Below are 144,179 nucleotides of genomic sequence, written 5' to 3'. Positions count from 1 at the left end.
AAACATACAACACCATTTACAAAAAAAGCAAAATGTTAGGAGTTTTTGAATACAGCGATAAACAAAAAAATACATTAAAAAAAAGTGTAAAAAAAAAGTTGCCAAAAACCCCACAAAACTATATAAATTTGGTACTAGTGTAATTGTACTGGCCTGCACAATTAATTTAACATGGCATTTCTATCAAAAATACAATGAAAAGCATGTCAAAATTGTAGATTTTGTTAGTCTGAAATAAAAAGCACTCAAAATCTTATATGTTCCCAAAAATTGGATAAATGAAGACTAGTGTTCATCTCACAAACCACAAGCCTTTATAGAGCTGCATCTAAACTTTGTGTCTCCGGATCGTGCTGACCCCGAGAATAATGTTATCATGTTACTTATTTTGCAAAATATTATAAAAATGAAATCCAAAAAACTAAATGACAGAATTCCCCCTTTTCCCCCAATCCCCCCAAAAAACTAATGAAGGTTCTACAGTGCATTATACATATGTAAAAATGATGTCATTAAAAAATGAAACGTCCTGCAAAAAACAAGTCCTCATACTGCGATGTCGACTGAGAAATTAAAAAGTTATGGCTCTTGGAATGCGATGATGAAAAAAACTGAAAAACTAGTTGGCCATTAAGGCGCAAACAGTCTGGGTCACTAAGGGTTAATGTTTCAAACTTTATACACACAACAGCAGCGACATGACAAGCAGATGACATCATAGACATCACGTGATGTCACAATTGGTGCAGATGATTAAAGTTCTAATGCTGAACCACCTTGTGTCATTTCAGCCTGACATCTTGAAGAGGACGAATCCAAATATGTAACTCCTCGCTTAGTGCTGAGGCCTCGTCACACATCGTATAGCTGAGAAAGGGTGTACATCTGGGGGTTGGGCCCTTGGATTGTAAGCTCTTAGGAGCAGAGTTTCTACTGTATAGTATTAGTCTGTAAGCTCTTAGGAGCAGAGTTTCTATTGTACACTAGATTGTAAGCTCTTAGGAGCAGGTTGTATAATATGTCGCTTTCTTTACAGGATCCTGAGCTTATAATAATATACAGATACAGCAATATGCAGCAGGACAGATTAGATCCGGGGTGATATCCGATCGCCACATCTGGGGTCAGGAAGGAATTTTTTTTCCCCTGATGACTTTCCGGGGGTTTTCTTCGCCTTCCTCTGGATCTCGGGGGCCAGGGATTCTCATCTCAGAACAATGGTGTGAACGGGCGCAGCAAGTTCTGTGGTCTCCACCGGGCTGACATTAGAGTCTCTGAGAGCCTTCTGTTATTTATTAAAGGGCCAGTAATGTTTTATTACAATGTTGCGTATTGCTATTTCAATAAAGACATTAAAAATATACACATTGTGATGTTTGTTTTTTATCCGCTCGTCTTACGTGCTGGCTAGGGATGAGTGAGTATACTCGCTAAAGCACTACTCGTTCGAGTAATGTGCTTTAGACGAGTATCTCCCTGCTCGTCCCTGAAGATTCGGGGGCCGCCGCAGAGCAGGGAGCAGCGGGGGAGAGCGGGGAGGAACGGAGGGGAGATCTCTCTCTCCCGCCCGCTCTCCTCTGCTCCCCGCCGCAACTCACCTGTCAGCTGCGGCGGCCCCCGAATCTTCAGGGACAAGCGGAGAAATACTCATCTAAGGCACATTACTCGAGCGAGTAGTGCTTTAGCGAGTATACTCGCTCATCCCTAGTGCTGGCCATAATGAGAGCGACTGCTGCTGATCAGTGTTCCAGAAGTACAAATAGACTTATCCTGCATACATAACGACGTGTATCATCTCCTAAAGACATGGCGGCAGCTGCTGCGGGACAGAACCTCTGATGGACTCCATATACAAAGAGCAGAGAACATATCACCCCACCCATAATGGCAAATCCTGTCTCAAGTTACATAACAAGTGTTATGGGGGTTCAGTCTCTATTCTAGGGGTCACTAACATTGTGTGTCCTCCAGTCTACACAACATACTACCTGAAGGCTGAAGGTTGGGAAAGGAAAAATAACCGAATACAGAAGACGAAGAGGTCTTGTATAAAAACAGGAAACAGACTGAGGAGTAGAGAAGAGTGAGCACACTCGTCCGAGCTTGATGCTCGTTCGAGTATTAGGGTGCTCGAGATGCTTGTTACTCGAGATGAACACCACGCAGTACTCGAGTCAATTCTATTTCCCTTCCCCGCATGTTTAGCGCCATTTTTCTGCTTTGACGTGCCAGCCCTCTGCCTGCCAACAGCAGTGAGTGGCTGGCGGGATCAGGTGACCGCCGAGTACTTAAAGCAGTCCCGCCCGCGGCTCGCCTCAGACGCATGCTGGTTAGGGAAAGTGCTGCAGCTGATATAGGGAGTGTTAGAGTAGGATCTAGAGATGAGCGAGCACCAAAATGCTCGGGTGCTCGTTGCTCGAGTCGAACTTTCCGCGATGCTCGAGAGTTCGTTTCGAGTAACGAACCCCATTGAAGTCAATGGGCGACTCGAGCATTTTTGTATATGACCCATGCTCCGCTAAGGCTTTCATTGGTGAAAATCTAGAAAACCCAAGAAAGTGATGGAAACGACACAGAAACGGATAGGGCAGGCGAGGGGCAACATGTTGGGCTGCATCTCAGGTTCCCAGGTCTCACTATTAAGCCACAATAGCGGCAAGAGTGCCCCCCCCTAACAATTTTTACTTCGGACAAACCCTCATTAGCAAGGCACACCTTAGCTAAGCACCACACTACCTGCAACCAAGCACAATCACTGCCTGTGGGACACACCGCTGCCTCTTCTCCTGGGTTACATGCTGCCCAACCCTCCCCCCCCCACACGACCCAGCGTCCACAGCGCTCACAAAAGTGTCCCTGCTCAGCCTTCAGTTGCCCTCATGCCACAGGCTGGCTGCATAACCACACCACCCTCATGTCTATTTCTCAGTACATCTGCGATGAGGAGGAACCGGAGGCACACACTGCAGAGGGTTGGCAGGGCCAGGCAGCGACCCTCTTTAAAAGGGGCGGAGCGATAGCCCACAATGCTGTCCAGAAGCAATGAGACATCCAATCCTGTGCCACCTCCATCAGGAGCTGCAAACGTGGGCATAGCAATGGGGAATCCATGTGCCCACACAGTATTCATTCTGCCAAGGTGTCGCATAGCTCAATCGACACCGCAAGGGGAAAGCCATCTGCACTCTGCCCCCTACCCAAGTCAGTCAGTGTCTTTGTGCCAGACAGGTCAAACACCGTGATGGGAACGAAGTGGGCACCAACATCATAGGAGGGTCCTAGGCAACCCAAGACATGAACAAAAAATAAATCTGAGCGGCCAAACATGGCAGACTTGCACCACGCCCATGACATAGGCATCGGCCCACAGCTTCAGCAATCGTAGGCAGGAAGCGGATTTTCACTGCGCCCAGGACATAGGCCTCTGCACAAACCCTCAGCAATCGCGGGCCTACACCAAACTCCAATGCTAGCGTAGCTGTGCACGTCTCAATAGCGCTGTATTGCTCCTGTAGTTTGTCACAATGCAGTGCCACGGATAGTAGAGCTAGCGTCAGATTAAATACAGGTGGGCTTCGGCCCACACTGCATGCCCCAGTCAGACTGGGGTTTTTAATACATAGACACTGGCAGGTACAACTCCCCTATGTGAAGTCCCTGTGGACCCACAGCAGGGGTGGCTCCCTGGAAGCCACCGGCGGTACAAAAGTATATCCCATTGCAGTGCCCTGGACAGCAGAGCTAACGTCAGATAAAATGCAGGTTGGCTTTGGCCCACGCTGCATGCCCCAGTCAGACTGGGGTTTTTAATACATAGACACAGGCAGGTACAAGTCCCTAATGTGAAGTCCGTGTGGACCGACAGCATGGGTGGCTCCCTGGAACCCACCGGCGGTACAAAAATACATCCCATTGCAGTGCCCTGGACAGCAGAGCCAACGTCTGATTAAATACAGGTTGGCTTTGGCCCAAACTGCATGTCCCAGTCAGACTCGAGTTTTTTATAAGTATACACAGGCAGGTACATCTCCCTAATGTGAAGTCCGTGTGGACTGACAGCATGGGTGGGTCCCAGGAAGCCACCGGTGGTACATAAATAAATCCCATTGCATTGCCTTGCACAGCTGAGGTAACGTCAGATAAAATACAGGTGGGCTTTGGCCCACACTGCATGCCCCAGTCTGACCGGGGTTTTTATAAGTAGACACAGGCAGGTACAACTCCCCTATGTGAAGTCCCTGTGGACCCACAGCAGGGGTGGCTCCCTGGAACCCATCGGCGGTACAAAAGTATATCCCATTGCAGTGTCCTGGACAGCAGAGCTAACATCAGATAAAATGCAGGTGGGCTTCGGCCCACACTGCATGCCCCAGTCAGACTCAAGTTTTTTATAAGTATACACAGGCAGGTACATCTCCCTAATGTGTAGTCCGTGTGGTCCAAAAGCATGAGTGGGTCCCAGGAAGCCACCGGCGGTACATAAATCCCATTGCATTGCCCTGCACAGCCAAGGTAACGTCAGATAAAATACAGGTGGGCTTTGGCCCACACTGCATGCCCCAGTCAGACCAGGGTTTTTAATACATAGACACAGGCAGGTTCAACTCCCTAATATGAAGTCCGTGTGGCCCGACAGCATGGGTGGCTCCCTGGAACCCACTGGCGGTACAAAAATATATCCCATTGCAGTGCCCTGGACAGCAGAGCTAACGTCAGATAAAATGCAGGTGGGCTTCGGCCCACACTGAATGCCCCAGTCAGACCGGGTTTTTTAATACATAGACACAGGCAGGAACAACTTCCCTATGTGAAGTCCCTGTGGACCCACAGCATGGGTGGCTCCCTGGAACCCACCGGCGGTACATAAATACATCCCGTTGCAGTGCCCTGGACAGCAGAGCTAAAGTCTGATTAAATACAGGTGGGCTTCGGCCAAGAATGTTTTCATTGCTGTAGGAGGAGGAGGGGGATGTTTTTGAGGCAGTACGTGCGTTAACCCTGTGTCCGTGGTTATATGCACCTTACCAGTAACTGCGTTGGTGGGATAGTGGTTGCGACTGTGGACCTATTAGCGCGGTTTTATTTTGTTGGTTTTCGGAATGTGGCCAGGATTAAGTGGGCCGTGATGGGGGGCTTTGTTATTATGTCGCTTAAGGTGAAATACTTGGACTGCCGCCAGACGGACCACTGCAAAAGCATTTGCCAAGAATGTTTTTATTGTTGGAGGAGGAGGGGGATGTTTTTGAGGCAGTACGTGTCCTGTCCCTGTGTCCGTGGTTATATGCACCTTACCAGTAACCGCGTTGGTGGGATAGTGGTCTTGACTGTGGACCTATTAGCGCGGTTTTATTTCGTTGGTTTTCGGAATGTGGCCAGGATTAAGTGGGCCGTGGTGGGGGGCTTTCTTATTGTGTCGCTTAAGGTGAAATTCTTGGACTGCCGCCAGACGGACCACTGCGAAAGCATTTGCCAAGAATGTTTTCATTGTTGGAGGAGGAGGAGGGGGATATTTTTGAGGCAGTACGTCTCCTGTCCCAGTGTCCGTGGTTATATGCACCTTCCCAGTGACTGCGTCGCTGAAAAGTTGTCGCGCCTGGGGATCTAGTAGCGCGGCTTCGCCACCATCATGTCTTTGGGAAGCCTCCGTTTCCACAACCCTGTAACATAGCAGTAGCAGCAGTATAAGCAGAGCCGAGAATTGGTAACATTTCAGTGGTAAGAGTATGGACAGACCCCTGTAACATTTCATTGGCAGCAGTGAGGACAGACCCCACTAACATTTCATTTGCAGCAGTATACACAGACCCCAGTAACATTTCAGTAGTATAAGTATAGACAGACCCCAGTAACAGTTCAGTAGTATAAGTCTAGACAGACCCCAGTAACATTTCAGTTCCAGCAGTGTAGATAGACCACAGTAACATTTCAGTTCCAGCACTGTAGACAGACCCCAGTAACATTTCAGTAGTATCAGTTGCGACATGCCCCAGTCACATTTCAGTTCCAGCAGTGCAGACAGACGTCAGTAACATTTCAGTAGTATCATTAGGGACAGGCCCCAGTAACATTTCAGTAGCAACAGTATAGACAGACCCCAGTAACATTTTTATTTACAGCAGTATTGTCAGACCCCAGTAACATTTCATTAGTATCAGTTGCGACATGCCCCAGTCACATTTCAGTTCCAGCAGTGCAGATAGACCCCAGTAACATTAACGTAGAAGCAGTATGGACAAAGCAGCAGATTCACATTTCCCTGGCAGCAGTGTAGGGATAGCACAGCATTTGTAACATTTCAGTAGTAGCAGTATAGACAGGCCCCAGCAACAGTAACGTAGAAGCAGTAGAGACAAAGCAGCAGATTCACATTGCCCTGGCAGCAGTGTAGGGAGAGCATAGTATTGGTAAGATTTCAGTAGTAGGAGTATAGACAGGCCCCAGTAACATTTACGTCAAAGCAGTATGGGCAAAGCAGCAGATAAACATTTCCCTGGCAGCAGTGTAAGGAGAGCAAAGTATTTGTAACATTTCAGTAGTAGCAGTATAGTCAGACCCCAGTAACATTTACGTAGCAGCAGTGTAAGCGATATTTGGTCGTGCAAATACATATCGCATTTGCATGTCTATAATACACTTACGTCCATGGGAATGAGCTCCAATAGTGACCCCTATAGTAGCCCCAGTAGAAATAGTGACCCCCCCAGTAGAAATAGTGACCCCCACAGTGGCCTCAGTAGTAATAGTGACCCCCATAGTGGCCACAGTAATAATAGTGACCCCCATATGGGCCACAGTAGTAAGTGACTACCATAGTGGCCCCAGTAGTAACAGTGTCCCCTATATTGGCCCGAGTTGTAACAGTGACCACCATAGCGGCCACAGTAGTAATAGTGACCCCTATGGTAGCCCCATTAGTAATAGTGACCCCCATAGTGGCCACATTAGTAAGTGACCCCTATAACAGTCAGTATGGTGACCTCTTTGTTCGTGCCATACCATCGGAATGGCGAATGACATTCTACTCTTGCCTTTCAGCCACTGTGTGAGATGAGTGTTACATGACACACAGATGATATGCAGTGTGTTATAGGAAAAATCAATGGTTTCCTCTAGACTTCATTGTACTGCTCCAAATATATTATTACTATAACAGGTGCCACTTCTTATCTTGGTCAGTAAGCTTTTTTCCCAAATACTTGTGACAGTCACACTTTACCAAGGATATTATTTCCCTCCGCTGTGTCTTTGTTGTGAACTGTCCGCGGACATAGCAGAAATTGTCTGGGTTGTTCAGACATCCGCGCCGCTAAGCATATTGTTATTAAATTTGATAAATAGTCCCAATCTAACCAATGACCTGTAAAAACCCAGCTCATTAATTACAACTTACTGATGCATGATTCGCAGCATTTCCTCCATGTGGAAACATACCCTATATATTACATAAACCCACCCTTATAGTGTTCAGTCAGCACGCGGTGTGTAACAGTGCTTGCAAAAGAGTTGCACAGTTTTTTTTTTTTTTTTTATTAAGCAAAGTTAATGGCAAGCCTACTGGATTAATGGTATAGGCTTATCTCCAAAAAATAAAGTACAACGGCAATTGGATTACATTATTCCCCATAACTTCAAAATCTTACGTGGCAGAAAAAAAGGAAATCATATTTGAATTCAAAGCACGAAAGTTACTATAAGCCGCCTATCTGCTTATCTGTTACAAAAATTGTGTTGCACAGTGTTATTGGCCCATGTAAAAGCACCTTTACTCCCCTCTGCCCATAGAAATTCCTGATTGCTTGGCTGCTCCAAGTATTCGTGTGTATGGTAGAATCAGAAGATATAGCTGTTATTGAAGGTATATAGGCACTTTGAGGCTCAAGGACAAGGAAGCTATTGAATGTCTATGTATAGATATTGATGGACCTGAACCTATTCTTACCGAATTTTTGAAGCAGGATGAAAATTAGGTTGGTGTAACTGTAGGGGATGCAGGGGATGCGGTTGCACCCAGGCCCAGGAGCCTTAGGGGGCCCATAAAGCCTCTCTTCTCCACGTAGAGAGCCTATTACTATGACTAAAGCATTATAGTTGGGGGCCCTGTTACAGGTTTTGCATTTGGGCCCAGGAGCTTCAAGTTATGCCACTGCATTAAGGGGTTAAGAGAAGTTGGTGTGCCCCAAGATAAACTTTTGCACCCAGGCCCGTGAGCCTTTAGCTACGCCCTGAGTATGGGTATGATATAATCAATATACTTCCATGATTATTCTATAGGTTGGGGCATTAAAATAAAACCTTGATACTGCAAACTGATGGAATCTTGAAGTACTTCAATGGAAATACCTACATTGTTGCCCTGGCTTATGATGCAAGTGGGGGTATTCTGGAGTTGTAAGGTTCCGGTTCGGCACCATATGCAGCATGTTAAGCACCATATGTTAAGTAATAGTAAAAGATTTAAGTTTTTGATCAATAAAAGTGGCAAAAAGCTGCGCTGAGTACTCATGTGCTCCACATCTGTGAGTATACCGAACGGCTGATACATCCTCACACCAGATTTCTAATTACAAACCAGATGGACGAATGACATTTATTTATATTTTTAAATAGCCTTCAGTATATCTTGTCATTTCAAAATGTGTAACCCTGCCAGCGAAGAAATGACACGTGAGCTCCTAAAGAGTCCCATCTGTCTCAGCATGCAGACAATAGCCAAATGAATCCATTTAATCATACAAACATGACTATTAATAAAAGTTCATCTATAGTATAATAGGTCCAAAATTCCGTACTTACTAGAGATGAACGAGTATACTCGCTAAAGGCAATTGCATGGCCATTTGAGTCTCCTCACTTATTTATAGTATATAGTTGCTCTCCCTAAGGAGAAAAGAGCGTTTCTGACCCCTGTCCCAGGCCTCTCACTAGCAAAAGCCAGACTCCTACTGTACACTGATGATGGGCAATAACCCGGAAACAGCTGTATGTACATGGGGTCTGGCTTTGCTTTTGATTCCCAGTCATTGTAGCAAGACTTGTATAAAAAGTCCCACTTTGACTCGAAGGAATGCTGCCTTTTAGTAGGTGGCTCTGTGGAGGATTTATTCCATCTCCCTTATTTGCATATGATCTGCCTGGGATTTGGTTTTTAACAGCCAAATTGCAGCTCTGAAGCAATCACACGACAGCAGATTGCACAATTTTTTGGGTCGCGTGACTTTTTGGAGGCTTTATGTCATACGTTCCCATGTAGCCTAAGCCTGAGGTAAAATTCATTAGTGTTTCCATTTACCAGAATCATTTCAAAAAAGGCTAGTAAGACATATGGTCAGAAAAAAGCAATGTTATGCCTATACAGTTGCAGACATCTGTCAAACTAATTCTTGATCCAACCTCTTTATTCATAGATTACAAAAATCTGGCCTAAAATCACATAGACAGTTGATTAAAAACTTACACCAACATGGTGATCAGGGTGCAGTGCATTACTGAGGTATTGTTCTATCTTCTCATTTGCATATTTCCCAGAGGAGCATGCATAGCCTTCTCACACACCTTCTAGGTGCTCTCCTTCAGGAGGAACGATACCCTTCCTGACCCACATAAATATACCATGCAATGTTGCAAAATGTGTTGGTCTCTAAAACTTTTCATTTTAACATGAATTTCAATGCTAGAGAAACATCCCAAGAAGGAGAAAATATCACAATGTCAAGATGAATTATAACAAAAAGTTCCAAGATAACACAACAGATATCATGGGACTCCTCATAAGATCAAAAAGGCATGGGACCAACCAGGTTGTGCCATTGTAGTTCGAGCCCAACGTTTTAGACCACCGCACGTGTCTTGCCATCCAACTTTCTCGATGAGTACTTTACAATAAAGCTAAGACTACCCGCTACAGTTGGGACTACCCATATTAAAAGAACACACTTTTAGATACATTTGGCCATCAAAGTCCAAAGACCCATTGGTATATATGCAAGAATTATCCTGGCATTTTCATGTAAATTGCATCACAGACCTAACGTGAATTGAGCCCTAAGAAGTTGTAGTTGAGCTTTTGTTGCGAATGGGTACTTACTGTATTTTCTTAGTGTATTTAGAGGGGTTTCCTGAGATAACCTTTTTTTTTATAGTGGGCAAATAACAGAAAAAAACTATACTCACTTTATAAATGGTCCTTCTAGTCCCCACCGGTCTAGTCCCTTAAAGGGGTTGTCTCGCGGCGAAAGCGAAATTTTTTTTTCACTTACCCCCGCATTCTGCCCTGTTAAAAAGAAAGCATAGGTTAGTTTTTAAAAAGCACATTGCGCTTACCTGCATCAGCGTTCTGCAGCTTCTTCTATTCTTCTTTTAAAGATGGCGCCGCTGGTCTTCTCCCATGGTGCACCGCGGGTCTTCTCCCATGGTGCACCGTGGATTTTCTTCTCCTTCCTTGCGTTCCATTGCCGATTCCAGCCTCCTGATTGGCTGGAATCGGCACACGTGACGGGGCGGAGCTACGATGACGACGCGGTGACCAGCTCTCCGGCACGAGTTGCCCCATTCACCAGGCAGAAGACCAGACTGCGCAAGCGCGTCTAAAAAAGCAAGAAGCCAGCGAAATTAGACGGAGCCATGGAGACGTGGACACCAGCACCGGAGGGGGTAAGTGTATAACTTCTGTATGGCTCATAATTAATGCACGATGTACATTACAAAGTGCATTAATATGGCCATACAGAAGTGTATAACCCCACTTGCTTTCGTGAGACAACCCCTTTAAGTCGCTACAGCAGTCATGTGCCGCTCATTGCTCACATGACCCCGCAGCCATTCACTGGCCTCAGTAGGGCATCTATGCATGAACAGCATGTGACCACTGAGACCAGTGATTGGCTGAGCAGCCACGTGAGCAATGAGTGGCATTTAAAAGGTGGGTATAGTTTTTTTCTTTATTTTACAATGCTATTTTCTCCTTGCAATTTCTTTTTTTGATCTCAGAAAATCCCTTTAAGTAAAAAATATTTGTTAAAACTGCAAAATAGCGCTCAGAAATTCCAAAAAAAAGTATAATCATGGGATATTCACTTGACTATTATGAGACACAGAGGGTGAATTGTAGATTCAGGGAAATGAAAACAGAGGCTCAGAAGTAGAGAACGAGGATTTCAAAGGGTTAACTTAAGAAGTGTTTCTTTAAATTGGGCACCTCGTTCTGCCACACATGTGGTAGGCACGGTATCTATGCAGAAGCTAGAACTCCCTTCTAGTGATGTCAATGTGGATAAAATAGACATGAGGAGGCTCTTTCATCGAATCAGAGCACGTAATACATCATATACCAGTCCAGACTCGATCCTAGACGTCATCTGTGTATTTGAAGTATATACGTTATTTGATATAATTAGAAGCCATAATTACCCTTACCCATTTCTGCCCCCTGGAAATTTGCTGTGCACCTGCGTTGTTTGATTACAGCACGGGCTGGAAATGTTCATGGTGGAAAATGTAAACTTGTCACTCTAGAGTTTTTCCTAGTGTCACATTAGGAGTGACCGCTCCCTTCTGTAATTGCAACTCTTTAAATACTGTATTACCCAACCTCATTTATGCCTTAACATTGCAGCGGCTTGGATTGGTAGTGCAGGCGCAGTTCCCAAAGAATTTAATGGGAGCTATACCAGGCTGTTCCAATATGAAAGGCGCTACCTGCTTCCAGCTCTGTCCACACTGCGAGCATGCCCTCCGTCAGCTGGCCGGTGGGGATCTTGAATGGTAGAGAGTTGCAACTATTGATGGTTTATCCTGAGGATCAGTCATCTATTGTCAAAGTCTTGGACAACCCTTTCAACCTAAATATGCAGCTCTGACCTTATGATAGAGTGATATACTGTCATTGACCCCCCCTTCAACTCTCTTATATCTATTGGAACATAGGTCTACCCTAGAGAAAGATCTCCTTGGAAATGAAGAACCATGATTTGGACTAGTCTAAAAAGGCACCCCTTTTTAAGCATTAGGTGAGAAGGCACACCGGATCATGTTCCTCTCCTCTTTTTTCCTTGCCCTTTCCTCTGCTTCTTTAATGTACAGTAATGTTAGTGATGTATGGTTTGGTCCAGATTCCTCTATCGTGGGGTTGTGTTGGCATGTAACATTTTCTGGATTGTTCTTCAGGTTATCTGTGCAGTGACATGGGACAGAAAATATCAAAATCTGTCGGTATGGTACATTGATGGGTGGATAGATTTTTGGAGAAGATCGGCAGGAGACCCTAAAAAAGGTTGCACAACTATATTTTTTTAAATTCCTGCTCTCAACCGGTAAAGGGGATTTTACAATGTTTTATTATTTTTTTTGGCTTGGGGAGCAGGAATTATTAAAAAAAAACAAAAAAAAAACTTGGACAACCCCTTTAGTTTCAAAGGTTTTTATTATAGTAGCAAACACCTGGTACTTATTACTTTTAAGCAGTGTTTATGCCCACGCAAGGGGCAATATAGTCATAAATGCTAACTTTGCTACTTTTGTCTTATCAAACCTATTCTGCGGTTTCTCACCAGTTTGTCGAGAGGCACAGAATAGGTAACATTCGCTTTGAGATGTGAACTTAACAAAAACTATATTTTCAATACTCTTGTGAAGGAGTGTTAAATCAAGTATAAAGACCACAAAATAGTTCTAGGTAGAGAGAAGATTATGTCGAAGTCTTGGAATATCTATCTGTTCGATCCAGGGTCCCACACCACTCCGCATCTATCCAATGTGTCTGTCCAAATAGCGTGTATTCTTTCATAAAGAGCTATTAGTGAAATTCTGTTCAAAACTTCATGAAATGATAAATGGGGTTGTTTCCATCTACCCTGTTTCCCTGAAAATAAGACATACCCTGAAAATAAGACAGATTATGATATTCCAGAATATTTTAGGATGCAAAATGATTTTTCAGGATTTTTGAGGATGCTTGAAATATAAGCCCTACTCCAAAATTAAGCCCTGCTAACAGTTAATTAAAAAAGGCAATTTAAATAGTGTCCAGGCAGCTATACATGTAAAAAAGTTAAACCTTTTTAAACAAAAATTAATATAAGACACTGTTTTATTTTCAGGGAAGCACGGTAGCTATGATAGGAGTTCTAGTCACCATACATATATTTTGTATAAGTTTGTGTGCCCGGTGTTTAACTTTAGGTGGATGATCTTCTAATAGAAACACCATTGGGGATTTTTGGAATGGACCAATGAATAATCGATGTAGTAGTCTATGGACCTAGGACCAAAGCCAGGACACATCTGTACAGCCCCTGAAACATATGGGTGAAGAAGATTGTAAAATTGGTTTATTCTAGCAGGTACTGGACAACCCCTTTAAAGGGAAAACAAAAATGGCAGACAGCACTCAGGAACAATCCTCCGTGAAGAAAACCAGTTAGTGACTAAGCAAAACTAGAAAGTGGGTCACTTACTTTACCAGGGAGGTACATAGACCCAGACTGACCCCCATCGACACTCTTTATTCAGAAATGCAGTTATCCAAGTGGGTCGTCTAGGAAGCAGGAACGCACGGCTCAGATGGAAAGTTACTATTTGGCTTTTATTGGTAGATTAAACCAATAAATACAATATGCTTATGAAATGAAATAAAATATTAGAAAATAATGTAATAAAGCTGAACATGCTTTGCTTTTATTATCATTGTTTTTATTGGTCTATTATTAGCATTTTATTTTTTATTACATTATTTTATAATATTTTATTTCATTTTATAAGTAGATTGTTTTTTTATTGTTTAGTCTTCGAGTGAAACCCAAATAGTAACTTTCTATCTTAATGGTGCGTTCCTGCTTCCTGGACCACACACTCGGATAACTGCATTTCTGGACACAGGAAGTCGACAGGGGTCCGTCTGGGCTCATGTACCTCCCTAGTAATGTAAGTGATCCACTTTTCAGTTGTTCTTACTCACTGATTGGCCTTGAGCGCTGTCTGTCCTTTTTGTTTTCCCATTTACCATACCTGCTGAGCCGGACCATTGTAATAAACAGGATGGCAGCGACTGGCGCTCTCCATGGTGGGTGTCCGCACTGGACAGGATCCTCCCTCACCCATTGAGGTGCATACACAAGGCCTGCCAGGCTATTAGGTGTCATGTTGCACCCCACGTTTGCAGGGGTGAGTCCACTACACCAGGTGAGTTTGTTCCTACATATTTGATTGTTTTTTGTTTCTTGGGGAGCTATTCCTTTTTTATACATCTTATTTGTGTAACACCTTTAAAAATCTTGGAGCCATTGTGGTTTGTTTCACAGTTGAAGAGAAGGCCGAGCAAGTAATACTACCCTCCCACCCTTTTGGAATGGCTTGTTATGGTGGTCACCCAACTTATGCTGTCTCTTGATGTACTGACAGGCTGTCTGAGAGGTCTTGTAGGGGATGCTTATATTTTATTGTATACTGGCCAAGTGCTCAGTATTCTTGCCTGCCCAATCCTCATTAGTGCTCGGTGCTCTCTGTGTTCAATGTTTTCAGTGTCTGTTTGCCCTTGTTTCTTCCTGACTTTGACTCTGTTACTTTTAAGAAGTGGGGTTGCCCTTTTCGAGGTAGATGCTCCATTTAGAAACAGGGCTAGTCAAGGTAGTTCAAATCGCCAGTTTTGTCTCCTTCGTCTGACTCAAGTCTTCCTGTGCCCTTGTCATTCAGTCGGCGTGACTAGCTCCCTAGTTTTTTGTCATCTGTTTCACTGACAGGTCTAGATTGATGTGACATCTACAGTCTGATAGAATACATTCTGTATCTAGGGAGTCTGAAGCAAGAGAATAATGTGCAGCGGTCTAACCAGGTATTAATAAATAAGAAAATTCAAGACAATATTCGATCATAGTCTGCAGCTGTGGCATCTGAGCTCATAATTATCCTGTCTAGTGTCAGAGGCATCAGACTGTGAAGGTGATGATGTCAGCGGTGATGATGATGTAAGATCCTTATTATTTTCAAAAGCCTCTTTCAGGATTATATAAACAGGAGTCAAATTCAACTTTTGAAAGCTTTTCGCTGGTTTTGGGGGAAAAGTCAACAGAAAATATGATTGCTGTGAAAATGATTCTGAAATAATGAGGTTTGCTACTTTATACCATATAAGTAATAGGCTGTATTACACAGGATTAGTCTATGCACAGCAGGGAGGGTGGAAGAGCTGCACAGGTGGAGAAATATGGGTTCTGGCATCCACCGTGCTTTCAAGGTTTTGGATGGCAAGATGGAGTGATGAAGCAGCGACCCATCCACAACTCAGTAGTTGCTGCTGGTAAATGGATTAGTTAGTAGGTGCTAGTGGCAGCCTCCTTTTAAACGGGCCAATTACATGTGCTAAAACAAGGTTTTGGGTCAAGATATCTTAAATTCAACTCTCCTGTCTACTCAGAGCCAGTCTTTATAGAGTCACTACTGGTATGTTCAAACAGCACGCATGTGCCCTAGATTTTCCATGCAGAGAATCTGTGGCATTCACAGTAGCAGCAATGTGAATGAGGTTTGGAAAAAGTCTATTGCAAAAATTGATCTGCAGAGTGGATTTCGGATCAACAGTGTAATCCACCTCTTCAGAAGAGGGGGTGAATTATGCAATAAAATCTGCATTAAAATTTGCATCAAAATCCGCACCAAATGGTCTGCTTTTTGACACAGATTTTGTGCTGCGGAATGTCCACTGCACACCTTCTGCAGCAAATTCTGCCCTGTGTGGACATAGGGGCGGATTTACTATACAAAATACAACAGCGTTCTGGTGCAATTCTCATGTTTTTCGCCACATTTGCTACGTATTTTCAGACACTTTCATTTTTTCTGACTCATCAGAAAAGGATGCATGGCCTAAATTGCTCGAAAAATTGTGCCAATTGCTTTAAAAGTTTGGTGCAGTTTTTGATGTAAACTTAGCCAACTAATAGGGGGCATTACCTTGGACTAGACAGTCTTAAAATTCGAGAGACTTACCAACCAGTTGTGATAAAGCTGGCACATTTTAATAGTGTCTGTCTTTGTTTGCATGGTCTAGCTTTTAGACAATACTAGGGGCCCTTTCACACAGGCATATTTGCACGCGTGTTTGCGCACGCAATACGCAGAAAATAGAACCCACTGATTTCGATGGGTTCATTCACAAGCGCCTATTTTATGTAAGTTATTGTGTCGCACAAAAAACCGCAGCATGCTCTACTTTCCTGTGCATTTGCACATCAAAAGTCCCAATAGAAGTCAATGGGGGGTGCACAAATGCGTATGCAATACGCAAGGAGATGCATGATGTGCTGCGTAAGTCAGTTTGAAAAAGAACACATTTGGAACTCATTAGAGTAATTAGACATTTCAAGCAGCGCGGCGTCTCTGTTTGCAGCGCACAAATGAACATTCTCTGCAGACAGAAAAATACAGTAAAATACTTCTAAATGTGTGCAAAAAAGCTGCGCTGAAGCGTGCGCAAGTGTGCATGCGCCCATGTTAAGGAGCCCTTAATAAATGTGCCCGGCAGCATTTTCTCAACAAAAAACACTGTGGCCAGGTGTTTTCTGTAAGGCAATAGGGTAATATGAAACTCACTGCAAAGTATATTTTGGGGGGGCATTTTTCCCCTTTTGGTGCATTTTTGGGTCAGTAACATTTTTTACAAAAAAGAACTGCTTCAAAAAACCCGTTAAAATATGAAAAAACAAACTGCAAACCAAAAACACTTGGAAAAATTCTGAACTTTTCTTTTTTTTAGGAGCCTCAAAGGAACATTCCCAAAAAGGTGTTTATGAAGAAACTCCAAGATCTACAAGATTGCAGTAGAAGGACTGCTGTTGTCTGCTACCCATCTTTCCAGACTTTTTGAAAACTCTTGGTTGTGGCACTTTGTTTTCATTTCCCCAATTTCTAAGCGATTCTAAGGTAGATCTGCTCCGTAAGTCCACAAATAAAGCTCCTCATAGACTTTGGATAGTTCTTTGTGGATCCGTTTTAATATCTACGGAACTCTCGGACTCTTAGGACAACGATAGATTCTACAGGTTCCACAGAGCTTTTGGCAGCCTCTCATCTTTCTCCCATCCTAGCTGAATGCACTTGATAATGGGGAACTTGGACACGATACTTGTTGGCTGGATACTATAGAATGTCTACGGCCAGACAATTATATATGATAAATGTAATGCCCTATAATTGACCCTCTCTGGCCAAGTAACAGAAGACACCTGGACCTGTAATGATTGGGTGATCAGTTTCACGACCCCATTAATCTCTCAAGAAGCAACATCTCACCAGCACAAGACAACACACCCAGTCTTGAGCTGTCCCTTCCTGGCAAGACCCCTGTTTTTCATGTCACATCTTTGCCGTTCCCAGAGAAAGAGGGAGAGGATTAATTGTGCATTGTCTTGATCCTGATGGCGTAATCTTGTGTGTGTGTACGGGGGCGGGAGGATAGGCTTGGAACAAAAGAATGGTTGGGACGGTTTCGGAGCCTCTCATCGCTGCCTGGGTGATGCTTTGCGTTAAATCCTCTATCAAGAAAAACACTTTGGCACACAAAATGTCAGTGCTGTGAGGCTGGAGCCAGAGCCACAGAAACCCTGAGAACATCCGTTCAGAGACAATATAACTATCCAACGCTCAATGAAAAGCTGTTTTTGCATTCACCCTTCCATTGCCAGAGGGGCCAGGAACGAGTGAAAATAATACAGATTTCTGGGCCCTCTGGCATCGGGGGAAATTAAGCTCATCCTCCACTTAACACCCTTTGGCACACAGTGTGTGTCTTCAAAGGAGGATCTGTACAAAATCCTAAATATACCAATGGCTATAATTAGTTAAATCAATTAATGCTTTAATTGTAGTAAAGTTACAGACTCCATTCATAAGCAAATCATTCATTTCCATTAAATGGAGAATAAATGTAGAGACTTGTCCCGTAACTTCTAATACACCTGGTGCTTACAGTTGGCTTCATGGCTTGTTTTACTGTATTCACTATCTTTTAGAAATACTTGAAAGTAGTTTGAAGCAAAATCATACTTGCAAAACTTTTGAAAAGTGGTTTATTAAGCAGCGCATGCCATTTTATAAGGGCAAAACCCAACATATGGCATTTGAGTAACTAGTGTATTCTCTTCATCACACCCCAAAATGTATACAGACCATGGAGCAGACCCCTCTAAATAGATATGTAATTGGGGACCCAGCTGATGTTTGTGGAGAAGGGGGGCAAGTTCTTCCTTCTGCTTCGAGTGCTAAGTATCTGAAACGCTTCCACTGAAATCGAGTGAGTCCACAATTGAATTATTAACACCTGGTTCATGAACCACCATCATCCATGCATTCAAGAATAAGCAAGACAACCCAGATGCCATAACAGAGAGACACCCGGGGAGATGGACGCTGTCATGTTGTTAATGGCCTGAACAACCCCTAAGTTATCACAATGATACTTAACTTTTTGATTACCAAACCATTCACCCCATAACGCCACAGTCACTGCAATAGGGAGGAGTTCTAACAGCAGGTTTTTAACAAGGCCAGCTCCCACCCAATACTCAGGCCATGAGGACATAGGACATAGCACTACCCTTGACAAAACGCACCAAACCCTATACTCGCCGCTGCATCAGTGAACAGCTCGCAAGCAAACTTATCAAACGGCTTCGACATTATCATTGACCTCCTATTATATTTCTCAAGAAAAGACAACCATACATCCAAGTTGGCTTTGCGTTCCTTCTTTAAATCAAGTGATGGGCCAATTCTACCGCCAACGTAGCACTCGCCAATCTGCTACAGAAAACTCTTCTCATGAGCATAAACCAGCACGCAAAATTGAGCTTACCTTAAAGAGATTGCAAGTCCCTAAGGCAAATCTTTTTTAAGCAACGGGCCATACTAATCTCTTGACGCAAGGAAGTCAATCAACGTACACTTCATCAAATCAGTATTAATAGTGATACCAAGAAGGCTAAGACAAGTGAATGGACTTTCAGTCTTCTCAGGAGCTAACGGGATCCCGAAACGCGGTGCAACCAATTGCAATGTTTTTAATAGCGATACACAAATTGAAGACCATGCCGGGCCCAGGTAGAGAAAGTCATCCAAGTAATGAATCAGCAATCTAACCTCCACTACATTGTAAGCGACCCATTCAAGAAAAGAACTAAGTCTCAAAATATGCAAAGGAAATTGGACAGCCCATTTTCTAACATTGATCTATGAGATATGATCCATCCCAATAACATCCCAATAGATGAACACTTTCAGGGTGTAGCAGAAGAAGCTGAAAAGCTGATTTAACATTCATCTTTTCCACATCTACGCACCCATTTAACAACTGCATCAAAGGATGTATAAACCATTAAACACAGCTCAATGCCTATATTGTCATTGACCGATGCTCCTTTTGGGTAGCAGAGATGATAAATTAGTTGAAACTTGTTTGGCTCCTTTGTTGGGACTACGCCCAATGGGGAAAGGACCAAATTCAAAAGAGGATGTGTGCTAAAGGGGCCCAAGAGCACTTGCTTAACTTGTCTCATAGAATGTCCGGGTGTAGCATAGCTGGCCATAAATTTTTAATCACGAAGGGAACCTGATGGGAAGGGGACAGAATTCTGAAACCATCTTTAAACCCTAAATAGAGAATTTCAGTTTTAGCCCTATCCGGGGACCATCTCTAGAAGCCTCATTGGAGTTGTCCCTTTGTCAAGCATCAGTTGTGCCTTTTTCCCTTACCCCTTTAAAAACAGTGGGATGACCCATGTGAGGCGCCATTACAGATGTGCGTAAACCTACAGCCAGTTCCAAATTTGCACTGTTAACCTTTATTAAACTTCTAATACAGACCTGATTATTAATCCTGTGGACTGGCCTGTCTGACTGTAACCAATGGCATTATTGGCATCCCTTGTAAGGACTTCCCATAACGCAACGGCACCATGACTCGTAACCATAGGCCAATGTCCTTATGGCCACATCGAACGTTAGAACAAACCACTTCATGCTGCCTAAACTGTCATTGCATCGAAGTCATACCTGAACCCCATAAATGCGATATGGCCCCACTATCGACTGCGTATAGCAAGAAAGAGCGGAACAGATTTCTGGGACCTTTTCTCTAACCACACTAGCTAGAATAGCAAAAACTTGCAGCTAGTTAGTAAATGTCTGTGGAATAAGAGCTATCTTTTCTTTTCTTCCTCCTCTTTTTTAGAATCAGTCCGCTTTCCTTTATCTAAATTAGTTTTTTACAAAGGGAGGAGAGAAGAAATCTCCACATATTAGTCCCGCCATATTTTTTCTCTTACTTCCTTCTTTAAATGTGCTCCCAAAGGACCCTCAAAACAAACATATACCTTGCCTTCAGCTTTATCGTCCAAATGTATGGCATCACCGTCCTTCTATATCTGCACCGCTACAGTCACTCCAGCTACTTTCTGATTGCCTGCTAGCAGCTAGCTACCCGAAATAGGTCCCACCTAAGGAATAACAACTGGAGTCAAAGGGGCTGTCCACCATGATAATGGTGAAGGATAATCTGGCAAGCCTGTTACCGCTCCCATCTTGCAGTGAATCAACAAATTCCTAATGCTACCCAACAATGCTCTCAAGTGGCCCCCACCCTCGCTACTGTCATACCCTAGTGGAGACTCCAAACACCCCTGACCTGCCTCTTCCCCCTTTATAGCTAACGAAACCAAATTATGTTACTGACAAGACACGAATACATACTCACCCGGCTATGCAGGAGCTATGAGCCCACCAACCGTTAATCCGTAATCCAGACCATCTGCGCTTAGGACTGCTCGACCCTTCTCTGATTGCTCCGTAGGTAGTTGCTGATGTTGATGTGCCGTGGTTGACATGGTTGCAGGCGACCATGGGTCTGACATCTCTCCTGCTGTCTGGTGCGGCAAGTCCTGCACCCTAATGAGAATGAGGCCTACCTGACACCGCTGGGTATAACTGCCTACTGGGATTCCTGCCAAGGTGACCCTCGCTCCTCTTTGGCGTAACGAAGTAAACCCAACCCGAAGAGTCCTTGGTGCAGCTCCTCAACTGTTGCTGGGCCCTAAGGGCTTCCTCCAAGCCTAGATGCATGGGCGGCCTAGCCCTCCACAGAGGCCTCTCTCCCCCTGCTCGTGGAGTGCTCCCAGGATGACTGTTGCGGAGCTCATGCAGGCAGGCTGGACCGTAGGCTCCGGCAGTAATGCAAAGCTGCCCCAGGAATTCCTTCATGTTTACTGCTGCTCTCTCCTTTCAAAAATGGTGCTTCTGTGCCCGGAGGTGGTGTCCCCCTTAGTATAGACCTGCCCTCTACCCACGTTACCTTTATCCTTAACACCTTAGCTCCCTCATTCCCTGCTCACCCTGTCATGTGATCCTTCTTCCATGGCCCGCAGTCCTTGTTCCGGACCCTACTTCCTTCTCTCCCAAGTTGTCTTCATGGGCAGAACTTCTCTGAACCCCACTGCCTGAACTCTCTTGGCTGGAACTAGTTCAGCCCTTTTCTATTTATCACCAGGGGTGTTGCTTAACAGCACCTCCACCCACCCATGTAACGTTGAGCACCTCACCTCCGATCCGCTTTTCTATCCTTAGCACACATAGACATTTTGAATGCTGCAAACAGTGTAAACTGCAATTCATAAATAAAATATAGACCATCCGCTTACAGATACGTCATTGTTATAAGGCTTGTATATAGAGTCTAACATTGACTTGCAGGAATGCTGCCTTCCAATAGGTGGCGCTGCAGAGGTATTGTTTAGAAATGAGCGAGTATACTTGCTAAAGACAATTGTTCGAGCGAGCATTGCCTTTAGCGAGTATCTCCCCCGCTCAAGACTGAAGGTTCGGGTGCTGGGGGGCAGGGAGTTGCGGGGGAGAGCGGGGAGGAACTGAGGGGAGATCTCTCTCTCCCTCTCTCCCCCCCGCTCCCTCCTGCTGACAGCCGCTACTCACCGCTCCCCCGCGCCGACACCCGAACCTTCAGTCTCGAGCGGGCAGGTACTCTATAAAGGCAATGCTCACTCGAGCAATAGCCTTTAGCGAGTATACTCGCTCATCTCTAGTATTGTTTCATCTTTACCAGAGCAGCATGGATGGCCATATAAGTCTCCTCACACCATTGCATTGTACAGTACCTGCACTCCATATGATGCTGACATGACATGGTCGCTTCATTCAATAGATTTGGTGCTGCGATGTCCTGTGAGATCCAGAAGAATCTGTCGTTGCGCAGAGAACTCCGCACCAAAATCCACATGCCCAAGGGATTCGACAGATGAAAGTATGCGCATCAGCAAAAGTTGGCTCACACCCTTCCCCTTGCATGTTTTGTTAACCTGCCATAGACTTCTATGGCAACTTTCTGCGCAACACGTAATCTGCAGAAATTATGTGCGAGAAACACACTCACGATAAAGAACTCATTGAAATTAATGGTTATGCTTCATCCCAGCCAGTTTCCCCCGAAAATAAGACCCACCCTGAAAATAAGCCCTACCCTGATTTGGGGGGATTTTCGGGAAGCTTGAAATATAAACCCTAACCTGAAAATAATCCCTAGCTGCATTAGTTTAAAAAAAAGAATACATTACCTAGCAGGCTCGGTCCAGGTCCCTCCCGCTGCTTCTTGCAGTCCTTGGCCGCCCACAGAAGATGACTTCCTGGTTACAGGATTCATAAATCCCACCTCCAGGAAGTGATGACTCTGATTGGTTATTGTGTGCTACTCAGCCAAGCAATGCAGCACTCAATGAACCAATCAGAACCATCGCTTCCTGGAGGCGGGCTTTATGAATCCCGCAACCAGGAAGTGATCTTCTGTTGGCGGCCGAGGACTGCAAGAAGTGTGTTGGAGCTCCGGAGAGCAGCAGGATGGACTGGGACCGAGCCTACTAAGTAAATATTTTAAGACCCCCTGAAAATAAGACCTCTTTGGAGGCGAAAATTAATATAAGGCAGTGCCTTATTTTTAGAGAAACATGGTATTTTTCGGGAGTGCATTTCAAACATGCGCAAACACGTTTGTCTGTTTAAGCCCCGACATGCGGAATTGAAAAAGGCTTAAGGGCGGCTTCAGACAAGCGTGTTGCAAAATATGCTCGCTCCTGCACAACTTTTTTTCGCAGTGAACAAGAGTACTTTGTGTGCATGCCTGTGCACAATACTGTGCGTATTTGCCCAGGCAACGCTAGTTTACATGATTTTATGGTTATTAAGGGCTTCACACAACCGTGCGTGCGCAAAATACAGAAATAGAACCTATTGATATTAATGGGTTCGTCCCCATCAGCCTGTTTTGCGCGCGTGCAAAAAAGCAGACCTGCTTTATCTTTCTGCAGTTTGATCAGCAAAGGCGCCCATAGAAGTCTATGGGAGGTGTGCAAATACGCAAGGGGGAAGTGTGAAACATTACTCAAAACTCCGGCAAAATACCACATCTGGACCTCATTAAGCTAAATAGCCTTTAAGTCCATGGAAGAGGTGTGTCATGCAAGCATGTGAACTGGCCTCGCATGCGCAATATGTATAGTAGTATGCGCAGATACGCTCACAAATCAACCTCATGCGATCACATCTGGGGACTGTTTTTGTGCATACGGTTGTCTAATTAAGCCCTAAGCCAAGTGTGTGGATTTATTCACCCTACTGCACATACCTGAGTGTACATACGTGTGCATTTATGCACTTACTATAAACTTCTATAGGACCTTTGGTGCGTAAATGCGCACACAATTATAAAGCGTACTGCGTTTTTTTCATGCGTGCGGAAGTGAGTAATGATAGCCAGCCCATTGAAATCAATGGGTTCTATTTTGTACGTATTACGCGTGCAAATAGGTGTGCAAACACTCCCGTGTGAGTCTGACCTTACGGCGAATTTGGTTTTGTCCCCTTATACGGCCATGATAATCACGGCCTCACAATGGGACTACAGGAAACCAGGGATCCTATTTCAGGGGTTTCGTTTCACCACCTCTTTTCCCGGCTGTGAATTGTACTGCCGCAAAAAGATATGACCTGCCCCATCTTACCCGCACAAAGTTAAACTACACACGGGGAAGATCGGGCGGCACCTGTCCTCCCGCAATAATTCTCATACTGTTGCGCTCTGGCGCGGAGTTTGAATGCCGGCGAAGGGATTCCCTTCGTTCAGTCGCAGCTACGCTCTGTGCCTACGGTAGTAGGAATAAGCCCTTAGACATGTGGATTTTGGTGCAAATTTCCATAGTTGCAAATTCCACAGCATGTTGTGGAACAATTTAATCCCGGCCTAAACAGACGAACATGTTACGCCGTTCACTAAGCAAAAGAATTGCGCAGGAACGAGCATATTGTGTTACAAGCTCATCTGTTGAAGCCCTAAAAGTCCTTTAGTCCTGGCATACATCTGTGTTGGAGGGTTTCTTGCACAGCATACAGCGCCATATTTTTCTTGTAAGGGGAATCTGATAGACCCCCATTATAATCAGTGGGGTCCGTTGAATGCCCTTCATGTCTGGCATATAATGGATCCGGGTACCTTGTATCATTTTCATTGTTCTGCTCTTACAATGGCATAGAATGATGGAAGAGGGCCAGCGGGAACAAAGCTGATATGAATGAGGTGTATACTAAAAAGTTTATGGCCACTTATAATGTACATTGAGTGTCATCAAATACAACCAGGACTGTGTTCCAATTAATAGCAGCAACTTTGGAATGTCCAGTGACATTGAGAAGGTTCTGTAGAAGAGACGAGGCTCAGTCAGATACCAGGTGGACATGAGTGCACCCCAGCTACAACTAAATAAAATAAAATAAATAAATCTTGGTATTTGTATAGTGCCAACTTATTACGCAGCGCTTTCAGGTAATTATTACTTAATTACCCCCCACCAAGCTGGGTTCTCATTTTACCGACCTCGGAAGGATGGAAGGCTGAGTCAACCTTGAGCCGGCTACCTGACGCATGTGGGGATCGAACTTGCAACCTTCAGGTCTAATGCATGAGAAAGACTGGAAAAACATGGTGGTCGACCCGACTGGTTCCCATCCAGCAGAATAACACCACACTGGTTTTACTGGATCTCCTGGTGTTGATTATAGTCTTTAGTGAAGGCGAGTGCTCTTCTCTGTCTGTATAGTAGATATGTTTGGGAAGACTTATATTCAATCATCCCTCTTTGCAAGGATGACCTGGACAGACATCATCTTCACATCCCATAGGCCTGGAGAAACAAAGATGGCCGCACCGCTTCTCTGACTCCCTGGTGCACACTGTGTATTAGTAGCCATTAGAGATGAGCAAGCATACTCGGTAAGCCGATTTACTCGAGAGAGCATCACCTTTTTCGAGTACCTGCTGGCTCGTCCCTGAAGATTCGGAAGGGCCACAGGGGTGAGCGGGGGCGGCGCGGGGCAGCGGGGAGGAGAGTGAGAGAGATCCCTCTCTCTCTCCCTCCCGAACCCCTCCGCAACCCCCCGCTCAACCCCAGGCCCCCCCCCCCCCCCGAATCTTCAGGAACAAGCCAGCAGGTACTCGAAAAAGACGATGCTCTCTCCAGTAAATCACCTTACCGAGTATGCTTGCTCATCTCTGGTAGGCATTGGTAGTCTAAGGCTGCCTAGCGATGACGCGGAATCTGTGACCTTTCTGCAATGAAAATTGTGTATTGGGCCATGATTCCGATGGCTTCCATTGACTTCAGTGGAAGCCACCTGCATGGAATTCACGCAAAAATGGAGCATGCTGTGATTTTTCATCCGCAAGCACAATTGTTTTTCGCTCATATGCATGAAGAATCAGTTTTGCATAGCATACTATTGGCAATATTTGCTGTGGAATCCAGAATCGGACACCCGCTTCGAATTCCGCTATTCAAATCCTCCCGTGTGCATTCACCCTAAGACACTGCTTGCAGCACTGGCCACTCAAAGCAGGTGTATTGTCAGACTAATGATGTATACTAGTACACAGTGTGGTCAGAGAGGCTGGTGCGGCCATATTTGTTCCTCCAGGCCCGAAGGCTCACTTTAAGTCTTAGTAGGGTATATTCACATGGCTGGTAAATTCGGCAAAATATCTATGCAATTTACAAGCATTATGGATGAAACTTTAAGAAATCCCATCAACATGTTGCGGAGAGAATCTACAGCATAAATTGACCTGCAATCTAAAAAACAAGAATCCGGCTCCCAGAAGTGAAGTAAAAATGCTGAAACACTTTATTAGGGATCCATAAACTTGAATCAAACCTCACAGGAACGGCCAAATGACAGTAACGCGTTTCAAGTGCACACAGCGCTTCTTGCTCATCGTATCATGTGTTCTTGGTTCGTTCCTGTGAAGTTTGATTCAAGTTTATGGATTCCTAATAAAGTTTTTCAATGTATTTACTTCACTTCTGGGAGCCGGATTCTTCTGTTTTTTTTAAATTACTGGTGCTCCAGAAATTAAAGTGGGGCGTATCAGGTGAGCCAGTTCTTGACTTTGGGTAAATTGACCTGCGCTGCGGATTTTAAAGCCACTGTATGTAAATTTATGTTAATGATTTTCAGTGTGAATTTCATTTCTGCAAATGAGGGGATGGAATCCGTTGTAGTTCTGCATCAAGATACCACTATTTCACTTGAATTATGGGTAAGGTGCAATATCAGACACAGCCTATAGTCAGATGTGGCGCTGTTTCTGGAAAAAACACAGACTCCTTTTTCTAGCCCTGGACAAAACCTACATGCGCAACTGAGCAGAGTCGGTATGTATATGGGGGAGTGGGAGGAATGACTGTTGGCTAAATGAGTTTACCCAAAAGCTATCTAAGAGCGGCCCCACACAGGCGTATTTGCATAAGCAATTTTTGCGCTCGCACTGATTTCAATGGGCTCGTTCTCATGGTTCTTTTGTGCACTCTTTTTTTGTACGTACCAAGGGTCCCCATAGGAATCTATGCAAGTGTGCACATATATACATGCAAAACACTGTGCATACCCGCAAACACTGACACTCCAAAAGGCTAATTAGCCTTTTTAATCAGGGTGGAGGTGAGCCCCCCACTTGTTTGAATGAGCGGTGACTGTGCAAATCCTGCCCCAAAAAAACACTCTTTCACTGTGCTAATATTTTGCGCAGGGGCAAGCGTTTCTGCGCTTATGCCCATGTTTCAGCACATGAAACTCACACCCATAAAATGTGATGAATAGAACCCATTGATTTCAATGTATTCGTTCTCATGAGCGTGTTTCTTGTGCGCAGTTCCTGCGTATGAAAAAAGATAAGACCTTCCTATCTTTCTGCATTTTACGCAGAAAGCTGCCATAGAAGTCTATGGCAAGTTCAAAGAATCAAGGAGAAGGGTGTGACCCTGCGGATAATGGAGAGAGAAGATTCTCTTCAGGTTGCCCGCCTCCATTCACTGTCAACAGGCAGTCGTTTATGATTACACTGAGTTAGAAGTCGCTGATTAATTGTTTCGTTTCAGAGAGTTGAAACAAAGTAACTGGTGACTAATGAGAGATTTCTTGCTCAGCACCCCGTCAGATCCCACTTATACACTGGATGACTATTTTTTGGAAATCACTCATTTGAGTAATTTTTTGGCCAGGGTAATATTACCCTTACCTACAATATAAGCAACTAGAGATGAGCGAGCACGCTTGGATAAAGCAATTACTCGAGCGAGCATCGCTCTTCTCGAGTAACTGCTTACTGGTCCGAGCAGACTCGGGGTGGAGGCGGTGGTAGCGGGGGGGTGGGGGGGGGGGTGAGGGAGAGCTCTCTCTCCCTCCCCCCCGCTACCCTTCGCCATCCCCCGCCCCCCCGAGCCTGCTCGAACCAGTAAGCAGTTACTCGAGAAGAGCGATGCTCGCTCGAGTAACTGCTTCATCCGAGCGTGCTCGCTCATCTCTACAAGCAACCATTGAAGGTGCTCTTCCAAATAACTACTTTGAATCAGATGATCTTAAGCTGTGCAGGAAAGTACCTGACAGTCAAGTCACGGACAGTAAGGAGACATGGTTGCACCTGTACATTTCTTCTGCTTGGGTCACTTTTTGGGAAAACGGCTGTTCATATAATTACTGAGAGATTTTGGGAATACATAGGATGTTGTGTGCAACATGTCCTAATGGACAGCCAAATATCCATGAGGATCTCTAAAACAGAGGCTGGGCAGACATCTGTCTGGGATGATTTAGTGAATCCAGCATTGAGCAGGGGGTTGGACCCGATAACCCTGGAGGTCCCTTTCAACTCTACCAGTCTATGATTCTGAATGTTTCTTCTGTTCTCTCCTTAGACTGATTAATCATATATTTAGCCATTTATCAAATCATTTTAAGCACATGATACAATTATCTTTTCACTGTAATTTGAAAAGTATTTGGCCAAAATGTTCTCTCCATAGAAAGATAAGTGTTAGAATTGATCTACTGTTGCATTTGCAGTATTACAGTACATTCTGCTATAATTATACCTTTAGAAATTGCATAAACGTTCGTGTCTACTAATGTGTTCTAATGGAATGATCTAATTATCACAGATAATTACATTTGTTCGTAATGCATCTGAAGCCAGCATCCACTCAGGAGAATGTCCCATTGGCATGCTACGGTAATACATGGCTCTTTTAATCTGTGAACCAGTGTGTGTATTTTCAGTCTTCTTTTTTTTATTACCAGCTATAAACACTTCTATATACATAACACAGGATCCATCTTTCACAATAGGTGGATGTCACAGCTCACCTCCTCCCCTTCCCTGCACAGGTCACAGAGCATGTCTAGAACAATCTTCCATAGAAATCAATGGGCCCCCTTCTGTTCATTGTGTGAATGGCCCATGATGTTTTCTGTATAGTATCTCTAAATGCTGTTGAAAGCAGCTCAGGCAAGATGGCCGCCGCCAAAGTCATATCGAAAAAATAAAAATAATAAAAATCTACAATCCAAAAATAAAAACGGATTAGAAAGATGAAAAATGTTTCACTGTGTGGTTTTAATTAGTGAAAAAAAATAAAGTTTTTTTTTTCATAGCAATATGAAGCACGATCAGACCAAAAGTGATCAATTATGGGCATATTGCAGGTGAGTTCAAGATTTATGCATAAAGATCATTGTAGAAGAATTTGCATAGTAAAGTGATATCTAAAATATACTCTAGACTAAAATCATTAACCAGATTGGTGGAATTTTCAAGGAAGACGAGGCCCCTTCTTCAGGCCCTATGACTATTGCTATCTATGGAGCTGTTTAGAAGAGCACTGGGTCACTGAAGCTTGTTTATAATGTATATTCCTCCTATAGCTCAAAAGCATATATACCGTAGAGGCAGACCATGTGTCTACCATAGGGCTCTCTGAAAGAAGTGTTGGTGTCATCCTATTTGCTACTTGGTAGTGAAAAACTGTGCAAGACTCCTTTAAGATGCCCATACACCTTCAATAACAGCTGACACTATTTCGGCCTACAGCCATCCATCACGAACTCCCCTTACACATGAACGCTCAGTTCGGCCAAACGTTCATGTGCTTTCAATGGGCAGAGAAGAGTAATCCGGTGGCGGATTATCTCCATGGAGAATGAAAGGAACGGGTGGTGAAAATCAATGTGCAGATTGTTCCTTACCCCGATATCATTGTTGGGGGAGAGTCGGGTGGCCTCCATGCACGTACAACAGTAGTCTAGTCTGTGCCAAAAATCGTCAGGTTTGGTCAACTTATGTGTATGGGGCCTACATTCAAAGGATCTGCATTATTAGGGCTCAATGCCAGTTGGCTTGAAACCGGATGGATCCGGGGTCCGGTGCTGTTCAGTCTTTCATATGATGATTATGTTGGTGAGGAGAGACTGCTTCCTTGTTCCCAAACCAGAACAGAAAATTCGGTACTCATGTGGACGAGCCCTTAGCAAAAAAAAAATGCCATTGGAAGATTGGCCCAAATGCCATGAAAAGCCATGGGGGGGGGGGGGGGCTGTCAAATCCTTCTGTCCTGGGTGTTACCGTAATAGTTGAATCATTTTGAGCTTTGCTTTGGGGCCCTCTACTTCTACAAGACTTAGAAGCTGTCACTTAGTTTCTCTATGTTTATCAGTTATTTTGCAATTTATCATTAGAGATGATGACAGCGAAGCCGTGAAACGAGCATGTGACGACCCCTTACCCCGCTCACATTTATAATGGAGCTCCTTGCTTTTCCCATGCATGCTTTGGCAACTCTGAAGTGTATTTTGCCATGCCAGTAAAGCTTATTTGGATTTAATAGAATTTCACAAAAAGGACTCTTGGCAAAATGCTGCTAGTGTCAGATTTGGGGCCAGAAGCATTTTCACTTATTAAGTGTTCATCCCACAATGAGTCCTGACTGTAAACAATACTGTCAGTACGGATAGGATCTGAACCTTTCACAATAGCTGTGAAAAAAACTCTGATGGTATTACAAACAGGGCCAGGACAAGGTGATTCGGTGACCTAGGCAGATTAGGAAATCCCCCCCCAAACCTCTAGCCCCTAGAACTGATGAAATACCAACCTATTCTCTAGTGAAAGAGGTTTAAACACATCTTAAAAGAAATAGATACAGGTTGAATTAGTATTTGTATCTGGTTATTCACTTTACTTTTCTTCTCCATTCGGCCCAGACTATCTTGCCAATTTCTCCCAAAGACTTCAGAGTTTGCTGGGCAAACATCTCCTGTTTTATAGGCCCTCTTCTACTATGGGCATTGCACCTCATTTTGACATTGATACACAGCATCTGAGCTCAGTGCAACACCAACGCCTGGTGCAGAGAAGGACCAGCCAGGAGAGAGGACTAATGAGCAGTACAAAAGTTGCTCATTGCTCACAGAGACTCCTGTAACAATAATTGTATAGAAAGAGTGTTGCAAGAAATTAATATTTTTTTTTTTACCAATAAAACTGCACCCCTTCCCGGTCATCTGTGGCAAGATGGTACCATAGGTGGTTACCTACCCCTGGTTCCAGCCATGATAACAACAGTCTGTAGTGAACAATCTAAGGAGTAATTGTTTGGTTTTAAGATATTGTTTAATTGGGGTTCACCAGGGACCTCGTGTGGTGCAGAGTGTGCAGCAGTATGCAGTCCTAAGCTCACGACCTGAAGGTTTGTGAGTTCAATCCCCGCTTGGTTCAGGTAGCCGGCTCAAGGTTGACTCAACCTTCCATCCTTCCAAGGTCGGTAAAATGAGTACCCAGCTTGCTGGGAGGTAATAAATGAATTATCTGCAGAATAAGTTGGCGCTATACAAGTAACCTTTCCATTATAGTGGACAATGCACTTCCAGGAACATTGATAGATCATTGATATACACACTGGTCAGTGACTTTCCGTGGGCTTTCATGGACGTACTGTAGATCTTACCAACAGCACAAGATGTGTGAGTGTCAAAGAAGATGTAGGAACTGGATCCAAATTCACATCGAAAATGTACCTAATAACAGTATATAGCCTTTTTTGGACCCTACCGGGATAACAGAGCTACTCAACGTCCCAATCCCTGGCATGCAATTTCCTAATAAGGCTATTTGAATAATTGCTTCATATATTCTTGTAGGTTCACACTTTAATACTACACATTAAGTACGAATTGATTGCAGAGGTGATGCTTTCAGACTCCAGTATTACAAATATACATGGATGTACCACCAATGACATCACCATCCAGCTTGTCATATTGCACAGGATGTCTATACATTTCTATACTGAAGGATTTATTTGTAGAGTGGGTTAGATTTGTCTGGCTTGTCAGTGAGCAATTATCCTTATTATTAGTATTTATTTATACAGTACCTTTGTGTGCGGTTCAACCGCTGGCCTAGAACAGATGGAAGAAGTAAGTAGGGCAATACTTTCCGTTATAACAGTAATAAGATAGGGCGAAGCTTATGATGGATCTGTGCGGTACAGGTCTATATTACATAGCCTGTAGTTTGCTCTGCATTTTAGGGGGGATATTAAAGCAAAGGGTCGAGCAGAAAGATTATATTTCTAGTACAGGAATAACTTTTTAGCATTCTTGATTAGATGGAGCAGAGCTGAGAGAAAGAAACGTTCTAGATTCTGCTGTTTTTTGATGGATCGTCCTGTGACTAACAAGGGAAGGGAGTGATGATCAGATGCTTGTCCCTCTAAATGTACATCTTAGTGTCTCTTCTATGTCTATCACTAAGGAGAAACTTCAACATGTCTGTAAACTGGAGCAATCAAAGAAGAAAGTACACTACCACGTGGCTTGAGCTGTATAGACCAGTGTTTCTCAACTCCAATCCTCAAGATCCCCTACCAGGTCATGTCTTTAGGATTTCCTTAGTATTGTACAGGTGAGCTAATTGTTATCAGTGCCTCAGAAATTGCCAAAAGTGTTCTCTCTGTAGAATATCCTCAAATCATGGTCTGTAGGTGGTACTTGAGAACTGGAGTTGAGAATGAGAAACACTTGGTCATGCCTAACCAGCCACGAATGAGGGTTGGGAAAAGGAGGACATCATGGCATCATCCCTGGCTCATGTGACATTTCAGGATCAACGTCAACAGGGACACTTCTCTCTTGGTTTTTGAACTGATTGGTTGACTGGGAGTTGGACATGCCAGCCAATCAGCCTTAATTTGTGTATATTTATTCCTGCTCCTCCTCACAGAGGATGCCGGTTATACTCTTTGCCAGAAGGTGTTTCTGATCATGTCGGTGGCTTCTGGTTCTGACCTGCATCTCAGCTGGTGATTTACATATTTATCTGGTGTGCTAGAACAACTTATTTCCTGAACTCTTGTGGTTTATTATACATTAAGTGTCATCTAAACTTTACCACTATTCCCTGTCACCAGCTTAGGAAATTCAGGTTTGCCCCAACGTAGGGTCACTCTCGTCAGGTTGGCTCTTAAGTAGGGTCTCCTCCTATCAGAAGGTTTAGGGTTTGATTCCCCATATTCCTGTTTTATGTTTCCTTTTTTTTATTTTTGTGTTATCCACATTTATACTATATGTGTATATATTCATCCTTTTAAGGTGCAACCGATACGTCCGGGTTGGGTGTACACACTGGTATAGACCAAGATTAATCTGTACTGTACCGCCCATATCATTACTCTTGGTGGTGATAACTATATGCAAAATCGTGTTGTTGCAGAACAATCTATTGTTCCTGTCAGAATTAGATACAATCTGCAAATAATCCAATAGGAAATTAATTGTAGGCACTGAGGGTGGAACCACAGATTCAAGACAACCTTGAGATTTCTGCAAGATGAGTAAGATTTTGGGGATCTTGATACGAACTCTAAGGCAAAATAGCAGGATAATATGATGTGATACGATAAGAAAACATCTGTATCCCTCTGTAAGAAATCAGAAGCAAGTGGAAGTACAGTAGGACCACACAGAAGTCTATGGGAGCCAAATTAGAGCTGTAATCCAGACATGTCCAATATGTTGAAGTGCACATCAGTTTTCGAGTGCACATTGCTTCCCAGCTGTCCCATTGAACAAACTGAGCTGTCTGATAAGGGCCCTTTTGTATGACTCGTCTCTATATGCTTATGGCTCAGCACTACTGCGACAAAGATGTCTACTGTTACTCGAAACATGTAAATAGCGCCTTACGGTGAGGAAAGTGCATATTGTGTCTAGAAGCCGCGTTGGTCCCGTCCCAAGATAAATAAATTGTGAGGGGATCCTTTTCGCGTTGCTCTTCTATTCCGTGCGCCCGACATGTCTCCTCTTCTCTTCCTGACTGTGTTAATTATTTGGAAACTTTGTCTGGTCTTCTGTATTTCTGGATGTTCTCTTTTCACAAGTTATAGGAATATGTCCTTGTTTTTCACTTCAGGGGTTTTCTGTTCCTCAGTCTGACAATTATAGGCGTCTGGTCATTTTTATTTTTCATGTTTAATTACTAACAGTTCAGCCAAATAATAATTGCGGAACATTTGCAGAAGTCAAAGAAATTGCCAATAAATATAAATTATTGAGACGTTCTCTGCTGTCAAGTTGTTAAAAGTACTATTTGGCCGATTCTCAGTTATAGCGGTGCCTGGGACAGTTGGATGATGACTGGTGTAGTCTTCATTTCGACTTGCACAGGAGTTGTCACCGTTCTGCTCGACGCTTCTGAATGGAAATATAGTACGAAGTGATAAACCCCCAGCTCCAGTATTGCTGCATAAGTAGTTTTGCAGGTAGCTAAGGGTACAGACACAATAGGTCTTAAGTGCTTTCTACAAACACGAAGAACTTCATCATTTAAAGGGGTTTTCCATGTAAATAATATTGATGATGTATTCTCAGGACAGGGCATCAACAGTTGATCAGCTGGTGTTTGCCACTAGGGAATCCGGGTGATCATCTGATCAGTCGCCCGCTGTCAGTGCCGCAATACACAGGGGTTGGGGTGGAAGCTACTGCTCCAACCCTTGTGTAGTGGCCAGTGCTTGTAATTGCAGGCACAGCTGGCATTGATTTTAATGAGAACTGAGCCTGTACTTACAAATGCCGGCCACTATATAGGGTTAGACAAAATAACTTCTGCCCTGTATTCCTGTGTATTGCGGTGATGAAAGTGGGCGACTGATCAGCTGGGGTCCTGAGCGTCAGACCCCAGCCGATCAACCAGAGGATAGGTCATCAACTGTATTTGCGTAGAAACCCCCTTTAATGGAGTTATCCCAACCGCAGGATAGATGATAAGTGTATAATTGCTGGGGGCCTGATCACTGAGAGCCTTGGGATCACAAGAATGGTGCACCACTAGTACCTGGAGTAAACACTGCTCTATTGACTGTCTACAGAGACAGTCAAGTGCGGTAGTCAGTTATCTTCCTCAGGGCTCTTTCACACAGGCACTACTATTTTCGCCCAGCCGTGTTACGCCCACAGCATGACCGAAAATCGCATGAACGAGAGGCAGCCGTTACCAAGTCATGGCTGCATCTCCCATTTATGTGCCCGTTCAGACGGCCGAGTGCGGCGAGTATACGTTGCGCCCGGAATACCGTCAAGCAAAGAGAGAGAGTCCCTCCCCCTCTCCGCCCCCTGCTGGCTGTCTGAAATGGGAGGGGGCAGGACAGGTATGCTAATATCCTGCCCCGCCCCCTCCTTTTGTGAACAGTCGGTAAGGGCCGGAGAGAGGGGGAGGGAGTTTAGCAGAGAGGCTGCTAAACTCCCTCCCATCTCCCTTTTTGAGCAGCTCCAATAGTAGTCTCTGGGACCGACCCCCATATTTGATCCAGAACTATCATTTCGAACCGTCGTAAAAACGCGCCGCATCGCAAAAACGGCCACCTGAACTGATGGTAGCATATATCAGCCAACCGTGAAAACGGGGCTGATATATGCTAATATGAATGAAACCTCAGTCCCATAGAAGTGAATGAAACGTGGCCAAGCATGTGCACCGCCGCGCCATTCACTAGAAACTACAACTCCCAGCATGCCCTGATCACCTGCAGCAGTAATCTCTAACTCTTGGCTCTCCAGTAAGGCTGGATTTCATATGGGCATAAGTGTATTTACAAGCACAATTGTGATGTATTTGTGCAATGAGCGTTGTATGTTTGCACGCATATGGGTGTGTGCAAAAAAAACATGCAAGCGTGCTGCTATTGATTTTAATGGGCAATTAAGTTTAATTTGTTTAATATGTGCTATGTTCGGGCACACAAAAATAGGACAAGCTGCATTTTTTTGCGTGTGACCGAACCCAATGGGTTCTATTCACTGTGCATTGTACGCACAAAGTTTGCGCACGTAATATGCTGTACCAATGCGTTTGTGTGAATAAGCCCTTATTATAAAGCTACAACCCCCAGTGGGTCCTGGCAGCCAGAAGAAGTGTTCTGCATCCTGTGGCTCTCCAGCTGCTGTCACACTCCAACTCCTGCCTATGGCTGTCAGGGCATGCTAAGAGTTGTAGTTGCACAGTAGCTGGAAGACCACCGGTCAGAGACCCCCGCTCTAGTGTCCACAGGTATCAGTGCTGGGCTAATTTGGATTAATTTGCGGTCTGAGGATAAACACTTGATGATTGGCTGGAGGAATAGATAAGGATCTTGTATATTGATATCTAGGTCAATGGGGACCTGGAGGCGAGGAGCTGCCCTGCTGATTTGTGCTCCGTGTGTCCCTGAATATTAAGTGTTAAGTACGTGTAATTCTGCGAGAGAACAATACTGCTTTTTATTTATCTTCTGCTCCGTGCATCCAACTGGAGAAGAAAGGACAATGATCTTGCACAAGAACATCTTGCATAATTTCCAATCTCATTAAATGTGTCATTCCTGTTTTACTATATTAAAATCACTTGTACAAAGCGACAGATATGGCATTTATTACACACAGTACTCTGGCATCATGGAGTTTTCCGAATAAGCAATTTCCACCTAATTGGAAGCACCTAAAGTCTGGTAAATGGTATTTTAGTATTAGCCGCGTATTTCCCAACACTGTGCATCCCAGTCCTATGATAATTAGGCCTTGTTCACACCGTGCAGACATGCGGCAGAGTGTGGATGGGGCGGCTTAGAAGTAAAACTGGGAATGGATCCGGAAAACTACAAATATGTTTGAAGTTTTAAAGATTTTTTTTACTGGTGTTTTTTGTCTTTTTGTTATTGTCTGTTCTTATGTCTTTTTTTACATGCATTTTTAATGTGTTTTTTTCACAATACACTAAAAAGTTGGTTGAGTTAAAAAAAAGTGACCTCAAAAATAGCAAAAAAAGAGATAATGAAGACAGTATCACCCAAAGCTCCTGCCCCCTCCACAATCATTGACTGCAGCCAGAAATCGGAGGAGGCAGGACGGGGCGGTGCTAAGTCCCAACCCTGTCCCGCCCCCTCCCATTGCAATGAGCCATGGGAAGTATATAAGAGGTGAGCCGGCAAGGAGGAGGGAAGGGAAAAGCTCAACAGCATGGCAGCCTCGCCGTATATACGCCAGGGCCCATGCTGTCTGAACGGACGTACAAACGTTAGATTTGTGTACCTATTCACAAGTTTTACTCCTTACATCGTAGCGTAGCCAAGAAAACAGCGGCCGATAAACGCTCGTGTGAGGGAGCCCTAACAAGTGAATGCTCATTCGTCAGCTGATTGTTTCTTTGCATCAAACATAAAAAATACTTTCTGTACATCTTCCAATATGAACAAAGAGACGTACAGTTTGCCTATGTGAGCGCACAATTGTAGTATCGATCATTCATCCCCCATACCAATGATTCTTGGCCTATGTAAGAAGCGCTGATCACCGTGTGTGTCAGTTGGCGCTCATTACATTATGCTGGCCCGGGTGAAATGTCCCTTGTGCTGCCTCCACACGGGGGAGATCCACTGTGCAGTTTTCGCTTGGTGGAGGGGAACTTTAAAAATCCCTTTCTTAGGGCGAGCACCCACTGACGTTTTTTTACCTGCGTTTTGCGTTTTTCCTGCACAGGCATAGAGATAACATGTGTTCCTGTCCACTGGCGTTTTTTTTGCGTTGCGTTTGCGTTTTTAACATAGGAACATGTCAGTTGCATATGTGTCCTTATTTTTCTCCTAATGCACCCATGAAAGTCAATGGAAATTAACGGAAAAGCTGCGAAAACGCCGTGAAAAACACAAACGCCAGTGGGTGCTCGCCCTTAAGGTGCAGAGAATTTCCGCTATGAGTGCTCTTTCACACCGGGGAATTCGCGCAGCTAACTTACATGCACAAAAATCCTGATTACTAGAACCAACAGTATCCTTTGGAAATGTTTAGATGAAGGAATCTTAGCCATGCAAAAAACTTGCACCTAAAAAGAAAGGTCATCACTGATTGAAATTCCCTGCTGTGTAAAAAGATAGGACCTAACCTATCTCTGGTGCGCCATAGACTCCTATTGGAGCTGAACAAGGGAGGGGGGCAGGGGCACGCTGCTAAACCCAGAGGTATGTTTTAAATGTTCTGCTGTACACTCCCGTTAGTCCCCACAGGGATGAGGACTCCCCAGGGGTTTCCTTCATCTCCATGGAGCTGAGAGGATATCCCCGCAGTGGGAGAGAGAAAGTCCCCTATGAACCCCCTTCATCGCTGGGCATTCCCTTCATCTCTGCTGGGCTACAGGGATTTCCCCTTAGCGGGGAAAGAGGGATTTCTCTGCAGGGGAGATGGAGGGATTTCCCCGCAGCAGAAATATCCCTCAGCTCCCCTGCAGGAGAATCTCTCTCTCCCCGCTAAGAGGATATTCCTCCAGTTCCCCTGCAGGGGAATCCCTCCATCCCCGCTGAGATGAAGGGAGTCCTCAGAGATGAAGGAAAGCCCAGAGGAGCTTTCCTTCATATCTCTCTCTCCTCCCAGAGCAGCAGTGCATTTTTTCAGCGACACGCAGCTCCCAAACGTTTGAATGGTCAATTTCACCGCTAATTAAGCTTGGGACTTGATAGCAGGAAGTCGTCCATTTTCTCGCAAGTTAGCCGCAATTTTTTTTGTGCAGCTAACTCCTGCCTGATTTTCATGCCCATGTGAATGAAGCCTGAATCTGCAGGGTTTTATCAAATGCTGCTGATTCTGATGCCGCAGCATTACTATTTATGCTGCGGAATCGCGCTGTGGAATTCACCCTTTGGAATACAAGGGTTTTATTCCACAGCTCCTCTGCAAGTGAAAACAAGGCCAAATCCGCAACATTTAGGGGCAGAATTATCTACCACAGACTTCTTGCGGGATTGCTGTGGGTGATCCGTTGTGGAATATCTGGAGCGATTCTAGCATGTGACAAGGCAGCCTTAGGTATCTTCACTGGTGGCGTATTCGCTGAGGGCTTTCCCCAGCAGAAAACCTGCAGCAAATACACACCAAATCTGCAGTAGCCAAATCCGCACCTACGGCCTCGGGCACACAAGCGTTTTTTTTGCCCACAAATAGCCGCGCATAAAGATCTCGTCTATTAGTACCAATGGTTTGCTATTGAAGCGTTCACATAAACGATTTTTAGAAGCGCAAAACACTCGCACCTGCAAAAGATAGGACATGCGTGGCTGCAGTGGTCGCATCTAAGGTGCGTGCTGCGAGAAAAGATAGGACCTGACCTATTTTTGGTGCATTTTGCGCAGGAGTTCCCATTGACTCCTATGGGAGCTGGATTAACACGCAGCACGCACCACGGATCGTGTGAGTGAACAGATTAGGCGCAAATCTAGATCGCGCCTTTAGCTACATTCATGCAATTTTCCCACACATGAGCGGCGATCTTTTTACGCGGCTATTTGTGCGCAAAAAACCCGCTCTTTTGACCAAGGTGTAAATCGCGCTGATTTTTAATCGCAGCTCTGCTGTGGAATTTAACCCTTTATTTCAAAGGTTGAATTTTGCAGCATGAATCAACAGTGTAAATAGACATGCTTCAGAGTTGGAAACCGCAGTGTTGTTCAAAGTCACTGTGGATTCGCTGCAGAAACTTTCTGCGCCATGTGGGTCAGATTCACACGACCGTATTTTGCGCGCTTCTGCGAATAGAACCTATTGATTTCAATGGTTTCAATCGCAGGCGCAAATTTTTCTGTGCATTTCGGTCATGCAAAAAAATACGTACATTTGCGCACACATCTTGAACTCATTAAACTAATGGATCGCTTCAATAGCTGGGAGTATTGGTGCGTGTCTTTTGGCGTACACAATTGCCCATGCCCATGCACAAAAAGTACAGTAAAATATGCCAAAAGCACGCAAAAAGAAAATGAACATTCTGCAAATACGCATCACAAATACAACGCAAATATGCTTACGCTCGTGTGAATCTGGCGTAAAGGAGATTTTTTAAAATCCCCTCTACTTGTATTGTAAAAGCTGCAGAATTTCTGCACCATTCTGGCCACGTGTGAAGACAGCCGTAGGCATTTTCTAAAATGATGCCACTTTGATACATATGTGCCAATGTGTGCAGACAGTCCCATATTCCTATCTAGCTACACTGAAGACATCCCTTACATAGGACGCAGATTTGAGTGCGGATTTGCTGCGTAAATCAAAACAAGGTAGGAATCCTAGTAATATCTTAGTCTTCTTGACATTTGCCTTATCAATCCTGTACTAATGCAATCTTTCCACCTGCCAGGCATATACAGCAATGTATCCATGGGTTTCTACGTCATAGTAGGGTTTTTTGGGCATTCTTCTTCTTCTTCTTGTTATTTGTATAGCGCCAACTTATTATGCAACGCTTCCAGGTAATTTTTTTTATTCATTACCCCCCACCAAGCTGGGTGCTCATCGGTTCACAGGTTTACATTTTTTAGAGATGAGCGAGCGTACTCGGAAAAGCACTACTCGCTCGAGTAATTTGCTTTATCCGAGTATCGCTGTGCTCGGGTCTAAAGATTCGGGTGCCGCTGTGGCTGACAGGTGAGTCGCAGCGGGGAGCAGGGGAGAGCGGGCGGGACAGAGAGAGAGAAAGATCTCCCCTCCGTTCCTCCCCGCTCTCCCCTGCAGCTCCCTGCTCCGTGCCGGCACCCGAATCTTCAGACCCGAGCACAGCGATACTCGGATAAAGCAAATTACTCGAGCGAGTAGTGCTTTTCCGAGTACGCTCGCTCATCTCTAATTTTGATACCTTTCTTTAAGGTACTGAAAACTGTAGACTACTACTTTTTCCAGAACCCTCCAAAAATATGAAATAACTCTTTAGTGCCTTGCATGATGTGGCGTATAAACAGACCTACAGCGAGGAACTCAAAAAGCAGCAGTGATGAGGAATCCAAAAGTATTACGGTAGACAAGTTCATAACTTTAACCATTTTGCTCCAATTCATTTAACCAGTCCCTACTTGACTCAATGATTTGCGCCGGTCACTATTGCGAAGTCCTATCTACTTCTGACATACTTGTATGTGCTGGACAATGTAGGTTTGATGCCTATAGGTGTGGATTTGGCCACTGCGATTTTCCAGCGACTTTTCCATTCTAAGTTGCCCGCAAGCAACTCTGCTACGTATGACGTTACCTTCAGGTTGCATTCACACGTCACTGATTTGCATTAGATTTTGTAGCAGATTTCATTCATTCAATTGAATCCAGATTGAAGCTGTGAAATCTGCTGCGGATCTGCGCCAAAATCAGCAAGGTATGAATGCACCCTAAGCATTCAACGTATACCCCAAGTGTCAGCGCTATGATGTCACGGAGGGCGCTTTATCTGCTTCTAGTTTAAGTTGCATTAACTTGTATATTGAAGAGGTAAAAAGAACTAGAGAAAGAAACGGAAAAAGAGAGCCAGAGCGCACATAGCATAGTAATTCCAATACAAACAAACCATCCCTCTGTGCAGTGATGTGTGCCAAACTCTGGAACACAGAAAGAAGGAGGGAATAAGGATGGGAGGGATGCAGAGAAAAGACTGCTGCTGAAAGCCAAAAGCGGGGACAGAGGATTGGGCAAGGGGAGGACTAGAAGTTCAGGTTTCAGACAGAGAGGAGTGCCCAGGGAGGAGGAAAGGGCTGGGAATGTGCATGAAGAGTGAGGGGGAGGGAAAAGTCTCATCCACTTTCCATTGCTCCTCATACTCAGGCTGCACTGCCTGCACCTCACCTCTCTGCTCACTTTTGGGAAGTTCACATATTTGTTACATATGTTGCTTGTTTGTTGTTTTCATGGAGTTGATACAATTACACTGGTGTTTGGAGGATGCTTGATCTGATGCTGTGGATTGGTGTACTGTGGATTGCTACTTTCAAAGATTAAAGAGACTCTTGCATCTTCCAAGAAAAAAAAAGAACACAGGACTTTGAGCTGACCTCACTCATTCACCCTGGATGGGGGATTTGGCTGTTTCCCCTCTTTTGAACCTCACTCACTACTTGCTGTTGGGTCCTGCTGCTTGAGGATTACACACCCTGGACTGTGATTCCTTGGGATCTCTTATGTCCATCTCTGGGAGACAGGGAATTACTTCTCGTGATTGCCAGAACTGAACTTGAAATCTGTCCCCAGAGAGTTATTGAGACCTCTGTGTTTCCTCTTGCCAGGCACACGCCTGCTGCAAGACAGAGGGATCTTTTTACACCACAGTCTTTGCAGGTAATGCCAAAAAGTCAATTGCACTGCTGCATCTTACTTGTTACCCTTATGTACCATTGGCCAAGAATTCCAGTAGTGCGCCCCAGAATGTACCTACCTCCAGTCAATGGCTATTCTAGTACAACAGTGATTTGCGCTTTTTTTTGTGTTTTTAATTGAATAGTAAGGAGTCACGTTATAGATGAGCTGGGTCATGGAAGGGTTAATGGGTATTTGGTTACTAATCATTCCATGCAATGCATTTTTTTTTTAAACATTTTCCAAAATTTGCGTACAGGTATTTGGCCCATTTACAGAGCGATGATTGATGAAAAGGGAATGAAAATGAACATTTGTATAATTAATAAGTGCAAATAAGTTAAAATGTTTAATATATGTAATAATTGGAGGCGCCCATAGCGGACAGATATAAATTAGAACAATTGTCAGACGTTTGCTGCAATTTGTTACAATGTTGCAACATGTGTAAATGGAACTATTGTGATTGTATGAGTATCGCTTACTGGTGACGGTTCCGTATAAATGGGCTTTTAGGTTAATTCTTGTATTCATTCAATGAGTAACATGACAGTTGTGGGGTGTCACAAGAGTAAGGGTGCGATCACACATCGATCTGCAGCAAATCAGCTACGTGTGAACGCACCCCTTCATCTGTCCCTTTCACTGGGTGATATATAAGTCTTAATTGTTGAAAAGTGGAACAATAGTAAAGGGAGGTCGTGTTTTGTCATTGTATTAAGACCCTGCTTTAGATCTTAGGCTTTGGTTCACTGGGTTTGTCTTTGTGCATTATCTAGATTTTATCCTATGGGACTGGCTGGAAGTGTTTGACTGGAGAACAAGTTTATGTAATGGATAAGGTTGTCCATAGATTTGGGGATTTTATTGGGCTTTGAATGAACCAAGTGTCCTATAAGCCTGTAATGATGCAGATTACTTATAAACACGTGATTCATTACTGAAGATTCGCTACTGGTATGTTCAATGCGCCTCCGAATGACTTATCCTATACTGCTTATGATTGGCAATCAGTCAGGCTTTACAAACCTGCCCAATGAACCGGGTTCTTTCGAGACCTTTCACACGTGCAGAATATTTCCGCAAGACGCACCTAAATATGCAGAATAATCTACTGCTGCGGATTTCGGCTCTGTAACCCACATGTATACATGCGGATTTGGGTATAGATTATTCTGCGTCCTAAATATAATAACTATCAATACAGGACTTATTAGTCATATCACAGGACTAAAAATTATTAACTGCTGCAGCACCTCTTGGAATGTCTGCTAGATGTATTCTTTTTGGTATTGTTAATATTTAGTTTTTTCCCTCCATCCCCATTATGCCTGGTGTAGAATGGATTAAATGCTTTTAAAGTGCTTCGTCCATTGCATTCTTCAATTCATAGTTAATGAAAAGTCCCCTTTCCCTGAATAGGTTAGACCTGAGTGGTTATAAAAGTGTCTTAACTAGTGACAGATTTACACAGTCTTGGGGGTAGGTATGGGAGAATTGTAGGATTTCACTCACGTCTGGGGCCTGCAAGGAATGTCATATCCCTGTGTAGTGTAAACCTATTTTCTCTGAAAGGCCTTTTATGTTCTTCATTATAAGAAAGGATTCCTCTTTTGTGCGGTGAAAGTTGGCAATCATGGTTTGGTTAACTATTTACACTCCAAAGACAGCTCTGGTGGTGCCAACTTTTGTGTGTGTGTATGTATGTATGTATGTATGTATGTGTATATATATATATATATATAATGTTAGAGTGCTAAACATCACTTCTGCCACCAGGCTAAAGATTCTCATATTAACAATCTGACCAATAAAAATTGGTGTGTCTATGCTGCCCAAAGAGTTGGTCGTGCTCAAGGGTAAAGTGTTCACATGGTGGAAACGTTTATTGGATCTGTTTTTTTTTTCAGTCATTATTGGTAACTATTGTAGTGTTTGCTTTGAAGTTCTTCCAAAAATACATATTGGGCAATGAACAGGAATGGTATTTGCCACGATGGAAAAGTTTAGAAAACTTTGTATGATGCTCTGAATGGAGAAGAGCATTAAAAGCTAGTCAATTGAGGGGGAATTGTCAGGTCTTTGGCCAGCTTCAGTATTGCAGATAAGAAAGCCACAGGTTGCCTTCCCGTCATCTAAACACTGCAGTGACTTAATTATGATGCACCTCAGGAGTTGAGTAACATATGCCAACTGCTGCAATTCTTCTGCTTATAATGTGCCCTGTGTTTGGATTCCTACGGGGCTCTAAATGGTCCTTTCATGCTCGAATCTGAAGTGTTTGGGGGGAAAAGTGCTATCTAATTAAAGTAATTATCAGGACTCTCCAAGCCATAAGACCAGAGTGTTTTGCTGGGGGAAAAAAAATCTAGATGTCTTTTGTATGAACCATGTATTGTGCCAGGCGTACTGAATGTACATTGTGCTCTGGGGACCATGGTTGTATGTTCCGTGCGAAATTCTGCATTCTTAACCTGTATAGTGAAGTGTATGTAATGGTTGTAGAGGCTTTCAGGTCGCATTGTCATTTTTAATGGGGGTTGCAAAAAAGCTCCTTGATTCTAAGTAGTGGGTGACTGAGAGGAGGGAGCCCCCTCCCTCTCATGCCTTCAATTAAAATGCAGATTAGAAGCATTTTGTGATCTCTGCAAAGCTTTAGAATTTAATATATATGGTGGGGTGTTGAGGGAGGAGGCCAGATCTTCTTGGAAGTAAAATGAGAAATTCTACATGGGATTTGTAAGCACAATTCAAGGCGATGAAGGCGCTTTGCCTTCTAGGGATTTAGTATTAATAGGGGAGCAGGGGTTAAACCCCTTTTTACATGGAGGCTTGAAAGAACTTTAGAGATAGCTGTATTGAAAGGGACAAGTTGTGCAAAGAAGGTGCCGTTTTAATGAGATGGGATGTTCTTAGAATTGAATTTCGGTCATAGAAAATAGCTGCTTGAAGTGCAAAGAATGAGAAAAAAGAAACTCCAAGCTGGTCTGACATTGCTTAAAGATGCTCTGCTAATTGAAATGTGCTAATAACGGCATTGGCCAATGGTTTCGTTGGCGGCAATGACACTATTGCCTTGGACTACTTTCATGAGAAGAGTTTGCATTGGACTATAACTCCCAGCTTAACTGTGACCCTCTTCCATAGTAGAAGGGCATTGATTTGAGGCTATCCATTAACTAGTTAACTCTTCTTCCGAGTCCTTCGGATGTCCTCTTCTGTCAAACTGCTAAAAATCCATACAGTTATCTTTTAGTTGTGAAAGCTGAGTAACCGCCAATATGGCTGCCTTTATAGCTCCTACATTGGGTTGTCTCTAAGCTTTCCGCGAATGAGGGGTTGATTGGAACGTTTGGGTTTTTTTTTAATTGTAGGTGAAAATGATTGAAAAATATGAAAATTCCACAAATTGTGTTCTCTCCCAAATGAACAGTTGTATCATAGACAGGACCATCAAGGATCACTTTACAAAGGCAACCAATGAATTGTTTCTGTTGAACTGAAAGACTTTTATTATGCTAATAGCGTCATTTAGAGAAAACAATGCCTTATGAGGGGTGGAGAGGTACAATAACCTCCTGTCTCTTTGTATTCTTCAAACGTCTCCATTAGATCAGTTATATAATCTCAAAATGGTTTAAAGTCTATGGCTCTAAATCAGAAACTAAAATGTAACACATGAGACACAAATGTAACACATAGGACATGTTGATGCATCAAACTCCACTCGGTTTCATCTATGAGCTTGCTTTGAAACTGGAGGGAAGATGAAAGAAGCAGCAGTACTGTCCACTGTTGTCCCTATTATGAATCGTTGAGTGGAAAAGACCAAAAGCAATCAATGATTGACTATGACCTCTTACATGTAGCTTCACAAATAGCACTTTTTAGAAAATATCACTGCAGTTTTTAATGAGCCAAAGCCAGAAGTAGATACAGAATGAAGGACCAGTAGAAGTCCTCCCTGTATTTCCCATTCCTTTTGAGTCCACTGCTGGCTTTGGCTCACAAAACATATAAAATGGCATGAAAAATTGCATTTTTCCCCCAAAAAACCCAAAAGGGATTGTTTAAGATTAGAAAATAAAACCTGCTTTTTTCTCCTAGAGACAGTTTTACTCTTCCCTATGGGTTCTGCCTGGTACTGCAGCTAAGTCCCATTCAATTCAAGTAAACTGCAATACCAGACACAACCCATGGAGAAGAGTAGTGCTGTTTCAAGGAGGAAGAGAAAATGCATTTGTGATTATGTCATTGTCTATGACGCAACCAACAAACCATTGGTACTGGTGTAACTTGTCTCCACCAGAACTAGGGGTGGAGTAAAGAGTTTATCCTCCTGGAGCTATATGTAACTCCCACCGTGTGTGATTGGCTAAGTGCACGGTGGCTGAAGACGGTGGACGGGATGACAGAACCCAGCACTGGAGATTGACAGTGGGGGAATGCAAGGGATCAGGACACCAACAGCATTGCTAGAAGACCGGGTCGGCGGCTGTGGAGATTGACAGCAGGGGAATGCAGAGGACTGGTACACAGACAGCGTTTGTGCCCTCTGGTCTGACAGTGGTGCTGGGTTGAGGGGTTGCCAGGCGGGGAGATTAAGAGTGGGGCAATGCAGTGGAGGTGGTAGGCGGGTTGGGGGAACTGGACAGTGTCAAAGCTGGAAGGGGAGAAGGTCACCGGTGGAAGTATAACAGTGGGGCAAGCAGCACAGCTGCAGCTTGTACGCAAGCCGCAGCTCTGTCACCCTTTCCCTCCATGCTACTGATGCTGCTCCTGCTCCCATCACATGCTGTCACAGCCGGGGGCATTGTAGGCAGGCTGGTGGCATGGCATAGCCAAGACAGGAGCCAAGCCAATCAGCAGCTGTGGGCATACCCTATACCTCCCACAGTACAATCCAACATCTTCAACCATTTTTGTGGTGGAGATAAGATACACCAGTACCCAAACAATTATCATCATCCTTTCTTTATTTTTTCGGGCACCCTAATTAATATATATAATTATGGTGTCCCAATAACTGTATACACACATCAATATCAAAAATATCTGCATGAAAACTTTATTACTAGGTTTATATAGACCTTATAGAATAGCTGTCAGTCATGTGTGACGTCTGCAATCACATAAGGGTCTCAATGTAGTCATTGCATTAACATCCAGATACCTCTGATTTCAGCAAAGGAAAGCAAGAGCAACATTGATGCTCGGAATTCAAGCATGCCTCCACCATTTTATTTGACTCTCCTGGTGGCCACATGCTCGCTTTCGCAATCGGGTGACTACTGACCTCTTTAGAGACAACCCAATACTACATATTGTCACCGTAATTCAATTTGGATTTTAAAAAAGGTCCTAGATAACACTATTGAAGTCTGTGTTCATTTTTTGGGACACCCTTGTATCTATTTTGTAACTTTCTGGAGAGAAGTTGATACTGTACTCCTATGGGGACTATAAGTGTATGCCTATTATATACAAGGGTGATTTATCCATATGTGACCATTAACATTCCTGTGCTGTTTCTAGTTTGGGAATATGAAGTTTCCTTGGCTTGAGGTGTCTTGTGTTAAGTCCCATTAGAAAAAAGATGTGTCCGCTTGAAATCTGTCATCCTGTTTATATGTTTTAGCTGAACTATGGATAGTCGCCCCCTCCCCCCAACCCCTTCTTCTCAGATTGGGAGAGGTGTGATGGATGGATTAGTGACTGGGATGTGTAAATTGCTTTTAGTTCCCTTTAAGATCTCATCTTGAAAGTGAAAATAAAATAAACAAATATCCAGTAATGGTCCGCAGGTGTTAGAATCCTCACTCCCACCTTATAAACTAATTACATGATAGGATCCCCTTCTAGCAAGACAATTGCTGTTTACCTTGTATGTGGTCAGGACTCTTGTATTCTGTGCCCTACACTGGGAGTTATATGGCTTGTTAAGAATATCAGGGGAGATGCTGTAGATGGAGTCAATTTGAAAGTAGGTCAATAATATCGATAAGCATCGGTCTACGGGAGAATTTTTCTTTTTCTTTTTGAATATAAAGTTTATACAAGTGCAAAAAGGGAGATCTAAAAGTGGATCCATAGACACAGAATCTAAATGAATCCTTTTTAGGTTAGTTTTCTTTTTGCCAAACCACCGATGGACATTTCCATCAATTTCAAATTTGCTTGTATTTTGCCGTTTTCAAACACAACTTCTGCAGTGTGTACTTGTATGGTTGTAAACTACTAATGGACCATCCCAAGGATAAGTCATGAATAGTAGATTTCTAAGGGTGAGGGTCCATTGCCTGGGACTCCCTGCCGATGAGCTGTTTTCCAGGCTGGTGTGCTTGTGCACAGAGCTGATTTCTAAAGAAACGGGACAGCTCTGTTCTTACTGTAGTGGGCAGTGTTGGTATTGCAGGCAAAGTGTACCTGCCCGGTGAACAGCTTGATTGACCCCGTCACTGTTGATGACTTATTCTGAGGATAGGCCATGAATAGTTTACACCTAAACAACCCCTTGAAGGCTTGGCTCTGGTGCTTTTGCTACACATGATTTTTATTTTGTATCCAAAAGCACGATCAGATACTAAAGAAAGAAATATGACACTGTCGTCTATAGTTCTCATTGGGATGTAATCATGGGTTTTGGATAATAGCAAAGTGAATATGAAAAATGTCCTGCAAGCATACCATGTGGATCTCGCCTTGTGTGTAAAAAAGGATGTGTAACATCAGTTTATCTCCAAATCCATTCATGTAAGGGACCACGATAACGAAAACATAGGGATTTAAAGAACACCCGAGAATCCCTATGTTACATATGGGCCCCTCAGAGCTTGTATCTAACTGTTATAAACTTCATTGCTCATTACGGTAAAACCAAAAACTAATGACTTTCCGGAAGAGCCCATTTAGCATCATAGTAGGTCCGCTACTTATAGTGGCACTCTAAATTCACATTGAAGATCATTGATGAACTACAGTTGTTGCAGTAATGTATATACGGTTGTCCCAAAGGCCTGTTCAATTTTTGGCAAAGTTCTCCCAAGATTTAGTGATCGTCTTCTGCAGTGGTGTTTCTAGCACCTGGAACCAAGGGCACATGTCCTGGATCTTTTGCCAGGGGACTTGGGACTTTTGGTGCCAGCAAGCACCATATACAATTGTGCCCCCATCCTCAAGGATCGACAAAAATGTTCACCCTCTCCCTATACTGTCTGTATTGGCCTGTGTGAAGGCCAGGTAAATGAGCTGTGATCTTGTTAATCAGTGCTCATTTTGTGGCTCGAATTGAGTCAGTGCCCCAGTTATCTTCGGACTCTACCAATACCCCCAATTGAATACCGACACACCAAATGAAAGCATGAGCTGTAACTCACTATAGAAATAGTCCTATATTTATCAATCGGAACTAAATACTCTGGATTTTAGGAATTGGTTATGCCATGTAACTTTCCATTTTCATGGCCTAGCAGCAAGCTCTTTCATAAACTTCAACAGAGCCAATGCAAAAAGTTAGGCAATAGTTGCAAAACTTTCTAGTCTTGTTGGTCACCTGACCCTTGGGTTTTGTCCTGATGGGTGATTCTACTGCTGTATATGATTATCTGAACACCTTACAGCTGTCATGACAAAGATTTCATAAATCTACAGTCTATCAAGTTGAATAAAACATGCGGGTTACAATAATATAACCTTTTGGGGAAATAATGTTTTGCGAGCTGATGCTCAACAATGAGCCCAGTGTCCGCACTCATACATTCTGCATCAGGAGTTATTTTATGTGGGAACGCATTCATATTTTGCTAATAAATTTACTGTTGTTTTTGCTGTAGTGCTAACATGGACACGGAGGAACAAGAGGATGTATTGAGTAATTGTATGACCAGCACAATATGAGCTTATTACTATTCACCAGACCACCCCGCAAGGGGCCATAATGTCACAGTTCTTTTGCTGTTAAGAAGGTATTTGGCGCTTCTCCTTGCCAAATCTCCCTGGTCTCAGTTCTTGAGTTTAGCCAAGTCATTCTGGCATTGTCCAGTATACAAGGCTCACAAGCAGAAGGGACGGAGAGAAAGCAGTGAATTGGTGATTGTGACTGCAGGCTTGTACTGCCGGTGTGAGTTTAGCAGCCTGTGCTTGAATGTAATTAATCACTGGCAGGTTGACAGCTTCAGACTGGAGCTCTGCTCTTTGGTAGACATAGAACTGGCATTTGGGGATGACATAGAACAGACCCTGAACAGAGTGGGGAGCAGAATCAGCAATTAGGGCAGTTTGAGGCAGCCGCAGGTTTAAGGTAGCAGTTACAGACTATTTCAAGCCAGTTAATAAAAAACAAAATGCAGACTAGCGCCTTATGCTACACATGCAATCAATATGAATGCATGGAGTCGTGCGAAGTATATGACTGGAACTATTTTTTTTCTTCTTTTTTTTTCATATTCATGATGCTTTCAGAAAAATGACCCCTGAACCCCTCTGCCTTGTGTACATGTAGGAGAACAGCAGAGCTGGAAGCATGTAGTACAGATGTGCTACTATGTATTATGCTCATTGTTCACTAATGCAACCGCATTTAATGGAGATGTTATGTATTTATTGCTCTTTATATAGTACGGACGTGTATTCTGTAGCACTAAAGAAAGAAAATGCTCTTATAAATCAGTGCCAGTCTCAGGTTAAATTCCCACCCCGTTTTGGCACCCATCTAAAAAAATGATATATATATGCACTCACTATAGTTATGCCCCTGTGGGCCAAGCACCCTATTCTGAAGCAAGATAGCATTGACCTCACAGCAGAAAGGCTCAGAGAATAGATACAGCACCAGAACCAAGCTCATAACATAAATATAGAACAAAACAATCTGAGGACATAGATACAGCAGCAGTACCAAGCTCATAACATAAATACACTAGCAGAACTAAGCCATTGTGTTGCAAGGGCATCGATGTGCTGTTGCCAGCCTTTTGGAACATCAAAGAGGAGGAGACAGAGCCAGGAGGAGGATTCGTATAGCTGCAGAAGAGGAAGAAGATAATCTGGCCAGGTGGATTTGAAGGGGGCAATCACCCTCAGCCTTTATTCTCCTGGTGCCCCCCCTACAAGCTGGTGGCTGATACCCTGTGCAACTGAACTGATCGCATATAACTAAAGGCCATTTTACACATAATGAGTGTTGAGCAAACGATGCCCGACACTCGTCCCAGTGTATACTCGCTTCCATGCTGTTACACAGGAGCGAGTCTCTCTGGATCGCTGACTGTGCGGCCAGCAGGGAGGTGGGGTGGCTGGAGGAGAGTTCTGCTTTTAAGCTGCTTAAAACTGGACGATTCTCATCCAGTCATTCAGTTTCTACATGCTTTTACACGGGACGATTATCATTTAAAACCACGGGAGCCTGAACAACCAGAATGATAATTGTCCCATATACAATGCAATCTCTGTTATGTGTGGTATCCTGGATAGGTGGTTGGCCCACAGTGGCGTGACTATAGTGAGTGCCGTCATACTCTCCTATACAGATTGATGGGATTTTCATCCAGCATGCAGATTTAAGCGGCAGGAAGCAGGTTAGTATAAAAAAATATATAGCACCCAGCTCCCTGTTACCTTGCCTAACAGCACCAAAACTTAGTTTATGGTGCTTTAGGCAAGTGGGAGGAGAGGGAGCAGCACATCTCGGGAGCCTGAGTAAGGATACAGAAAGCTTTCAGTGAGAGAGTGAAGCAGCCGTGCTGCAGTCCAGAAGCAGAGGATATTCCTCAGCCCAACTGGCACTGAGCTTCTGGTTCTAGGAGGACGACGGGCTGAGAAACAGCATTCAGAGAAGTAGGACTATGGGACTGTGCGCAGTCTCTCCACTGGAACTGTGCGCACTGTCCTTTTCTCCCCCCACTGATTTCAGTGACATCCACCATATAGAAAACTGCTTCCCATCAGGCTAACTGGACTCTGTAAATAAAAAACCTACTGAACAGAAGGCAGGACAGTATCATTGCCATAATGGTGCTTTATCACCCAATAACTGGGAAGGATTAATCACTTATTTGCCCAATGGGCATTACTGAAACCCAGCAGGCGGGGTGGACTCCCAGTATAAGTTTCCAATTGATGTAATTGTCTGTAGTGTTTATTTAGTTGAACTGTTCATTTAAGTTGATTCAGCAGCAAGATTGCCTTGCAGGAGTCCATCTCTTATGACCGCCGCTCCTCCATAGCTTGGGGCTATTCTGTCATCTGACCTCAACCACACTCTTTCAGCAACTTGTTACTTTATCAGGGAAGGTGAAAGCAACTTGTGGCAATTGCAGGATAACCATTTCCAAACTTATGTAGTTGTTGTGTGACTTCCCCCAATCCATAGAGGAACATTCAAGCCACGCGAGAGAAGCAGCGATGCTACAAAATGACCTCAATCAACTGACAACCAAATGACCAAGCCTAGAAAAGACAAAACAGCAAATAATAAATGGTCACATCTGCAATGGAGGTTCCATTGAACATTTTGCCAAAATGATTGACTCCATGGCAGAATCTGATGGACCCCATTATAACTCAATGGTGTCTGTTCGGTGCCGTTGGTGTCCCCCTCTCCATCATTTTTCAGGTTTTTCTTTCTCGTATGGTAGAACAGTAAGCCGTAAATGCGAACGTAGATAATAACCAAGCCTAAAAAGAGAATAACACAGAACTGATTTTTTTTTTCCTTGAAAGAAACTGCTCTGTTCTACACTTATCTCTGTAAATCTACTATATTAACATTAACAAGAACACTGCTTACTGATATGATATCAGACCTCAGAGTAAATATCTCCCGCAAAGTGCTGATGACCTTCATCCATTGTAGCTGAACTGAACCTAGTTAAAAGTGTAGGTTCACCTTTAGTGAACCTACCAATGCATTAATGGCTATTCTCTAATATAGGAGGGAAAGAAATGTGGAACTCCGAAGGTTAAAAGAAGTGATATAAGCAGTAATAATATAAATAAATCTTGTTATTTTGTATAGCGCCAACTTATTCCGCAGCGTTTCAGGTAATTTATTTATTAACCCCCCCCCCCCAAGCTGGATACTCACTTTACCAACTTCGGAAGGATGGAAGGCAACCTTGAGCCGACTACCTGAACAATGCAGGGATTGAACTCGCAACCTTCAGGTCATGAGCGAGAGCTTACAACTGTATTTCTGCTGCCTGAACACTTTGGGCCACACAAGACTATATATTGCATGGAATTACTATTCAAGCGTTTCCCAATGTAGTTACAATTCTGGACCTACATACATATGTGGAGGAAGTAAGTTATTGAAGCTAATGAGATGTAATAGGCCAATACACAAGCTGCCTGTGGTGTAGAGAAGCTCCGCAATAGATGTGAGGATACTTTGCCCATAGTATGAGATGCATCCTTCTGCTCTCGCGGCTATAGTCGCTGCCAGCACATTGATGTGGGTATGTTTCTGCCATGTGTCGCAGGCTGCTCCAACAGATGTTGCATATGGAAGATAGAAATCTGAGTTCTTTCTTCACTTGGATCCATTTGAGGAACTGGCTCGCTCAGCCTTGAAAGGTTTTGTAAAACATTTAGGAATCATTTCCATGTGAGTGGAACAATAGAAAAACACAGCAGCTTATTTACCACTTAGGGCTGTATGGTTTTGTGTAGTTAATTAAAATTTACAGTTGCGTGAAAACGACCTGCCTTTGCAGTTGTGAATGATGTGGTAACTCGGAGCCAGAGATTTAATTGGGTGCAGTCGGCAAGCACTGACGGGCGCCTTGAAGGGGAAGATGCCTTGTTTCAAAGTAGGCCAACCTACTGTACTACCATGCATCTTCTTGTCAGGTTTGAAGTACGAAGTGTCTAATGGTTATGCCTCATGTTATAACTTTGTGAATCGTACAGGTTTCCGTTCTCTTGGCCAATGGTAACACAAGGTCTGGCACTTCTATTTCATCAATGCACTACAATTATTCCATAATGGAACATGTAAGAGAAGTAATGGATGCCAAGCAGCAGGGTGTGAGGAAAGCCCTTAATAACTAACTAGAAGGTTTTTATTGTGTTTTTTGTCCGTTTTCTTCATTAGAATCTTCATTTCCAAGTGTGCGTTTCTGGACATATAAAAAAATATTAGTTGAGGTTGTCCTGTCAATGGTTAAAGTGATGCACAAAACTAAAGGCAAATGCATCAAAAGAGGAAAGAAGCCATAGGAAACTATTTTGTGTTCATTTTTCTTCTAGATTCCAACATTCCATACACATTTCTCCCAATCATTTTATTATGTCGGGTGATTATAATTGAAGTATCCCTATTCGGAGATGTCTAGAGATACGTTTGCTGGGCACAATTGAACCAAACTTGGTGATGATACTATCCAGGACATGTAGAAGCAATCCATGTGAAAAATTACAATTTCATCCGTCTTAAGACAGCACGTGTACTGCATCTTCCTTGTATGTTGTCCATAGATTTTTCAAGAGCTGTTGGAACATCTTCTGATTGTTCTTAAAGGAGATGTCCCGAGGCAGCAAGTGGGTCTATACACTTCTGTATGGCCATAATAATGCACTTTGTAATATACATTGTGCATTAATTATGAGCCATACAGAAGTTATAAAAAGTTTTTTACTTACCTGCTCCGTTGCTAGCGTCCTCGTTCCCATGGAGCCGACTAATTTTTGGCCTCCGATGGCCAAATTAGCCGCGCTTGCGCAGTCCGGGTCTTCTGCAGTCTTCTATGGAGCCGAGAGCGGCTCCGTGTAGCTCCGCCCCGTCACGTGCCGATTCCAGCCAATCAGGAGGCTGGAATCGGCAGTGGACCGCACAGAAGAGCTGCGGTCCACGGAGGCAGAGGATCCCGGCGGCCATCTTCAGAAGGTGAGTATGAAGACGCCGGACCGCCGGGATTCAGGTAAGCGCTGTGCGGGTGGTTTTTTTAACCCCTGCATCGGGGTTGTCTCGCGCCGAACGGGGGGGGGGTTTAAAAAAAAAAAAACCCGTTTCGGCGCGGGACATCTCCTTTAAGAGATTGGTTTATATCCTCTTCCAGGTCGGACTCCCATAGTTCCTGTTTCTTTTAATTTTGACACCATTCTTCTCAGTGCACTTGGTGTCATTGGGCCTTTTCTAAATTGATGAATTCGCCAAAATTCTCATAATGCTCCATAATGGATCATTGTCTGATCCATGTCCTGAATAGCATTATTTCCAAACTTGATTTCAATTATGTCCACTAGATGTCTATCTTGACATCTGTGAATAGGGATACTTCAATTATGATGACCCTGTTTATGAAATTTCTTCATGTATGTTTGGTCTGCAGAAACAGAGGTACCATAAAAGCACGTCTTGGTATATGATGCTCATAGTCAATCAGCTTGGTAGGCTGCTTGTAAAACATAGTAATGAGCAGGGGAGTACTATAGTGGGTGCAGAAGTAGAAATCAGACCCAGGGCCCATATGCTTCTCTGTAATATACTGAAGTCAACAGTATTATGAAAGGCACATATTTTATATGGGGGACCAAGAACAAGGTTTATCTTTTGATTATTCTAGGTTATTAAATTATTTTGGTGGGATAACCCATTTATCACCTATACTATGGATAGGTGATAAATGTATGATCATTGGGGGTCTGGCCACTGCGATCTACAAGGATCATAAAAATGGTGCATCCGAGTCACCTTTAGTGACTAGAGCGTCGTTGTGCATACGTGACGATCAGTCATTGTTTCTGGATATTGCTGAGTGATGCACTTTCCAAATGCAGTGGTTACACAGGTGCAGCATTGGTGGGGACTCAATGTGTCAGTTGCATGATCTATGAGGGTCTTAGTGGGCAAATTCCCCGCAATCATACATTTATCACCTGTTTTGTGGATAGGTCAGAAATGATTGTGATGAATAACCCTCATTTTAAATAACTGAATGGGCCCTTTTGGATTTGATATGCAGGCTCTATATATATTATATATATATTATTTTCTTTTTACTCAAGATACAAGATGTTGCCATCTTATTAACCCTTTCCAATTCACTGTCTGATGTCTTCCTACATTCTGATTGAACCTTGTATAGCTCCAATGTCAGAAGATGTCCAACAGGGTATTCTTACCGTCTATTGCCAGCCACTCCACTGTCGGAGCCTCTCTGGCGCACACACGCTGGCTTTAGCCAGCAGATGGCACTGTTGTATAACAGCAAAAAGAGAAAGCCTTTTAGGAAACCCTGAATCCAAAATTTGATTGAAAAGTTTAAAGGATCTTTTGGACAGCAATACTCTAATGTAGGTCCATACTAACACCCATAGTTTCGACCATGACTGGTTCTAATTTGGGTTACCATCTATACACAGTAGAGGATACCATGTTGTTTGGGCTGAGCTACTCTCCAACCACTTTCTTCGGAACTGATGAGCTCACTCCGATATTAGTCTCGATTCAACCTAGAAAGCGTCTATTTCCGCTGCACTTAAGTGGTGTGTCAGCTTTAAAACCTCCATTTAGTTATGTAAGGAGCTAGTAAAGGGAGTTATTGTTGTATAGAATACAGAGAATTCAATTATTAGAAAACACTTGATAATGAATGGGTCATAGTTGTGCAGAAGAAAGACATAATCCTTTAAGCCTATTAAAAATTAAGAGAAATTAACTAGAATACTGATTACACATTATCGGATATAAAAAAAAAACTCAAATCCCTTCTCCTCATATAAAGGATATCTTTCACTCCTTAGCTAGAAGCTCCTGGATTGAATTGAATCTTCAAGCTTGTGTTCCCCGGAACAAGTTCACGTTCCTAGATGTTACGTGTATACTTAATCCACATCTGCAAGCATTGGACAAACAACCTTTTCAACCCGAAGACCCAGTAACCTGCCCTGTTCACAATCTGCGGAGACGAGGGTCATGTTTCATGTAGCCTCCAGTAATCTAGCACTGTACTTACAATTCCTGAACAAAAAGGTTTGCAAAACTTGCTTGGATTTCATCGTCCTCTATTGTATTTATGGGCTAATGGTCATAGAAATTGCAGTTTATGTCTACTTTTTACTATCTCTGAAACTTTTTTCCTTTCCGATCATAAAGTCTTGGGAGATATAGGACATACAATAACTACTGAAGGTCATCATATACCATAGTCCATCATAGTATAGTGACTGTAAATGTGGTGGGTTTTCCATTTGCTTTACTAATCCATTATTCCTGATGTAAAAAGAGATAGTATTGTTATGGAGAACAATTCTGCGTATTTTAGCTTGATGCCTCAGGCAGCCAAGTTAGATTTTGATAACCTTTTTCCAACTTGGGCACAAACAATGATTTGTTTTCAGGCCCCGAAAAACTGAATAAGTCATTGTATAATGTGTTCTTCTGTATTGGGAAGGTCCTGATTGCAACACAATGATGTAGATGCCAACACTCCTATGTATATGTTTACTTTATACTATGGAGAGTTCTGCCTCAGGGGAACAGGGTCAGGTTGCTACCATCTTCTTCCTCTTGGGCTACTGCTATAGGGGTGACATTGTCAAACAGGTTGTTTTGACACACTTTTATATGGCAGCAAGCTATACAGTTTATGACCTGTCATCCACTATCTTGGGTCTGCAGTCCGTCGTTACATTGACTGTTTACAAAGATGAAGAAAAACACAATTCATTGGTTTTTCATTGACACATGGAAGTTCTTCTCAATAAAAAAAACTCAATTTCTTTGAGTCAAGTTGCATGTGGTCGCAATATGCAGTGATGTCATAACAGACACCAGAATTTTATAGCCCCAGCCTTATTGAGCTGTAATCACGTAATTGATATAGATCTTTTGAACAATAAAAACAATTACCAAGCAACGTTGCTTTTGAGCGTGAAAACACAAGATGTCTCAAAAGGGATTTTTGAGACATTTGGAGAAGGAATATTTTTTTTGTCCATCGCCAGGTTGGCCCACCTTGCACTTGGACCCTGAACTGACCTAAAGTATATTCATCATTGCACTCTTGGGTTACTCCCTGAGTATCTTGAAATGTAAGAAAGTGAAGAGTGTGACGGAAGTGCGCTGATGGACCTGCAAGTAGATGATGCACGCATTGAGTGCAGACTTGGGATCCATTTCAACATGTATATGTCCGTGATGGTAATTTGGACACTTGGCGCTGCCATATTTGTGATCTGCCTTCAACCCTGTAAATTTTGGAGCGCGGCAAATACTTTGAGCATCCTCTGTCAAGTGAGACCCAGTAATGACGAATGGCCTGAGCATGTGCTTCAGAGATGCTTCATGGAATGATGAACTGGTAGAGCATGGTTGTTGTGCTCTGAGCATGCTCCAAGTGCAATGATGAACTACAATTCGGTGAAAAAACATTTTTCATGTATGAACGGATAAAATATTACGAAAATGCCATCTCAAAGCTGATCTCTTCCCTTTGTCAATGAATGAAGGATGATATTCGCCACTTGTGTTTCTCTTTGGTAGCAGCAAATGGATTCTAATTAGAGATGAGCGAGCATACTCGCTAAGGACAATTGCTTGATTGAGCATTGCCCTTAGCGAGTACCTGCCCGCTCGGAAGAAAAGGTTTGTCTGCCGGCGCGGGGGAGTGGTGAGTTGCGGCAGGGGGGAGGGAGAGAGAGATCTCCCCTTCTTTCCTCCCCGCTCTCCCCCGCCGCTCCCTGCCTGCCGCCGGCAGCCGAATCTTTTCTTCCGAGCGGGCAGGTACTCGCTAAGGGCAATGCTCGATCGAGTAATTGCCCTTAGCGATTATGCTCGCTCATCTCTAATTCTAATGGCTTTGAGGAGTGTTACTAGATATACTAGTATATGGCCAGCTTTACTTCTATATTAGACAGTTGTCAGCCGAATGCTGATTTGGCTGACTAATATAATTTCCTACCCCGCCATACACATTCACGATCGGGTTGGCCTTGCTTTTATATATTCTAATATGGCTAGAGGGAAGAAAGACACTGCCAAATATATATGGCAGCAGCTTCTCTAAAAGGTTTGAAGATGCTATAATTCAATTTGCCTGATTCTTATGTCCACTGTCATTTGCCTTTAGAAGAGTTGGGAGGCCCCCATACACATTAGATGGTTGGCTGGCCTGTCCTGTAGAAATTTACAAATTCAGCTGATATACATCTGATGTATACAGCCGACATAACAAATGACTGTTAATGGCATTTGGGAAGATAACTGATATATTTGACTTCTGCTTTTAGGGTTTTTGATAGATGCCAACAATGGACAAATTTTGAATCCTTGTACTGTCCATCAATAACCGTTTGAATGAGTGTTGAAAAGTTTTGAAGATGTCTAAACAAGTTTAGTTGATTTGGTTTCTCACCACTGTAACAGATGCATCAAGACCTACATGATTGGAAACCTTCGTATTTACATTTAAGGGGTTTTCTCATCACTTAAAATTGCTTCACAGCCATTCTGTTGTTACTGACCAGGTCATGTGACTTCTGCAGCCAATCACTGGCTATAGAAGGTCACTGATATGGCCAGTGATTGGCTACAGCAGTCAAATGTCCTGGTCATCAGCAACCAGAAAGGACGGAGTAGTTGTGAGGCAATTTTAAGTCATAGGACACCTCTTTAATTATATCAAAGGCGAAAACTACACCATACTGTTTATTCATTAACAATAAGTTCCTGCATGTAGCGGTATCATGATCCACGTTGTGTAGATCTATAATTCCGTGTCCATATGGTGCTATTCAGTCATGCTTGCATTCCAATTTTATACAGGAAGGTTCTTTCCTCTCCGATTCCAATGGAAACCCTGGCATGTTCCAATGGCCATGCCATATTACTCCAGTAGACGAATTTCTTTTTAGGGAAATTCAATGCCTCATGAAGACACCATGTGACTCGCACATAGCACCTATGGATCAGCATTATAGATTTGCCCTTATGAACTCCATGAGTGGGCATGCAGATTCAGGATCCATGGGCATTTTGACCACACACAGCGTTTTTAGTAAAATATGCCACTTTTCTGTTTGTGTGTTTTTTTGTTTTTTTGTTTTTTTTCTTTTTTTCTTCAAAAATTGCAGCAGCCAGATGTCTGCTGAAAGCCAATAGGGGATTATGAAACACACTGCAAACTGTTTTACTATGCTTGTTTAAAATACAACCTAGCTCAGGCATTTTTCCATAGACTTCTCTATAAGGCAAAGGACTCTGAGAAAAACACGTGTCAAAAATGTTTGACCAAAACATAAAAGCAACACCAAAAATGTGGGTGATTAAAGAAAAAAAAAGAAGAAAAAAATAGCATGAAATTCATAGTGTTTTTTTTTCACAATGAATGACAAAAAAAAGTACAAGCGTGACAGTACCCTTGGATTGCTCAAGGTCAGAGGCACTGGCCAGAAAACCATTGGGAGAATTTATTAAGACTGGTGTTGCCAGTATTGAGTATGTTGAACTAAAGCTACCCTTACTTGGCACAACTATCAGGCACTCGAGCTCCCGAAAGTCATACCAGCGACTATCGCTCTTGAGTAATGGTCATTTAAGAGAATGGAGGCAGAGCAGGTTGAGGATCGTTCCATCCCACCCACCTACGTTCAGTAAATGGTAGACTGAGTGACTTCTGTTTACACTGCGCGAGAAGCCGTTCAGCAGTCCTTCCATTTTGGTGAGCTGAAACGGCACAACTTGTGACAACCGAGCAACTTCTCGCCCAGGGCCCTGTCGGGGGGCCATCTGTACACCGGCTGATAGTCACCTGAAATCGCTGCATTTGAGCAATTATTCAGGTGAACATCAGCCGGTGTGAAAATGCCTAAATTCTTAAGAGGTTCACTGCTCTTCCTACATTTCTTACATCTTTGGTCTGCACCTAAAACTCTATGAGCATAAATTTGTGCTGTGAAATGATAGTATATTTGGTGCGCCATATAGGCCCCACCCACTTTTTTTGAAAAGCGTATAAAGCGAAATGAAAAAAGTTACAAATTTGTATGACAATGTAGCATGCAATAGCATTTTGCAACTTTTTTTTTTCATCACCAGAACACAGGCACAAATTTTTAGCATCTTAATTAGTTGTAAAACGACTTGGTTTTAAACGTTGGCAGCCTTTACTCCAGTCCACCAAACTTCAATGATCCTGGAAGATTAAAGATAAGTGCTTAATAAAAAAAAAAGTCTTCCACAGAATACTTATTTGACCATTGAGAGACAGCAGGTTGGTCTTCTGTAAGTCCTCTTTTATGCCGGTTTGTGGATATAGCGTATTTATAATTCATCATTGTTTACCGAGGCAAACAGCCTAGCCAGCTCAATTCTTGTCCTTCACAAAGCATCTCTCCCAACTTTCTATAAGACCAAGGAGAAAGCTGAAAGATAAAGTTCTATTTACATATATAGCTTACAAGAGCCAAGTCTCCAGAGACAGTCAACAAACACAACCACCTGGGCACCTACATTCCGAAACGTTTCTTCCTTTCACCTTCTCACAAAAGAGGCTTTTGACTATTGTAACACACGGGCCTTTGTGCCTTTTGTGGTAGTCTGCTGAAGCATGTTGTGTGTTTGTGGAGGTGTGTGTATATGTGTGCTTAGCGGTTGGAATGTGGGTTGGTTCTTACAATTAGAATTAATTGCCTCATTTTATCCTTCCATGCAGTTACGTTGGGGCATTACTACATGTCTCCAATATAAACTTGCTCTCCGTATAGGTTTCGCTGAACTGGAACAGTCCTTTCTATTGTGCCCTGATTGTGTAAATAATATGTTCTTCAGCTGACAAATTGATTAACTCTCCCCCCTCCCCCATTTTAATTTAGTAATAAAGGATAAATTAAATAGACCAATTACATAGGCACTTAGCTAGACTCATTAGCAAGTATGAAACGTCGTCAATGTAACTTCTGCATATATAATTTCTTATTTTAAATCCATACTTAATAATAATTACTGCAATACTGTGATTGCGGTTTAGTACACTCAACCTACAGTTCACCTTTATAACTAACTGTACCCCGATTATGGCTTAGGCTGAGCTCACATGTCTGTGTATGCCAGCGTGCCGCACGCAGAAAGTACACAGTGACATGCATACATGCTACGTGCCGCAAATGCTCATGCACTATCTTGGCATGTTTGCACGCATAATACACGCCAAGATAGAACATGCTGCGATTTTTTTGTTTGTTTGTTTTTTTGTTTTTCTATACCAGGCAAGCATCTTTCATTGCATTTTTGGTGGCATTTTTTAAATTCTTTATTCTGTAAAGAGTTTTATCTGGTATTTTTCAAGTCCTATAGAGAAACCTATGGAAAAAAAAAACATCACTAACCAAGCAAACAAAACAAAAGCCACAAAGTCCACAAACAAAAACACACTGTGGTACAGTTAATATTCTACTATAGACCTGAATGTAACATCTGTCTGTAGTGTTTTGGGGTAAGAAAATGTCCATGAAAAGCGCTTTTTCGAAAATGTGGTGTTTTTCTGAAAAGCACTGTACATTTGAAACTTGCCTTAAAAAGGGTTTTAAAACCCATGGCTGCTTTCTTTGGGAAAAAAAATACAGCAACACACCTGTCCACAGGTTATGTGTGATATTGCAGCTTTGCCCCATTTATTTCAATGAAGCCAGGTTGCAATGCCAGACACCGCCTGCAGACAGGTGTGGCGCTGTTTCTGGAAGAAAATGTCCTTGTTTTCTAATACTGTATAACCTCTTAAATAGTTTTCTTTTTTTTTAAGCTGCCAATTAATAAATGTCCCGGGCCTGTGTTTGCCTTATGCTCAAGGCAGAGACATGCGCATAGATTCTGTATGTACCCCTTATGTCTATGTCCCTTTTTATGGATGGACATGGAACTATGGAATTCATACAGCATGTCACAGAAAAAAAAAATCTATGTATGTCTTCATATAAAGTTGGGAGGCATCAGGTAGAGTATCGCCCCATGGGAGTCTATGGGCAGCGGGGTCCAGCTGCATATAGCCAACGCTTTGCATGGAACCATGATAGTTATGTGCATTACTTGTAACTGTAATAGAACAAAAGTGACCTGCAAAGCACGACCCTATCTAGAATACAAAGCACAAAAAAGGTAAAAGTCTATTAAGAGAAAACACAATTTTTGGGCTTTTTGACAGTGTTCTTCTTTTATTACGATTTAGGTTAAATTGACCGATAATAGGGAATTCTATGTTGAAAGAACAATGGAATCATTAGGTGTGGAGGGTTGTGGGGGTGATAAATTAAAAGTGGCGTAATTGCCCATGGGAGCTAATCATTATATAAACTGTCTCTGGAAATAAGTAGTGAAATGTGACTGGTTGCCAGGGGGCAAATGCCTTGCTTTTCCTTTACACCCGTTTTGACACATCTCTCCTAATGTTGTTCTAGATGGTCCTTGGAATGGGTTTGGCCTTCCCAAACAAGGGACAACTACAATCTTGATTAAGAACTTTGCTAGTCCTCTACTAGTGATGCAATGATTTCTGTCTGGCATCAATTAAACGTGTTGTCCAGGATTAGTTTGCCATTAGGGCCACACTGCAATACTAAACACAGCCCACGGACAGTAGGGGTGCATACTGCTTTTTTTTTTTTGTCCTGTACAACCTCTTTAATTTTTAAAAAAACTCTAGTTTTGGGACAACATTTTCTCCTGGGATTGTAGGGGTTGGGAGTATATTATCTGTACTTGTTCTTCTTCATCTATCCAATCCACTGGTTCTGGTCCTGGTTTCGGCCATCCAACATGGTCGCTGCAAGTTTTTATCTAGCTAATTGCACACTGTGTGCTGCTCTCTTGATTGGCCAGTTAAATAAATAAATCGGTATTTGTATAGCGCCAACTTATTCCGCAGCGCTTTCAGGTAATTATTACTTATTACCCCCCACCAAGCTGGGTTCTCATTTTACCGACCTCGGAAGGATGGAAGGCTGAGCCGGCTCCCTGAATCATGCGGGAATCGAACTTGCAACCTTCAGGTTGTAGGCGAGAGCTTACACTCTGCTGCACATGATCAGTTCTAATCATTGGTAGTCTAAGACTATAAATGGGGATTAAGTAGTCTGAAGATTGCATTGGCTATCTTGGACAGCCGAAAACGGGACCCGAAACCAGCAGATTGGACAGACATCGGAGAAGAACAACTGCAGTTAATATACCACCTGCCGTTAATTTTATCCTGGGAACGTAATATCCCCAAACTAGCGGGTCACTTTAAGACATCCTTTTCAATGTACTAATCTGAGCCACCACATTAAACTATGACCAAATCAGGGGCATAACTATAGGGGGTGCAGGGGATGCGGTTGCACCCTGGCCCAGGAGCCTTAGGGGGCCCATAAGGTCTCTCTTCTCCATATAGGGAGCCTAGTACTATGAATAAAACATTATAATTAGGGGCCCTGCTACACATTTTGCATTGGGGCCCAGAAGCTTCAAGTTACATCTCTGGACCGAATAATAGTGTTTTTCAAAAATATCCCAAATACTCGCCCAATTTCTAGAAGTTCATTCCAAGACATGCACATAAGTATGGCTTTTTAAAAATATATCATTAGTCTTAAAACTCCGGCCGCGTATATTGCTGCATTTTTTTCAGCCTTACTCTTTTTTAGGGCTTTAAGTTAAGGAGCAAAAAAAAAATCCTTCATGTCAAGAAAGTTAAAAAATGGTTCTAGTCGGACTTGTTGGCACAAGCCATAAATATGTTTTTATGGAGGCAGCAAGTTTCAGCAGGAGATTGTATAAAGGGAATGTTTGTGTAAGTGTTGTTTTTATAGGGGAGTGTTCCTCGGTGAGGCAGGGGGCTTTAGGGGAGGTGTGTAGACTTTCTGCCTCTTCTATGTATACTTGTGTGTATATATAGGGAAAAACGATTGTAATTTGCAGCGTATTGTGAGCGAAGGTTTAGTTGAGGCAGAAATCTTGGCAGCCGTAGAGTTTACATGGTGTTTTGTTATGTCCATGAATGTTAATAAGACGTGTATATATACATACAGATGTAGAAGAGCAGAATTCCTATTTTAACTCTTTGCGGCATTATGAAAGCTGGATGTGTTACCTACAACAGACCTATGGACAGCCACGTATAACATGTCACGATATCCAAGACCGAGATCACAGACTGTATGTAATGTATGAATGATATATGTAATTTTTTTTTTTTCCAGAATTTCAGATTTGTGCTCTAAATTATAAACACAAGTTGAAATGTCGATAATAATCTCCATACGGTGCACATTCCTTACATTCTCTAATGCTTTTCCTGTTGGCCAGGCTGGGCAATCTGATGCCTTTGCTCTGTGGGGCTCCACATTATAGTGTTGAATTTTGCCACCCAGGACAGAAGAACCTAGTGGTGTTGTCCACCCCCATCTATAAGACTTGGGTCAATTCCTCATCCTTTTTGTTTGGGAGCTCTCTCCCCCCCCCCCCCCCCCCACTCCCCTCTGGAACCACCCGCTCACATCCGGCGACCCCTGAATCTTTTCATCCGAGTAGTCAGTTACTCGGAAAAAGCGGTGCTCGAGTGCAAAAACACCTGAACCGAGTACGCTTGCTTATCTCTAATGCAGATCTTGGTGTGAAATTCTTAGTGTTCTTACGTGTAGATTGTGGAAATATTCCACTCATGTGACAGCACCCCCTACAATGCAGTCCCTTTGCAGATGAAAGTTCTGCACAGGTTCTCTCTACCAATTAGGATGGGATCCTCCGGGGCTGGGCCTTCTCTCAAAAGCATATTGACTGCATGCTCTGTCTCTATACTATGTGTTCCCTTGCATAGTTATAGTAAATTTTCAAGACACCCAAATCTTCCACTTCAAAAATAAAGGGGTCTTCTGAGTTATTGATTTTATAAAGTTTTGAGCTACCTGTGCCCCAAACTATATACTCACTTTGATGATGGACTGCCATTTAGGCAGTCCGGCAACACAGCATCTGACAGATGACCTCACCTTGCCAGAAGGCCTGGTGGTGATCCATTAACCTGTCATGGCAGGTTTATGGGACATCGCCGATGATGTTCCTGTCCGCCCTGCTATTGGCTGCAGTGGCCATATGGGTAAACAACCTACATGACCACTGCAGTGCTTGTAAATAGAAAACCAGAGCAGCAGTGATCGACCAATCAGCAGGCAACAAGAGGTGAATATTGTTTTGGGAATTTTTAATATACAATATGCCTTCTTCCCATTGCCACCAATGTTGAAGGTACTTGGAAAACCCCTTTTAAAAGTGATTTTTAGCTTTTCTCCTTACCCTTTCCACAGACATAATAAAAGATGGGAAGAAGTATCTAGAATTGCTTACCCCCAGGGAAAACAACAGTATTGAACTGAGAAGAAAAATCTATCTTGCTTGATCTATGTTTTCTCTGAACCTAGATGTCAGGTCAACACTGTGTAGCTCCATAGACATTGTGTACAGGATCCACTGATTACAGTCCATTGTCTATGAATAGCATTATTAATGACGTCCTTTGTTAAGGTTTACATATAAACATTATTCTTATTTTCCCTTTTGAGCTGCATACATCATAACATTCGCTTGTAAAAGTGAGCATGAGACAAGGAGTTATACAACTTAAAGGGGACTAATAAAAAAGTGTGCCCTCTTTCATTGGAGTTCTCTCTCAAATATTCCAAATCGGAAGTCATTTTTGGCCATTTCGGTTGCTTTTTGTGTAAGGCAAACAGTTGGATCTAAAGTAAATCGAACATCAAGTATCAAGAGCATTCGCAACACCTTGACTTGACATTGAATTGGTTGATGGCTTCCAATTATCTACTTAACTATGCACCTATAATACACAGAATTACCCTAAATCTTATTTTCGCCCCTTCCCTTTTCCCATCGATGGTATTTGGTCTTGGGCCAGGGCTGACCATCACAAGATACGCCACATCATTGGAAAATACTACTTGATTATCAGGCATTATTAAAAGGGATGATGGTAGTGTAAGGTGGTCCACCCAACTCTAATAGGATCCAACCTAACCTTTTGCTATAGGCTCCTTTCTCCTTTTTGTAGGCCTTATATCAGAGGCATAACTTGAGCCCGATGCAAAACCTGTAACAGGGCCCCCAACTATAATGCTTTACTCATAGTACTGGGCTCCCTATATGGAGAAGAGAGGCCTTATGGGCCCCCTAAGGCTCCTGGGCCCGGGTGCAACCACATCCCCTGCATCCCCTATAGTTACGCCCCTGACTTATATGATGAGTTATATAGAAATATTTTTAGAATTATTTCCCCATCATTTTAGAATTCTTTGACATCAATAGCTACCCAATTTGATATTGTACCCAGGGAGCCTGTGCTTTTAACTTGAGTGGTGTGTTTGTACGAACTAACAAATCTAGAAGATGTTTTCCGTCTTGTTTATTTCTTGCATCCTAAAATAACTGCCTAAATTCTTGATTAATTTCTCTTTCCGCTTATGTAGCTGTGTGTGCCCGTATTCATCCATTATTGTGTGCAGCTGCTTTATAGTTTGGGAGAACCAGGTGCATGGAGATTTTATCATCTGCGTTCCTGAAAAGATGACTTGTGGTTCATTTAGAAAAAAAATAAAAAATATGGAAAATATTATATTTAGGTGATTTATGGACAACATATTTTTTGTGTTTTATTTATTTATTTTTCTTAGCTTCACTTACAAAGACTTATAGAAAGGTAACTACAACCCCTCCACCTCTCACTGGAAAGTGACGTTCTGTATTCCTAGTGAGGAGGGGGGGGGGGGGTGCAAGTTGGGAAATGCAGCTGTAAAAACTTGCAATGCAAGACAGGAAAGCGCTGTAGGATCTGCAAGCAAACTGCTCTCACACAAGTCCAGACTCTGTTGGGCACAAACTATAGCTCAGACTGTGGCTGCCCAGACTTCCTGATATATGATGCAGTTTACATGTTGATTTGATATGGCAGGTTCATTAACATGTAAACTTTTATATATGTCTATTACCATGATCCCTTTTGCCAGGGGCGTAACTAAAGGCTCAGGGGCCCTGATGCAAAAGGTGAGCTGGGCCCCCCCCCCTCTATCTGTATCTGTACCCGTACCCATACCTAAACCATGCTGCACAGAGGCGTAACTTGAAGCTTATGGGCCCCAATGCAAAATCTGTAACGGGGCCCCCAACTATAATGCTTTATTCATAGTACTGGGCTCCCTATATGGGGAAGAGAGGCCTTATGGGCCCCCTGAGGCTCCTGGGCCCGGGTGCAACCGCATCCCCTGCACCCTCTATAGTTACGCCCCTGCCTTTTGCATACCAAGTGTACGGAGTTTGGTATATAACCACAAGGTATTTAAACGTCCTCGAACTTTTAATTGAATCGGGTTTCTATACATTTTTTTTTGGATGTAATATATCGCCTATAACTTTTTTTATTACTAATCTAAATAGTTTAACGTATTACATATTTTTTTACATTTTTTTTTACATTTTTTGATTGTAGATTTATTTTTATTCTATATTCTATTCATGACTTTTGGGGCGGCTATCTTTTCTGACCTTTAGGCCGCCTGCAGACGGGCGGATCGGATCCCGCTGTGAGAATTCTTGCAGCAGGACCCAACCAGCGCCCCTGTAGGGACCAGTGTGGCGCTCACCTCTCCCGCGGCTCCTGCTCTGTGATGTGTCGGCTGCTGGCCAGCCAGTGCATGCGCAGAGAGGAGCCGGCGGCCCGGGAGTGACACTACTGTGCGGGCCTCTGCGAGAGCATGCCGCAATATGTTTTCCGCGTGATTTCATGCAGAAAAATCGCGGCCGTCTGCCAAGGATTGCATTTTTTTAATGCAATCCTATGGCAGCTTCCACAGGCGGAAATTCTGCGGGAAATCCCGCTGCCGAATTTCCGGCCTTGTGCAGGGGGCCTTAGTAAACAGCATTTAGAGAAATGCTTTACACCAGCTTCCTGAGCATAGATGCAATGGACAGAAAGGGACCCATTGATCTCTATGGAAGAGGGTTCTAGGCATGCTCTGTGCAGGGAGCAGGAGGAGGTGGGCTGTGACCATCACCCATTGTGAATGTCAGATCCTGTGTTATCTATATATAGGTGTTAACTTGCAATGTAATCCTGTCTGTTATGATTATGAAATGAATACTGAACACTTTACAAAACAAGAAGTAGAAGAACATTATCAGGCTTAGTGAAAACTGATTGAGTTTAGGATATTTTTTAAATATAGATTTTTGGCATTAAAAATTTGAAAAATTGCTTGAAATTCTTAAATACGTTTAACATAACTCGATTTTTCTGATGAAAAATCTCCTAAATAAATAAAATATGGGTGAGGCAATGCAGTGTGTAGAGCAGACGGGGTCCATCATACCCCACTATTCCAGCACACGACTGCCATCCACAGTGTCCATAGTTATGAATTCCTTTGTATGTATTCCATTTCCATGGATCTGTTATATGAAGCAAGCTTGCCTTCCCCTTTTATATACAAATTCTAAATAAATTGTATAAACTAGATCTTGGAGACGTCTTCCAAGCGTCTTGACTTTTTTTTAGAGTTATTTTTAGTTTGTGCCTAAAACGGCTGTAACAGAGGAACTATTAAGGCTTCCTATTGTGTCTGCTGCCTATACCTGCTGTTTCTGTCCCATGTTTTTACGAGTCCCCTGTGATCCGTCCTACTATAGCTGCCTTTGCTTATTGAATGTAGCCGTACACCCATCCTTTTCCTGCATCCCATTAGGGTCAAGCATCTGCTCGAGTATTTACGAACCCTTGAAGATACAAGAGTCTTCTCTTCTATCTCCTCTCTGGAACATTTTGGTTCATATTTAATAAAGCCGACCACATTTTATTTCGAGATGAAAGCTTCTCACCACATCTCTATATTGCAAGTGTTGATCTATATTTTTGGAGTGAAGGAATTTTTATCACGGAGATGTGGCAGTAAGTTATTCTCCATGTGGTTTGCTTGCTTGCTTGCTTTGCAGAATTGTGTTCTACCACCCTAATAAAAGTGGATTAAATGGGAAAAATCTATTCACTCTCCAGTGCTTGTGGAATTTAGGAATAATTTTGAAGACTGGTTGGTATCCTAACATCTAAATTATAGGTTATTTTCTATTGCTCTTTGCCAAATATGGCAAGAGAAAAGGAAATATAGAATTTTATCCCAGGCTGGTTTTATAAGGTTTTATAATAGAAATATGAAGGCAATTTTTCTTTTTTAATAGTGTCACGGTCTATTCTCTCGATGATGTAATCGTTGACTGGATTTCTTGGACCCAACTGAATGGAAGCACTCTGTTTTTCAAGTCTAGAACAGTTTTTCCCAAATACTTCTTCAAGAAACCCAACATATGCTGTCTTGAGGATTTTCAAAGTGCTACATACTGATTGAGAGAAACAAATTAAATGACCTGTGTAATATCAAGGAAATTCAGGAAGATAAGGATGCGACCTGGGGTTCCTTGAGGAAAGGCAAGGGCGGATTGGCCTTGTATTGTGCCAGGAAACTTCTTGGTGGACCAACTGCTCTTTGGACTAGCTACTGCGGTTCATTAGGCAAAGCATTGGCTGCTGTTAGTGACAAGTAACTACAGCGGAAAGATGAAATTAGGCGGATGCATTTTTTACCCATTGATGGGGTTTTAAAAAATTGGAAAGCAAATGGAAAGTTTTCGGTTTCCAGCTTTTAAACTGCAAAAATAGCACTGCAGACTTTACGGTGTGTTCAGTTTAGGCAATGAAAACCAAACCTTTCCGGGAAAGGTTTGGAAAGTCCATACTAGAATTTAAACCGTATGGTCAAGTTGGGCCAGGTTGGGCTAAAGTAATAATCATGATCCCTCATAGAGGATTGGCTAAAAAGTTCAAAATGGCCCCTGATTTTCTTTACGAGCAGTCAACATAGTGTTCCACTATTGGAAGAGATGAGATCATTGACAGATTGTTCGAACAATAGTTGAATCTATGAACCCAACGGTCGTGCCAGTATAAGTCTGTAATGGTTTCTAGTAAGTGATTACAATTCTTCCTCCAACATTATAGCTACCTTGATTATATGCTGTTAAAAGTTGATGCCCAATAAATGACAAGTTTTGCAAGCGCGCCAATAGTTTTATGCTTTGATGATAATCCATTTATTTGCAGTTATGGGTGACAGAACTAATGTACGTTCTACGTGTATAAACAGTATGATGTATGCAAAACTACTATTACCTATTACTCCTTATTCTGTATCCATTTGATTGTATGGGGTTACTCCGTTATTGAAAATGGTTGTTGACATTGCAAGTCATCTAGGGTTACTGCAATCAAAGAAACATGTATTATGTGAACTTTTATTTCATCAGTGACCTTTAATATCTATATAATTAAGAACAATAACCAGTACAATCTTAATAATGGAGTCTTAATATATAGAATGACATTTACACAAACCTTCACATGTCTCTGGTTATAAGCCAAGTCCAGGGTTTAAGTGAAATTGCACGTTCACAAAATATTGACTACATAGCTAGCTAGACTTGCCTTTGGAATAAGTAAAATGTCCCACTGGTTTCATGAGAAAATGCTGTCTCTTGGAAGAGGCAGGGTTATATTACCTTTTAGTTATTCTTCTCTGAAGCCACGCTGATCTGACAGTCCTGGACCCTGTTTTTAGCAGTCCAAGTTGGCTGCAGGAATTTTCTAACTACCTAATATACACTGTGCACTGTTATTTGATTGGTCGTTGCTGATCATGTGAGCAGCTCTGGCCAATCTGAGAGAAGGTGCAGTTTATTGGTAATTAACATCACCAATACATTGTGGGGATTAGGAAGTTTGAAGAGTGTGTCCGCCATCTTGGATGAGCAAAAGGAGGACCTGGAACCATAGAATTGGATGAATGGCAGAGAAGAACAAGTACAGGAACTATACTCCCGTCTTGTCCCTGGGCAGCATTTTGTCCCAAAACTGGAGGGTCGCTTGAAGGCTAACGAATGTTTATTGGGGTTCTTTTTGCTCTCATGTCAAAACCATTCATTCAAACTCTGATCACTATGGATAACATGGACACATTTTCTCTATTAATTGATCATTACGTTGTCTGATGAGATTTGTAGATGTGAAAACAGGCTTAAAACTAAAATTTATATATCCATTTTAACATTCTGGTTATTCTCTTTCAGGATCTCCGAAACAGGACCGAGGACCACATAGTGGTGATTACGTCTCATGCTTGCTCACAGCCAGTCAGATGGGGTTGTTCTTGGCGTGGCGCTCAGGGAAAACAGGCGGTGGGTACATTGACAGCATGCTGCTACTACTTTGCCTGTTTCTGGTTGGCTTGGCGATTGCTCGTCCATCTTACGGCCTAGTGGAGGACACCACCGTTGAACCAGAAGGTAAGATGTAGCAACAATTAATCAAAATCTTAAACCAGGTAAATCTGAAGTTAATGTTACAGTATACAAGAGATGCCAACTCCAATGTTGCTGTCAGATGGTATTTGAAGGAATACTTATTTCTTTTTTTTACCCTGGATTACCGAAGCAAATAATTATGGTGAAAAATATTTTGCATTCAATACTCAATGCCGTTAGCCAAATGTCTATCTTCTCTTCCTTACAACTATATTGTATAGTGTTAAGACTAGTGTTGAGAGAACCCAACCAGGAGAACCCTGTTTCAGGTCGAACTTTGTTAAAACTTCGGTTCAGCAAGAACCTGACCCGGGCTTTTAGCAAAGTTCTACCCGAAACAGGGTTCTACTGGTTTGGTTTGTTCATCACTAGTCCTGAACACTAGTGTACAACACTGCCAGTCTTGGTGTTATACAGGGCTTTTATGCCTATTACACAGTATTGTACACCAGGGGCTTTGGTGAACTTACGGTTTGGTTTGAACTAATTTGGGCCAAACGTTTTGCGAATGTTTGGTGAATTGGCTCAACTGAACTTTTCAAAAGTTTGCTCATCATTAGTTGAGACCAGACAATGCTGCTATATACGAGTATCATTAATGGGAGGACTGGAAAAGGTAAATATGTAGAATGTACAATTTGGGCATGACACTTACATTGTAAGGTAACAGGTTACGTTGGGTCTTCATCACCTTCACATGTTAAGAAATACTATTTATTCATTTACCCGTTTTACAAAATTCCTAACTTTGGTTGCACCCTTGCTCAGGGGGGATAGTTTGTTAGAACAAGAGTAAAGTTGCCCTGCAGGAGACTCTTCCTAAAGGCATAATGCATTAGAATAGTTCTCGCTTGCCTTGTGAATTCCAGGCTGTCAATCTATGTGAGATGCGCAGCTTTAAAAGATATGGGAGCAATGCTGCCTGTCCTGTTTGTAGTATCTGCTAAAAATAGGGCCACACCTGAACCAATAGTACTCTCACTTAAAGGGGTTGTCCCGCGCCGAAACGGGTTTTTTTTTTTTTCAACCCCCCCCCCGTTCGGCGCGAGACAACCCCGATGCAGGGAGGTAAAGAAAGCTCACCGGAGCGCTTACCTGAATCCCCGCGCTCCGGTGACTTCTCTACTCACCGCTGAAGATGGCCTCTTCCTCCGTGGACCGCAGCTCTTCTGTGCGGTCCACTGCCGATTCCAGCCTCCTGATTGGCTGGAATCGGCACGTGACGGGGCGGAGCTACACGGAGCTACACGGAGCCCCATAGAAGACTGCAGAAGACCCGGACTGCGCAAGCGCGGCTAATTTGGCCATCGGAGGGCGAAAATTAGTCGGCACCATGGAGACGAGGACGCCAGCAACGGAGCAGGTAAGTATAAAACTTTTTATAACTTCTGCATGGCTCATAATTAATGCACAATGTACATTACAAAGTGCATTATTATGGCCATGCAGAAGTGTACAGACCCACTTGCTGCCTCGGGACAACCCCTTTAAGGTTCTGCTGCCAACTTCCATATTGTGCTAAGGTTTAGCTATGAGAGCATTGCACTGACTAATTTCCTTACCTCATATAGTATATACCCTTAGCTTCCATGAAGCGTAGGTAGGTTACCTATTTTCTAAATATTTTTGTAAACTACTGTTATCTCATCTCTAAATGTTCAAGAGAAGGAACCCCAGGCAAGTGAACCCACCGAAGGCTGAGATGGTGGTATCCTATATTAAAGGTCATCGCATCAGTTTTCATTAGTGTTTTTAACACATTCAGTTTTTGCAATGTGTTATGTTTTGTAACCAGTTTTTGGAAAACCTGAAACTATATATTATAGACGTGTGTCCGCAGCTACATTTTTTGACCTTAAGATTTATTAAGTAACTAGTTTTGGATCTGAGAACCTGACTTTGACACGTTCAGTTACATTAATTAATATAAGCTGGAATATAGTTATTGCAATAGTCAAGTAATGTCACAAATTGACTTGCTTCTGACAACACAGTTCCATGTGCTCTATTGGGGATCCTTCGTCTTTTCAGCTCTCGGATCTGGAGGCCCTCAAGAAGTTACATATCCTATAGAGGCAGCCAATGCAACTGCTATGGTGCCCTCTCCAGTCCATAGCATTATCTTAATGAGCAATGAGAACTTTGCATCCTACGAGAGCCAGGTATGCTCTCTCCCATAAGTCTTTCAACATTAGCCAACAACGTTGTACAAAATAGACAAATAGAGAGTATGTCCAATTGAGATTTCTCAAGCTAAACTTCAGGGAGTGAGAATACTAGAATGCATTCTGACATCCCTGAGCACTAAGGGAGCTTTGTCGTGAGTTATGGTTGGCAGGGGCAAAACTATGGAGGATGCAGGGGATGCGGTTGCACCCGGGCCCAGGAGCCTTAGGGGGCCCATAAGGCCTCTCTTCTGCATATAGGGAACCCAGTACTATGAGTAAAGCATTATAGTTGGGGGCCCTGTTACAGGTTTTGCACCGTGGCCCAGGAGCTTCACGTTACGCCTCTGATGGTTGGTGTCATAATCCTAAACTGCGTTAAAGTTCTGCTGGTTGGTACTGGAATCTGTCAGCATTGGAATCTATATCCTTTATTCTAGAGTCCAGAAGATCAAGGTGTTAACATAGATGAACGACTGCCTGTTTACACAGGCCGATCATTGTTAGATTTTGAATGGTGAATGATTAGTAAATGAATTAGCATTCGTCGTTCAGTCACTGGCAGCATTTACACTAAATGAAATTACTGCGCTCAAACGAGACTCTGAATGATAATTGTTCTGTGTCAAAGGGTAAAGGTGCATTTACACAGCAAAGATGACCTCTCAAAAGATGGCTTTTGAGCAATCATTTTGCATAAACTACTACTTGGTACTAATGCCTATTAGTACCAAGTAGCAGCATGTGAGCCGCCAGGAGCTGTAGTCAGGGAACAGACCACCCGCTCTTCCTTGATTACATTCCTTTTGTTCTGCGTCGGGGCTGACAGCTGAAAACAGCTGAGTCAAAGCAATCAGCTGTTATCAGCTCTTTCCCGACAGAACACAGCATGCGGTCCTGCTTATTAGCTGTTCTGTGGAACAATGATTTTCAGGCGGAACTAAATTCCATCATTCGGCCGAACGGTGTAAGATGGGAACATTTACACACAAGGAATTTTAGCGCTAATTGTTGTCTCTAAATGGGCCTTAACATGTTGTTCTATCTGTTGTTCCATCACTATAGCTCATCCACAGATGTCATTAGCTGTCTTCTATCTGCATGCAGACAAATTCTAATTCAGACACAGGCCTATTATGATACTTTTTAATTGTTCATTTTTCCAGAGCTTATTAAAATAACCATTGTGTACTGTACAGCATATAAATAGAAGGGAGTTGTTGGCAAATACAAAGTATTTCTGGCTCAGTCCTCCAACAGCTGCCATGCAGTCACCTTAGTTATAAAAATCATCTGGTGACTTGAAAACAATACACAGAATCATAGGTCTAATAAAAAAAAATAAAATTAATATAAAGTTCATCCCTATTCTTCTGTGTATACAAGTTACCTAGAGAAGGTGGTCCAGAATGCTACTAGCAATCAGTGCTTCCTTGTGGTTGAAGGTGAGGGATTACCTGCTACTGGCTGTATGTAAATAAAGACTAATCGCTGCATAATGAAAAGTTCTGCAACATTGTAATAAACTTCACCGCTTTGCAAGAGCTCTGCTTGCTTCAGTGAATAGAAACATTCTTTGTTGACATCCACAGGCTGTAAAGCTACAGACTTCCAACTGATGGGGTTTGCTATGGTGTATCTATGAGCTGAACTAGCTGCTGATACATTTTATCTGCATTGTAGAAAGCTGATTGGACAGGAGAGAGAATTGTGCTGCTCATATAGCATTGCATAGACTGAACAGAATTGTCGAAATTGATTAGGTCTGAAGAAGACGAGTGTTTAATTTACTGACATGAAGCAGAGAACTTGCTTAAAGGGAGACACTGGTTTGGGGATAAAATTCTGTGCTGGAACCTAGAGAAAGTATATTGCCTGCAGTTGTTCTGCTGTTCGGCTCTTGGTCCCATTTTCGGTTATCCGAGATTGCCAACACAATCTTCAGACTACCTAAAAGACTAACGCTTGTGTGGTGCAGAGTGTTAAGGCAACAGAAATGCAGTCCTAGGCTCTCGCTCACGACCTGAAGGTTGTAAGTTCAATCCCCGAATGGTTCAGGCAGCTGGCTTAAGGTTGACTTAGCCTTCCATCCTTCCGAGGTCGATAAAATGAGTGTCCAGCTTGGTGGGGGTAATAAATAAATTACTTGAAAGCGCTGCGGAATAAGTTGGTGCTATTCAAATAAGATTTTTAACCAAACCCCCACGCTGCAGTATATCTTCTTTCTGATTGGCCAGAGCTGTTCAGGTGATTGTGCTTTAGATAGGAAGTTGTTGCATCACCTTGGATGGACAAAAGTAGGACCCAGAGCTGGCTGAATTGGAGGGGCAACAGAGAACAACTGCAGGTACTATCCCTCCTGCCCCTCCTGTCAGAAGTTTGTCCTGAAAGCTTTAAACTTGCTTTAAACTTTATTTACATATAACTGGAGAAACCCTTTAAATCAATAAATTGAGTTTTTTGCTGTAGAGGGTCTTTCATCATCACATCGGTGTCAATTTTATGGTCTGAACTAATAGTCAATTCATTTGCTAGGTGACATTACTGAAGAGTGATGCAAAAGAACTGATGTAAATCATTCTTGATAAATTGCACTCATTCTCAGGAATTCAAGGAAATAGTCTCCCAAAATGGCTGCCCGACCACTGTGCAGAAGTAAAGGGTTAACTTTTAACATGTAGTAATCTAAAAAAGAAATGAATGTGAAATGACAGCCTTTATGCCTTATCTGTTAGGACCTGTGTCTGTACTTGCACGCGGGGGCTATACTGGTGGAGGCACAGCACCCATCCCTGGGTAAACACCCTTATGTACACATTGAGAGCCTTTATAGTTGACTTGTCTTGCTTTGCATTGAGAACAGACCTGCCATGACCAAGTACAGAGTGTACCGGTATTTTCCTTCTGCTTGGTTACAAAAGCCTGACGACTATGCGTATTCTTCCATAAGAAAAAAAATTGGAACAGCAAGATCTCTGTTACATTAAGGGGGGTTTTTGGGACTTGGGATAGTTCATCAATATCAGATCAGTGGATGATCAGCAGTCTAAAGGGGCCACAGCACTCATGTGATTGTTGTGGTCTGTTCATCGTATACTAGGTACATTGCGTAGCAGTGGTGGCTGGTAGTGTTGAGTGAACCGAACCAGTAGGACCCTGTTTCTGGTAGAACTTTACTAAAAGCTTGGTTCGGGTTCATTATGAAGTGAACTTTTATCAAAGTTCTACACCAAAAAGGGTTCTCCTGGTCCGGTTCACTCAACACTAGTCCTGCACACTGGTGTATTGCACTGCCTTAAAGGTCCTATATAATACCCTTGTATAGGGCTCTTAGATAGAATTGCACACCAGTTTTAGAGGTTTTGGTGAGCTTCCAGTTCGGTTTGAACTGATCTGGACCAAAGCGAACTTTTTGAAAAAGTTTGTTGAACCGGCCAAATTAAACTTTTCCAAAATTTGCTCATTACTAGTGTCTGGTATTGCATCTCATTCCCATTCGCTTCAGTGAGACTGAGTTGCAAAAAGGCCATAGAGAGGTTGAACGGTCTACCTAAGCACCACAGCCTCTTCAAACAGTAGATTGGCAGAAGAGGTGGGAGTTGGACCCCCTTCGATCTGGTATTGGTTAACCTATTCTCAAATTATATTTTAAAACTAAGATTTCACTAAACAATTTAGGTATGGCTAACGGGGTTTCCTGAGGATTTTCTCAAACCATTTAGGGGTCAGATAAATAGGTAAAAAAAAGGAAACTGCGTAAAAAAAGTTACTTGCCTTTCAAAAGACCCAGTGGTCCAGCGTTGTACCTCTGGTCTGATTCTAGAAACTACTGCAGCAGTTTTATGTCATTCATCATTCACACGACTGCTGCAGCCAATTGCTGGTCTTAGCAGTCGCGTACCGTTCATGCACACAAGACCACTGAAGCCAGTGATTGGTTGGAGTGGCCAAGTGAATGGCATGTGATCACTGGAGGAGTTCTTTGTGCACCAGATTGGACTAGCGAGATAGTGCTGGTCTGGTGGGACTTTTAAAAGGGGAGTCATTTTTTTCTTGTTATACACGTATCTGCGCCCTGGATGATTTTTTTTAAAATCCCCTTTAAATAACGGCTATGTATTCACTATATTGACTCTTTTTACATGTCTGTTTGAACCCTTTAATAGGGAGAGTGTAAAAATAAAAAATGTTTTGTATTAGAAAAGAAAGCATCCAAGAACGGCGAGTATCCATACCTTTTTCTCCGACTTGTGTCTGAAGGAGTAAGCTTCTCACTCGACTTTCTCCTTCTATGGGCATGCATGCTATTTGGGAACACAATTCGCTCTTCGCTTTAGTAAATTCCATGGTATATAGGGAGCTTCTCTTGTGTCAGCTGGAGTTAATTAAAAAGAACTGCAACTTTTTACCATAAGGGTTAACGTCAAAGCGATGTCTGTAAGTGAAAACCTCTGCAGCCCTCAGATATGCAACCTAGTATAGCTAAAGTGGGCTGATTCCTGAAGTCAATTTAATTTTAAACCAAAGAATGATCCTCACCAGGTTCCCGTTCTATTGCCCTCATAACCAAAACAGATGGTCACTTAAAGGGACGTTCCGGTGTTTTTTTTTGTTTTTTTTAAAATTCATTATGTAACTATCCCCCAGTATATATAAGCGACTAGTGTTACCTTGATTAGTTTTATTTTTCTGCCTCCCAGCCTCTTTTTCCTCAGGTGGTCATGTAATCTCAATTCTGACCAGCTCCGATCTACTTGGGTTTATGAATTCATTTTCTAGTCAATTTCTCAGTTTGTGTGATGCTGTTACATGAATCTACCATTCCAACTCCTTAGATGAGGACACATACACTCCTATTGCAGTAACTGATGATGATCACACAGCTCCTGTCAAACAGGTATAATAGAGGAGATCACAGCTCATCCTTCTGACTGGATACTTATGCTCTGAAGCTTATTTGGTGACTATAGAAGGTAATAATAATCCCCCCATCCCCATTTCCCGCAGACAACTAATGCTGGGCTGCTACATCATGGGATTGATAGTGACCGTAAAAAATCTCACCATCAAGATGGTGCTTGATGAGCATCAGACAGGGGGCTACACTGCAGGGAAGTGGCTGGAATACACACAAGGGACCTCCACAGTGTGACAGGCAATGAAATGAGGGGGAAAGAGATGGAAAAATGTATTTTCACCGAAGTAGTCCTATAAGTAAAGTGCTGGCAAAAGGCTCAAGCAGAACTGATAACTTGGCGCCGTGATGTAATTCTGAGAAATTAATCTGTAGCTCCGTCACTGTACACATTCGTAGCTCTTCTCGTTTTAAGGGCTATTTACACACAAATATGATCGCTTAAAAGATGGCTTTGGCGATCATTTTGCATAAAGTACTAATTGGTACTAATGCCAATTAGTAGCTTATTAATGCGTGTGAGCCGCCAGGAGCTATATTCAGAGAAAAGCGGGTGGTTTGTTCTCTGAATACATTCCCTTTGTTCTGCCGCGGGGCTGACAGCTGAGACAATGTTATCAGTGCTCCCCGCGTAGAACACAGCGTGAAGTCCCTGGTATCAGCTCTTCTGCCGAATGATGGATTTTATGCCGAACATAAAATCATTGCTCTGCAAAAAAATGGAAAATGGGTTTTGAACAATAATCAGTGTGTGTGTAAAAGGGCCATTAGTATACGTTTGTTGAATACCAACCAATGTAAAGTACTTCTGTATGCTAACCTGGTTTCTTTTGCACTATATGTACCTTGTAATGTAAAATTCCCTTATTTATGTCACATTGGTTGTTCTAGTGGGGGGGTATTAACTCTCATATGTTGTCAAGATATGATGCATTACAAAGGTGGTGTTTAGGTTGTAGAGGTCTGTAACAAAGCCTTCATTGATGAGCATAGATAATTAAAGACGTTATCCCGCCAAAATAACTTTTCAGCTATCCATGGGTTAGGTGATAAATGTATGATTGTTGAGGTCCTGACTGCTGGGACCCCAAGGGATCATAAGAACAAAGCATTTTGAGTGAAGCAGCAGTGCAAATGCGTGACCACCTCTGCAATTATGGTCTATGGAGAGCTGAGTGATGTACTTGACCATCGCTCCATTCACTTCTATGACACTGAAGGAGATAGTCATGTACACCACTATTTCACTTACCCAGGGGACTTGGGATGTGCTCTTCCTGTGATCCTTGGGGTCCCAGGAATCAGATCAACAGCAGATATAGATTTATCACCTATCCTGGGTAGCATTGAGCGAACTCAGAGTCTAATGGTGGTTTGGGTCAAACTTGGCTAAAAGTTTGATTTCGGCGCGAACTTGAACCTCAGGCGGTTCATCTTGGCTGAATCCAGTAAAATAATGATTCTCCTTCCTCCTTTTCTTCTTCTTCTTTATTTTTCCTCTTCTTTTTTTCCCCATCTTCGTTTCCTTCCTTATTTACCCACCCCCTTTATTTCCCCCTCTTCTTTTTTTTTACCCTCTCTTCTTTTTCTTTCCCCCCCTCTTCTTTTTTTTTTTTCTCCCCCTCTTCCTTTACCAGTGTTAGGGGTATTGCTGAAGTTTGGAACCAAACTTTTTGCCCAAATTCGTCTCACTGGATGAATTGAACTTTAGAAAAGTTTGGGAAAAGTTGGCTCATCCCTAATCCTGGTGATAAAGTGGTTACTGCACCATAATCACTTAATATGAAATCCTCATCACAGATCTCCTCCCTTACCTGTCTCTCTAGCCGTCCACCAGTAAATAAAAACTCATTAGGTCAGTGCCTTTAATGCAATATAATTGACAGTAGTAGCTGATTTTAGGATGACAACCGCTTCCTCATCTTCTGGGTCGCCGTGCAGATGCACAGGTCTTGCATATTGTGTGTCCGTTGCTGGGAATAAGGGGAAAGACAGTTGAGCAACTTGTGGGTAATTAAACCTGAAGGGTGCACTGTGTGTCTTTACACTGGAGCTTTTTGGTGTTGCTACTACTATAATGCATGGTTTGTTTAACCTCACTAATATCTCTGCATAGCTTGTACACCAGCAAGCAGGATTTGCACTTCTTGCTGAGAATTGATTTTGCTGTGGGTGCTTTACTGACATTTGGTGTCTTTCCGTTTTCTGCTGCTTGTCCTCTATCCTTTCATGCAGAACCTCCAACCAAATACCAAATCTCCCAGCCGGATGTTTTTACCGTTAGCCCCGGCAAGCCACTTGATCTGCGCTGTCCTTACAACGTGTCCCTGGTGATTTGGACTAAGGATGGGGTGAAATTAGAATCCAGCAATAGGACGGTGATTGTCATGAACTACTTGCTGATAAACGAGACGGTCCTCAGGGATTCAGGGCTGTATGCCTGTGCAGTGCATAAAGGCGGCCAAAGCAATGCACATTTCTTCCTTGTGAATGTCACAGGTGAGTGACTGGAGAAGAGAGGTGTAGCCTATCAGACCATAATACTCTGTATGTCATCGTCATTTTCTTGCAAACAATGGACTGGATTTAACAATTTGTCTTTGAGAGATAAATGGACCCTCCGACTGCACTTTATTCCTGGACTCAATAGACATTAAGGAATTTGACCCTTACAATTTTTACCTCTTTTTGGGCTATCATGAACTACCGTATGTAAAGAGATCCTTCAAAGCTTATGAGGGTCGAACCTTTTCAGAATCACTGCATGTGGTGTTAGCTTACTCCTATGCTTCACGGCTTTCTGACATTCACTTGTACAAGTCTTCGGATATTTCGTTGCTAGACTTGACCAAACTAATGCATCCAACGTCCAATTTCGGGATGGAATGTAAATTGATATACTAATGTGTATTCCATAGCTTTCCTGTTTACGGCATGGGGTGCTCTTTTTTTTTTCAGAGGCCAGCTCTTCAGGAGATGATGAAGATGACAATGACAATGATGTTTCTGAAAATGTCATCAATGACCACAGTAAGATCAGTAAGTGTGTGACTGTACTCCTGTTTTATACCTGTTTTGTACATTAGTTTATATGGGTCATGGTCATCCACCATAATGGGCTTCCCAGGCTCGTCTTGGTTTTACTAGCAGAACATGTTATTTCTCTTGGTGTAAACCTTGTGTCAACTCAGAGACGCCAATTACAAATACGATGTCTTCTCTATTTTATAGGGGCTCCTTACTGGACCAATTCTGAGAAAATGGAGAAAAAACTTCATGCTGTTCCAGCTGCCAATACAGTGAAGTTGCGCTGTCCAGCTGCGGGGAACCCGGCTCCTACCATGAGATGGTTGAAGAACAATAAGGAGTTCAAACAAGAACATCGGATTGGCGGGTACAAGGTAAGGTAACATTTTAGTTATTTTTAAAAAGACAAGAAAAGGGTGGTTTCACATTGCATATTATGGAAAAATGCCACTGCAGCTTTCGATGAAGTTTGTTAAGCCAAAGTGAGAAGTGGATCCAGCAGGAAGAAGAAATAGAAGTCCTTTCTTCATATTCCCCATTCCTTATAAATCCATTTCTGGCTTTTGCTCAAAAATCTCGTGAAAAATGTTCAATGGTCCATGTGAAAGGAAAATTGTTGCATGTCTGATCCTTGTCCATTTTCATGGATGAGGATGACGCACGCAACATACAGAGTCTGTGTATGTCAGATAATACATGCACGGGTGTCCATGTGCTGTCCGATACAATCTACATCTGAGTTCCTCGGTCCCAACTTGCTTTCTACCATCCGAGTTTAGCCTAAGATTCTATACCAATAGAACCAAAGTCCCATACAATGCTTTCGAGTCCCTTTCTTCATAGTCACAGTCGGTGTGTAGGACCTGGCAGGCACAAATATGTCTTTGTTACTTTTCTAGTGTGTTGAGCGCATAAGTGTTCCAATCTGAAGACCTATCAAGTATTGGGCATTTAAATGGTAATCAAACCATATGGATTCTTTTATATTATTCATATAGCATAAGCTAAAATGACCCTCCAGTTTCTGTACAAAATCCTGCCCTAGGACCATAGGGAGGATGGATAAATTACCTGTAGTTCTTCTCTTCTGCTTTGCCGAGTAGGGATAATGTTTTCAGCTGTCCAAGATGGCTACAATAATTTTCTGACTACCTAGTGCACAATGTGCGCTGTTCTTTGATTGGCCAGTGCTGATCATGTGAGCAGCTCTGGCTTATCAGAGAGCAGGTATAGTCTAACACTACCAATGCACTGGACCCTGAACCCACTGAATGCAGGGACCACAGAGAAGAACAACTTAGATAATTAAACCTCATTTCCTTCTGGTATGAGGACCAGAATTTTCTCCCAAAACTGGAGGGTTGCTTTAACCCTTTCCAATCCACTGTCTGACCTCTGAAGACATTATGATTTAAGGCTGTACAGCTCCGATGTTGGAAGACATCCGTCTGGGTTCTCTTACTGTATATTGCCAGCCTATCCAACGTGTCAACTCATGCAGTACTGGCTTTAGCCAGCATATAGCGCCGTGTATAACAGCAGAAAAAGAGTAAGCCCCCTAGGAAAACCAGGATACAAATTGGATTGGAAAGGGTTAACGGACTAAACTTTAGAGATAAAGCCACAGTAAGATCTGTCAATGGAGATATTTTGTGCACTATGCAACAGTAATAAAAAGAAATGGCGAAAGAAGTGAAAACTGCTAAAAAAGTAATAAAGATACATGGGACTTTACTTCTGCTTGTCAACAATGGAGCTTCAATTTGAGATACTAATCATTATCCTGCCCTTGTCTTGAAGAGTGTGGGAAAAATTAAAACGTATTAATGCTGGTCAGATTTGTGACAAATTGCACTTCTGTTAATATTTTTTTTTGTCCATAATCAAAAAAAATCTAATTGCATATGGATAATAAAAGCACCAGGTGCAGAGCATTTATCAGACCAGTAGAGCCATTAACAAGGGCAATTACCCTTAATAGCAGCAGTAGCTTCAGATATGATGGTAGTGCTTGGGTGTGTTGGGACTTTGGCCATAATATTACTACACGGAGTAGTTTAGCAAGTAAATATTTCCTTTTTTTCTGCATCTACTAGATAAAATGACTCTTTAAGCATGCAAAATGTAGTCACGATAACAAAAGAAGTAACTTCTTACTGACGGGTTGTTTAGATACCCAGGAAGTGTAGAGGCTGAAAATATATTCAAGTTTGTATAATCAGGATGTCCCCTGGCCTTTAAGGGCTTTGATCTGTTCCTTAAGTCTGAAATCTTTATAACAAGTCATGTTTCTCATCAGCAGACTGAATGTATAACGATAAGAGAATATATATATATATATATATTTTTTTTTTTCAACTAAGCATTAGTGTTGAGCGAACTGAAGCGGTTAAACCTTGTTTCGGGTCAAACTTTGCTAAAAGTTCAGTTCAATGCAAACCCGAACCTCGAGTGGTTTGTCTCAGTTTAAAATTCCTCCTCCTCCTTCTTCTCCTTATTCCACCTCCACAAATCAGTGGTTTGCACTGTTGCCTTTCAGCACTCTAGTCTTAGGTTCATAGCTAACCAAGGACAACATCTGCATGGTCAGATTTGAACCTAGGACCCCAGCACTGTAAGGAAACAGTGCTAACTAGTGAGCCGCTGTGCTGTTTTGCCGCCTTCCTCTTTCCTCCTCCAGAGAAGATCTTTTACTCCTTTATCTTCTTTCTTATTCTCCTTTTCTGGAGGAAGAAGTAGTAGGGTGAAGAGGAGGAGGATGGCTTTTATGGCTCTTAGACAATGATATAGACCAGTTTAAAGGATGTTGGTAAAGTTTTTTGTTTCGGACTGAAATTCAGCAAACCAACCAAACTTTTGAAAAGTTTGTTCAACACTAATAAGCATATGAACAGCGATTTGCAATCTACATTAGGACCCAATTGTGGAACAGAAGATGCTTGCATTAAAGTCCTATTACAATAAATTCTGTTATATGGTGTATAAGTCTGTGAACACACCCATTTATAGTGAAGTTAACTTGCTTGCAGCTATGGATAGAATAGTAGTTGCCCATAGAGTGCACTTCGGAGATCCTTGAGGAACAGGCAAAGCTCAGATTGGCCCATAGAAACATTTACAGGTCTATATCACGCCACAATCAAACACAGAAGAGTCCAACCAAGAGTCAACCCAAATTTCTAGCCTAAAAGATATTGGAAAGTGGGGGCAAACAATATCTAGGCTTTTGTGTCATGGAGAATTTTATTACACAAGTCACCATTTCTCCAATGTACTCCTGATATTGATAACTTTGCCAGTGTAGATGATAATTAGCAATGAGTGAACTTTTGAAAAGTTTGGTTCTGTCGGTTTACTAAAACTCTGCAAAAACTTTGCTTCAATCTGAATTAGTTTTAACTGAGTTGAAAGTTCACCAAAATCCCTAAAACTCGTGAATAACACTGTCTAAGAGCCATAAAAGCCCTGTATAACACCCTGAGAGTATTATACAGGGCTTTCATAGACAACGAAAAAACCTTCATTTTTAGACAGTGTTGTAGACTATAGAGCAGTGTTCAGTACTAGTGGTGAGCAAACTGAACCAGTAGAACCCTGTTTTGGGTAGAGCTCTGCTAAAAACATGGTTCGGGTTTGTGCCAAACTAAATTATTAGCAGTTTGACCCGAAACAAGATTCTACCTGTTCGGTTAACTCAACACTACTGCTAATGATGAAAACGTCTAAAGAACTAAAGTTTTTCACTTTTTTGTCAAAGTTAGACTAGTACTAATACTTTAACTTATGAAATGCCATCATTTATCCGCTTTAAGGGCATGCTTAATTGCTCATTTATATATGTCAAGCTGTACACTACGGCCCCAAAAGCTCTTCAGATGCCCAGACAGAGGTATCATTGTTATGTGCAGTCACATGCAATGCTGAGGTTGGTGGACTTTAAAAGTCTCTTCAGCACACTGTGTAATACTTCAACACTTTAAGTCATGCTCTAATTGTGCTCTACGTGTACTTTTTATGTGCTTTTGTTTGTTGGAGTTCATACGTGAGCTCTTAGACAGCTACGTGTTGGTACTTGCGATGGTGCCTGTGTGTTTTCTCTGCACATTTTTATAGCAGTATGTAAGCGCTGAACCCCCTGTATAGGCTGGTCTCCCTCCCCGACTGCAGTGCATATGTAAGCACTCCTGGGCATGCATTCAACAGCAGTTGTGTGTGTGTTTTCTCCTGTGCAAATTACTCTGTTGGACCTGTCCCCTTTTTATTCTACTCTTTGTATTCTCGCCTTTACCTGTGTCTTGCTTCTTCAGTGTTGTTTCATTTGCTCTTCTTCTTTGCTGATGAGGCACAGAGTCATTTCTAAACCTGGACGTAATTCACAAAGGGAAGGTGTGAGGGCAATCTCATGGTTGGTGGGACACTTCTGAGAGAGCCATGCTTCTCATCTCTTCTGTTGAGTTGGTTGTTTTTTTTGGGTTGGCAGGCCACCCATATACGTTACTCAAGCTACATCGACATCTGGTTTATATGGCGTTTGTTCAGTCGTTGTCATTTACGTATGTGAACAACTGAACGATTTCTCGTTTGAACGAGCCAACGATGTAGGTGCCGGACATCGTTTGCTTCTTCAACCGATAAATTGACCTGTTCAAACAGATCCTCTTAGTCCAGGCAGATGTAGGAGATCAGTCTGATTCTTGGAATGGGACAGCCACCACATCTCCAGGCACCTACAACTCATCAACATACTTTGGCAATCTTTGACAGTATTTTGCAATGCTCAGTACATCCAGATGGCTTATTTATCACTGAGGTGCCATAGGCTAGATCATGAGATGGGCACAGATGAACTCCAGAGCCACGTTTTTAATGCTGTATTAACAGAACGAAAGTCCAGTCAAACATAGATTTTTCACTAAGATAAGCAGTAGCCAGTATCTTAAGGATCTCTTCTCACCAGAGGTTGTTGGCGTGAGGAGATGAGCAACAGCGGATCACTCTCGGCTACACCAGCAGATTTCCGCAGAATGTGAATGAACTCTTTCTCTCTTCACCTATTTGGCTTGGACAATGGGCTTTTCCCACAACATGCTCAAGTCGAACTGGCAGAATTTCAGAGTTTAGCGCTCTCAACCTCACAATAGGAAACTCAACTCTCCCAAGATGGCACTCGCATTTACATTGTACATTCGTCTACTTTCAGTTTTCCAAATCTCATGAGATTTTCCAAATCTCGTCCACTGCTGAGCTTGTCTCCTCACTGCATCTATACCAACAAACACTAGAACGCCAAATGTCACATGTATGATAACCATAAACACTTGTGGCATGGCACCTAACATCTTCAAATACGGTATCTGATAAGGCTTCCATTGGCTTGATTTCCACCAGAGGGCAGCATAAAAATAAAAAATGTAAATTAATATTTTTCTTTAAATAGTTTAATATTATCATCTTTCCCAGAAAATGCCAAAATATACCAAGTTGGCCAGATATTTTCTTACATGATCCTAGGAGTCCTTACGAGATTTGTGCCCACCTATACCATGCAATTCCTGATCACCAGACCCAGCGTTCCTTTGTTGGCCCCTCCCAAAAGCCAAACTTACTTCATCTCAGGACTTGGGTTTAACATTAACAGGATTCTGTTCCCACATCTGCTGGCCCCGATAAGTTGTTCCCGCCACAGCCCTTTCTACACAGGTTGATGAAAGTAAATAAAAGGCTGAACAAACAGCTTAATCGCTGGGAATTGCCTGAGTACACAGCGCTGATTGTAGCTGAGATGACTTCCCTGGAATGAAGGGCGAGAGTCCTGGAATTTAGCAGACATGGGGTATGCCTCACTGTTTTATATGGCCTTGAACCCATACACGTGCCTTCTGGCGCCTAACATTAGGCTACTCATAATTGTGTGTCTAAGACTCCTCTGCCTTGTAGATGATAAAGATTAAAGGAGTTGTGAAGAAAGTGGACAACATTGCCCCTGTAGCTCAAACTGTGTAAAAAATACCCAGTAATTACTCCTCGTTTGCCACTGGGAACGAGCACTGTTGTCCTGGTGTGTACTGTTGCTGATGATGTCATTGGACGCCATTTGACCGCTGCAGCATCACCGTTCTGAACTCCTTGCATCATGGCACCCAGGATATGAGTGCTGATGCCAGGAAAATGGGCGGTCATGCTGCAGCCTCTGATTGGCTGCAGCAGTCAGATGCCTTCCGATGACATCATCAGCAACAGTAAACACTAGGAGGACAGCGGGACTGCAGTGCTGGATCCCCATGGCAGTGGTGCAGCAAGTACTCCTCTTTTTGTTATTTTATCCGGACAACCTCTTTAAGACATCACTGGTGATTGACCGCAAACGGCTTTAGCATATTCAATGGGAAAACAGAATGAAAGCTCCAACACTTGTCACTTGGATTGCTAGAGCATGTAGAGCGTCATCCTACTGGGGTGATTCTATTTCTTCATTTTGCATGCCTGAGCGACGCAGGTGAATTTATCCTGAGTGACCCATTAGCTAGCGATTAGCAAAGAAGCTCTGGAATGCAATTTTAACTTGGAATATTACTAACGCTCTAAAGAATTAATCTTCTAACCACTATTACCCTTGTGGTAATCTGCTTTATTATTCCCCAAACTCCTTATTGCTCAGTCAACTATAGCAGTGAGAAGAACTTTGTAGTAAACTGTTCACAACTACTATCAAAGTAGACACTTGATCAACAGTATGGTTTGCTAGAACATTTGATGCTCTTTAGACTTAATATAAGTGGGAACCCATTTGAACAACAACCATGAAGGTTGTCAGGCTGGTGCCCATACTTACCTTGCTTCGTATTGGGCAACCATAATTTTTATACACTATTGCTTACTATCTTGAGTATCAGGTTCCATGATGTCTGCATGGGTGTCCTTTTTATAATCTTATCTACTTATTTTACAGAACAGCAGAACATTTATGAGATATGCATGGATCATTTTGTTCTAATTCAAGATGCTCACAGCTCTCTCCTACAAAGGTCACTGAATCCCCTCCAGTCTATTGTTTCCATGAGACTGTGCAGAACAGAACAGAAACTTTTTCTGATCTGAGGGCTGCATTGCCATACTGAATCCTTTTCAAGGGCCACAAGGGTATCTGAGATATTTATGGTATATCCTACGTATATGCCATAATCAAATTAATTTCCACTTCGAGGACTCCCACCTACTGGGAGAATGGGGTCTCCTTCCCCCACAATCAGCACTCCAGAGAGATGGAGACAATGCACGTGGCTCTCTCCATTGTAGATGATGGATGTCAAGGGAATGGCCTGGCATTTCATGTGTTGTTGGAAAACCTTAGTGTTCCTGGCCTTTGTTTGTCGACACTCACTTTTCACTGCTCTAAGTTGAGTTATACCATAAGAATACAATACCCATCTGTGACCTTTATTAAGTTATAGGCATAAATTGTTGGATTATACAGTACCTTAAAAACTAATACATCCTAGTGAAATGAGCCAGAGATCCGGTGGATGGACAGGGAGAGCGGTACAACCCAGGTAACTTGGGTCATGTGTAGGAGGTCGTCCCGGGTAGTACAATGACGGGTGAGCCTGAGCAAACACCCGGTCCCAGACATTGCCAATGTACAGCATATAGAGAGGTGAGGTGATTGGCCACAATCACATATTCAATTGGTCCAATATCTTCCTCCAACTGATTTATAGAACTTTTGACTGGTACACAAATATCTTTCACCAGCGTGTTCTGTCACAAGCCTTGATGGAAGGTTGCTTACCTGAATGCTGCGTCCCACAGCACAGATAGCGCGAAGCGAAGCTGGTCACATTTCTCTCAGAGTTGTGGAATTGCTTACCCATGTGCTCACCAACCATTCACCCAACGTCGCTCCCTTCATAGAGGATTCTGTTTCTGAAGGTATTAGTCAATGCTCCACTTCTGTGAACCAGAGACCAATGCAGAGTATCCACAGCAACTTACATCCCATCTTCTATCTGCGTCCTTCTTCAGACACTCCTTCTGCAACTCCAGCCATAGACCTACGGCTTTACTATATATCCGCAACTCGTTCTTGCTAGAGAAACTCCTTCAACCTCACTATGTGCCTTTTTGTTAAAGAAACAATATTTCATTTTACATCTTATACAAATTAAGAAAACAATTAAAGCAAATAACAGCACTAGACAAACTATAACTAAGGAGAGCACTGGGCATCCCCCCCATTCAGAAGGCTAAATAGACAATATTTACCTGCTGTGTATTTGGTGCCATTTTTCCGGGACGGAATCCCCCACAAAGTAAGTTGAATTAGATTTTACAAATGTTAGGAGCAAAAAAAAAAGTTTAGGGTCAAAAAGTTGAAATAAAGTTTACTTTGAACGTGTTACATATATTGAAGCACTTTTTTTTCATTCTGTACATAAAACGTAAGGCACGCGAAACAGTCTGGGATTCCTTCTAAAAAGTGACCTAAAGAGCCATTGCATATTCTGGATTCCCCTGATCAGAACTGTCCCTCATCACCCTAAAATGATTTCCCAATATGAGCTGCTGACAGAGCAGAGGTCTCTGCTGAATAGGACTTTGTATACTCTGAAAGGAGGCTTGTTATTCCATTAAAATAAAGCGATACCTGTTCTCCCTTCCCCCACTCCATGCCATCACCGGCTCGGCTCCCCTCCTCTGCATTCCTCTGTCTCTCAGCTCTCTGCAATTCTTTCTTGATAGATAGAAGTTCCTTAAGTCTGTAATTACTTTTGGGAACAGTAATGGGCACCAGATCCCCCCCCCCCCCCACATAGGTTTGAAGAGTCTAGAGTCCAACTGTGCTGATTACGTATCGGTGATGGTTACAGTTGGAGTATTGGAAGACTTGTACATACAAAGTTACAGTAACTCTTTGTGGCTGCATGCTTAATGCAGTGTTGAGCTCAGATTCGTCGTAGATTCCTTCCAATTGCTTAAATGCTGTTTTTTATTAGGTTGTGTGACGATTATGTTGGAGCCAGATTTGGGAGTGACGAGCCTATTGTCTATAAAAATGTCTAATAATAAAAACCCTTTGTGTCTCCTTAGGTTCGTAACCAGCACTGGAGTTTGATTATGGAAAGCGTCGTTCCATCAGACAAGGGCATATACACTTGTATTGTAGAAAATGAATACGGGTCAATCAATCATACGTACAGCCTTGATGTCATCGGTAAGTAACCGGCATCACAAAATTCAGCATTATCACATTGCTATCAGAAGCAACAAACCTTTCTGGAGAATGCACTGATAAATGTAGACCGCCTGACTGAATCATCTCTCCAGAACACGCCCGGGCTGGAATGTGCTTTTTGTTATGAGAACTTATGTTAAGCTGATTTGTTTCAATGTTTCGACTGGAGCACATGAATTATTTTGCTTCGTTTTCCATCAAAGTCAAAAACCATATTTTTTTTTTATTGGCCATGTATTGTGTTCATAGTAAGTGGTGCACACACATATATGACATTTATAGTGCCATTTATTGGTGTTTTTGATGTTTTTGGACCTGGAGTGTTGGAGTATAGGATAATAGAAACATGCAAAGCCTTGGGAGAAATGTTTCAGCAAGAATGACAGGTATGTGTGGACACGTCCTTCACACATATGAGTCAGAGGAAAGTACAGCTAGTACAGAAATGTCACAAAAATATAATATTTTCACCTTTTACAAAAACATGTTCCCAAAACTGGCACCAGCTGGCATAGTTTTATGACAAAGCCACACCCCAAGACTGGCACATTGGCACATGAAAAAAAAAGTGGTCAGACTGCGACCTTTTCTGCATCGGATCTACTCCAAAAAAACTTTTTGGGTGAATTGATCAATGCATTTGCGTAAGAAGGTTCCAAATTTTAACATGGCTGTCATCTGATCTAGATTGATGTACAGGCTGCTGTAAGATGCACCTACTGTATTAACAAATGGCCTTATCTGCACTACTACAGTCAATGGACAAGAAAGGCGCTTTTTTTCTTGAAAGAAGGCAGCCATATTTTTCGAATACCATACAACCATTTGAACCCGATGCACTGAAGCATTGGGACGTTCCCTCCCCTCCAAACTAGTCTGTATCCCTTTGGATAGATCCAAGTGATTATGTCAGGATGCTTCACTACCCGTTTATTCTATGACTTCCCAAATGTTAAACCTGACACACTATCACAGAGGGCGGCCAGGAGCCGAGGAGGAAAATTCCAAACAAGTCTCCAGGAATAGGTTCTCCTTCCTGCCAAACTGGACCCTGTAGTGCCATAGCTTAAACAGTAAATTAGGTAAATTCAGCACTGCTCTTGCACTTACACAAAGGGCTGCTTTGTATGAGACTAGATGGGTTTTTGGCATGCACATACACCATTTCAAGGTAAAGAAATAGCCTTGCCTTAATGAAAGTTATAAGTTTAAATCCAGCACGCTTAATGTCTTATGCAATTTTTGGCTTTCTTGCTGATGTCAAACTACACCTTCCATCATCTGCCTCTTACCTGCCAAACCTATTCCTACCCAATGCGCTAGTAGACTATGTCTGATTTTCCCACTTACACTACAGTTAATGTACAATACCTTAATTGGAGCAACTTTTTCAACTTTCACCAAATACTCCAACTCAAGTTACGGACCCTGCAAGCATTTTGTATTGTTTAAGAATATACTGTAATACATTGAATCTCTCACCTCCCTGTGAACTGTATTGTTCCAGTATTATAAGCTTTGCTTGCATTGTACAGTGATAAGGCCCATGTATTTTTAATTTTTTTTTACTATCATGGTGGAAGATGTAGGCAGAACCAGTCGAAAACGATAATGCATCTTCTGATTTTTTTCACGCGGCATGATAATGGACAGGCCAGGTGTACGGCTGTGGTACTCTTGCCAACGGGGTTTACATTAAACCTTTCCTGCATTTAATGCAGACAATGATTGATGGGATACAAGCTAAAGGTCTGATATTCTATATGATAAGTGGAATGAAGTAAAGAGTACAGTGTGCTGTAGATTTATGTGTGCTAGGAAGGCAAGAATCTGCAGGATGATATATAAAGATGGCTGAAGACGAGATTACTAGATGTTGACTTTGTGCGTGTTGTCCTGCCCTGACTTGCCTGTTTGGCAGGTGAGGGAGAAGTTGTTGACATACGTCGAGAATGGTTAGGTGAGCTGGAAGCTGAGACATGACTGTGCAGAGCTCAAGAAGCTGGAGGCATCTTGTGCACTGTGATTGTTGTCGCATGTACGATGGTAATGAGTGCCAAGAAAATACCAAGTGTAGTAGTAGTAGTAGTTTACTCTGATGTTGAACAGTAAAGCTAGAATTTAATTTGTTGTCCTTAAAGGTGCCCCTACACTATCCTTCCCAAAGTAATTGGATACCCGAGCAAGAATCAAAAGTAGTATTTATTTTCATATCTAACTCAATAGTGGGGCCTCTTTTGGCCCTAGTGGCATCGGATACTCTCTGTAGCATACTTTATACTAACGTCTGATCCACTTCAGCTGGTATTTCCCAACATTCACCATGTAAATATCTGGTGAGTTCTCTCAAAGATGATGGAAGCTGTTCATATTTCCTGACCCGATGTTACAGTCCCCCCTAAGATGTTCAATAGGATTCAAGTCGGGACTCTGTGCAGCCAGTCCAAACATGGAGCATCCATAATCTCAAACCATTGAAAACAGTCTTGGATTTGTGACAAGGATCTTGTTGGAAGTATGGCTGACCATTTCCAGAGTATTGCCACTTTTGTTAACACGGTATTGTCTTGAATGTCAAGGTACACCTCCGTGTTCATGGTTCTTGTCACTACAACCAACAGAGCGAGACCATGCCACATAAAACATCCCCAGACCGTAATGACACCTCCGCCATATCTAACTGTTGGCACAACACACTCAGGCAAAAGATGTTTCCCAGAAATCCTCCACACCCTGGTACATCCACCTGATTTGAAGCGATGGAGTAGCGTAATTTGTCACTTCATAGGATATTCTTCCATCACTCAACGGTCCAAAGACGTTGTTTTCTGCATTAGTGTAGATGAGCTGATGCATTGAGCTTCATGATGGACGGCTTATGTGCATAACCTATATATTGAATATATATATATATATATATATATATATATATATATATATATATATATATATATATATATATATATATATATATATATATATATATATATATATAGCATGTATTTCCCATCACAAACTATGGCTGCCCCCTACAAGGGTCTGCTTCTTAAGTAGCATGGCTTAGGACATGTGACATTCAAACAAGACATGATCCTTTCTACTGATAAGGGTGCCCAAATACTTTTTGTAGGCTAATGTAGGGCATTTAGCCAACCTTGTGACTTGCTAACAAGACATGATCCATTCTACTGATAGGGGTATCCAAAAACTTTTTGTAGGGTAATGTAGGGCATTTAGCCAATCTTCAATAGTTGTTGGCTAAAAGCTCCTCCGGCAACAGCTGTTGCTTCCAACTTCCCTACACACATGAATGCTCAATTTAGCTAGGTGTTCATGTGTTTCCCATGGACAGAGGTAGAGCAAGTCACCACCAGACTCCTGTGGCAGCGGCCTATCAACAGGGAGAACAAAAGGATTGGGTGTTGAAATTCAGTGTGTCCAGTCCTTCTCAGATGATGTCAGGGGAGTATGACTCCCATACATACAGAATAGTTCAGTCCCGCTGACTTTGGTTGGTTTAGATGACTTTCCCATAATGTGTATGTGGGCCTTTACAGTAGTTATCCCATTTGATTAAAAGTGCATTTTCACGGGTGAGTATCCCATACGATTTACGTGCGTTGGCAGATCCGCAGAAAAATAACCAATTGTTTTTAATGGGTGCGTTTTACATGGAAAATGCAGCATGCCCTATTTTTGGGCGATTCTGTTGAAGACTCGTCCATTCTTCCCTATGGGAGCAAAAAAAAATAAAAAATTGCATTGTGCTCACCTGTACATGCAAGTGCAATGCGTTTTTGCTTCCATAGGAAATAATGGGCAATTTTCATGTACCCATGCAAAGGCACCCTTAGGTGGCCTTTTATTTTCACCTTCAATCATTGAGTTCTAGTAAAAGCACTAAAGTGTAAATCGCAAATTTTTTAAACACGCAGAATAAGGCTGGTGATGAGCACAGAGAATATAGGGCATTATGCAGATCACATCGCATACTGAGAAATGTACCGTACATTGTAATATTCGCTGAGATCACTCTAATTGCTGGAGGTATGCATTGCAATATCTTGAATCACACATTTCATAGGCGCTCTTTAAAAGACATCGAGAGTCTGCTGACCAGGACAGTTTCTGGCCCTTTTATTGGTGATGTCCTAGCTTGGCCTAAGAAGACTTCCCTTGCTGGCCCCATTGCCCGATGTGCTTCTAGGGCAAAGGAAATGAAATCCTGCTGCTGAGCTCTGAAACCCAAAGCTCGGCAAGTGAAGGAAAAGCAAGAAAGTAAGACTTATAATAACACCGTGGCTGCTCCCACAGGAGGCAAAGAGAGGGTTGTGGGGGAGCTGTAAGGTTCCAATTATGCAGGATCATGTGCAGAAACCAGTCTTTTTTAACAAAGTCAACTTCCCACAAAATGTTTGAAGGAGAAATGAAAAGGAGCATAGATTCCAAGCCAGACTGCATTAAGCACAGCTTTCCAGCACTCACCAGCAGAGAGGAATTTGGTGGAGCAAGCACACTTGAAACCTGTTTGTGAAGGAACGGATAAGGGCACTCAAAGGATGTTGTGCCTTGATATAGAAAATCCGCTGCACATGGTTATAGAAAATGATTTCTAAAACTGAGCCCTTGCTTGCCATAGGGAAGGGAGGGGAGGTGGAAGCTTAACAAAGAACATTATGCTCTTTGTTCTTAAAAACACTTCAGTCCCGAAGCGAACAGACAAAAATATTTACATTTCTTTATTTCGGTCTTAACAACATTTGGGGGGAAAACGAAGAATATTAATTACCCTGTCAGAGTTTCTTTTTGGAGGCTTGGAAGAAATTGAGCAATTGGGATGAAACGCTTGCAAAGTTGTGACATGGAACCAATCAATGGTGGTGGCTAAGCTTCATGTTTCTAATACAGTCTATTGATCATTTAAATTGGACCGTTATAGAGAATGCTATCATACAAGGTGCCATAGAATGTAAGAAAATGGAGTGAGAAAAAAGTTTCAAGGATGTTCATTTCAGATCAATCGTCTTGAGGCAATTCCACTAAAAAGCATTGAAATTAGAGATGAGCGACCGTACTCATTAAGGGACAATACTCAAGCGAGTATCGTCCTTTTCGAGTACCTGCCTACTCGTCCGCAAAGATTCGCGTGCCAGTGGGGGTGAGCGGTGGGTTGCGGGAGTGAGCAGGGGGAGCCGGGGGGGGGGGGGGGGGGGAGAGGGAGATCCACCCTCCCCTCCATCCCCCCCCGCCGGCACCCGAATCTTTGCGGGCGAGCAGGCAGGTACTCGAAAAGGACGACACTCGCTTAAGTATCTGACCTTAACGAGTACGCTTGCTCATCTCTAATTGAAATATTTTTGCAACAAAATGCACTATTAAGGAATCGTATGATACAGAGATGTAGCTAATATTGTGTGTCTAAAAGCTCCCATGTTGGGGATATTATACTGTTTTTTTTCATTGCATTTGTAGTTTCATGCAGAAACTCTTACATCTGTACATTTTAAGTCTGCCTGTACACATCTGCTCTGATGTTGGGCTAAACAATGGGAACATGAAAACAATTTCCGTGAAAGTCAACTTTTGTGTTGGCTGCTATTTATAAGTTGATTATAATATGGCTCTAGTTATCAGAGGGTTAATGAAATAGTTCCGCTGCTAAAATGTTGTCCAGGAAAGGATACTGACATAGTTTAGGCTAGGCTCATGATTGCAGCTTTGATAGTGCTGTAGGAGGCTCCACAGCTGTCTTTTGATCACCTTATTCGCGTTATGCTCAATGTCTTTTTTTAGACCAGAAAAAAGTTTTCTTCAACTCTTGTGCTTTTTAACCCCCCTTTTTTTTATTAAGGGGAACCTGTCACTTTTGCCCTGTGTATTTTTTTTTCTGTAGTGCTATGGCGTTTCAGATAAGCACACTTTGATGTTTGATTTGGAACTGAGCTCCGAGTCATGGAGGTAGGCTGAGCCAGCTTCTTCCCGACCCGCATCATGGAGAGTGACAGTCCTCTCCCAATGCACAAAGGAGAAGGGAGCTCTCGGTCTACATGACATGAGTAGGAAGACGCCGGTGTGGCCCGCCTCCATGACTCTAAATTAATTTAAGTCAAACGTCAAAATGTGTTTGTTTGGATACATCGCACTATTTCGGAATAAAACATACACAGGGGCATGGTGCATACCTGTCCCGAGTTCTTGCTGCCCATGGTGTGGGCAGCATGAACCTGTTAGAAGATTTCCTCTAAAACTATATATTGGGTATAATGCTGGGAGAAGGGGGCTGGTGCCTATACATGGCCCAAAATTGCTGCTCAGTACAACAGTTGGGAAATAATTAGGCTAGTTGGTCCTTTTGACAATTGGTGCCAGGGGCTTACAAAGCAGAATAAGGGTGTAGGTTATGGTTAATGCCAATCGGGGGAAAGCTTGGTGCTTGTAACACTATCCTCTTTCCGTGACTGGTGTACCATTTACACCCTTTTTGCATTTTTATCCTTGAAATGCCTATGGAGAAAAGTCATTTGCAGGTTCTCTCTACTTAATAGCATACAAGTAAGGGACAGTAATGATGGGCTAATTTTCCCAGGTGCCCAATAAGCATCCATAAAAAATTCCTATCTTCTATGGTATCGGATAGGCACCTTATCTCTTTCCACGAGCTGTCCACTGTCTGCTCTCAAATGATTGACACGAAACACAGGGATGGTAGAGGCGGAAGACGGGGATGAGTCATTTGTGCTTATTGAACTGTATAGAGAGCAGAAGGGAGGAGGGAAGCATAGACTCCACAGACACTGACCATAGCTAATAGTAAGTCACGGTTTACCATGTTATAGCTACTGAAATCACATCTCCACAGCTCAGTCTTGCTATACTCTTTAATACATGATGATTTCATGTTTGTGTGTGTGTGTATGTTAGAGAGCAGAACCTGCAGTTCTCTGTGTACAGTCTATAGAGCACAACACAGCAGCCAGGCTCCTCTCGCCAGTCCTGAGAGGATTGATAATCAGATGCATACCCTGCAAAGGGTAAAATACAGGATATAGGTATAGAATGGCCAGAAACAGTGTTCTTCCTTATGTATACACATGGCAGCATATTCTAAAAAGTTATCCGAAAAGTTAGCTACGCTTTAAGCGGAACATTTCAGGGGGCTATGTGACATTTTCTTTTTATAGTGCCCAGGATGATATTCAACTCCATTGCTTTATTTGTCTGGTTTAGGTGAACTGTATTGTAGCTTGTTTAACTTAATGGGTAGTAAAATGTAGACAGGCAATCATTTACCGTGACTTCAAAGGCAAAAATACAGTTTGATCAATATATCTTTTAAACCACACATCAGTCTCCTGTACTCTACATCAGTGCCTCAAATCCGGAGCAATCATTTTAAGATTCCTTTCCCTTTTTTTTCCCCTCCTTTCCTTCTATGCTTTAACTTACTGCAAGTTAAACAAGGTTGGTGCTTGTGCTGCGCCTGCCAGGATTACGTCAGCGTACCAATTCCCCACAGAGTGCCAGGGAGAGCAACCTGCATGAAAGCCGCCTTTGTTCCAGGGAGGTGTGCTGGCTTTACATGAGGCTGCTCTCTGGACGTCTGTTTGTGAAACAATTTATTGGAACATGGTATGTGTGTGTGTGTAAGACGCTCCCAGAGATTGGATACGCTTCGCTCTTTAACACCTTGCTTGCCAGTGGAACGCAGAGAGCAATTAAAGATCAGTAGTACCAATATTTGAAAATGGGTTGCGAAGATTAAAATTAGAAAGTGTCAATCCCTTTTTACTCATCCACAATTATTACACATTTCCGCTCTTCTAATAACATTGAAAGTGTCAAAAGGTAATGTAGTTCCTTCACAACAAGTGAAGAAAGTTGCTGCAGGTGGGAAAACTTTTTTTTTTTTTGTACTTAGCAAATATTTTTGAAGAATAACCTCTGGCCAGTAATATTGTGAAAGTTGATTTTCGACATAATGAACTGAGATAGCATTCAAGGAAACATTGGTTATCGGATGAATTTGGCAAGACATCGTAGGAGGCTTGGCAATGCTTGGCACACTATAAACACCATGCTTGCGTCTCAATAGGTCTTATTTACGAGTCGGAGTATTGTCTGGTTATCAAAAAGGTAGCTAACTTTGATTGTAACTCTGATTCGGGTTAATCTTTCCCCCCGTCGTGGATTCTAGAACAACACAGGTTAATTGGAACACTCCCTGCCACAGGTGGCATAAAAATCTTGGCATCCAAAAATATGGGCAGGGAATCCATGCCCCCTCTTTCTTCTGTGGCCTGTATAAACTAGCATGTTTTCTATTGTCCTCCTCCGGGCGGTATCATTTGAAGATTGAGTTTTTTTCCCTCCTCCCTCAACAATACTTACAAATACGCATCTCCCTCCCTTCCAGCTTGGCACTGATTTTGCTTCAGGGACCCTTGCCAGGAACTTAACGGGTTTACAGACTTGAGTTATTCCCCCCCCTCCTCCTCCATTGGCGTCTCTGCCCTTATTTATTTTATAACATATATTACTGAACATATATGCTTGTGGTGTGAATGTGTGATCTCTTGTCGAAGGTCCTTAAATACACTTTACACACTTAATGTATCACAGTCTTACAATAGACATGTTGTTACACACATTCTTCTCCCATCAAAGGATCTCATTTTCGTAGGGTCACACGGGTCCAGATCTAAATTGTAATGCTTTGTGTACCTATGTATGCTTTATATTACGTTTACATTTTGTTGATGAGATCCATAAGCATTTAATGGGTATTATGTTCCTAATGTACAGTTTTAATAGCAATAGTCCTTTAAAAGAGTTTTTTTGGGGACTCCGAAATTGTGACCATTTGTTTCAGCTTGGAACGGTTTTCTTTTTGTTGCCTTCCTTTGTAAGCACTGTACAGTACGGATGTGTGTGCATGTATTCCACTGTAGCACAATCTATGGCTCCAAATGTAAATCTCAAAGGAGACACTTTAAGGGCATGCAAGCAGGGGCGTAACTATAGAGGATGCAGGGGATGCCGTTGCACCCGGGCCCAGGAGCCTTAGGGGGCCCATAAGGCCTCTCTTCTCCATATAGGGAGCCCAGTACTATGAATAAAACATTATAGTTGGGGGTTATAGTTGTTACAGGTTTTGCATTGGGGCCCAGAAGCTTCAAGTTATGCCTCTGTGCAGCATGGTTTAGGTATGGGTACGGGTACAGATACAGATAAAGGGGGGCCCAGCTCACCTTTTGCATCAGGGCCCTTGAGCCTTTAGTTACACCCCTGCATGCAAGTATTCCAAAAGTTCATCTTGTATGGTACCAGGATTGCAATGAACATGGCTTGGGTCAAATAGACTCAATGTTACCACACAAGAATTAAATAATACATGTACATAAGACATGTTTGCATGTTTTGAGGCAAAATATGACCCCTTATTTTAACAGTACTGGTGTATTCTCTAGTCTGCTCCTATAGAAGGGAGTCTTGTGTTTCTTTAATAACCCAACAGAGCGCCCCCTTCTCTGTTCTATTATTTTCTCAACAGAGCGTTCCTCTCATCGGCCAATACTACAGGCAGGCCTCCCAGCCAACACAACTGCCGTCGTAGGAGGAGATGCAGAATTTGTGTGCAAGGTATACAGTGATGCCCAACCCCATATTCGGTGGGTGAGATATGTAGAGAAGAATGGAAGCCGATATGGAGTAGACGGGATCCCGTATATGAAGGTTTTGAAAGTAAGAACATACCAAAGATATACAAGCTGATAAATTCTTGATTAATGGCAGCATATAAATAGGTATTAGGGCTCCTACCCACTTGGTTTTTTTTAATGCAATTGTCAATGGGACTTTCTAGTGTTAAAAATGCATTGCACAAAAATCGCAAAGCACCAACTTGTGATGCGTTTTTAACTTTAGAAAAGGGTATGTTGCCAGAGTACCCCGCTAATTGTACTTGTAAACTGAATGGATTTGTATAGAGAGAAGACAGCTCCATTCCCACTGCAGTGGCTAGGCTTGGTATTGCAGGACAAATTCCCATTTATTTCAATAGGAACTTTGCCTGCAATACTAAGCCTCACCACTTCAGCGTGAACGGAGCTGTCTGCTTCCTGCAGAAATCCACTCCCAGAAAACAGTATTAAAGGAAGTCTGTCATGAAATTAACACTACTACTAACTATTAGTGCTGTCAGCTCATTGCTCAGACGAGGAGGGGCATCATACTATGATTTCTTTCAACAAAGTTTCCATTACTGAGAAATCTTTATTATTCTGCCCCATACACTGTATGCAAATGTGCCTGAGACCAACCAATGGACGGACCGCTCGGCTCCGACTCATCGTGTGCGTCGGCTCTCTGCCTTCTTCAACCCCTTCCATTTCTTAATGATTGATAGCTCTCTTCTGCAATCATTAAGCAAGGAAATGAGCTGAGGAAGACCAAGAGTAAAAGCACTGGCCGAGTTCGAGTCAAGTGGCCCACCCATCAGACGGTCTTGGGCTTGTTTTTCATATAGCGTACAGGGCAAAAGAATAATTTCTCCATGATGTAAGCGCTGGCAGAAGAATTCATGGTATGATGCCCCTCCACACCTAAGCGCTGATATCACAGCGTTAATACTTAATAGGGTTAATTTCACAATAGACTTCCTTTAACGGTTCAACATATGGGGGATACATACTGTAAAACCCCTTTTAAGTTTATCATATTCATTTATGGATTATGCACAATATGTAAACATTATTGGCAATTTAGCCTGGGTAACAAAGAGGAAAGTTTGGTAGAAAATGATAGCAAATTCATAAAAGTAGTCTACAGGCTACCACACTCTAGCCTTCTTTAATGATCATGTTGCATAATACTTTATAAAATATACTTCCATTGGTACCATATCCTATAGTCAACAGCTCTATGTTTTTCTTCCTGGATCACCTACCCGTGTTTAGCACTCAGGAATAAACAGTTCTAGTGCTGAGGTGCTGAATCTGTACAATGTGACAGAAGCAGATGCTGGCGAATATATTTGTACAGTCTCCAATTATATTGGAGAGGCCAACAAGTCAGCCTGGCTCACAGTGGAGAAGAAAGAACCAGGTAACGTCTCCTGCCATCGCACATGGGCTGCAATGGGCTCTTGGTGCTTTTGGCAAAGGTGGCGTTTGACAAAATCTGGAGATGGTGTTATGCCGTACTTAGTTGCGGCCATGGAAAAATACCCACTGACTAAAGGATTTCACAAGAGTCTAATCCCTTCGATCCCTTCTGCTTTCTCCTAACATCTTGGTACCCCACCACATCTGTTACCCATTCTTCCTTCTTTTTCTATTCCCTGATAGTCAAACACATTGGAGGTGAACCTTGATTTGTAAAAGTGCAACCTATTTACCAAGAAAGAAGCGCTTCTGCTAATGAGGTCATTGATCTCTATGAAATTGATAGGTTGTTCCTTTACGAATGTTGGCTTAACCAATTACTGGCTGACTCCAGTTATGAAAGTGCTGGAGATACAGTAAATACATATGAGCTGAACATCCAGCTACAGTTTCGATATTTGTGGATAAGTATGAAGCCGAAGTATAGTAGCCGTCCCCCTTAACTCGTACTAGAAGATGAAATCCTTTCTCGTGGGTGTGATTGTTTTCCATGTTCTGTGATTGCATTGCATGCATAAATGGTGGTAATTCCTGGTGAAGGGCAATGTGCATTAATCTGCAGTCTGTGTTCTCATAATGTTTTCATGGTGGCTTTTGGTGTGTTGGGTCTTTTGGAGAAGGTCTTTGTGGTAAGCAAAGGAGATCCTCAAAGGTTGATGTGCCTCTCCAAGGCTTGAGACATCTCCTAAGCATGTTCCACGTGTTTCCTTTTCTCATGGGGTATTGCTTTTCTTCTCTTTTTTTGCCATCGTTCTCTTCTAGGCTGCCGGTGTTAACATTACGGATGAAGAGATAGAAGTCTTATATGTCAGAAATGTTTCTTTTGAGGATGCTGGGGAATATACTTGTATAGCTGGAAATTCCATTGGGATTTCTCAACACTCTGCCTGGTTGACGGTTCTGCCAGGTATTATCCTCCTGTCTTGGGTTTCTGTCTTTCTCTCTTCTGTTGCTGGGGTAAGCCATGAACACTGCTCCTGTCCAAGGAAACCAATATAAATAATGCAAGGAAAAACTAGTGATACATTTTATAGTCGTTGTACTAAGAAGGAAGCTGTACACTTCGTGAACAGAACTTTTATCACTATGATGGGGATATGGAGCTGTGCAGCAATCTTTACCTCTGCATCTACTTTTCTAGTTCCCGAATTGCATTGCATGGACTCTTTGTGCAGTCGGGGACAAGATGTTTTTTCATCTGTTGTGTTTTTACCCCTTTTTTCGCTGTTAAGAAAGGGTTTCGACCACAACGGACAAAACATCTCTGGTGTACAGGTCTCTTCTCTCCTTTCTTTTGCTGTCCGGTCTCTTAAGACTTTTCATTCTGTTTTTTCTTTTTTCCTTTCCTGCTGCTATTTTTACTTTGGGGGACAAACAGCTACTTGAAATAGAAAGGTAATGTCCCCCATTACAATGCTGGTTACCTTTTGTTTAACTGCTGGACAAGTCTGTGAGGTGGACGAATGCGCGAGTATGATTGTGGGTAGCATTAAAGATTATGGCCAAATCCTACAATCCTATAGGATAACAATTTCCATGATACTTAATACCTTGGGGCGTAGCTAAAGACTCATCGACCCTGGTGCAAAAGTTTATCTTGGGGCCCCCCAACTTCTCTTAACCCCTTAACGCAGAGGTATAACTTGAAGCTTCTAGGCCCCAATGCAAAATCTGTAACAGGGCTCCCAACTAGAATGCTTTATTCATAGTACTGGGCTCCCTATATGGAGAAGAGAGGCCTTATGGGCCACTAGGGCTCTTGGGCCTGGGTGCAACCGCATCCCCTATAGTTACACCAGTGGCTTGAGCTGGTCTTTCACTCACATTTACAGTTTTTCATTCCTGTAGTCTTTCATTTGTCCGTCATCTAGTTGCTTTTCTGTGAAAACCATAGACTGATGTCAAATCAGGTCAAAGTGTAGCACGTCACCACCTTGTATTGCCCTCTGCTGGGCATTATCTCTGCCAGTACTAGTAATGCGTGAATGCACTGTACACGTAAAACAAGCATTGCTTAATATCTAGGTTCCCGGATCTGGATATCAGGTGTTCATGCTGTGCATTTGTAATGTTCGTAGTCTGCACAGTAATTCAGAGTAAGAAACATTTGCTGCTTTCGAGATGCTTTAGTAATTTATTTTTGTAAAGTGAAATTTTAGGTTAGTTATTGATTTTTTTTTTTTTTTTTTCATTAGTCCGTCTTAATTCATTGCATACTATATGACCCCCTAAAAGATAGGAGTTGAATGTTGATGTATGTGTCTGAGAGTTTTATGAATGTAGAACGTCTCTAGAATGGTGAGTATTAACTATTTCATTTTGCTGGTACTCTAGCTCACTTGTCCACCGTACATCATTTTGCAGGTATAGAGCATCACGAAGAGCCCAATTCTTTGCCGTATTACATGGAAATTGGAATATACATTGGTGGAACCTTTTTTATCCTTGGTTTTATTGCAATTTGCCTTATATTCCATTATCTCAATGGAGCCAAAAAGAAGAAGGCTTTAATCGGCCCACCTGTAGTCCATAAGCTCAGCAAGCGAATTCCTCTACATCGTCAGGTAACAGAAAGTAGATAAAGAGTTCAAAAAACTTTATGCGCCGACAGCAGCTACCATGTGCAGTTACATAAATGACAGCCTTCTAATTTGGAAGTGCACCTCATCAGTGCTCATCCAGCCCCAACAGTTTGACATACATTAAAGGAGTTTTCTGGCCATTTACTATCGTTGACCTATCCTCAGAATAGGTCATCAATAGTTGATCGTTGGGGGTTGCCACTTGGGATCTCTGACAATCGGCTGACCTCCAGCTTGCTATAAGTACACCTGAGCCAGACATTTGTATCATGGTCACAGGCAGAAGTGTAATAGAAGGCATCACTCCCATTGATTTCAATGGGAACAAAGCCTTCTGTTATGCTTTTAGCTCTGCCCATGATGGGGAGGTCCAGCTCAGCTGCACTGACTGCTGGCCGGAGGACAGGCTAATTCGTGGGTGCTAATCAGCTATTGATAACCTATCCCGAGGATAGCTCAACAGGTTATGATCATGGATTAATGTCTTGGGCATGGCGCCCATTTGGTGTTCTAGTTGCTGACATAGATCTCCACTAAACAAGTCTTCTTTCTTGCATTACTTACCATTTTGTATAACATTTATTATGTAGTTTTACTCATCATATTATCGTATATTTCCAGTTTTTTGTAATTATTCTACTGGATTAGGGCTGAAAATGGTCTCTATATTTTAACATATCCTGTTGTAATACCTCATGCCCATAGGGAATATGAAGCTATTGCTAGTGATACATAGGATAGGGACAAGAAGGAAGCCAAGTAGATAGTTGTGTCGGTACTGGAGGTTGCAGGTTGCCAAATGAGTGTTTTCCGAGAGTTACAGGGACGTACTCTTGTGTGGGAATTAAAGGGTTTTTTCAGTACTAAACTAGTGATGACCTATCTTCAGCGCTTTACCACTTGCACCTTGCCACTAACTCCAGATTTGGTAATGCTATAAAAGTAGATGTCCATACTGGTATTATATGATATATATATATTATAATTATTATGAGGGTTGAAAGATAGACAAAAAAAAATAGTACAAAGTGGATCAGATATCACTAGTCTGTAATTAGCCTTAGCCTTTTGAATGTGGGGCAAATCCTAGCTGATCCAGCAAATGCAAATTAAAGATTAGTCTTTAAGGCTGGGTTCACACAGGGCGGATTTGCCGCGGAAATTCCGCGCGGAATTTCGCCGTGGCAAATCCACCCGTGGCCGCTAATCTCGGGATTAGCCAGCCATGTGGACGAGATTTCTCAGAAATCTCGTCCACACAGGACGCCCAATCCGCTGCAGTAAGTCCGGCTGAAGCCGCGGCTGCGGCCGCCGCAGCCGCGGTTTCAGAATATGCAGCCTGTCTGTTTACCTTTTCTTTCCGCCGCGGCCGCGCTCTCCTCTATGGGAGCGCCGGCCGCAGCGGAAGAGCGAGCGGCCGGGCCACTTCAAAGCCGCTGCGGGTTTTTCCGCGGCGGTTCTCCCGTCGGAAATCTCGCGGCTTCGGCTGCAGCCAAACCGCGGGATTTCCGACGGGAATACGCCCCGTGTGAACCCAGCCTTATTGTTACTCTTTACTGTTTGATAACAATTTTTTTGTAATTCTATGCTTATTGTGTTAAACATAACAAATAATTTTACTCCAGAATTTAAGGGGGTTCTCCAAGACTTTCACTATTGATGGCCTATCCTCAAGATAGGTGTTCAATAGATAAGTAGGTTCCACCACTAGGGATCTCCACTGATCAGCTGATTTCTGGTTCTGCTGTCAATGTGGTCAGCACTGGAAGCAGATTGTGCTATCAACATTGTAGCCGCCCAGTTTGGCACAGCTACCAATGACTTCAATGGGAGTTGTGTCTGCATTACCAAACCAGGCGGCTGCAATAACAGCAATGCTTTCAGTGCTATATGCATTGACAGCAATGCCAGGAATCTGCTGATCAGCAGGGATCCAGACCAGTAGACCCTTGCCGATTTGAATATTGATGACCGATCTTGAAGATAGGTCATAAATAGAAATGAGCGCGTGTACTCGTTAAGGACAGATACTGGAGAGAGTATCGTCCTTTTCGAGTACCTGCCTGCTCGCCTGCAAAGATTCGGGTGCCGGTGGGGGGAGGTGGCGGGGAGCTCTCTCCCTCTCTTTCTCCCCCCCACTCCCTCCTGCTCCCTCCCGCAACACAGCGCTCACCCCCGCCGGCACCCGAATCTTTGCGGGCGAGCAGGCAGGTACTCGAAAAGGACAATACTCGCTCCAGTATCTGTCCTTGATGAGTACACTCGCTCATCTCTAGTCATAAATCATAAAAGTCCTGGAGAACCCTTTTAGCAACATGTGCTTAGCCTGGCTGACTTCCATCTTGAATCTGAATGGCAAGTATATTGGTGTTCAGGTCGTTCCTAGTAATCTACTCATGCTGGGTAGATAAAGTATCTCTTGCACTGATGACGTTATAAAAGGTAGGTCCTCATATTTACCAAGAACGGACCTTTTACACCTCGTGAACACCAAACTACCCAACAGCAAGGGCTTCCTGGTTTGTTTTGGTAGTATGACAAGTAATGAAGTGCCAATTGGAGTTTTACAGCTATGCATTTCATCCTGCTGCATATAACCTTGAGTATGACCTTCACAACCCCATATTTAAAATGTCCCTATTGTATGATGAATTTTGCAATACCCAAGTAGTAGAACTGCAGAAGTTTGGGTTACTCTCAGATAGCTTTCTAATTTGCTATCATTTAAATTATATTTTTCTCTTTTAAAGGGCAGCAGTAACAGGTAATCTTAATATGAGTTGAAAATACCACATGTAATGCACACCAGTTTAACCAAGCAGATAGACCCTATAGCATAGCACATCTGAAACGCAAAGTTTTCCGATTAGCTATGAGCAGATGGGAAAAATAGAGCCAATCATGATGGTGCCGCAAAAGAAAACACATAACTAAAACAAAAAAGTTACATAGTACATGGCTCAAAAAATGTTTTAGTTTTTTTTAAACTCCAAGTCAAAGGCTGGGTTCACACAGTGCGGATTTGCCACGGTTTTGCCGCGGATTGTCGTTGCATATCCGCACTGCGGCAAAACCGCTGCGTTTGCAGTGCAATGCAGCACAAATGAGTTTTGCCAAAAAACTGTTCTCACGGTGCAGATTTTTTCTGCACAGCCGCAGTGTGGAAATGCAACTGTGGCGCGGTTTTCAAAGATGCAGCATGTTCATATTATGGTCTTTTCCGCAGCGCTTTTTTGTCCATAGACCTCTATGGACGCAGCCAAATCCGCGGCAAAAAGTAAAAAAGCGCTGCAGAAAAAAACGCTTGCGGGTTTTTTCCGCACGAAAATCCGCAAGCCCAAATTAACCTTTGAAGCGGTTTTGCCGCAGAAGCAGTCCTTCTACGGCAAAATCGCAACGGAAAAACCGCGGCAAATCCACCGTGTGTGAACCCAGCCTAAAGCTAGTTTTATTACCATCTCCCCGTTGCTACTATATGCCATAACATTATGATTTATGGAAGCCTGAGCTCTGGGACCAAGGTCAAATGAAGGAAGTACTGGAAGTAGTTGCTGTGCAGAGAAATACTATCATTTGGCCGGGGTCATGATGGTTGGACAATAGAAACAAGATGCCATCGCTTATCATTATGGGACTACCCAACAGCAAAAGCTTCTTGGTTTGTTTTTTTAGGATGAAAAGTAATAAAGGGCCAATTAAAGTTTTGCAGCCATGGATTTTGGGCTGCTTTCTATGACCTTTATAAATTACATACAGTTGAAGATCAGAGAGTCGTGGGCTATTTATTAACGCTAACATGGATTTTGCAATAGGCTCTGTTATTTTTCATGGCCGCCTTTTCTTCTAAGAGTAATACATGCATGCACATCTGCCCCCTTAAACCTAGTTTGCACATGGACAGCTGCCATTTTAGATTGCTTCTGTCTTATTGTCAAAGGGTATATATCACAGACCTCTTTCCACTTGCAGGTTTCGGCAGATTCCAGCTCTTCTATGAGTTCTACAACTCCACTGGTGAGGATCACAACGCGGCTCTTGTCCAGTGCTGACACTGTACTTCTACCAAATGTGTCCGAGTACGAGCTTCCCCATGATCCCAAGTGGGAATTTCCAAGAGACAAGTATGTATTTATACCATAGTCTTTGAATTATTACTGCAGGGTGATTGTGATATATTTTTTTTCTTTGTAAGCTCTGTATTCGATCTCCATATTTTTAGGTTTACTCTTTACATAGCCCACTTGCTGGTGATTTTACTAACTAGCAGGTCACTATAGAAGATTTCAGTAAATTTAATATGGCTTGAAATTACAAAAAAAATTGAATGTTCAAATCCCGCAGAAGTGGATTCCCGATGGCCTTGGTTTACACTACTGAAGTGCCGATGGGTAGTTTAGACGTAACCGGCCAATCACTAGCAACAAAGTTGACCTCACCACTGCAGCCAGTGATTGTCTGGAGACAGCTGTGTTCAAATATTCAGTCTGCACCCTATACTGTATGTAGATATGGCATCAACATAATGGACCTAATATTATTTTACCATTCTTATATTCCTATTGGTGACATTTAATGTTTTGAATAAAAGAGTAACTGTGCTTTCTAAAAACTTTTAACGTCATAGGAACATGTCAAAAGTTTTGATTGCTGGGAGTCCATTTATAGGTGCTCCCGCCAATCGCTTGAACGAGCCAGCTGAAGTGCTCATCCAAGTGCTATCACTGCTCTCTGGCTGAAGATGGGCTCAAGCAGTGATGGCGCTTGGGTGAGCACTTTAGGTGCAGGCATCAACATTTTTTACTTGTCCCTATCATACATTTTTAGCAATTACACAGTTACACTTTAATGATATTTCTGGAATTGCATTGCTTTACTTTCTTGACTCAACTGTATTACATTTTTTAAAATAATTTATATAGTTTGTTGGTATTTCCAATTCTGTCCGTTCAGTCATGTCCGACTCTTGGATACTCTGTAAGCCAGCCCTCTCCATGCTTCTATATTCTCTATGGCTGCTTTCAATTCCCGTATCCTCCTTGATGATGTCCAGCCAACGTGTGTCTTTTTTATCTTCCCCGTTCCCTTTTACCACCGACCGTTATAAGTAGTGTCTCTTTTACCAGCAAATTTGCCCTCAACGGGTGTCGAAAGTAAGTTGGTCTCTGTCTCGTGATCTTGCCTTCCAGGGACACCTCTGGGTTGATATGGTCCAGGACAGCTTTGTTAGTGACCCTAGCTGTATAGGTGATTCATAGAATTTTTTTTTCTCCAACACCACAGCTCAAAAGTTTCAATTTTTCTGCTATCCTCAATGTCCGCGTCTCACAGTCATATGTTGCATTCATGAAGATGATGGCTGTGATTAGCCTTCGTTAACCCTTGCACTTCCATATTGGGTCCATGCTCACCATGGCCGTACGTTCCAGTGCTAATTAATACTTTACCTCACCTGTCAAGCTGCCACTATGTTGGTATTACCTCAGACAGTCAAGTTAATCCCCAAAGGTCACAGTTTTAAGTGTGCCCTAAAAACATATCTCTTTAGGGAGGCACATCACATTCCCTAATCTAACTCTTCTCTGTTTATCCCTCTTCTACATTCTCCTTCAGAACCTAACACCCTACATCCCATTTTATCCCCCATACACTCTAATGCACTTCATATCTGTACATACAGAGATACCAGCTAATAAGAGGCGATTGCAGATGTATGTATACTGGCCTATTTGTATAAAAGATGGCTGGACCATTGTACAGAACAAGCACCCCTTTTTCTCCCATAGCTTTTAATCTCTTGTGAGCAGGACCCTCACTCCTGTTGTTTAAATTGTTTATTAGTTTAATATTCTATGTGTGTCTGATTTTTGTCTGTACATGTACCCTCTGATTTGTAACGTGCTGCGGAATATGTGGGCGATATATAAAAATAGATGATTATTATATTTCTAGCAGCTATCACATCTAAATTTTTGATTTTGTACTTACTTATGACTTTTTTGCTTTTCTTTAAACCTATAGGATGACGCTGGGTAAACCCCTTGGTGAGGGTTGTTTTGGCCAAGTGGTCATGGCTGAGGCAGTTGGGATTGACAAAGATCGGCCCAAGGAATCTGTAACAGTTGCTGTGAAGATGCTGAAAGGTAAAAGGAAGGGCCTGATGCTTTTTTCCCTCCCAATAGAGATACCAGGTCACATTCCTGACCCTATAGATAAATCAGCAGCTCTGACAGTATTGTTGCCCCTCATACAGCAGCTTTGTAAAGGCGTGTAATTTATAACTTCCCTCTTTTGAACTGAGCAACCCTTTTTGCCGCCATGTCTAAGTGTGATCCGTGGGTCCTGTCACTGCTTCTTGCCATTAAATTCTGTTTGCATGTCATTTTCCTTTTGGCCAAGTGTGCATGTATGTTTAATAGGGAGAAGTGTCTGGCTTATCTTCCTTGATTACAGAAGGATTGGGCATGTTGAATTCAACATGCCTGACCTTTTCTTCTTTTTTTCTCTCTGACATCTTCTGAATGAATGTCAACTGAACATCTCATACACATTAGATGGCTGTCCGGTTCCATTGAAAGCAGCAGTTCTAATGTGTATGGCAACCTTTATACAGCACTTGCCATTTTATTTTTTGAGGATTTTCTGTATTAAGGGATTTGCATTGTTGATATCAAATATTATGTAATCCATTCTAAAGACCAGATAAAGATGGTTTTTAATAAAACAAAACAAAACTTTAAATTGACAGCAAAACAGGGTTAGACACAGTAAGGACCGGCAGGACTGTTTTCCATCGTGGGGGCCGGCGGGGCTTCAGCAGAACATAAAGAGTCACTCACTGGTTTAGTAGCTGGTAGTGCAATTAAGCAGGGTGGGCATAGGGTTGATGGCAACTGGAAATCTCTAGACAAATGTTTGGTCACACGCCTTGCCCAGTCCTCGGCCCTTTGGTGTAGCATCAAGGGATGGCTTTCACTCCGTACTTGAAGTGAAACATAGAACTTTATTAATGAAGAAGTAAGCTTTTCTATTGTGGCTTAGGAACCAGAGATAAGAGGCACTTGTGTATGCTGTGTACTCAGTCAGTAATTATTCAACCTAGAGCATATGTCAAACTCGGTCAACTATCATTTGTTTTCTTCCACCTGTTCATGGTACGAAAGCTCCATAAGGCATGGACAGAGGTTATTGCTATAGTATAGAGTCTAGAATATAGCAATAACCTCTGTCCATGACTCACTGAGCTTTCGGGCCATGCACAGGTGGAAGAAAACTAATGATATTCATGAGTTTGCACCACTGACCTAGAGAATGGGCACACCTAGACTCGAACTCGGCATAGCTGTATCAACCCATGACAACTGGACAGAACTCTGTTCTCTTTTACATTAGCGCCTTTCTCTTTCCACACTTCCAGATGTGAAGCACCTTTTTATAGTCACCAGGTTTTGCCATACAACACCAAAAACCCACCTTTTCCTAATGGCATGCAAGCTCCTCCCCACCGAGGTGCCAAGAGTACAACAATCTTTGACTTTGCTCATATTTTGGTTATGTTTGTAATCAGATGAAATAAAAATAAAAGATCAGGACTAGAGATGAGCGAGTATACTCGCTAAGGCACATTACTCGAGCGAGTAGTGCCTTAGCCGAGTATCTCCCCGCTCGTCTCTAAAGATTCGGCGGCCGGCGGGGGACAGGGAGTGGTGGGGAGGAACGGAGGGGAGATCTCTCCCCCCCCCCCCCCCCCCGCGCTCCCCGCCGCAACTCACCTGTCACCCGCGCCGGCCCCCGAATCTTTAGAGATGAGCGGGGAGATACTCGGCTAAGGCACTACTCGCTCGAGTAATGTGCCTTAGCGAGTATACTCGCTCATCTCTAATCAGGACCGAACTGGTCACCTCTTTACAAAACATAAAGTGTTAAAGAGAAACAAACGTTTTTGTGCTAAATGGTTGCATATGCAGACCTAATGGTGCAATGCCACTAATGTGAATACAAATGTATATATAATTTTTTTTTTCTTCATGTAAGTGTATAATTTTGGGCTGGATCTTTGCCATTTATTGAGTTACATGTGATAGTTATATACTGTAATAATATTTACCTATTTTAACCCATCCAGATGATGCTACTGAGAAAGACCTGGCAGACCTGGTCTCTGAGATGGAGATGATGAAAATGATTGGAAAGCATAAGAACATCATTAACTTGCTGGGTGCATGCACCCAAGGAGGTAAGTAGCGTTAGACAACAAAAGGTCTTTAATTTTGTCACTAGTAATGAAAGGAATTGTTGAAGATGATTGGGTCACCACTGGGAGAAAGAGAAAGAACGCCTTGCCTTAGGAGAAGAAGTTCACCCCTTAATGACCACCCGCTGCAAGCACTAAATACATGCGGCATTTGGAATGTAGCCTTTCAGTTTTACCTCCGTCCTGTTATTAGCATAGAATCTAATTATTGAGATAAGCGCCTGTCTGCCTTTTTCATGTACATAGCAGGTACTTATTTGTGAAGTTCTTAGTTATTAGACACCTTTAAGTGGCACTTGAAATGTATTTTGCATGTATGCATGATCTCTGTACAACCATATTATGTCTTTGCAGGTAGTTTGTATGTAATTGTAGAATATGCTGCTAAAGGGAATCTGCGAGAGTACCTCAGGGCCCGTCGACCGGTTGAGATGGAATACTCGTATGACATTAATAGGGTACCTGGAGAGCAGATGACTTTCAAAGACTTGGTATCATGCACTTATCAGCTGGCCAGGGGCATGGAATACTTGGCGTCGCAAAAGGTATAATAATGGAAGATAACTACACTGGGCGTTCTCTCTTTTCATGGCTCCTTAGTTTTGCATTGGAAGACTGCTGGCAGAGTACAGTTATTACTTTAATAATGTGTAATTGTACTCTGGTTTGTTAAGCAAACTATATATCTTTGCGCTTGCAATCATGAATGAGTGGTGAATAAGAGTTAGATGCAAAGGATAGGTTATAGTAGAGGGTTTCTTCACTTCGATTTCGATGTTTTTGGTTAATTTAGGTGACGCCATCCTAGAATGGGGGGATATTGATATCTGATGTCTTTAGTATATGGACATCCATGTGCTAATTCTGCCATGTATTTATTTTTTCTTCCACAGTGTATACACCGGGACCTTGCTGCTAGGAACGTGTTGGTTACCGAAAGCAATGTCATGAAGATCGCAGACTTTGGTCTGGCAAGAGATGTCAATAATATAGATTATTATAAGAAAACAACAAATGTAAGTTGTGTGGGAGGGGAGGAATATTTATTGCATTTATTGTAAGGACTAAACTGTTCACTCTTAAGGCCCATTTAGACCCAACGATTCTTGCTCACAATTCACTCAAAGCCGTCTTTTGAGCGATAACTGTTGGATCTAAATGCACGGACGTCATGCAGTTTTCATGCCAGAGTCGTTCCTCGCTCAATTCTAGTTTTCTTGAATTGAGCGATGAACTCTTATCAGCGGTGCAGGCTGTTATCACAGTCGGCAGCGCTGATATGATTCTTTCAGCTCGCGTCCTGCTGGTAGTTCACAGTGGGATGCGAGCTGTAAGCACAGAGAACAATACAGCTGTTTGCTTATGCAGAACAGCTGTATTGTTCACCGATCAATAGCGGGAGTGTCCCGCTCCACCTGCATAGCTCTTAAAGGGGTTGTCCCGCGCCGAAACGGGTTTTTTTTTTTTAAACCCCCCCCCCCCCCCATTCGGCGCGAGACAACCCTGATGCAGGGGTTAAAAAAGCAAACCGGGTAGTACTTACCCGAATCCCGGCGGTCCGGCGTCTTCATACTCACCTGCTGAAGATGGCCGCCGGGATCCTCTCTCTCTGTGGACCGCAGGGCTTCTGTGCGGTCCATTGCCGATTCCAGCCTCCTGATTGGCTGGAATCGGCACGTGACGGGGCGGAGCTACACGGAGCCGGCATTCTGCACGAGCGGCCCCATTGAAGACAGCAGAAGACCCGGACTGCGCAAGCGCGGCTAATTTGGCCATTAGAGGCCGAAAATTAGTCGGCACCATGGAGACGAGGACGCTAGCAACGGAGCAGGTAAGTATAAAACTTTTGATAACTTCTGTATGGCTCATAATTAATGCACAATGTACATTACAAAGTGCATTAATATGGCCATACAGAAGTGTATAGACCCACTTGCTGCCGCGGGACAACCCCTTTAAGTAGCTACTTAGGTACTATAGACTATGCAAAGATGATCACTCAAAACTGTCACTCAAACTGTCGTTTAAGCGACTTTTAAGTGATCATCTGTCAGTGTAAATGGGGTCTAACCTCATGCAAGCCATAGCTGATGTGAAAGAGTCCACTGTATTATAATTGGCGCTTTCAGGTTTCCATTGGGGGATTATTATTAGACTGTAAGAATAGCATTGTAGACTTTGCTATTCGTAACTCCACAAACACTGGATGCCTTGATGGAACAGAACACAATACAAAACTTTTGAACCACCGACACCAATGCTTATTATAATTTCCGTAATCTGAGATAGAAAACGGATCTTATTTTCCTGATCATAAAGAATGTCGAATTTTGGAATTCTTCACATTACTTAAGTGGGATTTCCCACCAACCTCCTCTATCTCCTGTCTACTGAATAAGTGACAACTATTTGATCACTGGGACCCCTACAGTTATTAGAATCCCTAGTCCCCTGTTCCTTCTCACCTGCAAGACTGCGGTGAGAAGGAATTTGAATGGAGATGGGGTCAATGCTACCACTCAATTTACACTCTCTGGGAGCTATAGAAACAACCGACTCCTTAGCTTAATAAGTACCATGGAATGAAGCATCTGTAGTGGGTCATATCCAAAAATTAGCTTTAATATGTAGCACCAGATCTGAGAATAGGATTCTGTGGTCTGTTAAAATTGTATTGCTTTTCTCCATCCAGGGTCGGCTTCCTGTAAAATGGATGGCACCTGAAGCACTTTTTGACCGGGTTTATACTCATCAGAGTGATGTGTAAGTAGCGCCTTAATCTGGTAGTCGTAGACCTATAGTGGTTGAAGTTTCACACCCTCTTGGTTGTTGACTATGATCATATTCTAAGGATGTAGAAGAAGTAAAATCTGAATAGTGAACAATACCAAAATGTGATTTTGTTTATATTGAAAGCCGAGCTACATATGTGGTCTTTACTCGATTGATCAAGCTATGCTTAAAAGTTCCAGCACTTTGCCTTTTTATTGTTCAACACATCTGGCAACGATTAAAGTGGTTTATATATGGGTAGTAGGGACTACCGTCTATTTCACATGATCGGGGAGTAAAAAGGCTGTATTATAAAATTATAACTGAAGCGTTAACTCTTTCATAGCTTCATAACATAAGGGGACACTTCAACTTTAGGGAGACTTGGCAGCCAGCATACATACATACATACATACATACAGTGTATGTTCCTGGTCAGTGCAAAATAAAAACACCCTTGCACTTAAAAAAAAAAATTAAAAAATCAACGATTGCTTGATTTCTATGCTTGTATTGATTTCCAAGGCATTGCAAACTGGAAGACTGAAATCTTAGCAGAGTAAGCTGACAACCCCTCCCCTAGCCTGCTCCCCTGTTCTGAATGTGCATTCACTACCTTTCTTTTGAGTTATTACAGGGGCTGTGCTTGGGGAATGGTGCAGAAGATCAGGAGGACAGAGAGCAGAGAAAGCTACTATTACAGAGGGCTGTAATTCACTTTGGGCAAATTTTCAGCTCTTATCAGCAGTAATGGGGAACGGATCCATCTACTACTCAGATAGAGGAGAGATAGCTGTGTAGTATTGAGTGGCCATGGTTATGCTACACAGCTTCTGAAAGAGGAGAGGGGAGGGAGAGCAGAGCTTGCACGCCTTTATAAGAGAGACCAGCTGATCAGTGCTGGGAATGCCCCCAGCCAAAAACTTGAATGTAGGAGAGCCTGCAAATCAAGTATGAGGCTTTCTAAATGCATTAGAAGGAAAACTCAAAACAAAAAATCATAAGTGCATCATGTTTTTCTGCAGGGACTTAGTAAGATGTGTGTACTGATTTTTCATGCATAAAGGTTTCCATAGCCTTTAAGTAATTAAAATATTTCTGTAAAATGGCCTCCAGTATGAAACGCACTCCATAAAAGAAATTATTTTACTAAGTGTAATTATTTTTACTATGCTTGTTTAAATTAGGTATTTTGTCCTTCTGTTTTATAGCTGGTCATTTGGAGTGTTAATGTGGGAGATTTTTACCCTGGGAGGTTCTCCATATCCTGGAATTCCTGTTGAGGAACTCTTCAAGCTACTGAAAGAGGGACATCGCATGGACAAGCCAGCCAACTGCACCAATGAACTGTAAGTGGCGGAGGAATAAGATTATCCATTAATTTTGGAGTCTGTTTTATTTTTGGTGGTTTTTACAGATCTGAATTTTTCCTTTTGGTAATCCAACAATAATTCAAAATTCACGAAGTATACAGTAGCAATTTCTCCTTCTGTAGCATTGGTCAGACATCACCTGTGTCTAGGAAGTTACTGGCCTTTCTGGAGAACAGATGTCTTTGGTGAATGACATTTGTTATGCCCAAAACATCCACACACTGGCATCATGTAGTGTCATGGACACTATATGAATTCCACTACTGACCTCATTTCCACTTGACTGAACCAGTAGTGTTGCCACATAGATTAAACTATAGTCATCTGAACCCAACAATTTTGGTGGGACCAGGTGATTCTCGTATGTATACGAGGCCTTTCTGACTTTTTCCCAACAGATGATTTCAGGGAAAAAGAAAGATCAGGCTCAATAAGTTTCAAAACCTGATCTTTATTGCCCCCTGGAGATAAGCCGCTTGATTCAGCTAAGCACATAAATGCTCGGCTGAACCAAGAGCTGATGTGTATGGGGAAGTCAGGAATAATGGCTTTTGGATGAACAAGTGTTCAGTCAACAGCTATTGAGGAGGTATGAGCACCTTTATACCCATATCTTCCTGCGCCTTCTTGCATGAGACTAAGAAAAAATGGATAAACAGCAGATTTAAGGCAACTCTCCAGTTTCAGGACAAAATTCTGTCCTTGGACCAGATTGGTTAGAGGTATATTATCTGCACTTGTTCTCTGCCATCATCCAATACAACAGTTTAGAGATGAGCGAGCACCAAAATGCTCGAGTGCTCGTTACTCGAGTCGAACTTTCAGTGATGCTCGAGAGTTCGTTTCGAGTAACGAACCCCATGGAAGTCAATGGGCGACTCGAGCATTTTTGTATATGACTGGTGCTCCGCTAAGGTTTTCATTTGTGAAAATCTTAGCAAATCACCAAAGTCATGTAAAAAACACAGAAATGGATAGGGCAGGCGAGGAGCAACATGCAGGGCTGCATTTCAGGCTCCAAGGTCTCACTATTAAGTCACAATAGTGGCAAGAGTGAGACACCCCCCCCCCCCACTGTCAGCATAAAGATCGTTCTCCTCTGCCACAGCTGTAACAGCTGTGGCAGAGAAGAACGATGTTAGCCCATTGAATTCAATGGAGCCAGCAATACCGCCGGCTCCATTGAAAGCAATAGGCTGCCGGCGAGTGCGGGATGAATTTTCGAGAAGGGCTTAAAAATATAAGCCCTAACCTGAAAATCATCCTAAAATGTGTAAAAATAAAAAAAAAATGTATACTCACCCTTCCGCTGCAGCCGGAGTTCAGCCGCGGCCGGCCGGCAGTTCTCCTGAACTGCTTTCTGTAGTATTCAGCAGCCGGGGATTTAAAATCCCCGCCTGCTGAATGAGCTGCCTCTTATTGGTCACAGCCTCACCAATCTGAGGCAGCTCTCACTCATGATAATTCATGAATGGGTGAGTGAGAGCTGCCTCTGATTGGTGAGGCTGTGACCAATCAGAGGCAGCTCATTCAGCAGGCGGGGATTTTAAATCCCCGGCTGCTGAATACTACTCACAGCAGTTCAGGAGAACTGCTGGCCGGCCGCGGCTGAACTCCATCTGCCGGGACAAGGTGAGTATATATATTTTTTTTTTACTTTTTACACATTTCTGGATGAATTTCAGGGAAGGGCTTATATTTTTAAGCCCTTCCCGAAAATTCATCCCACGCTCACCGGCAGCCCATTGCTTTCAATGGAGGCGGCTGTATTGCCGGCTCCATTGAATTCAATGGTCAGTGCTCGTTTAATCGAGACGAGTACCGCGTGGTGCTCGTCTCGAGTAATGAGCATCTCGAGCACCCTAATACTCGAACGAGCATCAAGCTCGGACGAGTATGCTTGCTCATCTGTACAACAGTTCCAATCCTGGTTTTCAGATGTCCAAGATGGCACAGTTCAGTCTATTTCCCCCCAATGTTGATCCAGAGAAAGGCAACCCCCCCCCCCTCCCCAATAAGGTAGAAGCCAATTTTCCCCATTTAAGGGAAAAAATTTCTTCCTAACTCCAAGTATGGCAATCAGTATAATCCCTGTATCACCCATTCTTCTGAAGTAATTAGCAACTATGACATGCAATATTGTAATGCCCGAGAAAGAGCTCCAGGCCCCTCTTGAACACTTTTATGGAATTCGCCATCACCACATCCGCAGGCAGAGAGTTCCATAGTCTCACTGCTCTTACAGTAAAGGACCCTCTTCCATGTCCGTATAGAAACCTTCTTTCCTCTAGATGTAGAGGACACCCCCTTGTTACAGTCACAGTCCTGGGTATAAATAGATGATGGGAGAGATCTCTATATTGTCCCCTGATATAGTTATACAGCTATAATTTTTCTAAACTAAATAACCCCAGTTTTGATAACCTCTCTGGGTATAGACTCATAGAATGGTAGAGTTGGAAAGGACCTCCAGGCTCATCTGGACAACTGCCTGCTTAATGCAGGATCCAGTAAATCATCCCAGGTAGTCCGCCCATTCCATTTGTTACTTTAGTTGCGCCTTTAAACCTCTTATATGTCCTTCGTGAGTACTGGTGACTCTCCACGGTCCAGTCTAGAACTTTCTCCTCGAATAGCTTTGGTCAATTGGATAGCAGTAATAGTGCACTGGTAAGTTTAACACTATCAATACACTATGGGGATTAGGCCATCTTGGACAGCCAAAAATCAGACCTGAAACTGGTGGATCAGACAGATGGAGAAGAACAAGTGCAGGTAATATACCCTCTGCCCCTCCTGGTCTCAGGACAGAATTTTGCTCCAAATTTGTGAAAAAATTGAAAGTAATGGGATGCACATTTGCAGGGGAATTTTAAGTGGAATCTTCAAAGATCCTAGTCAAATTCTGCTGCAAAAACCAGCAATGTAAAAATACCATAACTCATAGATTGCAATCCGCCATTGCAGTTAGGGTGTTCTGTGCATGTCTGCTTACGTAATATACATAGACTACAGCATATTACTTTTGTACGAAGTTAAATAATCTAGTATCCCCTTAAACCTTTCCCCATATGGTTAAGAATGGTTTCTTTTTATCTCATTGGCTGTCAGTCTGTCGTCTAGTAAATCATCCTGATTAATGCCGGTTGTTAAGCCCTAACCCACAGTTACATCTGTTATATCTGTCTTGCATCTATATCATTTTACTAAACTTTGTTGGCTCACCGATTAGCTTATCCTAATATATTACCATTCTTGGCACATGCAGAAAATTTACTGGTCTAAGAATGTATAATATGTCTTCGCGGAGTGTGTGCCATCTGGCTTCCAGACCTCACAATGGTGCACCCTTTTCTCCGCAGGTACATGATGATGAGAGACTGTTGGCACGCCATTCCTTCACATAGGCCTACTTTCAAACAGCTGGTGGAGGACTTGGACAGAATACTCACACTAACCAGCAATGAGGTTAGTAGAAAGGAAATCTGTGCTGCTCAGTTTCCCTATATTCTCAAGAATCAACTGCATATTGTATATTGCAAGTATATTCATGCCATTCTCTATCCCCCTTTTTACAGGAGTACCTTGACCTCAGTGTCCCATTGGAGCAATATTCTCCAAGTTTCCCTGACTCCTCATGTTCTGCTTCTTCATCCGGTGACGATTCTGTGTTTTCCCCTGACCCCATGCCACATGAACCCTGCCTCCCCAAATTCCAAAATGTAAATGGCAGCGTCAAAACATGAGGCACCTTGCGTTCTGCAGTCCAGCTCTAAAGAGCACTACCAATAGCACTGACTTACTCTGCAGAACGCCAAAGTATGTGGACCTTTCCGTGAAAGTGGACACATGTTGGGAAAAGAACGCAGGGCAGAACCCGCTGTTTTTCCTCTTGCAATTCTGTGGGCGTGCAACAGCTGGTAAGAAGCAGGAACCCCAAGTGGATAAGAGACAGCAGGAAGAATGTGCCTGGGTCAGTGACACAAAGCTATATCTGGCATGGCAAAGCCAGCTACACAGTCGTTCCGAGATGGATTTCTAAAGACTCAAGGCCGATACTTATTTTCTTGCCTTTCTTGTTAATTTTGTAACATTCTGAGAAAATATATTCCAGCACCCTAGCCCCCTTCCAACCTTCACCAGAGCACATATGCAGCATTATCGCTGTTGGATATAAATGTAAATATATTCAAAAATATGTATAAATATATAAATATATATATTATATTTACAATGAATTATTTTTTTGTATTGATTAAAAAAAACTAATTAAAAAAAAAAAGGAAAGAAACCCTTCTATGCTGGGCAGGAGTGCCAGTTTTAGGCCACGCTCCTTTCTAGCAGAGAACGGATGGACAGAATAGATATTTGGGATTGGAAATTCCACTTTTTTTTAAAGTACTGACATACAATTTTTGGAATTGTCCCCCTTCAAAAAAAAAAAAACCCAAAAAACATCGAGTTGATGTTTTAAAACTTAAGTCAAACAGGGTCAACTTATTTTTCTATTTCCTCTTGGGCCTTGACCCTTCCAGAGATTTAAAGACTTTGTGCCGGTGGTTGACATGGCGTAAAATAACAACCCAACTATATGGAATCCTATGAGATCTAAAGATTAAGGGCCTTATTGTAATAAAAGATTTATATGATATTTATGCTATAAATAGAAAGGAAATGGATCTTTCTTTAAGAAAAAAAAGTCTATTTGTTTTTTTCAATGCAAATTACATGTGCTTTGTGAATAACGGTGGGAAAGACCAAGAATATGTTGAGTTTGTAAATAATCAGAACCAGTTGCTACTTTATGATTTAGTTTTTACCGTATTTCTACCACTTGCTGGTGAATGGAAATGTGGAGAAACTAGGCATGTAGACTGTGATAACACATTAATCGTATCATCCTAAATCATGAATCAACCATTCTTTAATGCTCGCCTAACCAATGCTGTACAGAGGGTACATAGCCTTAAGTAATGAAGACCTTTCCACTGGTACGGAAGCACTCAACTGCTAAGTACAACCCTTTCGTGGACCATGGACCACATATGAGGCTACTGATGTCAGAATTTTGTTGTGTCAAACTCACTTCTCTGAGAAATGTATGAAATAAAAGTTCATATGTTAAAAAAGTTGTTTTGCTCACGACAAGCTTATGTGGTAATTTAGTCTTCGTTTTCTTGGTTTCCGTGTTCTTACAACACGTTCTACTTGAACAAGTTCTGTAACTCCCGAATTTAGCTTTTCTTATCCATTATGTTGTTTTTAATGCTAAATGATGGTCTTACAGAAAAGATTTGTATTTTCCTACTAAGACAGCCATAAATGGACACTAAATTTAGAAAACTCTCAAAGTTTAAGGTCTTAAGGCCCATTTAGATACAACGATTACCGCTGAAAAGATGTCTTTTGAGCGAACTTTTGAGCGATAATCGTTGTGTCATTTAAACGCAAGGTGATGGCTCAAATGTTGAGCCATCAACTTGCGCTCCCAGCGGAGAATGCAGAGGACAAGCCGGGGCCACTTGTTCTCTGCATCCAGCTGTTCCCTGCTGAGAACGCTTGGCTGTCATACAGCTGAGCGCTCCCAATGGAGGATGCAAAGGACGAGCAGGGGGCTGCTTGTTCTCTGCATCCAGCTGTTCCCTGCTGAGAGCACCTCGCTGTCATACAGCCGAGCGCTCCCAGCGGAGGATGCAGAAGACAAGCGGGGTGTCCCTACTTGTCTTCTGCATCCAGCTGTTTCCCGCTCCGAGTGCCCGGCTGCTATACAGTCAAGCGCTCTGAGCGGAGGATTCAGAAGACAAACGGGTGTCCCCGCTTGTCTTCTGCATCCAGCTGTTTTCTGCACGGAGCGCCCGGCTGTTATACAACTAAGTGCTCCGTGCCGGGTATAGGGAACACAGCTGGACAGCTGCATTCTTCATACCCCGCCTGTGTTCAGGGAGCAGGATACAATAGTATCAGCTGTATCCTGCTGTGAATCCCTGATAAGACTAGGCATGTAGACTGTAAGACAACGATGAGCAATGGTTTAACGAAAACTGCACGATGTCAGTGCAGTTAGACCCAACGATTATCGCTCAAAAGATGGCTTTGAGCGATTTTTGAGCGATAATCATTGTATCTAAATGGGCCTTAATTCTTGCAGTTAAAGCTGTAATGAAAGTAACAAGTTAAAGGGATTTTCCCATTATTTAAAATTGCTTCACGACTACTTTATACTTCCTGGTTGCTGCTGACTAGGACATGTGACTGCTGCAGCCAATCACTAGCCACAGCATTGACCTTCTATAGCCAGTGATTGTCTGTAGCAGTCACGCCTCTGGCAACAACTTATCTTTTTGAGAGGCAAAGGATCAATCCTTATCTCCCCCAAACATCTGCTGCCTGAGAAGAGTCTGCGGCAGAGGCGTAGCTAAAGGCTCAGGGGTTCAGATGCAAACATTTAGCATTGGGGACCCTCCATTACTTTCCTCTGCATTGCTTGGTCTCTTAAGAAGCCCATCATTGCAACACTAGCAGGTGGAGGCATTGCTGGAATCTTAAAAGATTAGACAGACGCTAAATGTAGGAAGCCCTAATGCAAAATCTGTAACATGACCCCTCAATCATCCTTGTGCCATTTTTATAATACTGGTCATATCTTTTATGATAGAGGGTCTTTGAGGCTACTTAAGACTCAGGGCCCGGTAATGACTGCTACCTCTGCATCCCCTATAGCTAAACCCCTGGTATGGGCACCTCCATGCACATCAGATAATTGGTCAGATATGCATTAGATATCTGTTAATTTACAGCTAATGTGTATGGCCACCCTTAAGGTCCCCATACACATTACTTACTTTAGTCGTCTGTACCTGCTGATAAGGGTGGAGCTGGACAATTCTCTTCTGTGTATGGGGTGGTGCAAGTTTCCTCCAACAGATGATGTTGGGGTTGAAGGGTTAGTAATGCTGTATTTTAACTTCCAATCTTTTGGTTACCTGAGAGAAAAGCCAGTGCCAGAGCTATCTGGTGATGGCTTACCTCCCGAAATTCACAAATGTTCGTCCAAATGTTCTAAGAAGCCTCTGGAGGAGCAACCTAACTTGACCATAGACTCTATCACTGCCCTAGCAAAGTGTTTCTCAACTCCAATCCTCAAGTACCATTTAACAGGCCGTGATTTGAGGATATGCTATAGAGAGAACAACTGTGGCAATTTCAGAGACACGGACAATGATTACATAACCTTTGCAACAGGGCGTAACTATAGGGGATGCAGAGGATGCGGTGCGCCCGGGCCCAAGAGCCGAAGCGGGCCCATAAGGCCTCTCTTCTCTATATGGGGAACCCATTACTATGAATAAAGCATTATAATTGGGGGACCCATTACAGATTTTGCATTGGGGCCCAGAAGCTTCAAGTTATGCCTCTGCTGTGAAATACTATAGAAGTCCTAAAAACAGGACCTGTTCGGGGTACATGCCCTAGACCACCAGGTGTTATAAAATTAACCAATTCATTTCCATATACCAGCTCCAGAATATAAAATGACTACATTTGCTGTGTTAAGCCACTGGGAAATTTGCAATTAACACTTCACTACCTGCGAATACCAAGGAATTACAAAAGAAACTTGTGCTTGTCTACAGTTGTTGAGCACAGGCAGCCTACTTTTGTTTCTTGCTTGGTTTACCAGGTGGGGTATTTGGTCACTGCCTGCAAGTTGCAGACAACATAAAAACAGATTTAGAAGTAATCTCAGACTTTGACGTTTTCTTGTAATGTTAGCAGAATAAACTTTTAATCTGTTGCTTGGCTGCTCTGTCCACATATCGTCTGCTGTAATAGACATCTCGTTAGATGTTTGATTCGACTGCTGGCTCCAGTCCTTTCTGCTATTTCTCTGCAGTGAAGAACTAGGTGATGATGTCAGCCCAATGCCTATTTGTTCAAACTTTATCTATTGTTCTATATCGAGCCTCTCCCTCCCTACAGACCAAGCAAGTTAACTCCCAGCAACTCAGAAGACAAGAGAAGAAAATGAGGATTTATGGAATAGCTTCTAGGTTTCTGCAGGGAGGGGAGAGCAGGCGGCTTGTCTAGACACGCTCACCTGGCAGGCTGACTAGTACTCTGCTAAATCCAATGTAAATCTATTTATGAAATTAACAAGTAAATATGTGTGCACACTAGTGTTTCTCCTCTCTATTGTTATCCATGGCTCCAGAGGCTTTCCACTGTTGTAAGTAGCTTTTAGAGTCTTTTTGTACCTTTTTATCCGAAACAATGTTTTCCATAAGTCTGAGCACAAAGGCAAAATGGCTATCTGTAGCTTAAACCATTGCCAACCACGTTGTGAATGGGACTGAGTCAGACTAGTCTATTGCAGGGTATGTGTAGAAGAAAGTTGACCATACATGTATGTGTACAAGTCTGTATATTATTAATGTGAGTATGTAAAGGGTCCCCAGCAGTGGGTCCTACGGGCTGGTTCGGTGGAGGGATGGGGGCGATGACGTCTCAATGGCTGGGACCAGGGGCTTTCTTACTAGAATTGGGAACCTCAAAAGAAGGCGGTCTCACACCTCTCTCTGGTCTTCAGGTGGTCTGCAGGGGTTGAAGATGGTGGAGAGCACATACTTCCAACACAGATACGCATAACAACACAGCGGTACACAGCCAAGTGATCTCGGTCATCATAGTACAAATAAACAAAGTTCCAGCTGCACTCAATGTTACCTCCCAGAGAAGGTGGGTGTGTAAAGGCTGCCTTGATAAGCACGCCAGTCATCAGGTGTACTGGCAACTGGCCAACAGTAGAAATTATATTTCTCATGAGTGTGTTACTACAACCTCGCCTAGCTCACAACTCTAAACGACTCCATGACAGATCTCGCCCCCAACCGCTTTACAGAGCTCAACCCTGGCTGCTTGCTTCAAAAAGAAAATGGATGACCTCCGGCAGGAAATAACCTACCAATCCCAGACTAGTCCCGACCCTAGTCTTTTCAGTAGTGTATCAAGCTCTTGCTCTCTCTCTGTACTCAGACCAATGGCAAAGGAAGAAGTCTCCAGGTCTCCTTCCTCTGTTCGCCCTACCACCTGCGCTAGCGACCCTCTTCCTTCACACCAGCTCTGGTCCCTTTCCCCTGTGGCCATATCCCACCTCACCACAAAAATCAAACTTACTCTTACCTTTTGCATCTTCCCTTCTTCATTAAAACAAGCTATCATATCCGCACTGTTTAAGAAGCCAACCCTTGACTCGTTCTATACTGCCAACTACTGATCCATCTCAAACCTCCCCTTCATCTCCAAACTATTAGAATGCCTGGTTTACTCCCACCTTTTAAGCTATCTCTAAGAAAACTGTCTTCTTGACTCCCTACGGTCCAACTTCTACACTCGACAGAAACCACCCTTACAAAAGTGTCAAATGACTTCCTGCCGGCTGAATTGAGAGGCGACTACTCCTTACTGATCCTTCTTGACCTTTCTGCAGTGTTTGGCTCTGTTGACCACAAACTCTTCCCTAATACTCCTTGCTCCATCGGCCTGAAGGACACTGCTCTCTCCTGGTTCTCCTCCTACCTATCTGACCGCTCATTCAGCGTATCCTTTGCAGGCACCACCTCCTCTCCTCTTCCCCTTGCTGTTTGGGTCCCCCAAGGCTTGGTCCTCGGCCCCCTACTATTCTCCATCTACACAGCCCCTATTGGACAAACCATCAGAAGATTTGGCTTTCAGTACCATCTCTATGCTGACAACAGCCAGGTATATACCTCTGCCTTTGACATCACAGCACCGTTCTTTCAAACTGTCTGTCCGCTGTCTCTAACACTATGTCCTCTTTCTACCTATAAGTGATCCTTTCAAAAACTGACCTACTTGTGTTTCTGCCCTCTACTAACCGACGTCATACTGACATGTACATCTCAGTGTGTGGCACTATCATAACTCCCAGACAGCACGCCCACTGTCTTGGGGTTATATTCGACCCCGAGCTCTCCTTAACCCCCTATATCCAATCTCTCTTTCAAATGTGTCACCTGCACCTCAAGAACATGAAGAATCTGCCCTTTTCTCACCGTGGACACGCTAAAAATGCTCACTGTTGCCCTCATTTACTCTCGGCTCAATTATTGCAACTCGCTGCTGATTGGCCTCCTCTGCACCAGACTCTCCTCTCTCCAATCCATGCTGAATGCAGCAGCCAGGCTCATCTTCCGGTCCAGCCACTTGGACGCCTCTTCCTTGTGGTAGTCACTAGTTAAGTGCCCCTTTAACTCAAACCTCTCATTCCCGCTTCCAAGACTTCTCCAGAGCAGTAACGGTCCTCTGGAATGCACTACCAAAAGCTATCCGGGCAATCACTGACACACAAAACTTCAGGCATGCTCTAAAAATGCACCTTTTCAGGGAGGCATACTACATCTCTAAAACCAACCCCCCTTCTAGTCCACCTGATAACATGCTCCCTTGTCCTACTTATTGCAATTCCTGCCAGCTGTGATCAACCGCTCCTGTGGTCATACTGACTCAACCATTATATGGCTCAATTTTGACCATTGTCTGTGCATAGCATCCCACACTATCCACCCCTCTCCCCATACTGTGCACATCTCCAGCCCTTTACCTTCTGTATCACCCCATTATCTGTAGTATGTAAGCTTGCTGGAGCAGGACCCTCACCCCTACTGTCTCCACCAACTGATTACTTCATGTAACCGTGGTTTTGTTTCTATTCCTCCGCTATAAGCGCTGTGGAATATGTTGACGCCATATAAATAAAAATTATTATTATTATTACTTAAGGTGCTTTTACACGGAATGAGTATCGTTCAAAAAAATGTATTAGAAGTTTAACGACAATCATTCAGAGTAAACTCAGCCAACGATTGATGAATGGTAATTCGTTCGCTGATTGTTCATCGTATGCAATCATGAAAATCCTCGTTGGCTCGTTCTCTAACTGTTGGGTTTACACACTGGCCATTCAGTTGTTCTCATTCACTGGTACAGAGAACTAAACAAATGAGAAAAAACCAAAACATTTTTGTGTTTAAACGGACTGCCTGAGCAAACTAGTAAACTGTGACATTTTTTGCTCGGATGAACGATCATCGCTAAGTGTAAAAGTACTCTTGCCGAGAAATGGCAGCCCATGGGAAGCCTCTATATTTGCGCATCTCTCTTCTGCCCTTTGGACAATTGCTACATACTCCGCTTTCCTTGTGGAGTTCCCTCTTATCAACTCCTAAGCTCCTCCCTCATTGTTAAGGCCACCACACCGGATTCCAGGGCCCCTGTTACAGTAACATTAAGTAGCAGGTTCACTAATAACCTGGGTTACCTCTCTTACAAGTGCATTTATGTACATGTGTATGCTAATGTATTTGTGCCTGTATACATTGTGTGTTGAGTCTTGAGCGTCTGCTCTACTGCCATTACAGTAGTAATATACTGTAGTAATTTGGTCTATAGGTTGCTGAAAGGAGGGGGGACTGTCAAAGAAAATTTTTAGGAAGAATATACACTGCTTGCACCTAAGGCTAGTTTCACACGGCCGAGCGCGATATCAGGACGTGAAACTCGATTGTGCGATGTCTTCGGGGATGCAAAATGTCTTTGTGTCAAAAACGACTCGCATCACTTCAGTAGAGTTGCAGTCAGATGGCAAGTATTTCCTATAGTTTTTAATCCTTGTCCTGTCATTTCCAGTGTGTGTGTTGCACAGCTGCAGTGCTTGAGAAGTTAACTTTAATAAAATCATTGCCTGCCTGTAAATGTATCAGTCTGTCATGTCATGTGGTTTAAATGATGGTATAAATAGGAGTGCTTGAGAGCGGGAAAGAAGTTCCATCTTGTCTGCTACCTGAGTTCTTGACCTAACACAGAACCACATGGAAGCACCTTCAGCTTCCATGTAGGTGAAGATAGAGGAGAAGGAGAGATATCCCGTAGCAATTGAAGTCCGGATATGAGTGGAGTGAGTCCTAAGACCATAAGAGAGAGCATCCCCGAGTAATTCTGTATATAGAGACGCACTGTACAGGTACCAATTCAAACCACAAGTTTTCCTATATGGCTGTCCAACTCCCGGATCACCGTATAGAGGTATGCTGCTGAGTCACACCCACACGCCTGCCCTGTGGGGTGCTATCAATAATCCTTTAAGTGAATAATTGTTGCCAGAGTGTCTGTGGAGTGACCCCCTACCCCCTTTTCTCCTCCGGAGTGCTCCCAGTCCAGGAGCAGTACTGTACAGATAATGCAGACTGTAGGACCGTTTTCATCCTATGCTCTCTGAGCTCTGTTCTACTACACTTTGAAGCATTGTACCTGCATTACTGTGAATAATAGGTTTTTTTGCCTAAGTTATTTCAAGTAAAGTTATACCGGGTCCTAACCATTCCTGGGAACCCGAGGTACGGTACACAATGCAATCGGCAAACTGTAAGTGACATCGGCCTCTATAGGAATAGTTGCTGCGCAACCTCATAGGCACTGAGTCAGTGCAATGGGCCTGTTATATAAAGATCTATAGGAACCCTGCAGCAGTTATTTCTTTAGGGGAGATCACTCGCAGGTCACGAACAAAGGCCTAACGCCACAAATGAATGTGAGCTATAATAGGAAAGGAGACTGTGTGCGGTTTATTATACTGTTAATAGGCAGGGGAACGTTTTCTCAGGAGAACTGTGAATTGCATCCTGTTTACCATATATTTTTGTGTTATGGAACATATTTTTGCCAAGTAACGTTTATACTGTTTTCTCGTTGCTGAGTGATCCTAGATTATAGTACTGAGTTGGCGCAGACGGCAGTAGGACGCTATCACATGAAAGTTGAATTCCTCATTTATTTTCATCACGAAACTCATTTCAGTCCTGTGTTCAGAAATAAACAATGTTTATCTTCTTTTGTGCTTTGTGGTCTCCATCGTACTCCTGAAAACTGTGTTGCGCTCGCCACCCCCAACAGATACTCCAAACATCATAAGGCACTGATTAAAAAAATAGACAAAAAGTGCCCAGAGTAAGGCACCATAGACATGTTAAAGAGTAACTGCACTTTAAAAAAACTTCTAACATGTTAAAAGTTTTGCTCAGTGGAGGTCCGGATGCTGAACCCCCACAGATCGCTCAGTTTGATCTCTGTGCCCCTTTGCTGTTTTCGCTGTCTGTTGGCTCCTCTTAGCTAAAGATGGGCACATAGACTTCTATAGACATCTATGTGTCTCAGCATCCGGACTCCACTAATCAAAAGTTTTAACATGTTGGTCTGACAAGTCAAAAGTTTTTAAAAATATGTAGTTACTCTTTAAAATCCTAAATGTGTTTAGTAACAGAAGAAAGCTAAGAATAATGGCATATAATACAAAAAACAGCAGTGTCTCCATGTCCACCCCCCCCCCCCCATTTACTGCAAGGCAGTCAATGGAAATAGTTGTTGGGGAAGAAGTAGAACCTCTACTGTAGTATGGCAGTATATCGAAGAAGGCTCCTTCTACAGGGGATGTAGGACGGAACTAAATGGTGAGCAGACAGAAAGTAATGGAGGCTAATTCTGTCCAGAACTCATCCCTAGCAGCATAGTTCAGTAGCTTTACCAAAGGGGAGACATAGTGGTAAAGCTATAGGGGTCGCAGTTGTTACCTGGTCCCTAAGCATAAGCCCCCTCATCGCACACTAACTCTCCCTTTAATGATCAGGCAGAGTGCTCCTCACTTGCTCTGCCCGATCATAGAATTGTGCATAACACTGGATCATGGCGAGTAACTACTGTAGCCCAGGGATTCAGTGTTAACCCTTTCATTGTCTTCCAGCAGGGATATTAAAGGGGTTAATGAGCCTTTAGAAATTACTGGCCTATTATCAGGATCGCTGGGGGTCCACAGCCTGGGATCCCTGCCGGTCAGCTGACTGAATGGGCTGTGGTGCTGGTTTGAGTGCCTAAGCCTCCTCAATATTTTTATATCTGAACATAATTCTGTTTGTACTGAGAGTACCGTATTATATATAGCGGCCATTCTGAATATGACAGGCATGACCCATTGAGGTGAATGTGATGGGCATGCAGTACCCAGAATTGCCACTATTAACAATACGGCATTCTGAGTACAAACAAGTTTGTGCTCAGATGTAAGCATTGAAGAGGCTGAAGTGCTCACACAAGCACCATTGCTCATTCAGGTCAGTGTCACAAGGCATTTATTTGCATATGCAAATTTTGCATGCACAATGCACAGAGAATATAACGCATTGATTTCATTGGGTTTCTTCACATGTGCGTATTTTCCTGCGCATTTCGGTAGTGCAGGAAAAAAATGCAGCATGCTCTATTTCCCTGTGTAGCAAAAGTCCCCATAGAAGTCTATGGGGATGCAAGGAGATGCATGAAACACAGTGTAATGTCACAGGAAACAAAACACATCTGGGATTCAGACTAATTAGCCATTTCAATCAGTACATTTTTTTCCTGCGTGAAAAAAGATCATGCCCTTGTGCGTAGAAAAAGTACAGTAAAATATGCTAATGCGTACGCAGAAAAACATAGTTTGTTCTACATATGTGTGTACGCTTATGTGACATAGGCCTAAATCAGCTGATCAGCAGGGATCCTGCATGGTGAACCGCTACAATCAGATAGGCCATCAATTTTTAAAGGTTGGATAACCACTTTAACCCCTTCCCGCCCTAGGACGTACCGGTACATCCTAGGAGCCTGGTACTTCCCGCAACAGGACGTACCGGTACGTCCTGGGGATAGCGCGAGATCACATAAGATCCCGCGCTATCCTGCAGTGGGAGCTGGCTGTCAGTCACATCGGAGATGCGCCCCCCGCTGTTAACCCCTTCCCTGGGAAAGAGTTCACAGAGGGAGCGCGTTCCCTCTGTGTCTCCGGCTGGCTCTCGCGATGTCATCGCGAGAGCCCGGCCTGTCACCATGGCAACAGGATGCCAGACACTGGCGTCCTGTATTGCCTATGCCTATAATCGCTGTATAAGCGATAAGGCATGGCAGAGCAGTAGCTCTGCCATGCCTTATCACAGCGATCATAGGCACAGTGCTGCAAGTCCCTCAGAGGGACACAAATAGTGTAAAAAAAAAAGAAAAGAAAAGTGTAAAAAAAAGAAAAATGTAAAAAAAAAACCTTTTTTATGCTTTTTCTAATATTAGCATAAAAAAAGGGAAAAAATTAAAACCCCACGTGTTGGGTATTGATGCGTCCGTAACGACGTGTACAAAAAGTTGAACATGCTTTTTATTTTGTACGACAAAAAGCGTTAAAAAACCCGCTAAAAAACAGAGACAAAATGCTAATTTTTAGCATTTTGCCTCCAAAAAATGCAATAAAAGTGATCAAAAAAGCCGTACATTCCCCAAAATGGTACCAATAAAAAATACAGCTTGTCTCGCAAAAAATAAGCCCTCATAGAGCTCCGTACATAAAAAAACAAAAAAGTTGCAGGACTTTGAATGCAGCTATAGAGAAAAAACAAAAAGATTTCCAAAAAAAAGGGGGTTTATTGCAAGAAAGTGTAAAAACCTAAAAAAAATATAACTATTTTGGTATCGTTGTAACCGTACCGACCCGCAGAAAAAATGTAGTGTGTCATTTATGCTGCATGATTAACGCTGCAAAAAAAAAAATCTATGGCAGAATTGATGCGTTTTCTCTCCCTGTTATCATAAAAAGAAAAAAAAAAGTTTTACGATATAGTCAATGTACCCAAAAGTGACACCGATAAAATCTACAGTTCGCCACGCAAAAAGCAAGGCCTTATACGGCTGCGTCCACGGAAAAATAAAAAAGTTATGGCTTTTGAAAAATGGAGATGGAAAAATACCAAAAAATCGCTTGGTCCTCAACGCCAAAATAGGCCATGTCCTTAAGGGGTTAATATTTACCCTTTCACTGAAATTGACTTGCTGGAATGCTACCTTCCAATAGGTAATAATAATAATAATAGTCTTTATTTGTATAGCGCCAATTTATTCCGCAGCGCAATAGGTGGTGCTGTATAGACATTGTTCTATTTGCCATTTGCATACTAAATTTCCCAGAGAAGCATGCATGACTTTATAAGCTTCTTCACACCTACCAGGTGCTCTCCACAAGAAGAAACTATATTGCTGCTGATCCACTGCCCTAGATTACCAGGGGTCCTTACATGAATTCCTTTATTACCAAAGGCTACCAGGGATAATGGAATTAAACAGCTCAACATCTTAGACCACTAGGAATATTGACATTAACACATTTACTATCCTAGATTACCAGGGACGTTGACATGCAGGTAGGCTGACCTGACCCCCATGCCCTGGCTCTGAGACCACACTAACCGGCCGAAGCCCTGCAGCCACCACCAGTCGCCTCCACATCTCACCTGTTCACCGAAAGGGCCCGCCTGACCATCAGGAGAAGAGGCGACACTGGCACCGCTGATCTGCCAACCCCTAAGATGGCAGTGCAGCCGCCCCATGGACTCCACCGCGTCAAACTTCTACCGAGGCCAGATGCTAGGGTAAGAGCCGTCAAAGGCTACCCCCCTGCTCCACCCTACCCCATTCCCCTTATTTCCTGCTTTATCCCAGTCATTCCGATCATCATCCTTCATTCTCACCTAACTAACCCGCAAAGACTGCTTTCTCTCCCCACTGCATACGCCTCACCTTCTGCAAAGACTGCATCTACACTCCACTGCTTTGCCCATGCTTATGCTGGCTCCATTTTTGCATGTGCCTCATCATTATCTGCAAAAACTGCATCTCCACTCCATTGCTTTGCTCATGTTTATGTTTTGCTCCATTTTCTGCATTGACTGCGCCCCTCCTCTTTTCGCTTTCACTTCATCACCTGCAATAGCCTGCTCCACATACATTCTATCTTACCTACCCAACTTTTCAATCGAACGAGACGCACATTTAGACATGGCCGCTTCACAGACTCCGCTAACACTAACACCCTGCACCTCTACAACCTCATCTCTGCTATAGCCTCTATTACCATCCTCACTGTCAGCCTTAACACTCTCTTCCTGTGCCCATCACCAATACACTCCATCCACATTAGCCTCTCCCTTCTCTCCTCACTCACGGACAGCTCCCACGCACTATTCACCTTCCTCAAATGTCTCCATCCCCTTCATACTGTCAAAAATCACCATAGCCACCCTCACAAATCCACCAATCACCTGCTCACCCAGGCTACCATACTACCTCTAGCTGCGGGGCACATCTCCCTGAACCCTGGCCCACCCTGTATAGCCTTGTTCAAATGCACCCTATAGAACTCCCAGTCTGTGTGTAACAAAATCCCAGCTGTCCACGATCTCTTCACCCCCAAACGTCTCAACCTGCTCACTCTCACCGAAACGTGGGTACAGCAGTCCGATTCTACCTCCCCTGCTGCACTGTCCTATGATGGCCTTGCAGTACTTCCATGCCCCCAGATCGGACAACAGGTGTAGCAGAGAAGTAGGCATTTTCCTCTCACCGAAATGCATCTTCCAGGTCATTCCCTTGGTCCACACCGTACGACTCTTCTGTCCACTGTCTCTGCGTGTCGCAGTTATCTACCAGTCTCCGGGTCCCACCTGCCAGTTCTTAGATCATGTCACTGCCTGGGTCCCCCACTTCCTATCCTGAGAAATCCCAACCCTTATCCTCAGTGACTTCGACATCACCACTAATGACCCAGTCTCCCCATCTGCCTCCCAGCTGTTAACGCTCACCTTCTCCCTCGGTCTATTACAACTCTCAGGCTCCCCCACTCACAGAGACTGCAACCGTCTCAACCTAAATTTCCTCCGCCTTTGCTCTGCCTCCCACATTGCAGACTCCCCCCTCCCTCTCTTGGTTCACAACCTCCTCTCCTTCTCCATCAGGTGCCCTAGCATCTCCCTAGACCCTCCCACCTATTGCATCTCTAGGAACCTCCAGACTGTCCACACCCAACAGTTCGCCAAGACCTTTCAGTCCTCCCTGTCCCCATCTCTCTCCTTTCATGCCCCAATCTGGCTGTTGAACATTACTCCACCACCCTCAGATGCTTCCTGGATGAAGCAGCACCCCCCATGACCCAAGCCATCCACCGCAGACCACGGCAACCTTGGCTAAAACCCCAAACGCGCTGCATCCAGTGGTGCTCTAGCTGTGCTGAACTGCTGTGGAGGAAATCAAAGCAGCCCACAGATTTCCTCAATTTCAAATTTATGCTCAAAACCTACAACCTCGCCCTCCAACATGCCAAACAAACTTATTTCACCTCCCTCATCTCTTCACTATCCCACAACCCAAAATGACTTTCAACACATTCCACTCCCTCCTCAGCCCCAAAAAGCAGGTCCCCATGATGGATCTCAGTGCTGGAGAACTAGCTGCCCATTTCAAAGAAAAAATCGAAAACATCCAGGAAAAACTCTCCGAAAATTGCACAGCTAGCCCCAATTCCAGTCTCTTCGGCACTGCATCCATCACTCATTCTCTATACTAGAACCAACAACAGAAGAAGAAGCCTTCAGACTGTTCTCTGCTGCTCGCCCCACCACCTGCGCTAGTGACCCTCTTCCCTCACACCCCCTCTGATCCCTTTCTCTGGCTATCAGAACCCACCTCACCCCCATCTTCAACCTCTCCCAGGCCTCAGGCATTTTCCCATCCTCATTCAAACATATCCCCTCTGCTAAAAAAAAATGACCCTTGACCTGACTGATGCTATTTAACAAACCATCTCAAACTTTCCCTTCATCTCCAAACTATGAGAGCGCCTGGTTTATTCCCGCTTTACACGCTTTCTCTCTGATAACTCTTTCCTCGACCCCCTCCAGTCTAGCTTCTGCCACATACACTCGACGGAAACCGCCCTCACAAAAGTGTCAAATGACCCGATGACCACAAAGTCAAGGGGTGACTACTCCCTACTAATCGACCTTGACCTATACGCTTCATTTGACACCATTGACCATGACCTCCTCCTGCTATGCTTCGCTCTAATGGCCTAAAGGACACTGTTCTTGCCTGGTTCTCCCCCTATCTCTATAACCTCTCATTCAGCATCTCCTTTGCTGGCTCTACCTCCTCTCCACTTCCTCTTGCTGTTGGGGTCCCTCAGGGCTCAGTCCTAGGTCCCCTCATCTTCTCTGTCTACACAGCCCCAATCGGACAAGCCATCTGCAAATTTGGCCTCCAATATCATCTCTGCGCTGATGCCACCCAGCTATACACCTCTTCCTGTGACTTCTCAGCACCATTCCTCCAAAATATCACCGACTGTCTGTCCGCTGTGTCTAACACCATGTCCTCCCTTTTTGTCAAACATAACCTCTCAAAAACTGACCTTCTTTTTACCTTCCAGCCGACCTCCCTCAACATCTCCATATCAGTATCTGGCACTATCATAACCTGCAGACAGCATGCTCACTGCCTTGGGCTCACAATGGATTCTGACCTCTCCTTCACCCCCCACATCCAATCTCTGGCCTGAACATGCCACCTGCACCTCAGAAATATTGCTAAAAGCCATCCATTCCTGACCATGGAGACACTAAAGACACATGTTGTCACCCTCATCCTTTTCCGTCTCGACTATTGCAATTCGCTGCTCATCAGCCTTCCCCACATCAGACTCTCTCCTCTCCAATCCATACTAAATGCGGCAGCCAGACTCCTCTTCCTATCCAGCAGCTTCTTCGATGTCTCTACATTATGTCAGTCGCTGCATTGGCTGCCTGTCCATTACAGAAGTAAATTCAAACTCCTTATCCCCACCCACAAAGCTCTCCATGGCGCCACACCACCATACATCGCTTCACTTCTGTCCATATATCACTCAGCCCACACACTCCAATCTGCTAACACATTCAGACTTAATGCCCCTCTAATATGAACCACACATGCTCGCCTCCAGGACTTCTCTAGAGCAGCACCGGTCCTCTGGAACGCTCTACTCCGAAATATCCAGACAATCCTGACACATGGAACTTCAGATGTGCCTTAAAAATGCACCTCTCCAAAGAAGCATACCAAAACTCCTGATCTAGCCCCCATAACCACAACATGACACCTGCTCCTCCCTATGGCTCCCCAAACTCCTGCCCCTGCACCTCCTCCCCATTTGTTTCCTAAATACTAAATACCTCATGTAATTATTAGAGATGAGCGAACACGTTCGGCTCCGCCCCTTTTTCGCCCGAACACCGAACTTTGCGAACACTTCAGTGTTCGGGCGAAAAAGTTCGGGGGCCGCCGTGGCAGCGCGGGGGGGTGCGGCGGGGAGTGGGGGGGAGAGGGAGAGAGAGAGGGCTCCCCCCTGTTCCCCGCTACTGCCGCCCGCGCCGCCGCGCATCTCCCCGCCCCCCGGCGGCACCCGGACACTTACGCGCGAACACTGCAGTGTTCGGCAAAGCCGGTGTCCGGGTGCGGATGTGTCCGTAACGGACACGTTCGCTCATCCCTAGTAATTATCATACTTTGTGTTCCCCCATGCCTCACCTCCTGCCCCTGTACCTCCTATATCACCCCCACCCCATTTGTTTCCAAATAACTGTATACCACATGTAAATGCCGTATTGTTGGTGTTCCCCCATGCATTATAGGTGCTATGGAATAAGTTGGCGCGATACAAGTAAAGATTATTATTATTACTGGCATTTTTTGTGCTTTTGTAAGATGGCAGCCATGTATATGAATAAAGCGTATGATAAATGTGATAAGGAAATGACAATTTAATAAGCTGTGTGTGTCTATTCTTGTTTTTTCTTACTTTTGGTCTATTTGTTCTCTATAGACCTAGAGCCAGGTGGCACCTCTACATGCCCAATGTGGGCGGAAGGCTTCTCATATCCCAATGTTAGCAATTCCTTCACACACATTGATTGCCTTGAGGTTTCTTCCTGTTGCATCTCACAGACTCGATAATGTTGCCAGGCAAGGGAAATGGAAGGAGCTTTGTGCTAAAGACAGTTACTTTTTTTTTTTTTTGCTCTACAGCTTCGGTATTGTATTCCAGTCCCGTGCATGAATACCAAACTGAGAGACACAGTTGGTCATTTGTTAAATTAATGCTCCATACCCACCAGGTGTGTTGAGACCAGAGAAAGAGAGAAGTAATTAGTAGAAGAGACTGTCTGCCCTAAGAATGCAGGGTATGCAATTTTTATTTTCTTATATTACATTACAAATACAGATCATCCTTGGGAAAATATTACTCCTGGCACTTTGCCTGGTAACTACCTGCATGTGCTTGCTCCTATCAATCTGATGGAGGCAGGGAGAGAAGAACCTGGCTTAACCCCAGTCACTGTTCAAAAGCTGAAAAGATGAAACGCGTTGGAACATGGAATTGAAACAATTTTTTTATTTTTTTTTGCTTTATTCAGCAAGGAAAGTACAAGTGATATGTGCTACGGTGTTATTTCAGGTGCACGGCAAAACTGCAAACAATGCTACTTATCTGTGGAATGCTAATGGCACACGCTGCAATTAAGACTTGCTGGCTGTCTTCCCAGCTGTGGGCCATTAACTGGTCACATGCAAATAACCTATAATTATCAATCTGTGTCATTTGTACTTTGTCTAGTTGGTGTTTTTTTTAGAATTTCTTTTTGTTATAATGTGACAGGTCCGAGGCTGTTATAACTCGATCCTTCAGAATATGTAGCCCAAGGGACACCCGGTGAGTTGCTGCTGTCGAGGCTCACCTCCTTACAAAGCAGCTGCCACCTCTCTCATCATCAGGGCCTTCTCCCATTTGGGCTTGATTACTAGGGTGATAATCAATGAATGGAACAGTGAGGGTGAACAATGAATGGAACAGGTTGCCACGCGAGGTGGTGACTTTTCCTTTAATGGAATTTTTCAAGCAGAGACTGGACAGACATCTGTCTGGGATGATTTAGTGATCCTGCATTGAGCAGGGGGTTGGACTCGATGACCCTAGAGGTCCCTTCCAACTCTTCAATTCTCTGATTCAAGGTCACACTAGAGCTTCATGGTGTTGCTGGGCCAGAAATTGTGCCCGTCCATACGGGTTGCAGCGGAGGGTTCAATAGAAAAATTTGACTCTCATGGTTCCTGCTTGTAACTTGTAACTGATTTATTCACAGTAAACATCTCTTGCATGGTGTCTCCTACTTTGACAGGGAATAACTTGACACTCATTGCCTTACCCCGCAGTTTGAGACAGGATTATAGGGCGGAGGAACCAGTTGTAACATTGAACAAAGCAAGACTGGATGAATGATTCCCCGTAGAACAACTTTCCAAGTAACACACTACTTCCTTGTTGCTTCTAGTATTTTAATTGCTACGCTGCATCTGCTGGGGGCATCTCCCTCACAGGTGCGTTCAGTGAGAGTACCTCTAACTTACTACGCCACAGAGTTGGCACACTTCTTTCTACTTCCGGGTCCTCTACAACTTCCTCATCCGTTAAAGGCACACTGATTCTCATTCCTAATTTATGGAACTTTTCACAATAAAATAATCAAACCACAATAGAATAAAAACAAAACAGGGACCCTCATTACATTCTCCCCTTTCATTGAATATTGCCGCAAGGCATCAGAGCTATATAACAGAATTAATCAATGCTAAGCTTAGAATGGTCTCAATGAGAAATAGCATAGTCACTGGGAGTAAGGAGGAGAATTTCCTCCCAGCACAAGGGAGGGTTACCCTCTGGAGAGGGGGATATCTTCCACACTGCATTTCGAGTGACCTTTCCCCTTGCGCACTAATAATGTTGGACTTCATCTTGCTGCATTAGAGGGAACTGTAAGGTCTGCTACTCGTGTCTGCTGCTCTCTTGTAGTTTCAGGCAGCTGCAAGCATCATTCTGCTATTCCTGTGCATTTGGAACCTATGTCTGTTTGTACTGAGCACTGAGAGCGTTAACCAGTCCTCTGGCTCTCAGTTCAGCTGTGTGATTAATGGGCAATCGCTTTCCTATTTAAGCTGAGCCAATCCACTTCCTGGTTGCCTCAGTATTGGTGTTTCCTCTGAGCACTCCACTGTTAGGTCTTCTATCTCTGGACTGTTTAAGTCTATTTTGACCTTTGTCATGTGTCCTGGATCTGTATGGGTGTCAATTTCCTTTCTGTCTGTGCTTTATTCTCGTCTCTGTAGTAAGTTATTTCTGTGCAGTGTCTTCGTTTCTGTGTTTCAGTACTTCTTCCATATTTTGTGTCAGGGTTAGTCAGGCCCTAGGTTCCAGCATTGGGCCGCCCTTATTGGGGCGATTACCCTGCTTGTAGACAGGGTCCCTTCCATCTTCCTGCTTACCTTAGGGCCAGTTACCCTTCTGTAGGTACTCCTGTCTGCTGGGGTCAGCTGCAAGTAACCTCATCTGTTATTAAAACCAGACTGGTTGGTTAGCCCAGTGGGTTCACATTCCAAAATTCATAACAGGAACTGGTTGGTCCCATCTTGCACCCATGGCAACTCGGCAGCTCAGACCGCATTATAGCCATTTACTTTTATATAATATAGCCGCTACCACACTTGCAAATCCCTGGGTACCATAGATTGCATGGCTCGCCTACCGGGACCCCTTTATATGGAGCAATTATCGTTCCAAAAATCATTCAAATGAGTGAGCAATAATCGTTCAGTTTAAATGCAGTCAATGACCGAACAATAATCGGTTACATTTTGGTCGTCCATTTTATGCAGAGCAAAAAATTATTATTGGCTCGTTCATTAATCGTTCTGTTTAACCCCTACCCAGCCTAACTGTACGTCTTGGCAGAGGGGTACTTAGCGCAACAGGGCGTACAGTTGCACCCTGGGAATAGCGCGAGATCTCCGACAGCTAGAGCTAGCTGTCACTTCCAGACTTCCACTGCAACAGTGGGGGTACATCAGAGCAGCGACCCCCGCTGTTAACCACTTTCCTGCCACGATCTATGTAGATCGTGGCATGAGAAGGGTTCAAAGAAGCAAAAAGCGGTTGAAAAAACCCTAAAAAACAAAGGTAAAATGCTAATTTTTAGCATTTTGCCTCCCAATGAACGCAATAAAAGTGATCAAAAAAGCCGTATGTACCCCTAAATGATAGCAATAAAACTACAGCTTGCGTCGCAAAAAATAAGCCCCCACAGAGCTCCGTCCATGGAAAAATAAAAAAGTTATAGGACTTTGAATGCAGCGATTTAGAAAAAAAAGGGGTTTTATTGCAAAAAAGTGGAAAAACCCAAAAATAAATAAAAATTTTGGTATTGTTGTAACCGTACAGACCTGCAGAAAAAAATGTATTGTGTCATTTATGCTGCATAATTAACGCTGCAAAAAAGAAAAAAAATCTATGGCAGAATTGATGCGTTTTCTCGCCCTGCTATCATAAAAAATATAATAAAAGTTTTACAATATAGTCTATGTACCCAAAAATGGCACCAATAAAAACTACAGTTCGCCGCGCAAAAAAACAAGTAAGAAAAATAAAAAGTTATGGCTTTTGAAAAATGGAAATAAAAATCCGACAAATTTGTTGCGTCTTTAAGCCCAAAATAGGCCATGTCGTTAAAGAGTTAAATAACGCCCAAATCTCACACAAATATGAACTACATTCTTTAGAATGGGGTCAAACTCATGAGCGATTTGTTTCCACAACGCGGGAAACAAATTGTAGCACATCCTATCTTTGGGTGTGACCTCGCGTTGCCTATTGTTGTCAATTGGGGTTGGCAGCAGCATCAGACCACGTGCTAGGTGCATGCAGTGCGATGCAATGCGAGGTTTCCCTATTGAAAACAGTGGAAGAAACTCTGCAATCCCCCACTGCGGCTGATCGCTATTTCCCTGAGGTCATGCGAGGAAGTTTTGACGCAAAAATGTCTTGGGGAAATCGCATATTGGCGAGCACAATACAGCTCTCGCCCATATAAAAATAGCCTTAAGGAGACTGAGTTCTGCGTCATATATATTTTTATGAGAGAATCAAGATATAACAAAATATATATATAAGGACAGCGCCCACAGGATAAAATCCAATAAAAAACTTTCAAGTTTTTATGACATTGGGAAGTGAAAGAATTAGATTCTGTACGTAAAATTTGGACGCTAATTCTTTTGCGCTTAGAATTGAATAATCGAGTTGGGACTCATTAACTCTTCCTATTTATGACATAATCAATGCTCGTGCCAAATTTCATGTTTCTACGACATTGGGAAGTGAGAGAATTGGTGGCAATGATGGAAATCGAACGATCTACGTGGGGGGGGCGTAACTGTCGACGCTCACATGTGCGCCATTTATCATAGGATAGTTGTACTATGCCTATAATCTTCCCAGGAGTGTACTCAACAACTTCCCAAAGTTTCATGGCGATCGGATGAATGGTGTAGTAGCGCATAAAGGACAAACAAACAAACAAACAAACAGACAGACGGACAGACACACAGACATACATTCAATTTTATATATATAGATAAATTAAAAATAGTGATATTTTTAGGAGGGTTTTTCCAATTTTAACACAACTATTGGGGCGCTAATATTCACAGTGCAGGTGGGTAAACAAATGGTATCAATATTACTGTAGTGGCCACAAAGGGGTGAGTATTACTGTAGGGACCACACATAGGACACGCTGGAGGCCACATACGGAACACTATTACTGTGGGGGCCGCAAAGAGGGCACTATTATTGTAGGGAGGCACAAAGGAGGTTTACTGTAAGGAATACAAATGGGGCTTATTACTGTGGGACCCATAATGGGGGCACTGTCACTATTAATACTGTATTAATATATATTTAGTGGGAGAAATAGTTAAAAAACCCCATTCTGTTTTTTTGTTTTTGTTTTCAGGTATTCAATGTGTGGTATAAATAATATGCTAACCTAATTCTGCGAGATACAAAGTATATATAGTTTTTAGTTCTTTTTTAAAAATAATTTTGAAGGGTAGTGTAGTGGCCAAGAGTTGGGGTGTCTTTAGGGTGACGTTGTGTCACCAGCTGTGTTGTAATTATCCTGTCTCACTTAACACGTTGTTTGTGTGCGGGTCTCATGGGATCGTAGGACCAGTTGGGAGGCGGAGCTAGAGGAGAATTGGAAGTGAGAAGAGAGATGTAGTCGGTGGAGGGGAATGTGTCAGCGGGAGGCTGACGCTCGCTTTGCTTCTACCCATGCCATGTAGGTGTCAGGACAGTCGGCTCGGGGGTCCTCCGTGCCCTCGCCGCCGGTCCTGTCACTCAGGCGGCTGCCGTGTGGCGCAGGGAAGCCCTGGTCCTTGTTATCTCCCCTGGCCACCGGGCTCCTCCTCAC

At 43.0% G+C, this 144,179-nt stretch overlaps 1 protein-coding gene across 5 annotated transcripts; it reads left to right on the top strand.

Moving 5' to 3' along the window:
* The first annotated feature begins 41,500 nt into the window (after positions 1-41,500).
* Positions 41,501-123,053, top strand: FGFR2 (fibroblast growth factor receptor 2). 5 transcript variants are annotated; one of them, XM_066600858.1, is made up of 18 exons: positions 41,501-42,036; positions 72,209-72,424; positions 81,758-82,021; positions 82,481-82,561; positions 82,754-82,923; positions 91,637-91,760; positions 101,332-101,522; positions 103,706-103,850; positions 105,308-105,507; positions 109,495-109,646; positions 111,544-111,665; positions 113,648-113,758; positions 114,131-114,321; positions 114,670-114,792; positions 116,469-116,539; positions 117,760-117,897; positions 121,284-121,389; positions 121,500-123,053. In XM_066600858.1, exons 2-18 carry the CDS (start codon positions 72,277-72,279, stop codon positions 121,665-121,667), a joined length of 2,505 nt encoding a protein of 834 aa, XP_066456955.1. In that variant the 5' UTR covers positions 41,501-42,036; positions 72,209-72,276; the 3' UTR covers positions 121,668-123,053. The 5 variants fall into 5 exon arrangements, with proteins under 5 accessions (XP_066456955.1, XP_066456952.1, XP_066456954.1 ...); XM_066600855.1 differs by having other exon boundaries at positions 105,308-105,514; positions 109,496-109,646; XM_066600857.1 differs by lacking the exon at positions 103,706-103,850 and adding an exon at positions 102,737-102,884.
* The last annotated feature ends 21,126 nt before the right edge of the window (positions 123,054-144,179 follow it).

The sequence above is a fragment of the Eleutherodactylus coqui genome, chromosome 4 (assembly GCF_035609145.1).
Source record: "Eleutherodactylus coqui strain aEleCoq1 chromosome 4, aEleCoq1.hap1, whole genome shotgun sequence".
Classification (NCBI taxonomy): domain Eukaryota; kingdom Metazoa; phylum Chordata; class Amphibia; order Anura; family Eleutherodactylidae; genus Eleutherodactylus; species Eleutherodactylus coqui.
This window is presented reverse-complemented; position numbering and strand designations above follow the sequence as displayed.

Coding starts and splice junctions, on each gene's coding strand:
- FGFR2 (XM_066600854.1), top strand. CDS start 72,277: ATGGGGTTGTTCTTGGCGTGGCGCTCAGGGAAAACAGGCGGTGGGTAC. Junction 111,666..113,647: donor TGCTGTGAAGATGCTGAAAG/GTAAAAGGAAGG, acceptor TAACCCATCCAG/ATGATGCTACTGAGAAAGAC. Junction 113,759..114,130: donor GGGTGCATGCACCCAAGGAG/GTAAGTAGCGTT, acceptor ATGTCTTTGCAG/GTAGTTTGTATGTAATTGTA.